Source organism: Pyrus communis, chromosome 9, assembly GCF_963583255.1.
Source record: "Pyrus communis chromosome 9, drPyrComm1.1, whole genome shotgun sequence".
Lineage (NCBI taxonomy): Eukaryota > Viridiplantae > Streptophyta > Magnoliopsida > Rosales > Rosaceae > Pyrus > Pyrus communis.
Window position 1 is genome coordinate 8,575,974 of NC_084811.1, and position 134,644 is coordinate 8,710,617.

At 36.7% G+C, this 134,644-nt stretch overlaps 10 protein-coding genes, 2 long non-coding RNA genes and 2 other non-coding genes across 19 annotated transcripts; 6 read left to right on the forward strand and 8 right to left on the reverse strand.

The window, feature by feature from the left end:
* The first annotated feature begins 7,224 nt into the window (after positions 1-7,224).
* Positions 7,225-7,298, forward strand: TRNAV-AAC (transfer RNA valine (anticodon AAC)). The gene has a single exon. It is a non-coding gene; the product is annotated as a tRNA-Val (tRNA).
* Positions 7,299-7,442: 144 nt separating this feature from the next.
* Positions 7,443-10,058, reverse strand: LOC137745953 (beta-glucuronosyltransferase GlcAT14C-like). The gene is made up of 4 exons (XM_068485984.1): positions 9,318-10,058; positions 9,149-9,224; positions 8,929-9,044; positions 7,443-8,062 (listed from the first exon to the last, which is right to left on the reverse strand). The coding sequence occupies exons 1-4, from the start codon at positions 9,886-9,888 to the stop codon at positions 7,554-7,556; spliced, it is 1,272 nt and encodes a 423-aa protein (XP_068342085.1). The 5' UTR covers positions 9,889-10,058; the 3' UTR covers positions 7,443-7,553.
* Positions 10,059-14,155: 4,097 nt separating this feature from the next.
* Positions 14,156-15,073, reverse strand: LOC137744038 (RING-H2 finger protein ATL33-like). Its single transcript, XM_068483902.1, has one exon. The coding sequence runs from the start codon at positions 15,019-15,021 to the stop codon at positions 14,476-14,478; it is 546 nt and encodes a 181-aa protein (XP_068340003.1). The 5' UTR covers positions 15,022-15,073; the 3' UTR covers positions 14,156-14,475.
* An 11,682-nt stretch (positions 15,074-26,755) lies between these two features.
* LOC137744336 (RING-H2 finger protein ATL51-like) lies at positions 26,756-27,367 on the reverse strand. Its single transcript, XM_068484174.1, has one exon. It carries the CDS (start codon positions 27,365-27,367, stop codon positions 26,756-26,758), a length of 612 nt encoding a protein of 203 aa, XP_068340275.1.
* Positions 27,368-42,964: 15,597 nt separating this feature from the next.
* Positions 42,965-45,467, forward strand: LOC137744890 (uncharacterized). 2 transcript variants are annotated; one of them, XM_068484702.1, is made up of 2 exons: positions 42,965-43,237; positions 43,660-45,467. In XM_068484702.1, exon 2 carries the CDS (start codon positions 43,790-43,792, stop codon positions 45,293-45,295), a length of 1,506 nt encoding a protein of 501 aa, XP_068340803.1. In that variant the 5' UTR covers positions 42,965-43,237; positions 43,660-43,789; the 3' UTR covers positions 45,296-45,467. The 2 variants fall into 2 exon arrangements, with proteins under 2 accessions (XP_068340803.1, XP_068340801.1); XM_068484700.1 differs by having other exon boundaries at positions 43,774-45,467.
* A 4,873-nt stretch (positions 45,468-50,340) lies between these two features.
* LOC137745715 (heat shock 70 kDa protein 1-like) lies at positions 50,341-53,143 on the reverse strand. Its single transcript, XM_068485715.1, has 2 exons — positions 52,842-53,143; positions 50,341-52,281 (listed from the first exon to the last, which is right to left on the reverse strand). Exons 1-2 carry the CDS (start codon positions 53,053-53,055, stop codon positions 50,552-50,554), a joined length of 1,944 nt encoding a protein of 647 aa, XP_068341816.1. The 5' UTR covers positions 53,056-53,143; the 3' UTR covers positions 50,341-50,551.
* Positions 53,144-66,494: 13,351 nt separating this feature from the next.
* LOC137744337 (uncharacterized) lies at positions 66,495-70,470 on the forward strand. Its single transcript, XM_068484175.1, has 3 exons — positions 66,495-67,025; positions 67,912-68,079; positions 68,280-70,470. The coding sequence occupies exons 1-3, from the start codon at positions 66,495-66,497 to the stop codon at positions 69,909-69,911; spliced, it is 2,331 nt and encodes a 776-aa protein (XP_068340276.1). The 3' UTR covers positions 69,912-70,470.
* A 293-nt stretch (positions 70,471-70,763) lies between these two features.
* LOC137745926 (dolichyl-diphosphooligosaccharide--protein glycosyltransferase subunit 4A) lies at positions 70,764-72,114 on the reverse strand. Its single transcript, XM_068485957.1, has 2 exons — positions 72,103-72,114; positions 70,764-71,023 (listed from the first exon to the last, which is right to left on the reverse strand). Exon 2 carries the CDS (start codon positions 71,021-71,023, stop codon positions 70,910-70,912), a length of 114 nt encoding a protein of 37 aa, XP_068342058.1. The 5' UTR covers positions 72,103-72,114; the 3' UTR covers positions 70,764-70,909.
* Positions 72,115-72,278: 164 nt separating this feature from the next.
* TRNAH-GUG (transfer RNA histidin (anticodon GUG)) lies at positions 72,279-72,350 on the reverse strand. Its single transcript has one exon. It is a non-coding gene; the product is annotated as a tRNA-His (tRNA).
* A 344-nt stretch (positions 72,351-72,694) lies between these two features.
* On the forward strand, positions 72,695-74,939 carry LOC137745951 (uncharacterized). The gene is made up of 3 exons (XR_011069756.1): positions 72,695-72,818; positions 74,351-74,568; positions 74,680-74,939. It is a non-coding gene; the product is annotated as an uncharacterized lncRNA (long non-coding RNA).
* Positions 74,940-77,225: 2,286 nt separating this feature from the next.
* Positions 77,226-77,743, forward strand: LOC137744776 (histone H4-like). Its single transcript, XM_068484574.1, has one exon. It carries the CDS (start codon positions 77,305-77,307, stop codon positions 77,614-77,616), a length of 312 nt encoding a protein of 103 aa, XP_068340675.1. The 5' UTR covers positions 77,226-77,304; the 3' UTR covers positions 77,617-77,743.
* A 10,296-nt stretch (positions 77,744-88,039) lies between these two features.
* LOC137746271 (cation/H(+) antiporter 20-like) lies at positions 88,040-93,789 on the forward strand. Its single transcript, XM_068486346.1, has 5 exons — positions 88,040-88,276; positions 88,406-88,928; positions 89,730-90,235; positions 91,965-92,891; positions 93,202-93,789. Exons 1-5 carry the CDS (start codon positions 88,094-88,096, stop codon positions 93,598-93,600), a joined length of 2,538 nt encoding a protein of 845 aa, XP_068342447.1. The 5' UTR covers positions 88,040-88,093; the 3' UTR covers positions 93,601-93,789.
* A 1,499-nt stretch (positions 93,790-95,288) lies between these two features.
* Positions 95,289-99,140, reverse strand: LOC137745216 (probable ADP-ribosylation factor GTPase-activating protein AGD6). Of its 2 annotated transcripts, none has more exons than XM_068485132.1 (4): positions 98,103-99,140; positions 97,897-97,986; positions 95,888-96,389; positions 95,289-95,650 (listed from the first exon to the last, which is right to left on the reverse strand). In XM_068485132.1, the coding sequence occupies exons 1-3, from the start codon at positions 98,925-98,927 to the stop codon at positions 95,889-95,891; spliced, it is 1,416 nt and encodes a 471-aa protein (XP_068341233.1). In that variant the 5' UTR covers positions 98,928-99,140; the 3' UTR covers positions 95,289-95,650; position 95,888. The 2 variants fall into 2 exon arrangements, with proteins under 2 accessions (XP_068341233.1, XP_068341232.1); XM_068485131.1 differs by having other exon boundaries at positions 95,289-95,708.
* Positions 99,141-102,101: 2,961 nt separating this feature from the next.
* LOC137746168 (uncharacterized) lies at positions 102,102-106,871 on the reverse strand. 4 transcript variants are annotated; one of them, XR_011069773.1, is made up of 5 exons: positions 106,580-106,871; positions 106,106-106,236; positions 103,929-104,995; positions 103,027-103,585; positions 102,102-102,363 (listed from the first exon to the last, which is right to left on the reverse strand). It is a non-coding gene; the product is annotated as an uncharacterized lncRNA (long non-coding RNA). The 4 variants fall into 4 exon arrangements; XR_011069774.1 differs by having other exon boundaries at positions 103,027-103,106; positions 103,529-104,995; XR_011069775.1 differs by having other exon boundaries at positions 103,027-104,038.
* Positions 106,872-134,644: the final 27,773 nt, after the last annotated feature.

Below are 134,644 nucleotides of genomic sequence, written 5' to 3' on the forward strand. Positions count from 1 at the left end.
TTATCAACACAGCCACGCAACCCATCATCTAATTCATTTCCCTGGTTCTGCAACACACCCGTTGCTTCCTTTTCTCCAAGCAAAACGGATCAACCACCGTCTTAACCCAGAGAGAAGCAGATTTCAGTTTACAAATTTAATTTGGAGTTTTAATTAATTAAAAAAAAGATAATTATTTGCACCCCATCTCCGAGCATTAGCCAGATTCATAAAAGACCTCAATAGATTTAAATTGGGAATTAAACTGTAAAAAAGGAAAGTATCGTATGGCTTTATTTTTTTGATTCCGAGCCATTTCAGAATCATTTTTTATAATCTTTCATTGAAGTATGTGCTTTAGCGAAAAACATTGTACGTTTAAGCGCTAGGCGGTTGGTTACCGTCCCAATCAATATCTATTTAGTCACCTTCCCAATTAATATCTACGCATTTAAAAATTAAAGAAGAGAATCTAGATCTACTGAAGCGTCCGTCTAGACTGCCTAGCATGCTCAGACCCACTCGCTCACCCGCCTAGTTTGTTCAAAAGAAAAAACAGATAGAAAAGAGACGTGCTGAAGTAACTCCTCCATTTTAGGAGAAAGAGAAACCCGTGGCGGAAGATGTTCAATAAGTTCGGAGCAACGAAGGAGACTAAGCAAGGCCTCGACAATGGTGTTCCAGATCGGCACCGACGCCCATCTCTACGAGGATCCCCACGACGTCAGCGTCGCTCCTCTCCATTCGACTCCGAAAAGTAAGAGGCTCTCAAGCGATTGCTCGCTCTCATCGCCCAGGGCTTCTAAGTCTCCAATTTCTTCCCTGAGGTCCCTTTCCAACTTCATCACTCTCGAATTCGAATCCGAAAATTGATAAAATTTTGAAAAGCGAAGCAACCACTTTTGTAATTTGAATTCCATTTCGACTGAATTTTGTACTGTTCCCTTTTCGTTTCTTTGGCTTTTGATTTCTATCTCCTTTTTATCTTGCGTTTTAATTTCAGATTCTAGGATTGTTGTTATTCATCCATTTCCCCAGTTTCTTCCAATGTTTTCCTGCTCTTTCCCATACGAAGTGCATTGCAGGAACGAGAGATAGAGGTACTGCGTTGTATGACGGAGGAGGGATAGGCCGAGCAACATATGGCTATTTTTAATGGAACCAAAGTCACATAGGCCGCAGCCCGCAACTGAGTATGTGTAGCTGACATTTTCAAAGCTTTTATTTTATTTTTGCATGTAGTAAGACCTGGTTTGGTACTGAGGAGATTCTGAAAAAAGCTGGTATCAAAAAAAGTTGGGAGCTGTTTTTGTGTTTGGTAAACATTCAGCTTCAGCTTTTTTTCACAGTTTTGGGTGAAAAAAAGTCAAAAACAAGAAGCTGCAAAACCCAGCTTTGAAAAATCAGCTTTTTTTCACATCTGTTTTACATAAAAGTTTACCAAACACTATAATACTGTTTTTTTTTTTCAAAAACACTTTTACAAAAAAGTTTACCAAACACTCTGCTGCTTTATTTCACAACCGCTTATTCTCACAGCACAGCAGAATCAGCTTTTTTTTCAAAGCACAGCAATACCAAACCAGCCCTAAGTATCGTGAAACTCTTGATGATGCTTGCAGAACGAAGTTGCTTTAGACATAGTAAAGAGTAAATTTATCAAGTAAGAAGCAATTTTGAAATTTTGCTAATCTCATATTTTCCTATTCTAAACTGACTCTTAAGCAAGAAATCAACTAATTTTATAGGGAATTATAATTGGAACTCCAAAAATCTATTAGCACTTCTCATGAGAGTAATTTTCTTTTTAATATGAAAAATTTGGAGTTTACAGTTACACTTTTTGAGTGCCAATAACAGTTGGTTCCCATTTCGTAAATTTATTATTGTTCTTATTTTATATTTTTCATTTTTCATATGGGTTGTGGTGTGATTTGATCTTGATTTATATTTTTCTTTTGGCTAGGTGAAACAGACTCTGAGCTTATTCAGTAAGTCACTAATTAAGTTCAAATAAACTGCCTTCATTTCTTTTTTTTGTCCATGCTTTAATTTTACTTGGATAATTTTATTTTGTGTAAAGGTTTCTTTTGGGTTTTTTTCCATTAAAAACGTTGAAGCGAGAGTCACCAACGGAGTTATGGATGCCAAGTAGAAGCCTGGTATTTTTTCCGATTTTTGCTTTTTTTTTTTTCTTTTTTTTCTTTTTTTTTTTAATATTCAAATGTTCATATACATTGTTGGAAATGTATTTTGCAATTAACATGCTATTATACTTTCTTTTTAGTAACTATGTTTTGGCACTTTTGAAGACTTTTTTTTTTTTGGAGTTTTAAGGAAAAGCCCACGGTACTATTCACTTTAACGAAAAACCATACTTTTACACTAAAAAGTCAATCCTGGTACTACTCATTTTACCCTTTATTTTGTCCTTATCATTAAAACTTAAAGTTTTCAAGCCCCTTTCATTAGTTTTCATTTTTTTTTTTCTAAATTTGATTGCTTTTTGGGCCGTCTTTTAATCTGATTTATTATAATCGTGAGCAACCAAGGCATTAAATTTTCATACACTATAGACATTGAATTATGAATTGATGTTATAATATGTGAATCATAGCAAAGATTTTTCAAACCATATATTGTTTAATGAATTGCGAAATGGTAATGCCATAAAAATATATGCTATGAGTATCTTGACACGCTATGACAATTTATATTTTTAGCACGTTTGTGTTTCTTATTCGTATTCATGATTAGTTATCATTAACCCTTGCTTTCGCTTGATTTCTCATAAATTGGATGAATGCATTTATAGTATTTTTCTTTTTTTTTTTTTTTTTTTAGCCAAGCAAAGGATTTGGTTGAGCTACAGATGCATCAACCATTTAATATAAGTGTGCACAGCCTCGACATTACAAGGCCTTCAAATTCTCTGTTTTGGTTTTTGACAGATTATATTAGATTTTATTGATGTTCGTTTGTTGAAGTTCTTGATTCAAGAACATATATCTTTTCAATGTCTACTATTTAGTTTCTGTTGAGTTTAAGTTTGAGTTTTAGCGGTGTTTGTGTATTCAAAATCTCTTTCAGTTTCCTTTTGTTTGTATATAATTTTTTCAATACCTTACTTTTTAGTTTGCTTTTGTTTGTATATATCTCTTCAAAGCAATTCTTCGAGTTGTAATCCTACTAGCTGTACGGAAAGGAAAGTTAAAGAGAAAATATGGAGAGGAGAGCCTCCTAAATTATTAGTTCAATATCTACTATTACAGAGCAAGCCGACATATATGGGTTTCCTGTTTTCTGGTAGTAAGGTTGCATAATGAAAGGGACTGCTTTTGGATATTGCTAATATTTATGGTGTCAGTGTTGTTGTAAACAGAAAAATAATTTTATTTTTCTCTACCAAATGCTATGATGAAGTCTGTAAATACCAATATATTTTTTCATGCAATTGTGATCTCCATGCTTATTGTTTTGTGTGGAGAGGCTAGTATATATAAAGTGAGAGGCTCAGTTTGGTGAAGCTTTCTAAAATACAGTGAGAGGCTCAGTTTGGTAAAACTTTCCAAAATACCAAAAATGTCCATTTGTTTCCTTCACAATCAAAACCCAAAAAATTCAAAATTTTCAAAAAATAAGGACAAACGGGTAAAAAAAAAACATAAAGAGACAAATGTAGTTAAAAAAAAAAGAAAAAGGAGGAAAGAAACGTGGGAGAGAGACTGCAGTTTTCAGTTTATAGATTCTCACGTTATTGTAAAATCTAATGGAATGAAAAAAAAAAAACCTAATACGTTTAGAATTAGAAAATTTTGAAAAAAAAATTGAGGAAAGAAACGTGGGAGAGACTGCAGTTTTCAAACTGCTTTCAGTGTACAGACTCACGTTATCGTAAAACTAACGGAATAAAAAAAAAGAAAATAAAAAGAACCCTAATATGTTTAGAATTAGAACTGCTATTCAGCAGTTGAACACTTGACGCATGTGAAGGGAGTAGTTTTGTAGAAATAAACGTGAACGTGCATGAAAATAAATTCAAACATGAGAGAGGAAGCGGTTTTGCGGAAGGAGATGTAAATAAAGCACAAAATAAAAGAACCTAAAAAGAACAAATTGAAATTGTTTTTGGGGTCATTCGATAAAGTAGGTGATACTATTTTTTTTTCTTTCGGTTAACTGAGTGTAATTCCTCCTCAATAGTTCTCAATTATTAAACTTTAGTATTTTGTTCTCTATCATAGTGCTCCTTATTCCTTAATGTTAATCTTCTCATGCATTTTCATAGAATTATTAAATTGAAGTTCTTCTACAAATCAGTCTCTGGAATTTACTAATCGTGGAACAAACAAGTAATGAGGTCTGAAATTTGTTTTCTTTGTAATTGATACTTGCATTCTGTTTTTGGCTTGAGGAGGCTTTGGCAATGGTGAAGTTTTTTTTTTTTTTTTTTTTTTGGGGGGTTTTGTTTGAGGAGGCTTTGACAAATTTGCAGAAGGAAAACCTAAAGGAGCATTGCCTGTTTTGCACCTTAATCCATCCACCTTCTTTACAGGTATGCCACGTTTCTTCAATTTCTGAATTTTATCTCTACAATTCAATCTAAAATATTGGACAATATTTGAAGATGAACAGTTGGCTAATTATCCTCCTATTTGGGAAAAAAGAGAGAGATAATTATCCTCCTAAACTGAGCGGTTATAATTTAGACACGTTGAAAAAAAAAAAAATGGCGTTCAAATTTGAAAATGCAATTAGCAGTTGCCAATTGGTTTTATTAATCGTCTTCACTCTCATGTTGTTAATTTTACTTTCCATATTTCACCTACCTTTCACATATCTGATATGGAATTAAATTATCTCAATTTGTTCATTTATATTGGATTAATTATTTTTACTTGATTAATTGTTGCATTGGTTGGTTTTTGATATGGGAAGGTGTTGCGTGGAAGGAGGAGGAGCATAAGCTGTTCTTGGTGGATAAACTTCATACTTAATCATTTGATCATATGAAAACATGGGATCCTCACAAGTCATAACATGACCAGGGCTGTCCTTTCATACATAAACGGTGCAATCTGGTAAATAAGTCAGTCTTTTCATTTTCTTTGTTTCTTTGAATGTGCGGAAGGATAAAGATTTGAATGGAAGCAAAGGCACAAATAAAGATTGGAACATGGAGAAGGATAAGGATAAGAAGAGTGAGTTCACTGTTCTCCCAAGACGCTTCACTCTTTCCTCCTACAAACCCATGTCGCTCTCTCCTCATCATTTTCATATTGTAAAACCGTTCGTGCAACTCTGGAAATCAAGAGGAGGAAGAAGACGACATGCACTTTTTTTTTTTGGGGGGGGGGGGGGGCGCGGGGTTGGTGGAGAGAACCGATGCTACTCCAGAGAAAGATTAATCTGATAACGATTCCACGCATTAGAGAGTTGCGTGGGTCGTTTCAGTTACACATGGCCAAAAAAAAGAAAACAAAGGAGGAAGAGATGGACTTCCATTTCAGAAAATATTTGAATTGGTGGGTACATTTAAATAATTTTGCAAGCCGCATGCCACAATGGATAAGATGCGATCAGTTATCCACCCAACTACTTTTGAGAAGAATGTTTCGGCCGAGAGAAGAGTTTGCATCTTCTTCGACAACACAACCAATGCTGACGTGAATGGTAAGATGTCGTACAAAGACATGATTTTTCTCCTTACTCTATGTATTCCTCTGTTTGTTGAGTAAACATACAAACATCGCAGCCAAAAACATTCTTAATCTTCAATTAATATCACGATCCCCATTTTGCCCAAAGCACTTATGGCTTAGGTAATTATTTTTGTCCTCTGTTCAATATCTGTTCTTACATGATTATTATAATTTTGTGTATTTTGGGTTGTGAATGTTCATATTATAAATCTCAATCATAAGAAGGTTGACTTCATTTTTACTTTTGTAATCAGCTTCATTTTCTCCCTAGTTGCGTGAGACTTCACCATATAATTTATGTTGTTTAGATCTATAGATTGAAAATTTGGATAGACGCCAAAGGATTCATATACGTTTCCTGCCAATTGGTTCCCATCAAACCAAACTCTGATTATGGTCTTTGCATATAACATGGAAGTTTAGTTTGTTTCCCACAATCCACAACACAACTCCACTGAAAAATCAACTACAACATCAGTTACCACTAAATCCAAATTTGCATTTAAAAAAAAAAAAAAAAAACCCAAAACAAAACATAAAATAAAATTCATCCCCGACCCCAAGTACAAAAAGCACCACAAACATTATATTTTACTGCTCTCCCTATTTCACCTTTGTTCTACATTTTGGTAAACAATCTTTTCCCTTATTAACGTAGTCCTTCAGCAAACAAGGACAATAACTCATGAGTATGTGCTTTGTGCTCTACAACAATACATTGAGGTCTTCATATCATCATGATCCTTTGCCAAAGAAGAGCCTTAGTGAAGTGGCCAATGAAAACATTATGACCTTTCCCAAGTTAAATGATTTTAAAATACAAGGAAAAGGAAAATAAGTTATATTGTACATGCTTCATGCTTGCGAAGGTAATGTTAGAGAACATCGTTATCGCCACTGTTGTGTGTGAAAGAGTATCCACGTCAACAGCTTCAAATTTATTGCTTCTAGTTATGTGTAACCATCTTCCAAATTTCATCCCTCACCTCCATACTTGGTATCATACTTTCTGAAACACATACATTGACAATTACAATGAAAAACAACTATTGCAAGACATCTTTACGGTGCTACGTCCTTGTTAAAAAAAAAAAAAAAAAAAAGGACCTCACACGCACTCACTAGAAGCTATCTTGCATATTTCAACCTCACCTCCATACTTGGATCATATTTTTTTAAAATATATCTTAAAAATTATAATGAAAAACAATTAACGCAAAATATCTTTAAGGGCACGTAGCGCCCGTGAATAAGAAAATGCCTCGTGCATGCAGAGAGACTAGTATATATTTTAAGTATAAACAAACACTTATTTACACGAAATATAATACATTTAATTAAATACGCCTGGTTTGCTTAGATGTCTGCCTAGACCTTGCCTACCTGCCTATGCGCTAGGCCCCAACCCGCCACCTGACTAGTGCCTAGCATTTTTTAGAATCTTGGAGAAAAATCCTGAATTGACAAAATTGCACGGACAAACGGGCCAGCCCATGTTTCATTTTTTATATTTATTACCCCTGTTGTGAGAACAGAGCATCAAGGTTTCGTGGTGTAGTTGGTTATCACGTCAGTCTAACACACTGAAGGTCTCCGGTTCGAACCCGGGCGAAGCCATTAAGTACATCCATTTTTTTAACCATTTTATGAATTTCGGATGAACTTACGACAATATCCCGCCTGTTTTTTACTTTTTATTTTTTATTTTTTTCATAATGAAATAATTTTCGACTTTGAATCACTAGCCGTTACAACTTACAATATGGCAATCCATTTTCCGAATACATAGCAGCGACACTTCATTCCGCAAGAGCTCTAGTGAGAAGAAGGATTAAAGAAGAGAATGGGGAGGGAAGACAAAGCTTTGCAACACTATTTACACTGCTTAGGCCGGAAATTTTCAGAATCCAGAAGTTTCACAATGAGTTTCTCCAGCCTCTTTGAAACTACAGTGGGTTTTACAGCATTTGAATTCCCATACACTAAACAAGGATTCTTACCAAAATTTCCTAAGCACCAACCACCGGGAGTGAAGTGGCCACTTGGCCTCCTCAGGAGTTCCTTATCGATTTTGTTGAGAACTGGATCGTCCCTGGAAAATGTACCCGCAAACGGAGCTCCACTTTGGACCATGTCGTCGTAGTGTTCCAGCGTTAGATTGATTGGATTTGCCTTCGGAGGGCTATCCCACCTTATATAATGCAAGTTATGGTTCACGGTCGTGTTCTGGTAGTCCTTGTGGTTGCACACAACAGTGTGGAAGTAGCCCTCTGGGGATGACAAGAAATTGGTGTAGTACATGAGAAGAGTACGGGGTAGATTGTCCCATCCCCAAACACAGAATTCGAGAAATGATTTGGTGAGCACCACCCACGTCGACCCTGAAAGTAAAAAGCTTTAGGTTTAAGATGTGCAAAATAAAATGGTTCAACAAACCATCAGCCACAGATGGTGCAACTAACAAAGATAAATTACAGTTCCATAATCCATTACGAGTTCCCAACAAGTACAAAAAGTTTCGTTTGCATCAAGTAAATGGCATTTTCGGATTCCCAAACAAGGTTGCAAAACCCAAATATAAAAATAACAGGTTACCACTCAAGTGTTACACAAGACTACTGCGACAGCAGACTAGTTAAAAATCTAAGGAAACAGTGATGAGGACAATCTATTACGTTTTCAAATATCATATTTTACTGACATTGAAGATAATCCAATGACCTCCAGTCTTACAAAACACACAAATTATCCAATTTCATTAGAAATGGTACTCAGCGCTAAAACTGCATTGATTATTTGAAGAAAGCAAATCCAACACATAGTTCTAAGAAATCCCAGCTATTTTCTGCTTTTCTTCTCAAGGTAAATGATGTAATGCGAAATTAGATTAAGGAGGCTGTACAGATAGCTTAAAGCTAAAGAAGAACCATATTGTTTTGGGTTTGAAGCAGTATTTAATCTTTCGCTAGAAACCTACAGTATGAAAACTGTGAAACCATTTCCGTTCCGTGTCATAATTTCCCATTCACCTAACAAAACCCTATTAGTAGTCTAAAAACTCTTGAAGCATACATTGTATTAGCACACGCCAGCATCCATTAGTACCTAGCAGAATCCACTCGGTTCTCCCTTTCATATACTCAACTGGAAATCATATATGCAATGACCATATCAATTTCTATTCTAGCCAGCATATAAGATAATCAACGCAGAACGTATGCTATGCTTAAATGTAGAAGAGTAGTACCCATGAATAACTTGAACGAAGCGGGTATTGACCTTCGCTCTTTAGCCCAAAACACGCCGGATTTCTTAGAGTGGTACAAACCAGGATCAATAATAATAGGCCTTGCTCTTTGATTTCTGCAACATTTTGCACAAGCGCATAAACAAACCATAAAAACCAAGTCCAACAATAGAACTCAAAACAAACAAGTTCAAATTAAAAAGCTTGAAGCTTTACTCACTCTTTCCACCCAATGTTACTTGTGTGCTCCAAGAAATTGAGGTCCCTTGGCAAGAAAGAAAATATATGCAACAGATCTGAATAACCCAAGTAATAAAAACCTAATTAGCAAACATAATTAACCCTTAATCAAAAATTTAAATTAGAATTACCAAATTTAGTAAAGTTACCGTCTTGGGACATGAGGGGATAATCCGAGGCGCCGAGATTAATAAACCAATTCCAATCCTTCGCCCGCTTCAGCAAAATCGCAATGGCATGGAGCGTGGCGGCAGTCATGGTGGGTCCCTTGGCGGTGACCAAATCGGCGTTCCCGATCACCATCGCGTTCCGAAACTCCCGAATCGCACTCTCCGACTTCACGTACTTCGCCAGCTCGAGCCGCTCAGCATCCGAAGCTTCGAGATCGAGGTGCAGTAAATAGTAATTTCTGGGGTGGTAAACCGCCTGAAGCAACCGCCGCAGCTGGGGGCCGTCGCCCTTGGAGCCCGATATGAGGTAGGCGAATCTCGGGAGTTTCGGAATCCCTAACCCGTGGCTGTTTTCGTTGTCGGTGTCTTCCGTCGTGTCTCCGAAATTCCGGTCGAGGGTGGTGAACTCGCGTTGCTCGTAATAAAAGTCGGCGGCGGCGGAGGGGGAGTATTTACCGTGGCCGGCGAGAGTAAGGGTGAGGAGGAGGAAGAGGAAGAGGAGGGAGGTGGCGGTTAAAATCATGAGCCATTGAGAGCGAGCTCTTTTCATGGAGGAGAGGTGCGTTTTGGGGGAAATTGGTAAGGAAAAAAGATGAGAGATTTGGGGAATTGGGCGGTTGTTTGGAGGAAGGACGGAGAAGGTGAAGGGTGGCTGTCGGCGTGAAGTGAAGCTTGGGTTTGGTTTGGTGGATGCAGGTGGGCAATGGGTTTAGTGGGAGAGGGAAAGGCTACCAATCTGGTTATTGAATTTGAAATGTCGGCTATGATCTGCTGCCGCTCGGACTTGTGTCTTGTGCTAAGACCTGATTGTGTAAGGGCTGAATTGGTATTGCCAATAAAACTGTTTTTACTATGCTGTGAGAATAAACTCATTTTTGCTGCTTCATGTTTTCAGTTTTTTTTCATCCAAAACTGTGAAAATAAGATGTTTTTAAGTGTTTACCAAACACTTTTTTGAGCTCAGCTTTTTTTTATACCTACTTTTTTAAAAGCATCTTAGTACCAAACCAGTACTAAAAACTAATGCTAGGTAAACAAAATTTGAAAATTAAATAATGTGGTTGTTGATAATAGGATTATTAATAAAGTATCGATTAACGTGCTTGTTTCTTGTTGGTGACACATCATTTGGTTTGCAATTTGATTTAAAAAATTTGGTTTCCCTAGCATTACTTGCAAAGAGTAAGTACTGGTTTGGTATTAAAGTGCTTTTATATATAAAAAAAAAAGGGTATAAAAAAAAAAACTAAGCAAAAAGATGTTTGGTAAACACTTAAAAACAGCTTATTTTCAGGAAAGAAAGAAAGAAAAAAAAAAGCTGAAAACGTGAAGCAGCAAAAATGAGCTTATTCTCACAGCACAGCAGAAGCAATTTTTTTTTTTCAAAACATATCAATACCAAACCAGCCCTAAATATGCCTACACTAAAAATGGCATGTCATAAATTAGGGTAATGCTAGGGAGACCAAATTTTTTAAACTAAATTGCAAACTAAATGATGTGTCACCAATAAAAAACAAGCATGTTAATCGACATTTAATTAATAATCCAATCATCTACAACCACATCATTTAGTTTGCAAATTTGGTTTAAAATTTTGGTCTTCCTAACATTACTCCATAAATTAACTTTGATGTTTGGAGGAGGATTTCTCTCTTGATGGGCAACTAGTGGAGGAAGCTAAGAATGCAGTCATGTGGTTTGGAGGAGGATTTCTTATTGGTGATACGTTATTTGGTTTGCAATTTGATTTAAAAATTTAGTTTCCTTAACATTACTCTTGTGTAAATATGCCTACACTAAAAATGGCATGCCATAAATTAACTTTGATGTTTGGAGGAGGATCTCTCTTGGTTTGGCAACTTGTGGAGGAAGCTAAGAATGCAGTTATATGCCGAGATATCGTAACAGAGTAGCTCATAGCCTAGCTCAATTTGCTCTCTCACTGGAAAGTTATATTAAACTAGTTAAAAGATTGATCGTAAAAATTATTAGTAGGAGGACTTTTATTTTAGGAAAAAAAGGAATTAATTTAAAGAGAAGCCTCGGCAACATTTGATACCTCTAGAGCCAAATAGAAGAGTATTTTTGGCTTGGTGAGGGACAACCATCCCAAATACACATACTACTAATATGATGATCCCCGGGTGTGATAGCATTTGCCGTAAAATTCGTTTCTCTGAAAACATGGTTGCATTCCACCAACTTGAAGGAGGATGCAAGTCATTTGATATCTTGAATAATAGGTCTAATTCCTAATTGTTGCTTGGTTATGAAAAATTACTTACACTATGTTTGGATGAGAGAAATAAACTTGAAATTTAGATAAAAGTCAAAATTTATAAATTGGCATGAGCCAATTCTCTTGTTGGATTTATAAACATAAAAATTTGGAATTTCCGCTTGGAAGAAAACTTGGAATTTGGAACCTCCAATTCTCAAGTGTAAATTTCAAGTAATTAGGTGTCACTTCCCAATTTCTATGAGTGAGAGTTTAAAAATAACAATTCCGTATTCAAATTCCATTGTTTTTTTACGTTAACCAAACAAGAAAATTTACAAATTTTAGAAAATAAAATTTTATCATTTCAATTTTCGTCATTTTAAAATGGTTTAGTAATCTTAAATTTCTTCATCCAAACAGAATGTTAATATTCCTATCCCAAAGTTGAAGCCGATTAGCCTTAGCCCTTTGAGCCTAGAGGCTCTCTTCATCCCTGTAAAGATTTTAGAAGGGTCTCGTTGATTTTATTTTCCTACTCAATCCATCTGTTGTCTAAGGGGTTCTTCAAACAATTTTCTTGGACAAGAGAAAGTTGATATTGAAGCTCTCTTATCTTTTTGGTAACATTACCAAATGTGTTTTTCCCCCAAGTCTTGGCTTTAAATTTAAAAGTGTTCGCACAGGTTCGGAAGAGGTGGTTAGGGTGGCCCTGAAAGTTACAAACCCAACTGGCTTTAACTAAGTTTTTAAACTCAGGATGGTTAACTGGACCATGGTCTGAACCAAAGATGGGGAAATTGTGTATTTTGAAGTTGGGAAATAAATTGATCCACTGAGGGTTCGCAATGGCTATATCTAGCTTTTCATGGATAACATATAGTGTGGTCTTTGTGACCATTAGTAGGAGGAATTCAACTATACTCCTCCAAGTTTTTAACATATCTATCATTTTGAAATCAATGTGATTGATAGTTCATTAGTGGTGCGAGAAAAAAAATAAACAATAATGCTTGACGAGTCAAGAATGAACAAAAACTCCTACTCAAAATTCTTCGTGTCTGATGTAAAGAACTTTGTGCTTACCATCCGAACCGTTCATATTATTAGTCATTATGTGAAGATCATATTTGTGCAAAAGAATAAATTAAAACTAAGGTCAATTAAACAATCAATTGTAGTAAATAGACAGACGGTTTGTATTGCATTTACCATTTTTGCCCCTAATTTTTTATACATTTCAATGACTAAATGATCTTAGTTTTAATTGATTTTTTTTTTTTTACAGAAATGATTTTTATATAATAATTTATAATATGAACAGTTCTAATCTAAATACATATTTTTTGAATAAAAAATAATAAATTGTGAGTGAAAGTTTCAACTTATCATTTGAGTAACCAAAGTATGCTCCGAAGAAATATAAAGGACCGTATGAGTCAATCTTTGGGAACAAAGTTTATGTGCTTGAAGACACAAGTAGGACTATGAGACAATGGAAAAAATACAGGTGTTGGTACAAAATGGGCCACAACCACATTATCCGATCACGCAATTGATTAATGTGGCATTGGAAATTTCCTCCCCATACCATGATGCTTCCATCGCCAAGTTAGACTTTAGACTTGGTAGATTGCACCGGGAATCTCCCATAGGGTGAGTTTTTTATTTTCTCTGTCCAAATAAGCACTAAGCACTGATATTATACAACACTGACCACATGATTAGTAAAGCATATCGTCGGCTGTATATCATATGATAAGCAGGACATATCCTTTGTTGTATTTGAAAATCTCACCGCTTTCATGATAAGATTAGAAATTATACATGATCATCCATCTTACTTCTTAATGAACAATCAAGTAGTCCTTATTAATTTGAAAGAATGTGGCAACTTCTTCATCAAGGTGAAATGGGTTGTTGACAACTCACCGAATGTAGGTTCTTGCTATAATATTGAAATTGATCAATCTAGCTATATGGACCCATAAAACGTGTTGTTTATTTGGTTGTTTATTTTTTAATTAAACTGCAAACAACAACAGCACCATTACGTGTAGTATGAACTCAGACTGATGAAAAGAAAAACTTTTATGACTCAGCCACTCGGATCTGGATTTTTTTTCCAATTATAGGATCAACCAATGTTAGTCGCACACCACATATGATGCGGTTAAAAATCATTATGCCATGTAAAAAGAATTAATTGTTCAAATAATTTCAGATTGCAAAATATGTGGTGAGCGGCTAAGATTGATTAATTTTGGAATCCTAACAATAAGAATCCAGAGAGGATTCACAATTTAACCACTACATTCTTTATCAGCGGCTCGCTAAGCAAAAAAATAATTAAATAAAATAATGAAAACCCAAAAAGTTATACTTTTTATATATATAAAAAAATAAAAAAAAATCTAAGTAAAGAACTTCAAAACAGTAGTAAAATGTTCTCCATCAATAAGAACAAGTTTAATTTAATTTTTAATTCTTTGTTCATGCATAAGAAGTCGTTCATCTCCAAAAAGAAATCACAGTTTTATATACCTGCATAAATTTTGTTTCAATGATTTAATAAATTATATTTGCGTGCGTCAGACAGTAATTTACAATAACAAGACCAACTAGTAACTGAAATTTCTGTATGAGTTTCAAGTCTCAATCTTTAACCCCCAAATATTATGTATATCCTCCAGCTACCCAGAAAAATGTGAAAGTTCAAATTTCGAAGGGTCTTCAAATTATTGAAATCATAGATTAACCACTGGTTTCTACATTTCTCTCAAACCCTAATTCTCATCACTAAAAGCTAATAAAATACCAGCTGCAGGTTTACAACTTTTGTCGGCGAGTTTTTGAATAACTTAACAGAAAAAGAGCAAAAGATTTAAGCCACCAAAACCCAGAAACAATTAATAGTCAAACCATGGCAGAATCATCAGGCAAACCTTGTTGCAGATCATCACTACCTCTAGCCGCAGCACCCGCCGTCCGATTATTACTACTGCTCCGATCAACGGCAACCGAAGCTCGACAAATGGGGCAGTTGGAGTGTTCCTTAAGCCACATGTTTATGCACAGAGCGTGGAAAGAGTGTTTGCAGACGCAGAGCTGCCGGACCTCCTCGCCGTCGGCAAACAGAGACAAGCAAACAGGGCACTCAGTTCCGATTTCCTTAATGTGAGTTTCCTTCTGGTACTTGAGCTCCGAAATGACGTCTTTTTTGTTTTCGGTGTTGGGTTCGTGTTGGGTGGGGCTGGGGACGGTGGTGGAGGTCCTGCGGGGTCGCCGGCGGAAAGGGTTGGAAGGGCACTTGATGGCGAAGAAGAAGGCGTAGATGAGAGCGGGGATGGTGATGACGGCGATGAGGCCAAGGATGAATTCGAGGGCAGAGAAGTCGACGCTTCGCGGCGGTGCTGGGAAAGGTGGCGGTGGTTTGTTCAAAACGGTGGGTGGGCTGTCCATGATATGAGAGAGAGAGAGAGAGAGAGTGTGTGTGTGTGTGTGTGTGTTTGTCTGTGTGTATGTTTGCGTGTGTGAGGTTTTGGAGTTTGGTGGAGTTGGAAAAAAACAGTGTGTTTGTGTTTTTGTTTGTGTGTTGTGTTGTGGTGGATAGATTTTTTTAGTGTGACTGTCACAGAAGTTGGTATATCACGTATTTTTATATAAATTGTGGGTTATATGTGTTAAAAGATTAATAATTTAAAAATTAAAATTTTCTTTCACTTACATAAAAATACGTGATGTACTATCCGTGTTTTTATCATAATTAAAAATTTATCATTGTGGTGGAGTTTTCTTTGGGTTTGTGAAGAGCAACTATTGATGGGAATATGTGTGGGGTTTGAGGACAAGTTTCGAGTAATTTCATGATGGATGCGTATTTTTTTCCCCAATTAGTACACGTAACAACCGCCTATTAGATAGTGTACATTTTAAACAACTTTAAACAGTCAGATATGAAGTTCTTACATTTAAGTTACACATTATTACGTTACATTTTCAATGTAATATTATTTTTTAATATGTACATATTCATGTTATTATTATTGATTTACTCGTTATGTGTTATGTATCATGAGGTTATTATTAATTTACGTGTTATTCATTATTGACAACCTAAAATTGAGTCGTGAATACATCTGGTTTCAATGTTTCTTTCATAAAACATAAAACTGAGGTGAGCATTATCACTATTTTAGCTAAAAACGATTTTGATAAAGTGATACGTGCTAATATAAAAAGTACATAATCATTATTTCAAAATGCCAACCACAATTCCTATAACCATCATAGGTGCTACTATTAGTAAATTAGTATCATTCGGAGCGGAATTACAGCCAGACTAAAAAATTTCTTGGTAGATATTCAATAATTTGGAGTTTTTTCTAGGCCCTATTAATAAGGGATCTTGTGTGTACTTGGGTCTTGAGGGTTCTCTCCCTTTCTAATCTCTCTCATTTTCTTCCCTTTTATTTAAACGGTTACGATTAAGTTACGTTCATATCTTGTTTTAAATTTTTTATATAGAGAAAAAGACAAAAATAAAAATGTAAGAGGAATTGAGGGAAGAGAAAGATAATTGGATGGGAGAGAATCCTACTACTCTGTAGAACAGACTGGATTAAACCAGCCCAGGAAAATATGGACAAAAGCTCCGCAAAGTATGGCCTAGTTGTATTGCTAGTTATGTAAGGTTGTCTTCAAGGGAGGGCGGAACAAAACCCAAAAAAGGAGAAAACCTGAATTCTGGGTCCCACAATATCTCCAAAGACGTATTTTGAGGGTGGAAAAAAAAAAGAAGAAGAGTTTGAGGGTGGGAATTTGGTTTTGCCACCCTTTCCCCCGGATGGACAAGGGAAACAAGTGGGTCGAGGGCCACAGCTTGCAGTGCACGTGAAGACAAGACAAAAGCAGGCCCTGTGCGTCAGATGCAGAAGCGTGGAGAGATTGTATATGGGCGAGTGCACAACAAGCAACCTTTCTACGACTGGGATTGGTGCACTGTTGGAATCCAATGGCTGGCGCACGTTCCTGTGTTATGTTGTTGAGAATGAGTTCAATATTGATGAAATGAAGGATCTTACATAGACTTATAAGACTATCTCCAACCCATAAGATAAAGCTTAAAATATAAGTTTAAACCCCTCTCCCCCCAATACCATCTCCAACCAGTGAGCTAAAATAAGCCGTGGAGAGAAAATATATCTCTGGGTTAGATTCCCCTCAGAATTTAAACTTGACTTAAATTTTTCTGGACCGCCAAACTGTCATATTTCAAACATTTTTTTGTTTTTAACTTATAATCTAACGGCTATGATCAAATGAGACCAAATCTAATGGTAAAAAAATTGATTTGACGGTCCAAAATTAAATTTGACATCTAAAATAATTTAAGAAAATTATTTAAATCGAATTTAACTTAAAACTTTTTATATACCTATGTATTTGTATGATTTTTAATTACTTATCAGAATTTAAATATTTTTAGATTAAAATGTTCATAAAAACAAATAGTGTTGTAGGCTTAATTTACAAAACTGTATTTGGGACTAGAGAGGGAGAGGGCCAGTAACAAGAGAAAGAGATGAGAGAGATGTAATTCTGAAGTGTGTGTTGTATCACCCCCATTGTGCTTTTATTTATAGTAGTAGGATATGTTAAATCCTTACCCTAAGGCCTCGTTTGGTAGCTCGGATTGTACTGACTATTTCAGTTGGATAGGATAAATAGTCGTCAGATGATACTGACTAAATTAATCAGGCGTTTGGTATTGTATCGGATTAATTTATGCATCGGATAATACATCCGACTATAATAATTTTTTTTTTAAATTCACAATAATTGTTGTTAAAATTAAAAAAAAAATTGGAAGACAAAAACAAAAAGAAAAAAAAAATTAAACATCATTGTAGACAAAATTGAAAAAAAATACAAAATACAGAAGGAAGAAAAAAAAACCCAGGACTCTTCTCAATCACATCTTCGTTCTTCACCATCTTCCTTGCACATCAATCCCACCCTTGACGACCAATTGCAGAGGAGTAGGGGCCAGGGTCAAGAACTTGGGCCCTATATTCGAATTCATGTCCCCCTTCTCATCGGAGCCCAGATCCAAATTGCTATTCCCCTCCTCATCAAAGCCTAGCTCCATTCCTTGTCGTCCTTCTCGTCGTCGGAGCCCAGATCGGAAGAATTTGAATCATCGTCTTCCTCCTTCAACCCATGGAAAGTTTTGTTGTCAGAAATCAAAGGCGAACAGAGATGTGGGAGGTGTGTGTGCAAAGAAGGAGGGAGGAAGAGAGAGAGAAAAAAAAAATATGGCAACGAAGATGAACCTGGAAGTAGACGAGAGATAGCAGGCGATGTGAGAAAGTTGAAGGAGAGTACGTGAAAGAGGGACGGAGTGAGCCAGTGTGAACGAGAGAGATGCACCCGACTAATAATACAGAGGTTTGGGACGGGATAAACAAGTGAGTGTGAAGGGGATAAAACAAGTAGGGCTGGATTAAATAATCTGGTGCTTATTTAATACAACACTCACCAAACATTCTCTCCGTATTAAAACGAGGCCTAATAAGATTACAACTCCAATATGATAATATCTAACCCTAGGAAATATTTCCAATATATCCCTAGATACACTAGGATTTACACAATCACATTCATAATCTAATAGGACTGCAACACTCCCCCTTGAGTGTGCAAATACTCAAACAAAACTTTGCATCAGATCTTCAGCAATTAAGGTTGACCAGTAGTGAAGCCATCGGCACAACGGGCAAATGTGAGTCTCAAATTTAAAGCAAGTATGCAATAGTAGTAAAAACTCACAAAACTTTGCTATGGTAAAACCTAAGGTAGGTAAACACCCATAGACTAAGGAGAAGAGTGAGAAGTATGCATAATGTCTAAAACAAACGTCAAATGGGATGAAAGTAGTGAACTCAATAGAATATGATCATCCCAGAATGGGTGCCTCATCAAAACCTCGTTAAGTAGCAAAAACAAATGGGAAAAATGCTCCTAATCGTAGGAAAAAGAGTACATTAAGATCAAGTAAGTATGCTTTCGGATACTTCCCCTGAGTTAGACATAATTTCCAAATAAAAAAACTACAAGCAATTCAACTTGGATAGTTTAAGCATTCCGATTCCTTAGACGAGCTTCTAAAAAGTAGACTTGGTGAAGAGATCAGCCAGATTGTCATGGGAACAAATTTGCTTAACTTCAATGTTCTGATGTTGTTGCTGGTGAGATCAAAAGAACTTCGAAGCTATATGCTTGGTATTGTCTCTCTTAATATATCCCTTCTTTAACAACTCAATATATGTTGCATCGTCTTCAAAGATCGTTGTAGGAAGGTCAACGACGGTAGTAAGACCACTAGTGCTTCGAATGTGTTCCATGACTACTTTCAACCAAAAACACTCACGCGAGGCTTCATGCAAGGCGAAAATCTCAGCATGGTTCAAAGAAGTTGCAACTAGCATTTGCTTGGTAGACCTCTAAGATAGTGCAGTGTCTCTAACAATAAAGACATTGCCCGTTTAAGAACGCGCGCCCTATGTGGGTCAGATAGATAAACAACATCTGCATAACTAACAAGGCGACAATCAACCCGATGACCAAGGAAGGCGGCGACTCTCTCAAGGATTCATAAGTGTAAAACAAGCCCAAATCCGTCGTACCCTTGAGGTAGTGGAAAATGTCATTAACACCATTCTAGTGTCTACATGTAGGCGCGTTGTTGTATCTAGCCAAAAGATTAAAAGCAAAGGAGATGTCGGGTCTAGTGCATTAAGTCAAGTACAATAAAGCACCAATTGCACTTAGGTATGAAACTTTAGGCTCCAAAATATCTTCATCATCCTCCTTGGGACAGAAGGGATCTTGTTTAGTGTCTAGAGTCTGAATGACTATATGAGTACTTGAAGGCTTTGCTTTATCCTCATTAAAACGTCGCAACACCTTACGGAATTAGTTGATGTACTAGGATTTCATCCAAACAATGTCCGATCTCCAGGCAGAAACAATATTGAGTTTTCTTAAGATCTTTTATCTCAAATTCCGATTTCAAGTAAACAATTTCCTCAAACTCCGCCGAAGTTTCGATGAGATTCATGTCATCGACATAAACTGCAACGATCGCAAATCCCAAATGTGAATTCTTGATAAACACACATGGGTATAGTTCATTGTTCACATAACCATGACTTGTCAAATATTCACTTAAACGGTTATACCACATCCGTCCAGATTGTTTCAATCTGTAAAGTGATCTCCTCAATCTAATCAAGAGGGTGTTCCGCAGTCTAAAACTATTTGATCTAGTCAATGGAAATCCTTCTGGAACTTTCATGTAGATTTCCGTATTTAAATCCCTATAGAGATACGCGGTTACCACGTCGACAATTTTCATATTCAGTTTTTTGAAAACTACCAAACTAATAAAATAGCAGAACGTTATGACGTCTATTACAAGGGAAGACGTCTCTTCGTAATCAATCCCAAGGCATTGAGAGAAGCCTTGCGTTACGAGGCGTGCTTTGTATCGCTCGCACTATTTCATTCTTTTCATTACGCTTCATCACGAAAAACCCACTTGTAGCTTACAGGCTTCACATGTGGTGGAGTAAGAGTTACGGGCCCAAACACTTTGTGGTTCGCAAGCGAATCGAGTTTGACCTAGATTGCTTGTTTCCAGTTTGACCAATCGGCTCTACGTCGACATTTATTGATGGAACGTGGTTTAATGTCATCGCTAAGCATAATGTCGGTAGCAACTATATACGCTAACGCATCATCGACAATCCTCTCATTTTGATTCCAAACCTCATCCAATACTGTGTAATGGACTGAAATCTCACGATTCTCGGAATGCCGGTTAGTCTTGTTTAAGGCATCATTATAATCTAGAATAACCTTATGTGTTGGACAGAAGAGTAAGCAGTGATCGGATTTAGACTAAAGTCACTAGTTTGTGTCATTTTCCTCTTCCGGGGTTGTGAATCCTTTAAACCAAAAGGTTTGCCACGCTTTAGGGTAAAAGCAAATGATTGGCTAGCCATTAATGTACTGGGCCGCGTGGGAGGTGCGACCACCCCACCTTTGGGGATGGTTCGGCCTTCCAATGTGGTGTTATGGCATACGTTAAGTACGTTCATCCTTGCAAGTGTATTAACAGCGGGTATATTTGATCTCGTCATCTTTGCTAAATCAATAAAAGCATCCGGCATGCTTTGAGCAATGCTCTGAAGATCTAAAATATGTCGTATTTCAATTTCAGACTGGGCAATGCGGGGATCTAAATGATACAAAAGTGGGAGTAATCCATGACAATTCGCAGCGTTCCATAGGAACGTTAGTGATCTTATCTCCCCCTAATGATCGGAAGACTTTCTCATCGAAGTGATAATCGATTAAACGTGCGGTAAAGAGATCTCTTTTCAAGGGCTCTAAGTAGCGAATAATTGATAGTGAATCATAACCGACATATATTCCCATTCTTCTTTGAGGACCCATTTTGGTATGTAGCGACGGCGCTATTGGCACATAGATTGCGCAACCAAACACGCATAAATGCGAGATATCAAGCTCCTATCCAGTAACCAACCATAACGATGAATGAGGTTTCATAGAGGTAGGCCTCAGGTGAACCAGTATAGTTGCGTGCAATATTGCCTGGCTCCAGGCAAATACCGGTAATTCGGTTCGCATAACCAAAGTCCGAGCTATCGTTTGAATGCGCTTTATGAAAGCTTCTGCTGGGCCATTTTGGGTGTGAACATGGGGTAATGGATGTTCAACTTCAACCCCAACTGACATGCAATAATCATCAAAAGTCTGTGACGTAAACTCTCCAGCATTATCCGGTCGAATTAACTTAATCGGATAATTAGGGTGATGAGCCCTAAGCTTAATGATTTGCGTGTGCACAATAAGCAGACATGTGACCAACGTGTTGATGCATTAACCAATACCATGAAGTATTTAAATGGTCCACATGTTGGTTCGATAGGTCCACAAGTATCCCCTTAAATCCTCTGAAGAAACTTAAGGGGTCGTGAATAATCTTTATAGCTAAGTGTTGAATATTCAACTTCTCCACACCTAGTGGGTTTGGCCACTAGAAAAATAAGGGGGTTCGGCCACACCTAGTGGGTTTGGCCACTAGGGGTGTAAAACACCCTAACATGTCTTAGGAAAATAAAACTTTATTCTTCCATGGGAGCGGATACCTCTTGAATATCTAAAACCTCCATAGTTGTAGTAACATCTTCGGGATGTTCCACATGTACGATGAGAATGATAATTAGCAATAGCCTTGGGGGTAGCTCGGCATATGCGTGACCAATGATCCTTTGATCCATAGTGGTATCACATGTCCAGCTCAGTGAAATTCAATTGAACGGTAACTTTTCTCTTTTTCTTGAAGTTTGGGGCCTTAAGGGCAATGGGTTGGCGTTTCTGGGTCAAATTTCCTCCTTTGGGTGGGCCTTTGCTTTGTTGACCTTAGGCTCATTGTGGGGTTTGCCGCCCATTTCCACGGACATGACAGGATTTTTGTCTATTGTGCATGCTAGAATTCGTTGTACGCGCTTCAGGCTAAGTGTTCGAGCCAGTAAGTCGAGCTTGATAATTCTTCATCAAAAGTTGATTCTGCTTTTCAGCGAGAAGTAAAACAAAAATGAAATCCGAAAATTTGGTGAACTTTTGTGCCCTATATTGTTGTTGTAGGACAATATTAGTGGCATTGAAGGTCAAATAGGTCTTCTCTATGAAATCCTCTTCAGTTAAGTTCTCTTCATAGAACTTAAGCAGTGATCGGATTTGACAAACTTCAGAGTTGTATTCATTGACAAACTTAAAGTCTTAGAAGCGTAAATGCTGTCAATCGTGTCTTGCTTCAGGCAAGTAAATGTTTTTTTGGTGATCGAAACGATCGGCCAGAGTAACGCAGAGGGTGCGAAGGTCATTTTCAGTGAAGTACTCAGTCTGCAGTGCATCATGGATGTATCTTTGGATGAAGATCATAGTAGTAGCTTTCTGAGCTTCATTGAGTGGGTTGTCGGTAGGTTTCTCGATGGTGGCTCGAAGACTCTTTGCAGTAAGATGAAGCTTCATGTCTTGAATCCACTTTAGGTAGTTTCTGCCAAATACTTCCAAAGCAGTGAAATCGAGCTTGTTTAAGTCCGACATGTCCCTAAAACAGATGGTACAACAAAAACGTGGTTAGTCATATGGAAAACCATAGACATACATTATAGAACATTTGGGTTCTATAGACGTATTGGTTTAATTTAAGTATGAAAGCTACGGGTTTCATGTGGTAAGTTTTGAATGAAAACTTTGGGTTTCAAAGACGCTAAATTCCAAACTACATGTTCAATTTAGTTATGAATGTTTAGTTCATATATAGGGATACATGCAAGAACACAGAATACAATATACAACTAAGTGTAGTGAGTTTGTGGATTGCTTCAGGAACCTATGTGTGAGTGTGTCGGGACTACGAAAGATAGTCAACTGTTCAAAGAAAAGAAATAATTTATTGAATCGTTAATTGCTAAAAAATAAGCTTCAGGCCAATAATTTTGAATTAATTGTCAAATTAATGGACTGCTAGTCACTTTAATTAATTTAATAGATTGTAACCATCCAGGTTTAATGTAAGAGCAATATAATAACATTCGGGGTAATATTAGCGGGAATGCTAAAAAAATAGCATTGGATTTGAAAAATCATAGCCTAATATTAGTGGGCTGGTTGTCGTGTACGGGGCAAAGCCCTTAAGGGGTTTAATGGGCCACGGGTTGGTTGCAAAGGCAGCCCAATCATGGCTGCAGGCCACGGGACGGTTATGGGAAGGAACCTAGCAGCCCAAGCAACTAGTTTTGGGCCAAAATGGTGCAAGGGGAGACGAGCCCAGCACATGTGATGGCATGGGGGTGTGCGCGTGAAGCCTAGTCCCATGTTGGCTTCAATTTTGGGCTTGGGAAACAAGCACAACCATCTGGGCTAGCTTTGGTGATAGCGGGCCGTGATAAATGTTGAAGCCCAGCAAGCCGAGGCTTGCTACAAGCAGGCCGGAGCTAGGACAAAGCTCAGCAAGCACAAGGCTTGTTGGTAGGTTGGGGTAAGCTGTAGGGGACGGTCCAGCAAAGTTGTAGGCCTGTTGGTGGGCTCAAGGTTTTAGGCCCGTGTAAAACCCAACCCAGGTCGAAGCTTGGTTGTCAGTGCAGGGGCAGCAAGCCCACGGGGCTATTGCAAGATGGTCCATGACGTCGAAACGACGCCGTCCTGGTGGCGTGGCTGCAGGTTAGTCATGTCAGCTCGGCGACGCAGCATGGAGTTGTGACTCAACCATGAAAAATCCAATTTTTTCTTTCTTCGAATTCTAAGGTTAAAAACCCTAATTGCTTTTAAATTAATTTCGATGGTTTGACTCACAAATTCCATATAGCTTAATTGCGTATTGCATGAACAAATATATATATTGAAAAAATATTTAACACATATGCAATATATATAATTGAAAGGAAATATAAATATAGAGTGTTCATGCATCATGGGGAATGTTTTCATGCTTAAAGGTTGTTTCAAATATCTTAATTTATTTTTAAAGAACGTGATTGGCAGAAAATGATTAAGCCCTTGATTGTGTAGAAGAGCCTCCTCTGCGATCCTTCAGTTTCTTAGTTTCTGGCAAAAACGTGCTGATAACGTGTTGTAGGCCTAATTTACAGAACTGTATTTGGGACTAGAGAAGGAGAGGGCCGGCGGTAAGAGAGAGATATAATTCTAAGGTGTGTGTTGTATCAGTCCATTGTGCCTTTATTTATAGTAGTATGATAGGTTAAATCTTTATCCTAATAGGATTACTATTCTAATAGGATAATATCTAACTCTTAGGGAATATTCTAAGATATCCCTATATACACTAGGATTTACACAATCACATTCCTAATCTAATAAGACTGCAACAAAGGATAATCTACATAATTTTTTTTTTTTTTAAATACCGAAAAAAAAAGGCTATAATCATTATTTAATAATCTCGAATTAAAATTTTAAACAATATGAGTTGGAGGAGATAAATAATTTTTGAGTTATGGCTTAAAATTTTCTAACTTAAATTTTTAAGTTTTATCCCTTAGGGTTGGAGATGGTCGAAGAGGTTCGGCTACTCACCATATTGCTAATTAGTTTTATGACAGAACCTCAACTTTTTTCACTATGATCTATTGCGGGGCACCCAGCTACACTCCACTTGAATGCGTTTTTGTTCTGTGGCGCATATTTTTTTACCATTGCAATCCAATGGTCATTCTTTTTAGTTTTTTTTTTTCAACGATTATTTTTTTTAAACCCAACAGCTCACATCTAGGTTAATCAATTTTAACGATAAAAAAAAAAATCAAACAGCTTAAATTTAAATCTACAATCAAAATAATATTATTAAGAAATCCAAAAAAAACTTTGTAATACCCATCCGACTCAAAAATATCTGAGCAAATTTTTTTCGGAATTTGAATTTTGTTACATTAAAATGTTCGTAAAAATAAAACAAGATAGATTATACATAAACTAATTCCAAAATAATTAATATAAAAAAAATCAATGAAGTACAAAAGTTTAACAAAATCATACATATAGATGAATAGTTGAAACTATGAGGCTTAATTTTGGGATTTCCCACCCTAATGACTCTAAAACATGATTTCCTATCTGGGCCCTTGCCACCTTTTGCAATATGATTCGAAGTTGACTTGCTATCGAACGATTGGTAATTGGCTGTTGGTGTGCAAGTTTGGCATGTTGGATTGATTTGTTTTTCTTTTAAATGGAACGATATATTGTTTAAGGGTGAGACATGTTGTGCATGATATGACTAAATGGATTCAAACTAACAATCTATGATATTGTATCGGGTAGTGGCTTACAAATCTCCTCTACTGAAAGAAAAAACTTTCATCAACCGCCCAAGTTTTAGAGAGAACTGGGTGAGACCGTGAGACTACGGATAGGGACGGCAGAAGAAGGTAGTATATCGCAACGGACGATTCCAACGTTTATACTGTTTAGTACGTGGGATGGGACAAAACGCAGTAAGACAGGACATACGCATCCCACGTTTGGTGCACCAATTTTCCTAGGGTGCACTGTCCCATTGAACTAAAATGTCAATTTTTTGTGCCACCCTCCCCCTGGAACGACTTGTTCCAGCCCATGAAACACAAAATTATAACTTTTTGGATACTAATACCCCTCCTTTTTTTTCATTAATTTCACTATCTACTCTCTCTCCCGTAGCCTCCCTCTCTTCTACTCCCCCCTGCCAACTCCTGTAGCCTCCTCCTCCTCCACCATAAACCCAGCAACCCATCCGAACCCAACCCCACCTTCCTCCCTGCTAGCTAGTCCCACAACTAGACTGTCGCCCTCCACCGCGAAAACCTTAAGACCACCCACTCGCAGGACGTGGCCGACGCCGTTGCTCGAGGGATGGGACGGCGAGGATTAGGCAAAAGATGTGAGGAATGACGTGGCGAGGATTAGGCAAAAGATGTGAAGAATGACGTGGAACTCGTCGGCGGTGGCTCAGGTAAGGTCGAACTCGTAAGAGTGGATGGGTACGATTGTCATTTAATCCTTCATTCCATTCCGGCCTAGCGTACACCAAACGTAGCATGGAACCTTCGTTCCGTCCCGTTCTGTCTCGTTCTGTCCTGTCTGCATACCAAACTGTACCATAAAGGACCCTTTTTATGGTTCGACTAGCGGACTCTAGAAATTTTTTTCTACATAAAAGGTGAGACTTTCATTCAGATTGGACTTAGTTTCAATCCGCTTCGTCCCAGCTGCCAAACGAGCTGAGATGACTATTATTCCAATCCTATAGTCCCTCGCAATAAGGGCGCATATGCATCCAGTAATTCAAAAGCAGTTTAGATTATAGTTACAGTTACATATGAATGAAAACTCCACTTTCGTTTGAGGTTTTGTCACTCTCATTACGAGTGTATAGTTACGTAAGTCACAGTATCAGAAGCTAAATTGGAGCGTCAAAATCACAACCCTTACATGAAACCTCCACTAATTTGAGTTCAGTCTAATTGCACACACTCCTTCAACAAAAGTGGCTTAATCAACTCAAAATAAAAGCCATCAATCCATGACTCCACAGAACAAGTACTCATACTCCAACACTTGTCATCAGTATCACAACATGTGGTGCAGGCAAAGCATTCTGCGGAGGAGGAGCCTCAACATCTTGCGGAGGAGGAACAACGTGTAGCGGTGCTCGTCTAGGAATAATATCAGTTCGACAAAGAGGGCAGTTAGAGTGTGAGCTGAGCCACATGTCAATGCACCCCACATGAAACAAGTGTGCACATTCCGGCAGCAAACGGATTTCCTCGCCGTCTGTAAATTCACACAAACAAACGGCGCAGGTTCCTTCACTGCATTCCTTGGTGTACTTCAAAACTGGGATCCTCTTTTCGTAGGAGGGCGAATTAACGCTGCGTGCAGTTGTTGATCTGAAGTTTCGGTTGACGTCATGCCATTGACGACGTTGTTCATGTTGTGTTTGCTCTTGTTGTATGTTGTTTTCTTCGCGCATTTGGCTGCAACAAAAGTGGATGACAAGGAGTTGGTACGTTGTGACAATTATGGCTCCGGCTGCAACGCCCAGTAGGCCGATGAGTTCGGGGGTGAGTTGGTATCCGTGGTGCGGTTCTCCGTCGGCCATGGTGGAGAGATCAGAGATAAAGATGGTGGCTGATGGAGAGGAGGATTTGGGCATGTTAAATTGGCATTGTTGTTTTATAGGTGACCTGGAGAGATTTGAGATTTTGCCTTGTGACATTGTGACAAAATAAAGGCTTTAATATATGCTCAGTTTAAACGTCGGTGTTACGGATAAAAAGAAAATGACTTTATTACAAGTATAATTAGGAATAATATAAAAATATTGACTTGTGTAAGGATAAATGTTAGCATTTGAACATCAAATATCATCAAGGTAGCATTCAACACAGTATGGAATTTAAGTCAACGCTGTCGGTCAATAGCTTATGGGTTTTGGTGTGAAGAAGCCCAATTCAAGTTAAGTTGGTCCATCACAAACATGTAGTGACTTGATCCAGCCCAAACTCTGATAGAAGTGAAAATTGTTCGTTCAATTCGGCCGCTGCTTCTTTCTTTTATTTTTTTAGGCTTTCAAGCTAAAATGATCACTGAGATTTGCATAACTCTTTACTTTGATCTCTGGAATTTGAAATTAATACAAGTGGTCCTTGAGATTGTTCATCATCAATCATTTTGGTCATTTCGTGAAAAGTTATGTTAAATAAAGATTAAAATAACAAAACTACCTTCAATTTAATAAACAATAGGCCAAAATGATTTGACAAAAATTGAGAGTATTTTTGTCATTTTATCTTTATTTAATGAAGATTTTTCACAAAATGACAAAAATGATTGATGGTGGACAAACGCAGGGAACAAATCTATCAATTTTAAATCTCAGAGACTAAAATGAGAAGTTATACAAATTTTATAGATTATTTTGTAAAAAAACCTATTTTTTATTTTATTTTAATTTTTGGTAACATGGGTCCAAGGAGATTCCTTTTGATCATGGGCCAGCCATTCTTCCTCTAATTGCTTATTCCTTGAGGTCCACACTAGATAGTATATGGACATCTTCATGATTTGATGCTAGAATTTGTGGAAGAGCATTCTCTCTCGATCTACTTTGTGGGGATGATAGGAATTTTTACTTCTTAACTATTTATCGTACATTGTGCAGTCAATTTTCATCAGGTACTATTTATATTTAGTTTTAAATAAAAAAATTCAAATGATTTTTAACTGCATAATACACGATGAATGATTATAATGTGAGGATCCCTAGAATCCCCGCAATTTGGATTCGGATGGGATCCAAATCCAGAATTTGTGACAAGTAAAACGGATTTGGATCCTCTCCTGAGCCAATGGAGAGGATCCTCCTGATCCATCATCGTGGACCGTTGGATTTTTATCCAACGGCTACAATTATTATAACTTTAAAGGAACCCCCTATTTGTAGCCGTTGGATAAAAATCCAACGGCTCACGATGATGGGTCAGGAGGATCATCTCCATTAGGTCAGGAGAGGATTCAAATCCAAGTAAAACATATAGTTGAAACAGAATCAACCCTAGAACATACTCAAGGCATCGCCAGTATTGCACTATTACTTTCTCTTCATGTACCAACACCTTTCTAGCCTTCTCTACCCTTCTATTTTGACCTAAATATGTTCAGAACTCGAGTTGTATCGAGCCAATTTGTAGTTGCATCGAACATAATTATCAACTTTTGTCGTTTATGCGTTGTCGAAATGCACCTCTTATTCTCTCACATGTAATTCTTTTGAAAGTGAATAAAAAATAAATAGATAAATAAATAGAAGAAAATGTAAATTGGTATGTTTGACTTTTTCTTAACACAAGGATATATTTACAATAAGTTATGAGAGATTTAGCTAAGCCACATAATGAGTTAGCATCAATAATTTGGTTTGAACTCGTCATCTATCAACATCAAACATAAGATCTCTCGTTTACAAGTGAAGATAAATATTATTAGATTATAATACTTAATGGCCCAAAACAACAAAATTAACTTGAAAATTAACATCACACGTTGGCAGATTGCTATTAGTCCAACTAAGCACAACATAGATGATGATACCTACAAAGATTTGATTCCAACCAACTCTCAAACCCCAAAAGATTGTTCAACTTATTGTTAAGAGATGTTGCTTTTCCATGTAAAAAGCTCTGCACTTTCTGTATCTGTGGAGTCGAGTAGGATTCCAAATGCCACCAATCCTCTCTCCAGAAATCTTCACACCTCGTTTTCAAGATCTCTATCTCTTCTCCCAGCTGCCTCAATTATTGTGGTATTTTAATTCATTTTCACATAATTATTTTATAAATCTTTCTTTTTCTAACTTATTTTTATTGTTTGTTTTTTATTATATCGTTCGGGTCTTGCAACACGTGTCCCAAATGTCATGGGAATGGCCTTGATCTGCACATGCTTCTTCCTCGGTTTGCCATTTTCACATGTTACTTGTCATTGCCAACGACATATATAGGCTGCCGACTTAAATCCTCCATAAATCACAAGGTTATGTTTGGACCGATTTTGCACGCACTCAGCTTATACTCTAAGTTGTTGGATGGAAGAAATATTAAAGATCAAAAATTGGTTTTCGGATAAAAGTTGAATCAATTGCATAATTAATTCAGGTTTAGATTCCTAATTGAAAACGGCGAGACTTGGTGGTGATAGAGTTTTGGCCGAGAATAATTCTGAGTATATTTAGAGACTACGTCGAAGAACTAGAATATCATAATGATACCATTCGGTATTCTTGGCCATCACGTATTCATTCCTATAAATACAAGAGGATTTGCAATGTAGAGAGCCCCTTCAACCAATTAACAACTCAAATACTCTACGTGAAACCCTTCTCACACCTTTAAGAAAAACACTAACTATCATAACCCTCTTGTCAACAAATCTTCAATTTGGATAAGTAAACAGTATTGTGTTGACAATCGGCAACACCTTCAATTTGGATAAGTAAACAACATTGGCACCGTAGATTGAAACAACATAAGAGCACTTTCAGTTTGGATAAATAGCACTACTTCTAAGGCCATCTCCAACCGAAGGCTGGCTAAAGGGCTCGTTTAAGCCCTCTGGCCCTCCAAGATATTAATATTTTAATGAACAGTACATGGCCATATTTGCCTTCGTCTCCAACCAAGGGCCAAATGGTCAAAGGGCTCGTTTTAGCATTGTCACAAAAAACCGTCTCCAACCGAGGGTGTCACATCCCGGCCCGGGCGGAACCACTTCCCGGGCCCGACTCCACTACCGTAGCACGATATTGTCCGCTTTGGGCTTACCATTCCCTCACGGTTTTGTTTTTGGGAACTCACGAGCAACTTCCCAGTGGGTCACCCATCATGGGATTGCTCTAGCCCCCTTCTTGCTTAACTTCGAAGTTCCTACGAAACCCAAAGCCAGTGAGCTCCCAAAAGGCCTCGCGCTAGATAGGGATGGGAATATACATATAAGGATCACTCCCTTGGGCGATGTGGGATGTCACAATCCACCCCCCTTAGGGGCCCGACGTCCTCGTCGGCACACACGCGACTAGGGTTAAGCTCTGATACCAAATTGTCACATCCCAGCCCGGGCGGGACCACTTCCCGGGCCCGACTCCACTACCGTAACACGATATTGTCCGCTTTGGGCTTACCATTCCCTCACGGTTTTGTTTTTGGGAACTCACGAGCAACTTACCAGTGGGTCACCCATCATGGGATTGCTCTAGCCCCCTTCTCGCTTAACTTCGGAGTTCCTACGGAACCCGAAGCCAGTGAGCTCCCAAAAGGCCTCGCGCTAGATAGGGATGAGAATATACATATAAGAATCACTCCCCTGGGCGATGTGGGATGTCACAATGGGCCAAACATAATTTATTATTTAAAAACTACAACTTAAATGTTGTTTAAGTTTCATGTTGTAAAATGTTTTTCTTTTATGTAGTATAATTTTTATGTTGATTAATGTTATTTAATGTTGTTTCATGTTACTTAATTTAATTTAATGTTGTATAATGGCTTAGGAAGTTATAGGAAAAAAAATAGAATTAAAAAAAAAAATATGAAACAACTTTTGTGAAATAGAAGTTATGGAAAAAAAAAAGAATTTAAAATAAGATGAAACCAATTTTGTGAAATAGAAGTTATAGGGAAAAATGGAATTTAAAAAAAATATATATGAAACAAGTTTTGTAAAATAAAAGTTATAGGAAAAAAATGGAATTTAAAAAAAATATATATGAAACAAATTTTGCAAAATAAAAGTTATAGGAAAAAAATGGAATTTAAAAAAAATATGAAAAATAGAAGTTATAGGAAAATTTTTGTAAATAAAAAATAATAATAAAACTGTAAAAAAAAATTCAAAGCATTAGCAACCGACAGGATTTCCATTTTTTCTGGCCAGGCAAAGAGTTCTTAATTCTGTTGCCCAAAAAGGTAGCTTCATTAGCTTCCTAGCGAAGTGAAATGTTCTATGATTGGTTACTCTTAGGTGCATTTTGCATTTTGGCATTCAGACAATTGAACAACGTTCACCATAAAAACGTTCATCTCCTTTGAGTACATGTGCCCTTACAGCCTAGTACCAATTTGGTGTGCCTTTATTCTCATGAATATAGTCAAGGCAGCCAACTTGGTACATGAGATCCTAAACTTCGCAATGAACTAAGCAACCTTGTTTTTAGGTTCTCAAACCCAAGACGAAGACGAGTTCCTTTATTGGCCATAGTTGCTCAAGTTCACAAGTCGGCAAGCATTCGACACCACCATCACCACATCTATTCTACTCGCCTGACCGACCACGATGCGAGTTGACATGCCCACATTCACAAAAATAATGTAGTTAGCTCATAGTTACATGGCTAGCGCGCCACTTAAGCTTTAAAAAATTTAGGGTCAACACTTTCTTGTACTACAAACAAACATCATGATACTCCATTTCAACTTTCTTCTTGCTTTTGGTATGGAATTCTCTAAGGATAATCCTAAAAAAACTAAATTTGGAGACTAAATTACAAATTAAATGGTTAATTTTTTTCTCGTGAAGTGAGTGACTAAACTGCCCCTATATACTAAGCCCACACAAAGATTCCAACAAACTCAATGACACTTCCCCTTTATGAATCTATCTTCATCTTTCTCCTTCTAACATAACCATATTGCACCATAACCTAATTTCGTCGCTCGAGAGAAAAGCTTATTTGTGGTCGGTGTGAAGAAAATTTATACTCCAACCTAGTACGGTGCGGATGTGATCTAAATATTTTAGTGGTTATGTTGCTAAAAATAGAGAGACCCACATATACACGAGATCAAATTTTATGCACCCAAAGTGAGTGTGGTTTTTCTGTGATCCCAATAAATGTCTGACACATATTAAATTTATGACAACAAAATTAAGAAAAATTAAAATAATGAATACGTGTCATACACTTATTTGGGTCATAGAGAGGCTACACCTATGGATGCAGAAGATTTGATTTCCATATACACACATAAACAACGATTATGAAAGATTATACATGTTTTTTTTTTATATAATTATATATTTATATTAAAGACGAAGTAATAAATTGATATCAAACTTGTGAGAATTATAATTAAAATCTCTTACTTTACACCCACATCTAACGCTGTTAAGTTTTAATAAAACTAATTATAAAATAAATAAAAACCAAAAGTTAAACCAAACGGGTTAATCTGGAGCGTCTATTCTCATCGAACAATGGCAAATCCAGCACAGAGAGAGCATACGGCTTCTGTGCTCGTCCACCTCGCAATCGCAAACCCAGCAAGGAGCAAACTGAGCTCATCGCAGAAAAACTAGAAAATCAAGCTAAAGAAGAAGAAGATGACGACGATGGGTTGCTAAATAAAGAGACCAGCGAGATCGGTCGGCCAAGAGGGCCGGAGCCCACACGCTGCAATTGGGAGCGAAACGGTCGGAGCTCTGATCCGATCAATCACGATAGCAATGGTATGCAGTTGTTTGATTTTTTTTTTTTGAAGAATTTGTGCTTGACGGTACCCCTCATCGGAACCGTCGTTTGAATTCTGTACACCTGACTTCTAAATCACAGTACAACACAAAGAATTCCCAGGTGAGAGAGAAAGAGAGAGAGAGATGAAAAGTCTTGGGGTGGGTCGAGAGTTGCTTTCTTTAATTTTTTAAAGAATTTTATAAAAAGTTAACAGTGTTTTTGTTAAGTTAACTTAACAGTGTTAGATGTAGGTGTAAAGTAGGAGACACTTGTCATAAAATTAAACAAGAGAAACAAATGAGACATGAAATACCATTGTATTTTTGCTTACTATCGTTTAGTATGATGTATGCTCATCATCCTATTTATCATTAGATGAGTTTAAATTTTAAAATTTGTAGTTATCCATTATATGAATCTTAAAATTCAAGCTTATCTAACGGTAATAAATAGGATGGTGAGCAAAAATGCTCTCGGGACAGCAGACCTGGAGCCGGTACGTGCATTCTCTCAAACAGAAGACACAGACCTGGAGCCGGTAAGTGCACTCTCTCAAACAGAAGACACCTGAATTATATATGTAGGTGATATCTGAGGCTGGCTTGTACAGTACATATGTGTCCATTATTCTTCTGCACTTTCATGTTTTTTTTTTTAAGAAAAACCCCATTTCCCTCTCTGCTTTAAGTGGAAAAATTGAACAAATTATCTCTGCTTTAAACAATTTATCTAGGGTTTTTATGGGAAAAGTATTCTCATCGGATTTTTTTCATGAGGATCTTAGGAATTTCGTGATCGTGACCGTTCATCGTACATTGTGCGATTAATTTTCGTTAAATACTGTTTATAGTTGATTTTAAATTTTAAATTTTGAAATGATTTCTAATCGTACGATGTACAATAAACGGTCACAATCACGAGATCTCCAGAAAAAAATTCGACGATGATCCTTTTCTGTTTTTATGTGTGTTCCCATTAAATAATTGAGTCAGTGGTTGCTGTCTCGAAAGTGTGTATCCTAATGAGAGTGCACTTTACTTCTCCACATTTACCAGGAATCTGCTCATAGATTAGTAAAACTAGTGCTCTTCTTAACATGCATACATGTTACACTATCTGAATCATAAACTCGTAATTGAAATCGTTCATTATGTAAATAACATTATGTTTAGTACAAAGACATTTAATTATGCAAATAACAGGAATTCTTACGCGGGGGACAAATCTTGTGTGGTGTGCAAGATAAATCTTGCGTGATTTGAGTGTGATGTGAGTGGATGGTCGATCAATTGTATTGTGTAACCACCCAATGTATAGTGCACGTTCTAGTTTATTCATGTTTAAAAGATTAGTTATCTTGGAATTTATTTTTCTGTGTAATTGGGGGAATGATTAGTTAAATGTTGTTTTAACTAGGAGGTGATTAAGTGAAAGGCAATTTACATGGAACGAGTATAATGACAAATGATGTTCGAGTCTAATAATACAATGTTATATGAAAATTTCTCCTCACATGACGTTATATTGTTGATTAAAACATTATATAATGGTATTGGGTTTGATGTACAAAGTTGGCAAAAATACGGGTGATTCCCCAATTAAAAACTTCTAAAAGACGTGTGCCATTTAACTATGGCTAGGGGTAGGTTAAAATATTTTTAGACTTTTTGGGCCCCACTAAAGATTACTTTTCAAAGTGTGGGATACCTCAGACTTTAGAGAACACACACACCCCCACAACAAAAACAACACCACCACATGTGTAATGGGGTACTTGTACTTAGGGTTGGGTTGGATTCTGTAACGGAACCAAAATTCTTATTCTAAAAAACGAATCGAAATTTTCAATTCAATCAAATTGTATACTGATACCAAACCAAAATTTTTAGAATTATGAAATTTGGTAATACCAAAAAAAAATAATTCAGTTTTGAGGAAATTCTGACCCCGATTCGACCATCAAAAACTTAATTTCAAATTTTACAATTTCTAAGACATTGAATTGAAGGTGGAAAATGGAGTTGAGGTGAGGTTCCTCCCAAACCCAAATTTGTTTCGTTAGGAAGGTGGAGGAAGAGGTTGGAGATTGAGAGAGAAATAGAAGTGTGCCAGTGGTGCACCGGTGGTGTTCTATCTAACAATGTAGTAGACGAGTGGTGATGGTTAGCCGTTGTTTAGAATGAGAGGAGAAAGGTAACGAAGTAGTGGTGGTGGTTAGTAAGGTATTGTCTAAGTCTGATTCGATTTCACATCGAAAATATGAGAGACTCGAGAGAGAAGACTCATCTTCAGACTGATAGTTGAGATTTAATCTTAACCAATCCGACGAATATTATTATTTAGAATTATCTATATTGTATAACAAAAATTTAAATAAATATATTTAATTTTTGGTTCGGTTCAAGATAACTGCAAATATAGCCAGACGGTCCTGATCTCCATACCGAATTCTCGAAAATTTTCGGTATCAATTCCCGAACAGTTCAACTGGTTTAGATATTCAATTTGCGATTTTACAGGTCGGTTTCGTATTCCGGTACAACAATCCGGGCCCTACTTGTACAAGTTGTTGTACGTAAATCCTTCTCTGACTACGTGGGATGTAATTATTATAAGCTTTACATTATTGCACTTGCTCAGCTGATGTATTGGCTTGCGTCTTTGATTTTGACTCCAAAAGAGAAGCTGAGAAAAAAAAAAGAAAACAAAAAAAGAAAGAAGAAAAGGGTGCAGATGAGGTGTACGATAATTGGACGCGAGTATCAAAATTTTAGACCCTAAATAAATAAAAATGTAGAGGACTATCCTGTTCTAATACTATATACTATATAAAATATATAGTTTATGCGGTGAGCATATGAGGAAACTGCGTTTGCTTGTCACCATTAGCTGTTTACACTTGGGACTTAATGGACCAAAGTCATTATTGCTCATGTGGGACAAATGCAATTGTCGAATATTTGTTTTATCAAATGTGATCCCATCAGTAAGATCGACTTACATGACATGTATACATAATTATTATAACGTTTTACTTTTATATCACTGATAGGACATTAACAAGTAATAATATTTACACTAAGGTAATATTTACACTAAGGTGGTAGGGAGTGCGCTAAGCTTTACAATAGGGGTGGTCATAATAATGTGGTTCAACTCTGCCTTTAGCACGAATCGAACCTAAGACTTCTCACTTATAAGTCATTCGACATTATGCAAAGAGAAATTTACATATGTCGTTTTATTATTGAGATATCACAACGACAATGTAACACGTATTGTGTCAGTTGTGCTGCCCACTAAAACGATTTATACAAGAGATATTGAATTGCTTCACATAACGAATCACATAACGAACATTTTAAAATGCTAATAACAGTCCAATTTAAATGTGAATAATTGAAGAAATCTTATCCATTTTAAACTGCAATAGAGATATTAGAGGGAGAAGCTATATCTTTTGTTCCATTAAGCACAACAAAAGCTAAAGGGGTGTGATATCCACACACCCCATTTTACTTCTTACACACTATTCTAATTTTCGATCGTCGAATCAGATGAATTAAAGAAGTTCAATGGATAGAAATTAACAAAAGGTGTGTGAGAAGTAAATTGGGGTGCGTGGATAGCACACCCCAAGCTGAAAATTATTGAATGTGTGCACAAACCACAACATTGAACATTAAATAAAGAATCAATACCACTTTGTTGATTGGGTGAGAATGGGATGATAGATTTTTGGGCGTTTAGGGAGTGCGGGGAGGTCCCTCAAAGACGAAATGAGTCGAGAGCTTTAATAATATAACAAGGAGTGCATTTTTGCTTACCATCATTTGGTGTAATGTATGCTAATGAGAGTGCACTTTACTTCTCCACATTTACCAGGAATCTGCTCATAGATTAGTAAAACTAGTGATCTTCTTAACATGCATACATGTTACAGTATCTGAATCATAAACTCGTAATTGAAATTGTTCATTACGTAAATAACATAATATTTAGTACAAAGACATTTAATTATGCAAATAACAAGAATTCTTATGCGGGGGACAAATCTTGTGTGGTGTGCGAGATAAATCTTGCGTGATTTGAGTGTGATGTGAGTGGATGGTCGATCAATTGTATTGTGTTAGCCACCCAATGTATAGTGCACGTTCTAGTTTATTCATGTTTAAAAGATTAGTTATATTGGAATTTATTTTTCTGTGTAATTGAAGGAATGATTAGTTAAATGCTGTTTTAACTAGGAGGTGATTAAGTGAAAGGCAATTTACATGGAACAAGTATAATGACAAATGATGTTCGAGTCTAATAATACAATGTTATATGAATATTTCTCCTCACATGACGTTATATTGTTGATTAAAACATTATATAATGGTATTGGGTTTGATGTACAAAGTTGGCAAAAATACAGGTGATTTCCTGGTTAAAAACTTCTGAAAGACGTGTGCCATTTGACTATGGCTAGGGGATATGCTAAAATATTTTTAGCCTTTTCGGGCCCCACTAAAGATTACTTTTCAAAGTGTGGGATACCTCAGACTTTAGAGAACACACACCCCACAACAACAATAACAACAAAAACAACAACACCACATGTGTAATGGGGAACTTGTACTTAGGGTTGGGTTGGATTCTGTAACCGAACCAAAATTCTTATTCTAAAAACCAAATCAAAATTTTTAATTCAATCAAATTGTATACCGATACCAAACCAAAACTTTTAGGATTCTGAAATTTGGTAATACCAAAAAAATTAATTCGGTTTTGAGGAAATTCTAACCCCGATTCGACCATCAAAAACCTAATTTCAAATTTTACATTTTCTATTACATATTGAATTGAAAGTGGAAAATGGAGTTGAGGTGAGGTTCCTCCCAAACCCAGATTTGTTTCGTTAGGAAGGTGGAGGAAGAGGTTGGAGATTGAGAGAGAAACAAAGGTGTGCCAGTGGTGCACCGGTGGTGTTCTATCTAACAATGGAGTAGATGAGTGGTGATGGTTGGCCGTTGTTTAGAACAAGAAGAGAAATGCGATCCAATAGTGGTGGTGACTAATAAGGTATTGTTTAAGTCTGGTTCGATTCCACATCGAAAGGATGAGAGACTCGAGAGAGAAAACTCATCTTCAAACTCTAAGATAAGACTTCAAAGTAATAGTTGAGATTTAATCCCAATCAATCCGATGACTATTATTATTTAAAATTATCTATATTGTTTAACAAAAATTTAAATATATATATATTAATTTTCGGCTCGGTTCAAGATAATTGCAAATGGGTTGTGATTTTCACATACCCTTAACTATTTTTCCCACACCACTTTTTATTTTTTTAATACTTAATTGGTATCCTATTATTTAATCTTTCATATATACCCTTTCTACTTTTTTATGGTAATTAATAAAAGATTAAATAGAGAGGGGTATATATGAAAGATTAAATAGTAGGATATCAATTAAGTATTAAAAAAATATGAAAAGACGTGAAAAAAGTAGTTAAGAATGTATGAAAATCACAACCCATTGCAAATATGGCGAGGAGGTCATCATCTCCGGACCGAAACAGTTCAATTGGCTTAGGTACTCAATTTGGGATTTTACAAGTAGGATTCGTATTCCGGTACAAAAATCCGGGCCCTACTTGTACAAATTGTAGTACGTAAATCCTTCTTTGACTACGTGGGATATAATTATTATGAGCTTTACATTATTGCACTTGCTCAACTGATGTATTGGCTTGCGTCTTTGATTTTGACTCCAAAAGAGAAGCTGAGAAAAAGAAAAAGAAAAAAAATATATAAAAAAAAAAAAGAAAAAGAAAAGAAGTAAAGGTGCAGATGAGGTGTATAATAATTGGACGCGAGTAAATAAATAAAAATGTAGAGGACTATCCTGTACTAATACTATGTACGATGAAAATATATAGTTTATGTGGTAAGCATATGAGGAAACCGTATTTGCTTGTCACCATTAGCTTTTTACACTTTGGACTTAATGGACCAAAGTCATTATTGCTCATGTGGGACAATGCAATTGTCGAATATTTGTTTTATCAAATGTGATTCTATCAGTAAAATCGACTTACATGATATGTATATATAATTATTATAACGTTTTACTTTTATATCACTGATATGATATTAACAAGTAATAATATTTACACTAAGATTTTAGGGAGTGTGTTAAGTTTTACAATAGGGGTGGTCATAATAATATGGTTCAACTCTGCCTTTGGCACAAATCGACCCTAACTTCTCACTTACAAGTCATTCGACATTATGCAAAGGGAAATTTACATATGTCGTTTTATTATTGAGATGTCGCAACGACAATGTAACACGTGTTGTGTCAGTTGTGCTGTCCACTAAAACAATTTATACAAAAGACATTGAATTGCTTCACATAATGAACATTTTTAAATGCTAATAACAGTCCATTTTAAATGTGAATAATTGAAGAAACCTTATCCATTTTAAATTGCACTAGAGATATTAGAGAGAGAAGCTATATCTTTTGTTCCATTAAGCACAACAAAAGCTGAAAATTATTGAATGTGCGCACAAACCACAACATTGAACATTATATAAAGAAGCAATACCACTTTGTTGATTGGGTGGGAATGGGATGATAGATTTTTGGGCGTTTAGGGAGTGCGGGGAGGTTCCTCAAAGACTAAATGAGTCGAGAGCTTTAATAATATAACAAGGAGTGCATTTTTGTTCACTACTATTTAGTGTGATGTATGCTCACTACTCTATTTATCACCATTAAATGAGTTTGAATTTTGAGATTTGTACTTATCCACTACTCGAATCTCGAAATTCAAAATTATTTAATGGTGATAAATAGGATGGTGAACATACACTATACTAAATGGTGGTGAGCAAAAATGCTCCTATATAACAAGAGAGAGCAGCCACAGCCACAGTTTCCTCAGCTACCTAGTAAATTAATTACTCATCATTTCCATCTCTTGACAAACAATAGAGCGTTTGGTACAAATACAACATCATCAACAAATTTTAATTTATTTTGAATAAAGAGCATTATAATATATATATATATATATATATATATTAAAATTAAGAGAGTTCTTTCAAACTAGATTTAAATAAGCAAGTGACCATTTACTACAATGGTGGACAGGGGTTGGGCCTTTACATGATGACGTGAGTTTGAATTCCGTCGGTAACTAATCTAACATCCAATCTAATAAAATCTATCATTTGACCCAAAAAAAAAAAAAAAAAAAAAAAAAAAAACTAGATTTAAAGAAAAAATAGAATAAAGCATGATTGATTGCAAAACAATGAGCATGTATACTACAAGCACTTCATCGAAAGTCGAGTTTAATGGGAATTACAAGATTAAAGGGATCAATAGAGTGGTTAAATTTCGTGTGACACAAAGATCATTTAAAAAAAACAAACGAATGAAAATAACTTGAAAACTTTGAGTTTTAACGACAAGGACAAAATAGGGTTGTGATATCCACACACCCCATTTTACTTCTCACACACCTTTTTAATTTTCGACCGTCAGATCAGATGAATTGAAAAAGATCAATGAACAAAAATTATCAAAGGGTGTGTGAGAAGTAAAATGGGGTGTGTGAATAGCACACCCCGACAAAATAAAGGGTAAAGTGAATAGTATTTGGATTGACTTTTTAGTGTAAAAATGTGTTTTTTCGTTAAAGTGAACAACAGTACCGGAAGTTTTTCGTTAAAGTTCCCTTTAAAAAATTATTAAACAAACTCAAGCTAATAGAACATGACAGTGTTGCCCTTATGCATTCCAAAGAGAACCATATCATCATACCAACTAAACTCATAGTCCCTTACTGACTAAACCAGAAACTGGCACAATCCTAGAGCTTTCTTGCCTTGCAGCTTAAAACTCATATCAAAGGTGACAATTGGAGCCAAAACCTTTGGCTACTTTCATGACGACAATTATGAACCAAAATAAAGTAAGATGAAGGGTAGAGATTTAATCATAAAACGTCAACAACCAAGTATTGTACGGTTATACACTATTTTTATTTTCTCCAATCATAATTTTTGGTTTTGGATGTGGATGATTTAAGGTTAGGTTCTCCATTCATAATTTTTTATTCATAAATTCTTTTTAATGTTGCTTGACATCATCTAATCAAATATTTGTTTAATTAATTATGAGAAAATAAAAAAGTATTTATTGATGAAATGGATAAATCGTTAATTAATGGGACTTCGTTACTTAATGGTTTGGTTATGGGAATACCCAATGGTAATTTGGTGATTATAAATAGATATGTATTATTTGTCGTGGTTATGGCTTTATGGGAATGTATATGACATGTTCCTATCCGATATGAACAGTCGGCTAGTCAGGAGGTACTATGTTTTTCTTTTTCAAAACTGCATTTGCTGTCATGTAATAATAAATATTTGTGAACAAAAAAAACAGTAAGTGTTTGATAAATTATAATGCTAAAAGTATTTTTAGTAAAAAAAATAATATATATGGGGGTAAGATTGGCAGCATGAAAGTTTCATTAATTGGTACTGTTTGCCTGCCTTTAAAGAAAAAAACGTTTTTTTGAGAAGCATGTGTAGAGCTGTCTCTGATTTTTGCTGTTTTGGACCCATAATTTTGGGAAAGAATTTTTTTTTTTTTTTTTTTTCATTTACTTAACACAATTAGAACCCCAACTTTTTAAGAAGCTGCTTTTAAAACAATTTACCAAACAAGCTGTTTTCATTTGCTAACAATTGTAATCCTTATTTAAATGAAAATAACTTTCAAAACAAAATGGGTAGTATTGTAAATTAGTTAAAAGCAAGTGGCAAAAGAGAAAGATAGAGATAAGAGTTGAATGATAAGAAGGGGGAATAATACAAGTCAAGTCAACACTTGCTTTTGTGAAATTTAGTGTTTCTTATTATGACAGCATGCTTAATTTATTTTTTTATTTGGTAAAAGTTATCTTACTAAACTGGTGCAATTATATAAGCATATGAAAGTGGTCTATTCCATCAAGTTGTTTCGATTGACCAATAAACATGGGTGTTGCCAAAATTTGTTAGAACAATGTGCTCGTTTTCCGCACCTAAATGTAGATTCTTCTTTTTGTGGTTTAACTTGTAAGTTAAATACAAACCTTTTATAAGCGAAAGGATAATTTAACCTACAAAAGAATATTCAAACACCGGTGCAAAAATACGCTACTGTAACTAACTTGTTGGTTTACATTAAACCAAGTGGCTCTTTACTATAATGGAAAGGTGTTAAGTCATTGCATGATGACGTGGATTCAAACTCCGTCGAAAACTAATCTAATATTTAATTTAACAAAATTTATCGTTTAATAAAACAATTAATTATAATAAAAATTTATATATGATGTAGAATGTTCCATAATATTTGACGCGCGAAGTTAATGTACATAGCACCACCCCAATATATTTGAGTTAACTAACAAAAAATAGAACATAATAAAATTAGGTCAATAGTTGGATTCTTTCGTAGATAATAACAAAAATTATAAATTCTGATTCAATTAGGTGAATTCACAGTCCAAACCAAAAGTACAAAATTCGGACCCAAAAAAAAAAAAAAAAAAAAAAAAACCCGAAAGGAACAAACAAGCACCTTCACGGCGGTAACGGCAGCCCAAACGGGTGACAGCTAGTGGGGCGTTGAACCACCACCTCCTATAAGTAGACGCTCCGCACGTTTCTGATTTCGCTTTCTAACTCTCAAATCCCATTTCCCACCCTCAAACCCTAAATCCCAAATCCAATTTTAGCCCTCTTTCTTTCACCCTCCACGCATGTCTCTGTATTTTCGGACGCCAAATTAACCCAAAATTTTAATTAAATTTTCAATTAAAAATTAGAGAGAAATTAAAGATAATTAAAACTGGAATAAGGAAAGAGCAAACATGGTAGTTGATGATATGCTGGAGATGAGCATCATGGTCGCCTCTGGAGGTTCCTCTTGCTTCCGCTTCCCCGATGTTTATCCCAAAAGGTAATCTGTTTCAAGATCCCTCCTTCGATTTTCTGCTTCTGGGTTTTCTGGATTTGTAGCTTTTTGGGATAAAATTTGTGCTTTTTAGGTGGGTTTTTGCTTTTTTTGCTTTTTTTTAATTTTAAAAATTCATGGATTTGATGGTTATGATTCAGTGTCTCCCACCTGGGTCTGGTGGAATTCAGGAGATTCTTGGGCTAGAGTTGGGTACCGTTTTTCTATAGCGTTTTTAGAAATATCTCTCCCTCCATAGTTAAGTGATTGAAATAAATTATATACTGTAATTTCTTCTGATTGATTTTTTTCAGAAATTTTATTTATTTTTATAAATGATTTATTGGGGGATATTGAATCTTGTTTTATATTGTTGAATATTTGATGTGGGTGTGTGAGGAATTTCTTATCTGGTTTGATAAATCTAGGGTTTTGATGGAGGGGAGATATAGTGGGGATTGATTGATGTGATGAAGTTCTTTCTTTGAATTGTTTTTGGAAAAATGGAAATATTCAATCCACCAGCAACAATCCCCACCCAGGAGTTGTTCAGCTGAAATGGGAGATTCTCTGCTCACGGCCCTGTCAATGGAGAATCACCACCCGTCCACGTTATTGTCCATGGATTCCAGCGCTTCCTCTCACGACGAATTGGATTTGGAGATGAATCGACAGATCATACTTTCCCGCCCCCCTGATATCAACTTGCCCCTGTCAGCCGAGCGCAGCCCACCTCCGCCTTCGTGGAATTCAGACGCTTGTGATATTCTAGATGTTGGGCTTGGTCCCCAGGTGTATGAGACCGAGACTTTGCTGACGATCCCCAAGGTTGGACGGAAATGCGCCAAGCGAGTAGACAGCATATGGGGCGCTTGGTTCTTCTTCAGTTTTTACTTCAAGCCCGCATTGAATGAGAAGTCAAAGGCCAAAATTGTCCGGGACAGCAATGGGGTTTCTGGGTTTGATAAATCTGATCTCAAGCTCGATGTTTTCATGGTGCAGCATGACATGGAGAACATGTACATGTGGGTTTTCAAGGAGAGGCCTGAGAATGCGTTGGGGAAGATGCAGCTAAGGAGCTACATGAATGGGCATTCCCGCCAAGGGGAGCGTCCATTTCCGTTTAGTGTCGACAAGGGTTTTGTTCGATCTCACAGGATGCAGCGGAAGCATTATCGGGGTCTTTCAAACCCCCAGTGTGTGCATGGGATTGAGCTTGTTCGGACACCTAATTTGATTGCTCTTGATGAAGAAGACCGTAAAAGGTGGATGGAACTGACTGGGAGGGATGTGAACTTCACAATTCCTACAGAAGCGGGCGATTTTAGTTCGTGGAGAAACCTTCCGAATACAGATTTTGAGCTTGAGAGGCCACCAGCTCCAATAAAGAGCGCGCCCAATTCCCACTCAAAGAAACTTCTGAATGGCTCTGGGCTAAATTTGTCTACCCAGCCATCTAACAGCAACAATTCTGATGGAATGGACCTATCTCCTGTCAGCAAGAGGAGGAAGGAGTTTTTCCCCCACGGGAACGATGATGATTGCTACCTGGCTGTTAATCCTCCGTCTGATCGAATCCCAGATACGGAAACCCACCCAAATGAGGTGCAATGGCCAAATCAATTTAGTGGCGTAATGAAGAATGTCTACGGGCCTGTTACAGCTTCCAAAACAATCTATGAGGATGATGCAGGTTATTTAATCATCATCAGCTTACCCTTTGTGGATCTTCAGAGGGTGAAAGTTTCTTGGAGGAATACTCTTACCCAAGGCATCATTAAGGTATCTTGTATAAGCACGTCCCGCTTGCCATACATCAAGAGACATGATCGGACTTTCATGCTTACGGATCCAGCCTCTGAGCATTGTCCCCCAGGAGAGTTTGTCAGAGAGATCCCGCTTGCCACCCGCATTCCTGAAGATGCTAACATAGAAGCTTACTACGACGGGCCAGGTTCTGTGCTTGAGATTATGGTTCCAAAACTCCGCGCCGGGCCAGAAGAACACGAGGTTCGTGTTTGCCTCCGCCCTCACCTCGGGGGCAACGATCTTATGTTGACTTGAGATTAGGCATTCATAGAGATCTGTAAGGGTTTATTGTCATGGTTGGTGCATTGTTCTACTAACTTCTGTACCGTAAAGTGTATTGCATGAAGGAAAACAAAAATGTGCTTCTCACATTTGTCTTTTCAGTTTTTGCTACTAATCTATGCATCTGGTTATAGATTGACTCTCATTATTTTCTTAATTTGTATAGACGTGTCACAAAATTCTTGATTTTGATTTGGTTCGAGTTGTTAAACTGTAGATAAATTTGCCTTGTGGATACATTAAATATGATTTGTTTTCTTCCTTCTCACCTTCGTAGCTTGTGGCAGCGGCTTGTAACACTCAGTGTGGTTGTATGAGCTGGTTCTTTATTGAAAGGGCATGATGCCAGTGATTAGATCACATAATTCAATTTATATCGAGAAATTGGCTGAAACGATCATTTTTTTTTTAAATTCTAGTTGCGTAAATAATCAATTATTAGGACGATGTTGATATTATATATGATTAGTTCAATAATTGAAATTTAATTTATGATTATTTTTTCAGATATTTCATTTATTTTTATGAACCGAAGCGGGGCAGGGTTGAATCTCAAAATAGAGATCAATTCGTTCATACTGCCGTGGTTGGATCTTAGAGTAATGTTATGCCAAGAGTGGTTTGAACAGTCATACTTGGGAGAATAGATTATGCAATTTTGTCATATTTAATTGATAAAAATCCACTAGCTGAGTAGCAGTTGGCAACAACTACACAAAGGATTCTTACGTCTTTGGCCCTTAACTTTTTCCTCGTTTGTTTAATCAACACTTGCATAAAAACCAAAAAAAAAAAAAACTTTGAAGCAGGACATGTGTCACGGTTACAAGAGTCGGACTTTTTGTTAGGGGGAAAGAATGAAATACTCGATTTACACTCTTAACAACTTAAGATACAAATTATTTTTTATAAAATTTAACGACCTGAATTACAAACCGTTCTTAAGAAAGTCGAAACTCGAAACGAAAGGACGTATTAAGGTTTTAACTCCTTCACGCCAGTGGGACTGTAGTGGAATTTGGAAAGACTAAAAGCTACTCCATCTCTAGTGTCTTTGCGAGTGTGTGGCAATGGCTTTTGCTTTATGATTAGAATAAAAATTGTGGAAGTCGTAATCTGGTTGGGACAAAATATCTATGAAGCTGGTAATTGAGCATGTCATAAGAGAGGAGATATTTTGAGGAAGGCGACGTGGCATTAGGGTTTATGATTCATTGGATATTTCCAAAAAGATGTCGGTTGTGGGAATATTCCACTTTATTCACCAAAAGCACAAGAGATTTGTGTTCTTGCGGTGGTGGTGTTGTTAGAGAAATTGGGTCAAAAGTGATTAACTAGGAACAAAATAGTTACTGTCAAATAAGTAGGTATCGAATCTTGCAATTCACTATGATGATAGTATTAAGCAACGAAACTCGTCAATTAGCTCACAATTTAGTATTACGTTTTTTTTTTTCAATATTAGAAGAGATTTTAATTTTGAATTTTAATCTCGTGACTTTATCCGGACTTTTATCTCTTTTATTCTAGTACAATGAAAGGAAAAATAAAATCAGACATCATTTTTAAGAGTTTATTGGATCATATAAGATGCAAATCGTATTAATAATCATGCGTATTTTTATAAAATGTCTATCAACCTCAACGTGTTAAACACCATTATGTTACGTGCTATATCGTTATGTTACTTGTATTGTCACCGTAAATTCGTAACCTTTTTTTCCGTTACTGGGTTCCAAATTAAGGAGTAAATTCATATTGTTTGAAAGCGTTGCATTTGATTATTACAAAAATTGCTGAAGGGCCAGTAGGTCAAAGGGGAGTCGGCCTCGGCGGAGGGAAGGAATAGGAAAGGGTGGAGGCAGAGAAGGAGAAGAGGTCAATGTTGGCGTCTGGCCTTTTTGAAGCGCCACCTTGGTGGTTGTTGCTTGTTGCTTCAAATGTCTTTCATGCCAATTTTGATGTGCTGATATTTATATAGATACTGTTAGAGAAATTAAATTTATAGATAAAAATTTATAAACTAAATGACATAAAAGTTGATTATCGAATTATTACTTAAGCGTTGATAAACATGCTCATTTTTTATTAGTAACACGTTATTTTAGAGCATATGTAAAGGAGGTGTCAAAAGATAAATGACAAATGTAAATTTGATGGCTGAAATGAAAATGTCAATTTTTTTTTTTTTTCCAATTGATATGTTTTTTTTGTTATAAATGATATTTCATTTGCTCTAAAAAAAAATTATATTTCTAGAACCCATTTTAAAAAGAAATCAATTAAAATAAGTATTCAAAATCTATAATTGATGCATTATTGAGATCCACATAATAAAAGAATTAAAAATTATTTGACATAACATTTTCTCATATGTCAAATTTGACATATGAAACTTGATATGTCAATCTTACGTGGATTGACATATCAGTTAGAACTTTCTTTTACCTTCAAATTTGATTACATAACATTCTACTTATGATTTGACATCTCTTTTGAAGGTTGTTTTAGTTTACAAAATTTGCCTTCAAATTTCGTCTCGCACTACTCTATTTATATTTCCACTTTTTCCAAGTTCAGACAGAGTATCCTCACTTTGCTTGACACGTAAATATTCTATGTCATCTGGTTCAGTAAGGAATAATCACCTACTTTATCCTTGCAAAGGGATGGAGAAAGCCTCTCTCCATCTTCATGTGGGAAGATTGATTATTTGAGGCCATAGTAAGGACATCTTCGGCGGCGAAGGCTAAAGAGCGCGGAAGGCTACATTGTGGTTTACCAATATATCATTTACAACATATAATCTCGGCTTTAGTTTTTCTAATCTCTAGCAGTGCAAAATTATGCACTAATTTATTTATTTATTTTTTTGGTCAAACAAGATTATTTTTATTAAAAACTAGTACAAGGCTAAAAAAGAGCCAGCTAAACAACAACAGATAAAGTAAAGGGCCCAAGCAAAATAAGAGCAACAACCCAAGATACAGCAGAAAGCCCACACAAACTTAGGCACCAAAGGCAGCAAAAACAAACAATAAAGAAACCCTAATCTGAAGCAGCATAAACCAAGCTGCCATCGTTGTCACATCCTAGGAAAAAGTCAAACTCCAAACTGAGAAAGTAGACAACAGATTCAAGTCTCCTTCACGAGCTCCTGCAAATATATATATATAAACAAAGTACCTTATGGTTAGAAAGTGAAGCTAAGGGATATGTAAAATACCCTTAGTGTGGTGGAGGCTGCAAAACGCTTTGGTCTTGATGAGGATCCGGCATGCCGGTTAGGGGAGGGGAAGTATGGGAGAGAAATGGATCTGATATCCAATTTCTGATCGAAGTCGCAAATCCGAGCACAAGATGGGGGTGGGGATGGAATTACAAAGGGGGAAGGAGGAAGAAAAAATAAATAACATAAAGTAATAAAAGGAGGCGAAAAACGCTGGGTAAGTGACATTAAGCCCAAATCTGAGACAAGATTAGAGGTAATTGAGACCAAACACAAAGAAAATTGAGATAAAACTCATAGGAGAACCGAAATAAAAGAAGAAGGAAGAAGACTGTAAAAGGGGAAGGAAGAGAGGGTGGGATGCTGTGAGGGGGAAGGGAAAAAGGAGATGAGAGGGGAGGAAAAAAGGGTAAGGGCAGAGAAGAAGCGTGGGAAGGAGGAAAAGAGCAAGGGAGCAGTGGGTTGCTGCCTACCCCGAGCAAGAGCAAAAGGTGGTAACTGAAATTTCAATCTAGGTTGGGTTTTTGCAACAGCACAGAAAGGGTTTAGGTTCTTGTTATTTGTTCAATGTAGTATTCTAGTTATACGTTAATAATTGTTGTATTTAGAGAGAGATGGAAGAAAGAGATAAGAAGTTTGTGTAGGATCCACAAAATACTTTTGTTCGAGGTTAGCCCACTGAGTGGTACAAGTAATAAGTCTTGTTTTATTAGGATAAGGAGTTTACCTGAAACAAATAAGTCACGAATTATAACAATTTGAAGAAAGCTAAGGTTTCAATTTAAAATTAATTGATACTCAATTCTCATATGCGGGGTTCTTCACACGTCGCCATAATTATTTAATCCCAACGCGTGAGGCATATTAAGTTATGTGGGAGGACATTACTTGGTTGGGCTCAACATAAGGACAATATGCACACACAAAAAAATAGGCTTCACCTTGAAAATAATCAATAAGAACATCTCCAACAATATTAGTTAGTTTTTTTTTGTTATTGTAGCTAGCCAAATGACCAGAATGTTAATTTGGTTAACCACCACTCCCAAAACTGCTCATTATTTTAGGTTAAGTTAAAATATTTTAATATTATTTTTTCTAAACTTAACAACCCAAGCTCTTTTTTCTCTTGAAGCCACAAACAGTGCATTTTTATACTTTTTTTGTGAGAATTATTATTGACACTCCAAAAATCTTATTCTACACTCCAAACTTTCTATATTTGAAAAGAAAAATACACTTGTGAGAAATGTAAAATGAGATTTTTGGAATAAAGCTAGATTTTTCGATCAAATAACCAAAATATCTCATTTAATTTTTCGATCAAATTTAGCTTAAGCTAGCTAGAGCTTTATTTTCTAAATTTTTCGATCAAATAACCAAAATATCTCATTTAATTAAGTGACTCGACTCTTTAATCTTTAAAGTAATCAAAAGTTTGTGTCTATATAAAATTCAAACTCTTAACAAAATTATGAAGAAGCAATACAGCAAACTAATGGGGTCAGAAATCATTTTGTTACGTGAAATAAGAAATCGAAGTGCTGGCAAAGGGCCCCACTCCAGGCACGACACGCTTACAGACACCCCAACCCAACGTTGATTGCTGTACTTGACGCAGCCGTTGACTGCCCTCTCCTAGTCCATTACCATATCTTGTTCCTAACTTTCTAGATAACACTCTCACGCCGTGACAAGACGGTTTAGAAAACTTTCTGGATTCGAGGATCCAAAAACTGTTTTCCGTTTTCAAAAACAGCAATCTTGTTACTAGAAAATACCTCAAAGATTAGGAAAATAAAGAGCGTTTTAGCCACAAACGAAAACTCCTTTAAAACTGGCTAAAAAATATAGTTTAGGCCCGGGTGCCTCTATATAAATTGAAATTTAAAAAAGGGCTTGATCTATAATTTCAAGGCCCAAATAAAAACATTAATAAAAAAAAAAAAAGTGTCCAAAACACTCCCAATAAACGACATGAGAACCCTTGCAGCAGAAACTTAGTCGACCTCCTCGATCTTGGGGCCTGGGCCGCTGGCACTGGGAGGAGCATCGTCGTCAACTGGACCGGCACCGTCCCCTCCAGCTCCCTGGTACATCTTCGCAATGATTGGGTTGCAGATGCTCTCCAACTCCTTCATCTTGTCTTCGAACTCATCCGCCTCCGCCAGCTGGTTGCTGTCCAACCACTGGATGGCAGTCTCGATCGAGTCCTCTATCTTCTTCTTGTCGGCCGGCGGCAGCTTGGCGCCAATCTTCTCGTCCTTGATGGTGTTCCTCATGTTGTAGGCGTAATTCTCCAAGGCGTTCTTGGCCTCCACCTTCTTCTTGTGCTCTTCGTCCTCCGACTTGTACTTCTCCGCCTCCTGAACCATCTTCTCAATCTCCTCCTTGGACAGCCTGCCCTTGTCGTTTGTGATTGTGATCTTGTTCTTCTGTCCGGTGGTCTTGTCCTCCGCAGAGACATTCAAGATACCATTAGCGTCAATGTCGAAGCAGACGGTGATCTGGGGTACTCCTCTGGGTGCAGGTGGGATTCCGGAGAGCTCGAATTTTCCGAGCAAGTTGTTGTCCCTGGTTCTGGTTCTCTCTCCTTCGTACACCTGGATCAAGACTCCGGGCTGGTTGTCGGAGTAGGTTGAGAAGACCTGTTCCTTCTTGGTGGGGATGGTGGTGTTTCTCGGGATCAAAACAGTCATGACACCTCCGGCGGTTTCCAATCCTTGGGAAAGAGGGGTGACATCCAACAGCAGAAGGTCCTGAACCTTCTCGTTGCCCTCTCCGCTGAGAATGGCAGCCTGGACGGCAGCACCATAGGCGACGGCCTCATCAGGGTTGATGCTCTTGCAGAGCTCCTTGCCATTGAAGAAGTCCTGGAGAAGCTGCTGCACCTTGGGAATACGGGTGGATCCTCCGACAAGCACAACATCATGGACGCTGCTCTTGTCCATCTTGGCATCCCTCAAACACTTCTCGACTGGCTCCATACACTTCCTGAAGAGATCCATGTTCAACTCCTCGAATCTGGCACGGGTGATGGTGGAGTAGAAATCAATACCCTCATAAAGGGAGTCGATTTCGATGGTGGTCTGCGCGGTGGAAGAAAGGGTTCTCTTCGCCCTTTCACAGGATGTCCTCAACCTCCTGAGTGCTCTGGGGTTGCCACTGATATCCTTCTTGTTCTTCCTCTTGAACTCCTGAACGAAGTGGTTCACCATTCTGTTGTCAAAATCTTCACCTCCCAAATGGGTGTCACCGGCTGTGGCCTTGACCTCGAAGATACCCTCCTCAATGGTGAGAAGAGACACATCGAAGGTACCACCTCCAAGATCGAAGATCAAGACATTCTTCTCACCAACGCTGGTGGCCTTCTTGTCAAGACCATAAGCAATGGCGGCAGCAGTGGGCTCATTGATGATACGGAGGACATTGATTCCGGCAATAACTCCGGCATCCTTGGTGGCCTGACGCTGGGAGTCGTTAAAGTAGGCAGGGACTGTGACAACGGCGTTCTTGATGGTGCTGCCAAGGTAGGCCTCGGCGATCTCACGCATCTTGATGAGGACCATGGAGGAGATTTCCTCAGCGGCGAAGAGCTTGTCTTCTCCCTTGTAGGAGACTCCAATCATGGGCTTCTCACCGGGGCCAGAGGTAACCTTGAATGGCCACAACTTCATGTCGCTCTGGACAGAGGCATCGGTAACTCTACGACCAATCAACCGCTTAGCATCTGCAATTTTAACAAATCAAAGATTAGCAAATCATATCAACCACAGAATACTTATTTCACAATCAACATACACATGTTATTTAAAAACAAATCACTGTAATCATACTATTAAAGCAATTATTCAAAAAGTTAATCCATACAATACTAATCCATGTTTTAACAGATCAATCATAGTAAAATGAAAATATTTGCACATAAACCCAATTTACATTAATCAAAACTAGCTCGAGCATCACAAAGAACTACAATTTTCAAATAAAATTCAAATTTTCGAGAAAATAATCATTGTAATCATACTTATACAGAACTAAGATGCTGTTTTACAAGATCTAACATGCAAATTACAAAACTTCCAATACACAGATCCAAATCGTTAGCTACAGATCCAGTCTAAATCAGCAACCATAAACCTCTCCATCACAAATCAATCTATGCATTTTACAAAGCCAATGAACGAAAAGGAATCCGATGACATCCACAGATCTAAATACTAGAAAAAAAAAATACAATACAGATCTGTAATCTACTGAAAGAGACAGAACAAGGAGCTCAGATCTTACCGAAGACGGTGTTAATGGGGTTCATGGCGACTTGATTCTTGGCGGCATCTCCGATCAACCGCTCGGTATCAGTGAAAGCGACGTACGACGGGGTGGTTCTATTACCCTGGTCGTTGGCAATGATCTCAACACGGTCGTGTTGCCAGACACCGACGCATGAGTAAGTGGTACCAAGATCGATTCCGATGGCCGGACCTTCTCCTTTGCCGGCCATTGTAGCTATCTAGGGTTTGTTTGGGTTGAAAAATGAAGAGAGCTAGAATAATGCGGCCCTTACGGTTTTGCAGTGTGAATGAGAGGAAGAGGAGTATCCGCAAGGTTTATATAGAGTTGGGGGGTTCGAATTCCAGAATGTTCTATAACCCTAGAGTTTTGGAGCCGTGGGATGTGAGGACGATGGACGGCTGGGATTGTTTTCCCGTTGAGATTGAAGACTCGTGGTCAAGTTTGATTGTGCTTGCGCTCCCCAATCCGGGTGGCTGCGGTGGGTTAGTCGGTTGCCTCTTATTGGGCTATTTGTGTTCCCACACTGCTCCAAGCCTCCAACCTTCGCCTTCACGTTTACGCGTAGGAGGGTCCCACTCTGATTTTTCTTAATCTATAAACAAAAAAATCCCAATGAATGAAAAATACCCAATACAATAACATCAAACTAGCCCAATAGAGTGGGATAGACGAAGTTCATCCAATAAAAAGGTAGAAAATAAAAAAGAAACCCTAATCCTCAACTCGAAAAGGCCAACTATCGCCGCCATCACCCCGCCAACAACTACAAGGGTAGCTGCTCGAAGAAAACTAACTCGAATTCGACAAAAGTATCACAACATAAAGCAATTCAACAAGCAACAAGAAAAAAACTGCAATCAAATTTTACCACCAAAACTACCACACCAAAGAAAAAGCCAAAAGATCTAAAGCACCAGGCAGAGCTAAACACAAAAAACAAACGAGAAGGGGATGTACTAATGGGGCATCTAAAACTCTGTCGCTTTGGACAAGCCACAACACGCTTGGCCCTACTCCACATTTGAACCTGATTAGCGGTGGTGATTAATTGCAACGGCACCAAATAATCTTTTAACCCTTGAATTATCGATTCTCCAATCACTTTTCTTAATTAAATGGTGTTTCCTTCTTTTAAGTCTCCCGCATCTAAAATAACATCAAATTTGCCCTTCCGTTATTCACCTCTTGTTGGAAAGAAATCAACCTCGAGTTCTTTTCGAATAGAAGTTCATCTTAAACAAACATTTTATCTTGTGTGCTATGGGCATAAACGTCACCATGGATGGACAAAAATAACTTGGACTTGAATTCTCTATGAATAAAAATTGATCACCCATGAAAACCAAATCGTATACCTTTGTGCTATGGAACCAAGAATCCTTGTATTTTGGTGGTATAATCAAGAATATAACTCCATAAATAAGTTTGGCATGAGCATCCTGGTACCTGTTTTCTAACTTGGTTGAACCTTCATGCCTTTGGAACTCGCTTTCTTCAATTACTATAGGATGTTGGTCCGTTTGATCTAACGCAGGCTACACTACCCTTCAATTTCCAAGCCACTACCTTCACTTGACGGGCTTCAGCGATCTCTGTGTTGGCAAAGAACTTTTCACACTCAGCAAACCAATCCAAGAAATCTTGAATGGACAAATTCTCATTGAAGTTGGAAATTGCAATTTTCTTGGTCTCGTCTTGTTCGTTTACGGGTGGATGGGGAACTTCTTCATCTTCGGAATCTGAATCTCGCCCATTAGGATTAAGACGATCTTCAGAGGCTGCACACTCTTATCTTCGAACCAACCTACATACACCAAGTTGAATAACTCGTCGCTCGCCTTGTACAACAGGCCAACGATCATCTGCTTGATTTCATCAACGGAAATCCTTAGCTTATAATGTACTGCTCCAATGGGTTATAATGTACTGCAATCTTCAGCTTATGTGATAATTATGTTTTACATTACATGTTATGCCTTTTGCATGCAAAAAGCCGTTCTATTAATTGAGTTCATGTCCCAACATCATGACGACTAGGTACTCAGAGCGAGACACTCACAGGGGGTCTTTTGTCGAGGGGTTAAAAAGTAACCAACCCTTCTCACTACTTCATATTTTTGATGAATCAGGCTTCTTGTTACAATATCTCGTCTTGGATATCTTTTTTAAATTGTTTAAAGAAAATTATCTCCATAAGTGATCTCTATCAACTGTTTACAACAACATATCTCTTGCATCTGCACAACCTAGAATGCCCTTCTTAAGTTGAATTAGCGAAAAATGGTGGTTGCAAACTAATGAGCAGTAGATGGACTTCACCTAGTGTATGATCCATGCCGTATGCATAGTCGGGTAAATGTACTCCCTCATTTTCCTCACCCCCTCCAGCTCTCATCATGAAAATGAGATTGACATAAATGTCAAGGCCGAAGGCTAATACATGGGAGTTATTCTTGCAAGATTTAACTGCTTGATACCCAAGTACGCTGGAGGTGACTCTATTTAAACTAAAAACTTTTCTTACTTAGTCCTTTACTCTATTTCTTTCCTGCAAGTTTTTAACTTCCATTTACTCTTAAAAGGCTGATACACAAAAATAAGGGGAAAATTCTCTCTGCAACGTCTCTTCCACCCTAGCCTACGCCGGTGTGTTGGCCATGGTGGTCATTTTGATTGTTTAGCCTGTTGAAGTTTCAAAAGAAATTATGAAAACAAGAAAAGAAAGAGAGAATGAGGAGATAGATAAGTGGTTTCAAGCAGAGAACTTAGGGGGTGCAAGCTCAACAGTTTTCTTTTGGTTTTACATTCAAATCTCCCTTCAAAATTAAATACATAGTTACATATGCATTGCTACAAACATTTAGATTATTCCTAGCCCTACATGCAGCTGATAACAAGGGACATTTTTTACTCAACACTGTTGCTGCCTCCGAAAAATGCATTTCAAATGCTCAGGTTTCTTATGAGCAAGATTAATCAAAAGTACTGCTCAGAGTTTTATTGAATATACGAAGTAAATATAGAAGATGAGGGTCCACAAGCCCCTCGCTCATCCATACAAGAAGAGCATTCAGGATACAAGTCCCGCCTTAGTCCTCTTGGCGCTCGGGCAACTCTGGCTTTACTATTATCAAGTAGTCACAAACATATTGTTATAGGTGGGACTGAACTTTTCAAATCTTGTGATAGTGACAATATGTCTATTAAAGATACTAATGCTCATATGAATGAAACAAGACTTCAGATGCTAGAAAAACTAGTTCAGCGGTTCAGAGAGGTTTTGAAATTCGAAATAGTGATTCTTAAAGGATGATATCTTCATAATCTCTCATGATTGTTTCCTGTTTCATCATGATTTCCAGATTTCCCTGTATTATTAAAACATTCCCTTTATGTATTACTTGTATATTAATTATATTTGTAAATCAAGTCATTGTACACTATTTAAATCAATGATAATGCACCATCCAGATTATCAAGGGATTAAGCCAAATTACCTTCTCTTACTTTTGCTGCTTTATCTGCAATTCCTACTTTGGATTATCTTTTATGGTATCTCAGAGCCAGTGACTAACGTCTTTTTTTTTTTTTTCAAATCCTCCATACCCTTCTTCATGGATGCCTCATCCAATTTGACCACTTCTTCTTCTGACGTCTTCCCCTCTGTTTCTCATGCGATCTTCATCAAACTTAACTCTTCGAATTATTCTCTTTGCTTGGCTCAGTTGCTTCCTGTTCTTTGTAGTCGCCAATTGCTGGCTTTTGTTGATGGTACTTCCATCTGCCCTTCGCAGTTCTTGTCCGACAATACCAGCAAAGCTTCTACCAAACCCAACCCTGCGTATGCAGAATGGGTTCAGAATGACCATCTTGTTCTTTCCTGGATCAATGGCTCTCTTGGTCACCAGGCCATCGCCACCACTGCTTGTCATTCCACTGCCCGTGCTGTTTGGGTTGCTCTTCAGTAGCTTTTTGCTTTTACGAACCAAAGTCGCATTCTTTAGCTTCGTACTATTTTCTTCCAGACCAAGCGAGGTGATTCTTCAATTTCTGATTTTCTTGATAAGATCAATTGGCCATTGACGACACAATTGTTTCTGTCGATGACATGATGTCGGTTGTCATGTCTAATGTCGCCCCCAAATTTGAAAACACTGTTGCCGCTGCTCAGGCCCGTGACAAACCCATCTCCCTTCCTGATCTTGAGGCTCTTTTTCTCACTGCTGAACTCCGCCTGATCCTCCTGCTCCGCCCGACTCTAGTGTTTCAGTCCTTGTCGCCTCCCGCGACTCCTCTGCCTCTCGTGGCCGCTCCTCTTCTTATTATGGCAGTGATCGCGGCTCTGGCCGTTTATCCCGTGGACTTGGTCATCATCTACATGATGGGCCTCGCAACAATGGTGGTGGTGATTATCGTGGCTATCGCGGTGTTGGTGGTTTCCGCGATCGTGGTGGTGGTCGTCCTCAGCAAGATGGCTTTTAATTCCGTGGATCCAACAATGCTTCTGGGCTTCTTGGCTCAGCCCCATCTCATGGTTCCTCCCGACCTCGCTGCCAGATTTGCAATACTTTTGGCTATGGTACTGTGCTCAACACCTCAATTTGGCTTATGAAGGTCGTCATCCTTCTTCCCGTCTCACTACCTTGACGGCTCAGCACTCCCAGCCTTGGCTACTTGATTACTAATGACCTTAATAATTTATCTCAATCCCGTGACTATCGTCGTGCTGATTCCGTCGGTGGTGTCGTTGGCGGTACAGGTTTGCCCATTAACCATATTGGCTCTTCCACTCTCTCCCATGATAATAATTCTTTTAAGCTTCATGATGTTCTTCATAGTCCGGATGCTTCTACTTCTGTGTTGTCTGCTAATCGATTTATGTTGGATAACAATTGTTATATTACATTGTTTCCTACTTGTTTCGATATTCAGGATATGGAGACAGGGACGATCTTTTTTTCAGGCAAGAGTAGCAATGGCTTTTATCCCATTTCCTCTTCATCATCGTCTGCTCATGGTCGTGCTGCTTTCCTTGGTGTTCGTGTTGGTAGTGATGTTTGGCACTCTTGTTTAGGCCATCCATCTTATTTCATTTTGAAGTTGCTTTTCTCTAGGCATTCCAATAAGTTGCCTGTCTTTGGCAACCACAATCTAAATACTTTTATGTGTCATTCTTGTCCATTAGGCAAAAGTGTTAAGTTACCTTTTTCTGCATCTTTGTCTGTTACTCATGCTCCTCTTGAGCTTATTCACTTAGATGTTTGGAGTGCCTCTAATAAATCAGTTAGTGGTTTTCAATATTATGTTCTCTTTGTTGATAATTTTTCTCGTTATTCTTGAATTTATCAAATGAAATTAAAATCTGAAGTCTTTCGTATTTTTACTCACTTTAAGGCCTTGGTTGAAAATCAATTCTCCACTAAAATTAAGATGTTTCAGTATGATGGTGGGGGCGAATACACTAGTCAACAATTCAAGGATTTTTTCCTTCACCATGGTATTCATCATCGTCTCTCTTGCCTTCAACATCCCGAGCAAAATGATTTGGCGGAACGCAAACACCGTCATATTGTCGACACTAGGCTTACTTTAATGGCTCATGCGTCGATGCCTCCTGCCTATTGGGCTGAGGCCATGCACACCACGGTTTATCTTATCAATCGGCTTCCCTTTAAAGTCCTTGGTTTTACGTCTCCTTATCAAAAGTTGTTTCATAAAGAACCTGATTATAGTTTTTTAAAGACCTTTGGGTGTGCATGTTTTCCCTACCTTAGGCCCTATCATAATCATAAACTGCAATTTCGTTCTACTAAATGTATTTTTCTTGGTTACTCTCTCAATCATCAAGGTTATCGGTGCTTAGACATCTCTACCAATCGCATCTTTTTATCACGCCATGTTGTGTTTGATGAAGGTAATTTTCCTTTCGAGGATATCTCTGGCTTTCTTGTCCCATCCCCCCTCCCCGGCCTCGTTTCCTCCTCCTGTTTTAGAGATCATTGGGCCTCTCCCGAGTGCTCCCCGATTGTCTAGTAGCCAACCGGTGGTTGTGTCCCCCTCTTTGGAGACTCCTCAATCCGGCCCATCATCAAGTCCACTACAACCGTCCCTCAGGTCTACTCTCGTGACCCTCATAGGCGGGTTCTTTCTTTTGCACAGGCAGCAGCCGAATCTGCCACTCCCAGTCCTATGTCTGCCGCTGCCTCTACAGCCCAATCTGATGCGCCTCCCGAGGCCTCTTCTGATGCTGCCATACTTGTCGTGCCTTCCAATTCCCATGGTATGCTCACCAGGTCCAAAACGGCTTCTCTTAAGCCTCCTATGTATGCTTTTTTCTGTTGTTTTTCCCTTTTCTAACGGCCCTGTTGAGCCTACATGTTTTAGCTTGGCAAATAAATTCCCTTAATGGCATACTGCGATGGCCGATGAATTTAATGCACTTCAACGTGTTGGTACTTGAACTCTTGTTCCTCGTACTGCTTCGATGAATATTTTGCCAAACAAATGGGTGTTTCGTATTAAACAGCATTAGGATGGGTCTATTCAACGGTATAAGGCTCGTTGGGTAGCCAATGGCTTTCATCAGCAACCCGGCCTTGATTATGATGAACTTTTAGCCCTGTTGTCAATCACTCCACTATTCAGTTAATTTTGGCTCTTTCAGTTCAGTTTAAATGGCATGTTCGTTAATTGGATGTTCAAAATGCTTTCCTCCATGTTTCATTGTCTGAGGAGGTCTATATGCACCAACCTCGTGGCTTTGTTGATCCACAATTTCCTCATCATGTGTGCCACCTCCATCGTTCTTTATATGGGCTCAAGCAGGCGCCCCGTGTATGGTTCCAGTGTTTTTCCACTCATTTGGAAGATTTGGGTTTTACTCCATCTACAGCGGATCACTCGCTTTTTACCTATATTCATGGCCTTGCTCGTATTTATCTCTTAATTTATGTTGATGATATTTTGGTCACTGGGAATAATCCCTCTCATATTGATACACTCATTAAGAATTTAGGTTTACGCTTTTCTATGAAGAACCTTGGGCCGGTTCATTATTTTTTAGGCATGGAGGTGGTTCGCACTTCATCCGGTCTCTTTCTTTCCCAACATAAGTATACTACTGACCTTCTTCACCGCACCAAGATGCATGGTGTCAAGTTAATTCCTACTCCTGCCGTCAGTGGGCAACGGCTCAGCCTTCAAGATGGTGACCCTCTGCCGGATCCTACTGAATACCGTAGTGTTGTTGGCGCTCTTCAATACTTGACTTTCACTCGTCCCGACATCAACTTCGCCGTCAATCAAGTCTGCCAGTTTCTTCACCAGCCAACTTCTACTCATTGGGCTGCCGTCAAACGCATTCTTCATTACCTTGTTGGCACTCCTACTCACAGTCTTACCTACAAGCCTGGTTCATTTCGCCTTACGGCCTTTTCCGATGCCGATTATGCCGGAGATCTGGATGATGGGCGTTCAACCGGGGGCTATTGTTTGTATCTAGGGTCCAATTTTGTCTCCTGGAGTGCCAAGAAACAAACTGGGGTCTCTTGGTCAAGCACTGAAGCTGAGTATTGTCAACTTGCAATTACTACTTCCACCATTTCCTAGTTTCGTATACTGTTCCGTGATCTCCAGTTTCCTCTACATTGTCCTACTTTATTTTGCGACAATATCAGTGCTATCTCCCTTACTTACAACCCGATGTTTCATGCTTGCAATCAGCACGTTGAGGTGGATTACCATTATGTTCGTGAGAAGGTTGTTCACAAGGAGATTGATGTGTGCTATCTGTCTACTCATGAACAGATTGCTGACATCTTCACCAAGGGTCTTTCTCGTCCTCGTTTTCGACTTCTGGTTTCCAAGCTTCAGGTACTCGATTGTATAGTCAGCTTGCGGGGACGTAAAGGATGAAATCTTCATAATCTCGCAGGATTGTTTCCTGTTTCATCATGATTTCCAGATTTCCCTGTATTATTAAAACATTCCCTTTATGTATCACTTGTATATTAATTATACTTGTAAGTCAAGTCATTGTACACTATTTAAATCAATGATAATGCACCCTCTAGATTATCGAGGGATTAAGCCAAATTACCTTCTCTTACTTTTGCTGCCTTATCTGCAATTCCTGCTTTGGATTATCTTTTAATACTCACGTAAGAAATTCTGCCGAAGAGATTAAGCCAAGGGCCTCAAGCAGTGTAAGAAGGTTGACACGCTCTGGAATCCAACAAGGAAAAGACAAATTAACTGTGACAGTTGAACAAGGGTTGGAGAGAGCAAATCAGCTCATGCTGCAGTATCATTTTCTTCGGTAGGAAACGTCACCGTTCAGGAAAGCAATGCATTGAAAGAGAAGCATGATGCATAAAAAATAGAAGAAAGTAGTATTTTCGCCACTTCATGCCGAGGGTAACATCCTTATGGAAGAAAATGATAAATAGCTGATGTCTGGTGATGCTGGAGCCATTCAAGATACATGTGTTCCAGTGAAGACTTATGGTAAAGAGTCTAAACTCTAAAGGCACTAAGTCAGCGGTTACAACCAACACGAGCGGGTCAACTCGTTCCACACATTCTTCTGAAGAGAATGTAACGGTTCCTGAAAACAATGGAAAGGAAGAGAAAAGTGGTGGATCAAGAAAGAAAATAGCCGTCTCTCCTTCAGCTGACAAGGACAATAATGTGCCTGGTGAAGAAAGCAATAAAAAGCACATGTCTGGTGCTGTCACAAGATCTGGAAACACTTGAAAGATTGAAGGTTATATATGTTTATATTCACATGTGCAGGTATATATTTTCTGTCTGGTTATAATCATGTGTTATGTTACTCAGGTAGACCGTAGAAAACATATCTGGTTTGCCGAACTCAAACATTTAACTCAGTTTTGCATTCTGGTTTTCGGCATTGGGCAGTGTGTTAGAACTGACTTAAAGTGTGTATTTGTCGTCCCTGATTGAATTTCCATTTATTTAAACTTAGGTCAAATCTATTTGATCACCTTGATTTAAGCAAATCATGTCTACTCTACGGTTTTCCTTTTTCTTTCTTGTTGCACGCCACAGTTACTGTCTAATCCCCTTTTAATTTCAGCATTCCAAGCTTAGAAGTATTTATTGTGCAGGAAATGTTTCAGGAAGTGATGGTAAAAGCCAAGGCCAGAAGAGGAAGTCTACTTCCTACTGCAAGCAAGAGCTGCGATTTTCTCCACCATTGAAGTTTCTCTCTCGGATTCGCTCACAAAAGAAGTCTTCAACTATCTTTCTTCATCGGAATTACACAATCAAGTGACGCAGCCCTTGGGGACTGGAAAGAGGTAAAACTGTTCTGCCACTCTTCTGCCTTCTTTGCACAAGTTTTAAAGAGAGAATTCCCAACCCCCGGTGGGCGCAAAGCGGGGAACCTTGTTAGTTGGTGTCGTCCTTTTAATTCCATTTGAGCCCAACGAACCATGCTACGCTACAGTTGGGCAGTGTGAATGGTAACAAAATATGAATAAGTTCAAGATAATACGACAAGTGCTTGGTGGATCCACAGACAGTCCAATAAAGTTAGGAATAGGTTATGACTAAGATTGTAGGTTCTTTTTGTGTTAAACTGACATTATGCGCAGCGTGGAACAGCTCGTATTAGCCAGTTACGGAGGTTTTGATTTGATCTGGCTTAGGAGCTAATTCGTTTAATTTTTGGGTACATTGGTAATATATTGGTCCATATTTCGAGGGCAATTAGGCATTTTACTTGTTATAAGTTTGTTTTCTTCTTAATCGTATGAAGTCGCACGAAAGGGGACGAGTCACATCGAGTCGAATTTACACCAAATTTGACTCAGGCCTTGTTGCCTCAGACTACTACCCATCTCTGATATTAACCCCATTGGGAATTCCAAGTTAGGAAGGTAATTTGCATGCATTGCTGAAACATGAATTTGTTTTATTAGACAAGATAAATGGAGTTCATGTATGCTTGCAGTTTGTACACTTTGTGAAAACTAGTCAAAGGCTGTTGATTAAGTGAAATTTTATTTGAATGCTGGATTATGATTCACAGCCTAACAACATACTAGGAGCTCTCACACTAGAAAAAGATGTCCTCATGTTAGGCATTCGTGTTGTAAAGTTGTCAATTACTAGATTTATGCCCAACTGCAAGGTGATAGTAACATAATATGTTAGACTGTCTAATAAAAAAAAATACACAAACGTATAAATAGGCAGCTGTCGTTTCTTAGTAATCGTTGTTGTGGTGATTAGCTCATGAGTTGAATTTCCCTCTCAAATCTTTACTTATTTATTTTCTTTTCCCAACTCTTTGTTTTTTTTTATATTTTATTGTCAATGGCTCTTTCTTTTTCTTAATACCACAAAAGAAAAGGGATGATGCGATTGAAATGAAGATTTAGTAAAAGCTTAGAATATTTCGACCATATAAATCCAAACAGTCATTATTTTCATTGGTTATATATGAGAGCCAAACATAAAACCCACCCTTCCGGTATGAGGTGATTGTTTGCTATGGACGGACGGTTTGCTTTGTTATTTTTGTAAATGTAGTTGTGTAACCTAATCCTTTTGAGTTTGAACAAGGAGAAAATTTATCTTGTAATCGGTACACATGATGAGACAAAATATATAGAAGAAGATATATAGTCAGGGACAACTAAGAACGCTTCCTTGACAAGACATGTTAGCTTAGATATTGCCATATTGATATGGACTATATGGTAGGGAAAATACTAGTCACAGTCATTCACAAGCGTCTTGGTGTTTAATAGCCGTTAATGCTTCTAGATTGTTTGTTTAGCTATTCATATTTGCAGAATTTATGCTTTCACATACATCAACAATTGGCCACCGTCATACATGATAATATATTTATTGGGAAGTAATTTTCGCACATTCGATGCTTCTTTTTGACCTTTAGATTGAAGAAATTAAAAAGGAACTAAGAGACAGAAATAAACAAGGAAAGGAGAAAACAAGGTGCAGAAAATCATTTCCCTATCTATTTTGTCCCAATAATGGATTCTAAGAATCAACAAAAACCCAATTAAGATATGATCACAAACCTCCAAACAGTTACTTGGGAATGAAGCAGAACATGATACACATGCCCAAAATTGCAAGTTTGGTTATGACCCTAATCAACTAACCATTTTCTGTTAATAGACCTGTCATTAATGACTATGATCAGTCACTTAGGCCCCGCCTAATACGGTGATTAGTCACTTAATGACTATGGTTAACTTATTATAATCTACTTGCTGGTTTGTGGTTCACCCATTCCTTTCCTTTTTTACACAAAGCAGCTTCAACAGTACTCAAATATTTAACTTGTCCAGAAAAGGTACACAAGAACTGATTCCAGAGGCATAAAATCTGGTATTCTGGAGCCGACTGGCACAATAATTAATGGGTTTGGTAACAGATTTACGGTTGTGATGAAAAGTATTCTCATTCCTGGTAAAATTACTTTACTGGTATCAAATGTTCAAGTCACTTGTACTTAGTCGATTACCTGGTAACAGATTTAGTGATTTCTTCATCAACTTTTTGTGTCTCGGGTTTAAATCTCTTCTTCACCTAAATGTAAATTAAAGTAGTAATAATTTTTTGTATCAAAAAAATAAAAAATTTCAAAGTCACTTTCTTGGGATACAATTTAGGGTTATGTGCAAATAACTACCAAACTTTTAGTGGTAATTTCAAATTGGTCCTAACCTTTAAAATGCTCCAAATAACTATCTAAAGTTTTGAAAAATTGACATCTATTAAGTGATTAGAGAGGATCCTCGTCGGATCCTCTTTGTGAGGATCTCGGTGATTCTCCAATCACATCTGTTCATCGTGCATCGTACGGCCAGTTTTCGTCAAGTACTGTTTATATTCAATTTTAAATAAAAAAAATTACAATGATTTTTTACTGCACGATATACTATAAACGGATATGATTTGAGGATCCGGCGATGATCCTCACTCTTAAGGGATGACATGAACGAATATTAAGCGTGGTTTGACTCTCAAGTCACCTATAGAGATTTGTATCTCCAAATTGACGCAAGCTAAGCAAATTTATGGTTTAACTTGGATAAAATGGGTCAATTTGGAGGATTAGAACTTCAAAGATGTCAATTAGTCAAAGCCAACTTTAGTATTTGTCCACCTCATCATTTAATGTTATTGATGTCACCACTTAATGTTGATAAAGTTCCTGGTAACTTATTAGTTGTCTAATTTTCAAAACGTTAGGTACTTAATGTTTTGAAAGGTTGAGATTAATTTGGGATCACCCCAAAATGTTGAGTAGTTTTTGTACTTAACCCTATAATGTATAAACATATATTCATAAATTATTCATAACTAAAAAAATTAAAAAGAGTAAATCAAATTATTAAATAAGTAGTTCCTCAAATGTTGAGTTGTAGGAAAGGAACGATCACAAAGTCTCCATGGTCGATGCTTACGAAAACTGTAGGACAAATGGGCAGAAAAAAAAAAAAAAAAAAAAAAAAATCGGAATTGACATATAAGATTCTAGTAGCTTAAATATAGATGGCAGATTTATGCTGCAATTAACCAAATATAAGCTTTAAAATGACAAACAAACTACTCAAAGATATCACAAACTTCAATTTTGATTAGGAGATTTTAGTAGCTAATGATCTAGATTAAGCAAAATTTTAATATTTCTCACATGAAGGTAGGTATGTGAAACTTTATCTTTCTAATAAAAACTAAAATCTGTTTTCTCACTTTTCTGTCTTGGGTCTTTCTCCATTTTTTTATGGAACATATATTTACATTAAAGGAACGAGGATTATTTTTATTATAAACGATATTCTACACTAATTTACCTTAAGTTTTTTTTTAGGGCGGGAAGTTTGGGGGGGGGGGGGGGGAGGATGGTTTCAACCCGTGCGTAATAGGTTGAATAGAAAGAGCCTAACCACCAAAGCAATGTTTTATTTTAAACTAATCTAAATTGAAGGGAGGGGGATTCAAACCCAGTACACATGGACGGAACACATTCGGTCTAGTGAATGTGGCTACTCCCCCTTTGCACATGGAAGAAACACATTCAATCTAGCGAATGTAGCTACTCCCACAAATGCTTCCCCATAGTTTTTTTGGTAATTTTAAGTAGAAAAGAAGAAAACACAAATTTATAAAAAGAGCCTTAAGTTTTAAATTACTTTTCCAAGATTTTAAGGGCCAAATAGTGTGTGTTTTACTCACTTGGTCCTTTTGCCAACCCATCAGTTGAAACATGATGTCACTCTAATGGCCTATTTCCTTTCTTTTAATTTATTTCAAAACTCTTATTTTCTCCAGTAGCAAAAAGATAAAAAAAAAAAAATTAAAAAAATGTATATGTGCCTGTGATTAAATGTTGAGTTAGGTCAAGCTTCTAGTATAAATATAATATACAAGTTGCTCCATGAGAGCATCTATAATGTGTGTATTCCTTCTCCAAACCAGCCTTTCCTCTTGACCCTTCATGTATGCTCGTCAGTCATCAGGTTGTAAGCAAAACCAACAAGCTTCCCAACACTTGAAGGGCAAAAACCCTTCCATCTGAATTCACACCATTAATTCCTTGTTTCACCAAGTGTCCGTGAGCATAAATTGTCTGTCTCCACGACAATGGGGAATTACCAAACCCAATCGCTGTGGCGGATGCGCCTAGGCTCCGCCCTTCGCACGGCTTTGGCATGCACCATTGTCGACTGCACCGTCCTCTATGGACCTCCACAACTTAAAAAGTACATAACCTACCCGTCCTTTTCGTACATGACCACAATCCTAATAGCCCCGGACGCAACGCTTGGGGACGTCATGAGAAGCTGTTGGCATGTGATCTTTGCCACGGCACAGGTACTTTTGTCTTCTGTGCTGACCCTTTGGCTGGTGGAGCCTAAAAACTTCACGGTGGAGGTAGCGGTGGTGGCAGTTGCTCTGAGTGCTTTTGTGGTGGCATTGCCGGAGTCCACGCACTTGATGTCGAAGAGAATTGCGTTTGGGCAGTTTGTGAGTGTTTATGTTGGCACTGTGATTCATGGGGCACAAACTGGAGTTGTCATGCATCCACTTGGCGTTGCATCAAGCACTGTCCTTGGAGCTTTCGCTTCTATTGTTGCTATGTTGTTTCCTTATCCTCGGCTATCTTACAATGAGGTAACTATCTTTTTTTTTTTTTTGGAACTCTTTACAAGTGTATTTTACTAAGTAATATTTTCTTGTCAGACTTACATTGCTAGCTAAATAGAGAGGGCCGGAGGTTGGGCGCCTAATTAATCTACTATACAGCCATCATTGTCTAACAGCTTCTATATATACTTATCAGTTAAAAACTACTAATTATTTGCATTTTATATGTCTAAACTGTAATAGTTTAGAGCTTTGACAACTGAACCAATCAGAATGAAGGAAATTATAATACATGCATCCCGCTAATTTTGGAAACACGAAGTTTACTACAAAACAGCGTCGTACGGCAGATGGCAGGTTGTTATATGTCGAGACTGCCGGAATGGAAACAAAAAGACTGCCGGAATGGAAGCAACAATAAAAGCCCTTTAGTCTTGTCTAATTGTCTCTTAAACCCTAAAGAACAAGAAAACGATCCATGTAAGCCATTCTGGTTAGTTCAAGTGGTGAGCACGTGTAAGAAAACATATTAAAATTAGGTTACGTCAAAACTTTATTTTCCTTCCTTATTGATAAAGAAAAAGCAAATCTATGTAGTATCTAGCATTTGCATGCATGCAACGGATGATTAAAATAGTGTGTATGCTATCTCTTCTATAAGTTATAGTAGTTTAGAATATCGTACTGTTAACATTTTTGTGGTAATTGATCATATCTCCCGCTTGATATGCTAAAAAGATCTGTTTGGCTAAAGATGTACAAATCGAATAAAACACCACACTGAAACAACAAGAACTACTTATTCTAGCTAGATCACATTCTAGCCATACAGCAAATAGTAGGATTGTGCCTGCAAGGGAATAAGCACATTGTGCAAATTATGTAAACTGAAACGGAAATAATGCATTCACAGGTCAGTAAATCGTGGCGCATGTATGCCGGAAATGCTTCTCAAAGGTTAGCTCGCTTCGTTGAGGCCATCTCTTCCCGGGACAAGAGCGGAGCACTCGAACTCCTCTCTCGAGGACAATCTCTCTCTAAAGAAGCAGCTAAACTTCTTCAAAGCATCAGTAATAATCTGGTAAGCTACTAATAACTCATAAAGGGACATTACTTTGCTTTTTCCTGTAAATTACAGTTTGACACAAATACAAAAATAGCTCATAAAAAGCACGAAACAAAAAAAATTTCTGCACGTTTCAAACTGTGATAGGCAATTAAGTTTGAGATTGTGAATTAGCTCCGTAAGCAAATTAAAGGTTTTCGTTTCTTTGTAAGCAGGAACCGATGGTGTGGGAGAGACCACATATCAAATTTCTGAAACCAAATTATCTGGACTCAGGTGAAAGGTTGCAAGAAATTGAGGTTCCACTGAGGGGAATGGAAATAGCTTTATCTAGTTGCTCTTCACATCCTGTAAACCTAATTGATGAAGAGCTAAGACGCAATTTACAAAGTTCAGAAGTACAGGTTAGGCTAAGGCTTCTGCAAGCTAAGTACTCTTTGCCTTCTGATGCAACATTGGCTCCGGAGTCATACAGAGAAATCTTTGACAAGCCACTTTGGGCCGGAAAACCCACCACCAATAACCGTGAGAATCTTCCGGCTTTCTTCTTCTTGTACTGCATGGAACTCCTCCTAGAAAACCAACCCATTGCCCGGAATCCTGGAAACACTAGGAAACCTAACCAAGAACCGAGTGATTCGCAAAATCAACAGTGGTGGCACTTCAAAAGTGTTTGGAGAAACATAATCCCAAGTACCAGGAGTATAATTTTTGCTCTCAAGTGCTCACTTGCATTAGGCCTTGCTGTGTTATTCGGCTTGTTGTATAACAAGGAAAACGGGTACTGGTCAGGCCTCACCATTGCCATCAGCTTTGTAACAGGACGGCAAGCAACATTCACAGTTACAAATGCTCGAGTTCAAGGAACGGCACTGGGATCAATCTACGGAATCTTATGGTTATTTATTTTCCAAAGACTTGAGAAATTCAAGCTCGTACCACTCATACCTTGGATCTTTTTTTGCCATTTTCTTAGGCATAGCAGGATGTATGGCCAAGCTGGTGGGATCTCGGCAGCCATTGGAGCATTACTTATCCTGGGTAGGGAAAACTATGGTCCTCCAAGTGAATTTGCATTTACAAGAATGATAGAGGCATCCATTGGACTGCTTTGTTTCCTTTTAGTAGAGATTGTCTTTTATCCGATGAGAGCAGCGACCCTAGCAAAAAATAAGCTCTCACAAAGCATGGAGGCGCTTCGAGATTGTATCGGAGTAAATCTTTGTGTACCAGCTTCCACAGGATGGAGGGAGAAGCGGAGGAAGCTCAAGTCCCATATGACAGAACTAGAAACATTCATCCAAGAAGCTGAAACAGAGCCTAATTGCTGGTTCTTGCCCTTCCAGGGTGCCGGTTACAATCGGGTGCTAGGATCTTTATCAAAAATCGCTGATCTTTTACTATTTGTGGCCTATAAGACGGAGTTTCTCGCACAAGTAGAGCAGAGCTTTGGAGGTGTTTGGGAGGAACTACGGCAACAAATGAATGCTGATCTAGAGCTGCTAAAGGGTTGCCTTGAGGAGGCGTCTTCGATCAAGCCCATGCCGGTATCCAAGACAATGTCGGAAAGTGATTACCACGACAGTGAATTGGGCAAACCACCAAGGGGATTTGCGACTTTGGGTTGTACTGATGATAAAGAGGTTGAGACTATTGTGAGTAGTTTTCTCCAACATTTGCAGGAAGTAGCTGACAAGGTACATACTAGTGACAGTGAAGAGAAACAGAAGAGCCAAATGATTCTTTGCTTGACTAGCCTGGGATTCTGCATTTCAAGCGTGATGAGAGAAGCAATGGAGATGAAGAAAGAATTGAAAAAACTAGTCAAATTGAATGCGCCTACATAGTGTTTAAGATTTTGGCTCGTCAGAGACTCACAATTAGTGTCCTATTTTGTTTATGTTTATAGTAAGAAAATTAAAGGTGTACCGATTATTTTAATAAAAGGACTAGGAAAGAATCAAAGTTTTCTTGTACAATTAGATTGGGAATCCTATAAGATAATTTGGAAAAGGAAAGAAAGTGTTCTTTAGAGTAGGAAACTAATCATAAAATAGCCACCCTTTACTTAAAAATAGGGTGTGGCAAGGCTTTGGAAAGTGTGTGAAGCTGGAGACAGCCGCGTGAAAGAGAGGGATTAGTTTTAGGGTTGCAAAAATACTGTAACTCTATTGTTAATCAAAGAAGCCGTGGTTTCTCTACTCAAGGAAATCACAACTGGATTTAGGCAAAAGTTCCGCCTAACCAGTATAATTCTTGTGTGGTTCTAGTTATTCTCCAATTTGCTAAGTTTAGTCTTTTGCGGGATACATCAAAGAGCAAGATCTAAAAGAGAGTCAGAATTATAACACATAGCTCCTATGAGAGATGGTTAACTTTAACAATACATCTAACTAATTGGCAGATGCTATTAGATTTGCCAATCTTCAATTGACCTCAGTACACATTGTCATTTGGTTAGATCATATACATAACCATGAATCCTAATCTTCCTGAACAATGCACCAAAAAGAATTTTCTTTTCGGTGAACCCTAAAAATATGCTTTTCACACTTTCTACGAACAATCGATCACTTGATTCACTACCACGGCCGATGGGAACTTTCAAAACACAATCCGAACACGGACAACACCCTTCATAATGCAAAGGTGTGGAAAATTAAATATGAAGCACAGATAAAACAGAGAAGAAAGTAATGTGTATAACAGAACATAGTCATATTGTATAACGTAAATCAAGCTGCATCCGTTCTGAAATAGTTCACGCTACAAATTAATAGGATATCTCCATTAGTCGCAAGAAAATTGCATCTCTATTGCGAATACATAAAAAAGAAACAGATCATTAGTTGCCTTCATATTTTGGGTCGGCCATCACATAATGATACGCTATTACCAGTACAAATATGAAGATGCCGAGAAAATTGGCAAAGAAGCCCAGGTCCTGATCATCCATCATCTGTAACATCAAAACGAAAGAACTAGAAAGTTCAGCAGAACAATTCAGTGTTCCTCAATATCATGTGAAATACTTGTTAAAATAGGCTTCCTACACACACTTGTCAGATGACGGAATAAGGGTGAAGGAAGGATGACGGAATAAATGTGAAAGGAATGTGTAGGGAATGACACAACAAATGAAAACTAAAACCCAAAAACTGTAAAAAAAAATTAAGTTGTTTTCACTTTCAAGTTTTTGTTTTCAGATAATCTCCTTTATTTCTCCATCATCGCTCCCATCACCTCCCTTCATCCTTCTCGCGCCTCATTTCTCCCACGTACTTTCCCTCTATCTAAAGCACAAAAAATGAAAACTAGAAGACCAAAAATGAAATGGTTATCAAAACGTGCACTAGTTGACCCTACAAAAAGATCACATCTAAATGAAGTTCAAACTCAAAAACTATCAACCAGAAAACAAGCAACATCGCAGAAACGATTGAAATCAACAAATAAAGCATACAGAGGAAATCGGGTTGTGTTTATAACTTGTATATTAATCGGAAACGTTAAGTGTTCTAATAAAACAGAAAATCATACCCAACTAAACCTTTCATGTATCCAACTCATATTACTACATCTATTCGTTCCCAACTGTTTTCCTTTGGCAACATTTCGTAGATCATAAAACACCCATTACACTTAAATTCTCGACGCAAATGTATACGTAGTGATTAAAAATTCTTATGCTTCCTTTGAGTTACCCTTCATTCCTCGCAATTACACTAGCAAAACAATGCTTGAATTTCGTATCCGTATTCAGCTAAGCATCCAATTTCAAAACCCAAATACATCAAAACTTGATTCTTTCAAAGAATTCAACTTTTCGACTTAATATACAAAACCCATAACCAAATTAATAATTAAAAATTTCCAAATGACTCGGTCCAGAATATAGATCTACAAAACGGATAAACAAACCCGCAATTGCGTAGCAAAACAAAGCAAAGAATTTGGAACTGGAATCATGAATTTCGAGATCTTACGGATCGAAGTGATCATAATCCGAAGAATTGAGAAACAGGACGAGAATCTTACAGTTTTTGGAGTCGATTACTCAGTCAATGACGAAGCTTGAGCCTTCTGAAACTAGCGAAAACTGTTTGTGCTGTGCGTCAAGGAGAGACACAAACTAATATATTACAGTGACGAAACGGCGTCGTATTGTGTGTCGGTATTGAAAAATAAAAGAGGGAAAATAAAAAGAAAGCAAGTGTGGCTGCTGGGATTCGAGCCCAGGTCTCCACGGCCACAACGTGGAATTCTTACCACTAAACTACAGCCACAAGTTGATAAGTTGTTTACAGATATTTATTTGTAGCTACACTAGAGGGGCTAATTTTTTTCCCTTTTCTTTTGGTCTAGAGCGTCAACACGCGTACTTTTGTTTTGTAATTTTCTTTCGTTATCACTACAAGACCACCTCGTCGAATCAGGTAATTTGGGTTTGTCATGTCAATCCTAGACTTGGCATTTTTCATCCGACCCGATCCTACTTGATAAAATTAGTATTCGAATGAATGATAAACGGATCAACTCGTTAATCACCTGTTAAATAACGGGTCATTTTGGATGAACCCACGAAACCCGGACTTTTGTGTAATTTCAACATTCCTATTAGAAAACCCTCAGGGCTCAGGTTCCTCATGTCTCTCTCTCGCACTATCGCACGTCTTTGCTATTTGAGACAGAGAGATCGCTCATCGGCCATCGTTGTGCTCCTTCCCTTCCGGCTCCACCACTCTATCTCTTTGGTAAGCTTCGATTCCCTTCCACAGTTCCACCTGTTCTTTCATGCGTAACAATATACATACTGAAATTTGTTCATGGGTTGTGCTCCTTCCCTTCCACCTTTGGTTTTTTTTTTTTTTGGTTGTGTTTGGGATAATGGGTTTTGCTTTTTGTTCATGGGTTTTGTGTAAAATTTGTTCATTTGTATATTCTCCGATTAAAATTTTCATTTTTGGGTAATTTGGAGCTATTAATTTACCTATTTCTTCACATCGATTAAAAGTAATGGATGACGAAAGAAGAAATGTTTTGCGATTCGTTAAGGCTCATGAAGTTAAAAGTATTGAGTTTGCGATTCGTTAATGCCGATGTGTGTAATTTGGATGACAAAAGAAGAAATGTTTTGTGATTCGTTAATGCCGAGGTGTATAATTCATTAAGGCTCATGTTTTGCGATTCCGAGGCTCATGAAGTTAAAAGTATTGAGTTTGCTTTGTTTTGGTTGGTTTTTGGATTGGAATTGGGTTGTTGTTGTTGTTTGGTTTTACTGAAATTGATATGAACAACATAAGTTACTGCTCAGTGCTCAGTAAGTTTCTATATCCTCCATGTGTAGGCATCCTGCTCTGCTGGTCATACTTATATATTTCCTTCTATTTTTCTCCTGGCCTTCGAAATGTTTCCCTTTTAGGTGCTTCTTATATTCATAGGTGCTTACTGCTTAGTAATTAATTTGATTGAGACTTGAGACTCTATTGTGAATTACCCAGACTTGAGACTCTGGATGTTTATTACATTGAACTTTAGTAATTAATTTGATTGAGACTTGAGACTCTATTGTGAATTACCCAGACTTGAGACTCTGGATGTTTATTACATTGAACTTTAGTAATTAATTTGAAGTCATGCTTTATATTTTGCACTGTCTCTTGATTGTGGATCGAGAACTGGCAGTGGCAATGGCACTTATCCACACAGAGTACACACACTTACCTACACTTACACACACATTTTATATACATACACAGTACACGCACATGCAATGTCACACAAACACTGTCATGTACTTGGACACACACAACACATACAATATATACTCACACGCTTATGCCTTTTTTTATCACTTGGAAGATTTTGTTGTTTTTCCTTAGCAATACAATATACGCTTACACACTTATGCAGCACATGCACTCACACACATAGTACACACATTGTTGTTTTTCCTTATTTGATTATTGGGATGCCAAACTTTAAGAATTTGTGTTTAATTTGATTCTTTGGTATACTCAGTTAATTAAGGCTGTTCTTAACTTTCTGTTTCCTGATTGAATTTGTTTTGATTCAATTGGGTTTGTGAGCTAAATTGCAAAGAGAGGGGGGGTTTGGTTTCCGAATGGCTCTTATGTGTTGTGTATGAGGTTAGAGGATTTGAACTAAACCACGCAAGAAACATTCATAATAATGTGCAAGTAGGTATTGCATATATAAATTGCATATACACTTAATGGTTTGCATTGCTTGCTGTTTTTGCATAATGGTTTCATTATGTGCTTAGGTTGGTTTAAAACCCAGGTTCTGTGAGTTTAGCGGTTTAATTGGGGGAATGAAAAATTAAACTTGGCCTTTCATTGAAGATGGTTAAACAATTGGAGTTTGTTTAGCTTTAGAGAAAGAGGGTGCTGACTTGGAAGAACTCACCGAAGAAATTTTGGACATGCGCTTTAACGAAAACTCGAGACAATGCTCCAATAGTATTAGTCTTGATTAAGCATGGTATGTATTTTAGCTTGTTCTTTTAAAGATATTTTTCTGTGATGTTTAATGATTAGGATGGATTGTGCAAGATTAATGCTTTTCTTACTAATGGAAATTTCACTTGTCAAGGAAATTTCACTTAAGGTGAATGTTGAAGGCAAAAAAGAAGCAGAGGATGCAATGTAAGAAGAAGGTTGGCAAAAAAGCAGTAGAGAATGCAATCATGCAATGCAAGAAGAAATAGAGCCAATGTAGACTCTGTAGTGAGACATTGATTGAGACTTTAGAAAGAGAATTACTATGTTTTATTTAAACAATTTCCTGATCTATGTTAAGATTCGGAGACCCGTGTAATTGATCTGTGTTTTAATTTAATCAGTTGTTATCCATTTTAATTGGCCTATTAATCAACTTGATGTTCAAAATGTGTTTCCACATGGTTCTTTGAGTGAGGAAGTTTATATGCGGCAACCCCTTGGTTTATTGATCAGCAACGCTCGTTGCAACCATGGGTCGTGGTTGTAGTTGTTTCATTTAGTTCTTGAGGCAAAGTAAACATGACAGACATAAACATGTTTTGTGACATTCCCAATCTTGTATTCTTGTGCATCGTAATAAAGCTCCAAGTGTTCATCAAATCACTCCATAACTTGCATATGCACACAAACTGAATGAAGGAAGGAGGTAGCTAGCACAAGCACTAGGATGCTAAGAACAAGGGTAATTGATTTGGATGAAATGTGTGTAAAAAAAAAAAAAAAAAAAAAAAAAAAAAAAAAAAAAAAAAAAGGTTAACGGGTGAAACGGGTTGAAATGGGTGATCCGTTAGCTTAACGGGTTGGTTCGGGTGACCCGTTAGCTTAACGGGTCGGGTTCAACTCGACCCAAACCCAATAAACCCGACCACTTTACAGGTCTAGTCAATCTCATGATCGTCACGCTAAACTTTAACTTGTCAAAGTTATAATCACTTTTGATATTTGAGTTTTGACTTTTCTCTACTTATTCATGAGATTTTTTGGCTATATGGGAGAAGAAGAGAGACACCAAAAAATAACTAATTTAGCTCTAGCAATACCAAAACAATCATTCACCAAAGAAGAATCCACCTCCACAATCAGATGAGAAAAGTTTCTTGTTTTAACCATCTTCAAACCATAGTGCAAAGCAGAGAAATTCCTGAACCACTTTCATAAAACCAATAATCTAATTATCATGCCAATCCCTAGTTAACCTTTTACTTCCAATTAGCCCATTGGAATTAGACCTGACAATTTCTTGCACGGCTCATTAATTCGATACAAACGATATGAAAATGATGGGTTTTTTGTCAACACGTTAATTAGTCGGATCGTTATCAGGTCACCCATTAAGAATTGGTTAATAAAAAGTTCTTAATAGGTCTACTCGCAGATAACTTGTTAAGAAAAAATGTTAGTTTCGTAATTTTGAACCATTAAAAATACCTTCTACAGCCATCCTTGTCGTTGGATTTTTTTTTATACCCTCTCACTCTATAACTCTCTAGGCCAGAGTCCGGCCTCCCAATACCAAATTTGTTTGTATTCTCTCCGTCTAGACTCTCGATGCTCGCTTTCTCTCTCCGATGGCCATCTCTTTGTCTATGTTCAAGCCACTACAGCAACCACATGCGTATCTAATCTCGCAATCCAAGGCACCGCCGCACTAATGAATCATGACCACCGTCACCAACTTTGAATAATTGTGTATCATTCATACATTAATCTAATATCATTCTCGTACGAGAAAATTAAGTAACTATGCCTTTACTAATTGTGCTCGACCCTTAGTTAATATCAGGTAGATTAGTTGCTAGTCCTGTAGATTGACGAGAATGTACTTGAACCATGGCCCTTTTATTTATTTATTGACTAGGGTTAATGATTCAAACAATGAACCTTCTTCAACATTAGAAAGAGCTACTATTAGGTTATCTCCAATTTAAGATCTAAAATTTCAAAATTTAGTCCCGTATTTTCAATTATTCATCTATACATATGAGGTTAATAATTTAAAGGTAAGAAACCTGTAATTTTCATCCTCAATTTATAATTTATTAAACTTTTGTATTTATTGAAACTTTTTAGCTAATTTGGAATTAGTTTTTATACGATCTTTTTTGTTGACGATTGAATTATTATTTAAGCATTGATTAACGTGTTTATTTCTTATTTATGATACATCGTTTAGTTTACAAATTGTTCAAAACAAATTGTCCGACCTCAATCTCGAAAATTCAAATTTTCTGTTAAACCATTTTCAAACATCAATTGGAAGGATAATTTCATGTTTGTGCTAAGTGATTAGTTAATTAGTTCATTCACGACGCAAAAAAAAAGCTCAATCCGAGTCGCCCCGATTATGTAGACGTAGTTCACGCTTAAATCCAACGGTTCACAGTCATATCTGTCGAAAAAACACAAAACTCGCCACATCATCGATCCTCGTGAACCCAGAATCCGCACACCAGTCTTCTACTCCCCGCCAGTCGTCGATCCAAACACGATCCACGGTCGCCCCTCACCCAAACCCACGCACGGATCGCAACTCTCAACCGTCGATTGTGCCCAATCCGAACCCAAAATCTCACATAAACAAACACAAAACCCACGTTTCACTCCCAAACCTCTCTCTTTATAAACACCCCAGCTTCCCTCTCGTTCCCCGCAAACACCTGCACGCCGAATTTGAAAACCCGATCCCAAATCAAAACCCTAATTTCATATCGCAGCAATGACGGGACGCGGCAAGGGAGGCAAGGGGCTGGGAAAGGGAGGAGCCAAGAGGCACAGGAAGGTGCTGAGGGACAACATCCAGGGCATCACCAAGCCCGCTATCCGCCGTCTGGCTCGCCGTGGTGGCGTCAAGCGTATCAGTGGCCTCATCTACGAGGAGACCCGTGGAGTGCTCAAGATCTTCTTGGAGAATGTGATCCGTGACGCTGTGACCTACACTGAGCACGCCAGGAGGAAGACTGTGACGGCGATGGACGTCGTCTACGCCCTCAAGAGGCAGGGCAGGACTCTCTACGGGTTTGGGGGTTAGGTTATTAGGGTTTCGGATTGGGGATTTTGTAAATGGGTTGGTTGGTGGGTAGAATTAGGTATGGAAGTGCTTCAGTTTTATGTTTTGAATTTGGATTTGAATGGAAAATCTACTTGTTTTCACTTGATTTTGCTTGTTAATTATTATTCATCTTATATTTGTATTAATTGTGATCTATTTTGTTTTCGACTTAGAACAATTTTGTTCTAAGTTTATCAAATAATTTACGGAATTCAGATACACGAATGCCCCACTTTGTTAACAGGGTTAAGGTTATGGAATGGACTTGTCTCGGAAGTTAGTCGGGCTCCCTTTGAACCCTATTTGTCAATGCTATGTTAGAAGCATGTCTAGTGGGCTTGGTGAATTTTGGTCAAATGGGTACTACTTTTTTCTTTGTTAAATAATAGAAATGTTAAACTAGGGAGTGATGAAATTTGAATATGCTTTGTTAGATTAGATATTAAATTAGAAAGTCGATGGAATTCAAATTTGTTGTTAGATTAGATATTAAATTAGGAAGTTGATGGAATTCAAATTTGCAGATTAGATGTTAAATTAAATAATTGACGGAATTCAAATATGCAAGAGTAACACTCGTCCGTTAGAGGGCTATTTGCGCTAGGGGTGGAAAAAATTCCCAAAAATCCCGAACCGAACCGAAAAAATCCCGATCCCAAACCAAAAATTTCCCAAACCGAAATTCCCGAAATTTTTGGGATGCTATCCCGAACCGATCCCAAAATTTCGGTATGGGATTCGGGATTGGCTTCTCGATATTTCGGGAATCCCATACCAAACCGAAAATATATAATATTAATTATTATATATATTATTCTTTTATAATTGATGCTAGTAGTTTCTAATTCATGCTCTGCAACCTGGAATGCCCTACACCTTGCATATTTTTCATGTTTTGTTTGATATTCATGTGGATTTTATTATTGCTGCTGTCATGGCTGATGCTTTTAGAAGGCTTGATTAGTTTGTCTCTCAACATATTGCAAAAATGGTTTAATTAATTTGAATTTTGACTATGATAAAAACAGTCAGGCATGCCAATGTTCAATTAAATAGTAGTGTGAATGAAATGAAATTCCTAGTTCATGAATGTGTTCTTGAATTATATATTTGAAGAACAATTCATAATTTCATATTTCAATTTGGGATTCCCGATTTGTCCCAAAATCCCGAAAATATTTCGGGATTCCCGAAATTTGGGATTCCCGAAAATTTGGTTTGGGATTGATCTTCAAATTCCCGTCCCGAAAAATTTTGGTTTGGGATTCGGGATACTAGTTTCGGTATGGTATCCCATACCGAACCACCCCTAATTTGCGCAATGCATGTACAATTGAAGTCTAGTTTTCTGGAGAAACCGTTTGAGCAAACATCTACAATTAATGCTTTGTGAATTTCTTTTACGGTGCGACGCATTTGTATTTTCTTTCTTATAAATGGATCGATTCATTCTTGGCCTTGTCAGAAGTGTTTCTGTTCATTTTGCATCTACTTTGATGTTAGAGTAGTTTTAAAATGATGTAGATCAATGGCAGTCCAAGGCGCAAATCAAACTATAAGTGTGAGTTTGTTGCGTTGGACTATCTCGGACTGTATTAGTTTTGAAGACTAAACTCGATTGACTTAGACTAAATTAAGTTAGACTAACTTAGTGAAACATTTAGTGTAGTTTCAGATTAAGAACTAAAAACAATAACAAATTCTAATATTATATTATTTAATTCACTATATTATTAATTTAGATTTATTATTATTTTATTCATTTTTGTCTATATTTTTCCTCTCTAGAAACCTTGTAGTGCTTTCCTATTTCTTTTCTATTCATTTCCCTCACCCTTCATAAGTTTCTCCATCCTAATCCCTCTTTTTTCTTTGTCCCTCTCCCTTTTCATCTCCTCCTTTTTCTTCCTATTTTTCTTCGTTCATCTCCCTTGTTTCTTTTTCTAATTTTTCTAAGACGCAATTGACAAATCAGAACCCATATTAGAGTTTGAGTCATATGGATACTCATTGTTTTGCTTCTCCGGCGTCAATGACGAAGGTCTGCGATTAGAGAGTCTGGAGTGCATGTGTAATTAGAACAGCTCTTGTGCATGTGTGAATGGACGACTGCTGTGCTTTTCATACGCACATCGATTTTTTTTTTGTTTTTTTTGGGTATCGAATTTGGGTTTGGATTTGGTTTTGAGAATTGGAAAGAGTGCATATTTGGTTTTGAGGGATTTAGGTTTGAAAATGGTATATGAAAGGGGCGAAGTAGAGCAGTAGGTAAATGGGATTTGGGTTTCGAATTTTGCGAGGAACAAGTAGGAAGAGGATGGGGGGGCGAAGCAAGGAGTTGGTCTTAGTAATCCGGCCGATTTCGCGGGGTCTCGCTAAGACCCTTTAGCGAAGCCGTTAGTCTTGGTTAGTCAGGGCGAGTCTCATTAAAGCTTGTCCCGGCATGGAACAAACACTGCATTGCATTCCCACTTAATCTAATCCAGTCTAGTGAATGCTAGCGAGTGCAAACAAACGCACCCTAAGAGAAGAACAAAGTGTTCCAAATTTGAGTTCTAGTGTCCGTTTTGAGCCATGACCCAAAATTTCTACAAGAACAACGATACAATCGCTCAACCATGTTGTGGCATACAGGCATTAGTTTGTTATCTTTCATTTTTTTTTTTTGCTCCAAAAACAACCAACCACTATCTAAAGAAAAACCTCGAGTATAACTAGGCGTAAGCATAATACCAGCCAGCCCGTTTAAAACTTATTGGTACAGTTATAGGTAACGTTTAAATAAATAAACGGATATGGATATAACTGTTTAACCGTAAAACTTAAATGGATGATTGTGTGGTTGCAAATGGTTACTCATTTAACCGTTTATTTTAACATTTATAAAATAAAAAACTATCTAACTTCTCTCCCAAACTCCGTATTTAACTATTTATTTTAGTATATGTTTGTAAGAAAAATTGAGACATTTGTATATATTTCAAAAGTTCAAATGAAGCGGCATGGTGCATGGCTTGTTTAAGATGTTATATTCAATTAGGATTTTGTGAGAGTTCCACATAATTTAAATCTATGGAATATGAGAGAGTTTGAGAAAGAAAAAAAAAAAAAAAGAATTCCCCACAGATTTTGAGTGAATTAATTACAACTTCAAGAAAATTCACATGAATTGTGAGAGAATTCTTTACATCGCTTAGAGAATTTCAGAGAATTTGATCAACAATTTCCTTCCCTTTACAAAGCCAAAATTAGTTTCATCCTACAGATACCAAATCGCAATACGAAGTTCACATGCAATGTTTTCAACTAGCTATCAAAGTGAAATTAAACGTTTGCATCCAAAATCTTGAAAGTTAAGGCTTACAAAATAAACTAGCTATCAAAGGTTTTCAAACACAAATTGCATACTCCAATCCGTAAAAACAATTAATTCTCTATTTCTCATCTTTGAGTGCTATCACTCACAACATATGTCCACATATTTGTAGCTATACTAGCTCTCCATGCATTAGCAATCTGTCGTTATTGCTCTTGAGTTCGATTACCTAGTTCATCATCATTTTCTTCATCTTCATGTTCGATTGGAAATTCATCAGCACGACACTCCTTGCGAAGAAAGTTGTGCAATCCTGCACAAGCTAACACTAACTCTGCTTGTGTTTTAATTGGAAATGAAGGTGCGGACTTAAAAATTGTGAATTGAGATTTAAATACACCAAATATCCTCTCCACTACGTTTCTCAAGGAAGCATGTTGAAGATTGAGCAACTCATTCACATTTACGGGGTCACAATCGTTACCAGCAAAATCTTGGAGATGATATCGAACATCTCAAAATGAAGCTAAAATTTAACAACGATTTGCAAATCCACAATCCACTAGAAAAAAAAAAATTACCTAAAATTAAAACACATAAAGTTATTACTTATGGTACGTCCTAGTGTAAATAAATAAATAAATGAATGAATATGAACAATCTGGCACTTTAAGTCTGTTCCTCCTTGATACAGCATCATATAACAGTTTGAAGTCATGAGCTGAACCCTCCCATCCGTTAAGAATATCTATGAATTCCAAATCAAAGTTACAAGCAACTAATACATTCTGTGATATTTTACCATGACAATTACGATAGCTAGCTACTTCGAGTCCTGATACCATTGCTGGTATATGTGTTCCATCAATAGCTCCAGCACAATCCTAAAATAATTATAAGAGTTGATACATAGCTAAGAATATGTTTATGAAACCAGTTTAATCAGAACATGGTTAAGATAAGTACAAATTACTAACCTTAAAATCAGGGTAAAATCTTGTACTTTCTCTTATTTTAGTTGGCATCGTGGATCCAGGTTAGATTATCAAATCTGGTGCAATTGTGTTCAAGGCCTTCAGAACGTTGTTGAAATTTTTGTTTGTTGTAAAATGTGACCGTTGAAATGTGTCTCGAGTTTGGCAATATCGAGAATTTTGACCAACAATGAGTAGAAATGTGGCAACCATTTCTTCAATACAAATAACTCTTGTACCCTTATTAACTACTATGAATCAGATGAAGAAAATGAAGAACTGTGTATGAAGATTTGTAGAGAAAGAAAGAGAGAGAGAAGAATGAAAGAAATGGTTGAGACTTTTCAAATTGCTTTTCATGAAAATGTAAAGGTTTACAATATATGCTATATATAGCATTTTACACTTTGACCGTTCATCTCTAACCACCTAACTAACTTTTAACAACTTAACTAACTACCAACAATTCTCAACTATATTTAGCTGACATGACACACACTCTATTCGCTAATGATACATGTCTACACTTATCAAGTACAACACTTTTAGTGACCAATTTTTTAATCAGTAGATAATCGCGCACACTCAATAAGAGAAGAGTCCCCTAATTAGCCACCACTGGAAGACGCGTCACCGATGCATGTCCTCTTATTAGTTCATGTTTGATGAAAACACAATTTTGAAAAGTGAGGGTCTATTAGACTATTATTCCAACCAAGGAACACAATTCAAGCGTGAAAAAACCGGCAAAGATCCTCAATTGGTTCAGATGCATATCACACTCAGCTTTTCTTAAAGGACAATAATCGTGTGTTTGATTTGTTCATATCGATAAACCTAATCGGAATACTTTCTAGTAAATTGTTTCATTTTCCTTCAAGATCACCATTATCCATTTCATTTTCAGTGGCCCTTTTTTTTTCAGAACAATAAGTGCATCCAAGAACAGTATATAAATTATATAATTATATATTTGGTTCAATGCGAAAGTAGAATGGATATATACATATACATATATATAGACACAAAATCTGGTGTAGAAAGGAGACGAACCAATATTTGCCAGTTGCCACGAATCTCATCAGAAATGAACCGTTAGGAGAAAAATTTCAATGTGTCTGGAGTACGAGTGGTAGCTCACATGTCATTATAAGTAGAGGAGAGCTTTATTTTTTAAGTTGTTAATTTTTAACACAAATATCTCACTATTTGTAATGACACGTGATATATCATCCCGTGTTCCGAACATCCTAAAAAATCTCTCCGTCTGTGGACCGACACTGATTAGTCATGACCCAAATCTGAAGACGTTTGGACTCATTAGACTAGTTGACAATTAACATTATTTGAGTTATTTTATGTTTGAGTTTCAAAAATGTGGTGAATTTATGTATTTAGTTGTCTTCTCCAGCGCAAAAATTCAAATCTTAAGACTCATTTTGAGTTTTAAGATTTGCATCTTTGCATTGAAGGAGAAATATTGAACTAAAAAAAATTGTATGCGAGTTTTAGCAATTTGGTTATAGCATTTGAGATGATTGAACTTAAATATCAATTTTTTTAATAAAATTTTTTCTACTTAGGATGGAATCTCATATTAAAACTCAAATTTGGGTCTCAACTTTTTAGAAACTTATATATGAATTTTAAGCCTCCGGTGGATTTAGAACCTTACAATCATATTTAGAATCAAATATCATATTTGAGTCCAAATTTTTCGTACATTGTATATACTCTTACATGTAAAGAGTCATTCATCTTTAGTTGTCAATTAATCACAGTTCGATAATTAAATTAAAAAAATCTCATTAACACTAAATTTGCAATCATATTAGAATTTAGCTTATCTTATAATGAGAAATGATTCTTTACATATAGAGCAGGCAAATGTATTACTTTCTTTTCACAAATTTGATGTAGATTGGGGAATAATTGAGAGATGGAATATGCAAATCAATAATTGATTTGGTATATCCTGGGCCACAAAATGCACGGTGATGGATCCTGGTAGCCTATTTCATCTGAAAGTGAACGAAAGGATGCACGTCATGTGAAGCTAGCCACTTATTTTTATACTTGTGGACATGAATCTCTAAAATTTCTCATCTGATTAACCACCCTAGGACCACTTTCAAACAAGGGAGCAAGAAAGTAACTTAGCACACCACAGCTAAAACAATAAAGTGCCAAACAAAAGGGGTTCCACTCACACTTAAAAAGAGAGTTTGTACTCTTTTGTTCTATGCAGAAGCTCCATATGTTTTTGTAAACACGCAAAATAATGAGGTTGTCTTGATCCTTTTATTCAATCTCAAAAGTAGAATTTAATTAGGGTGGTGAATCCTTGATCTTGAATCGGGCTTGTTATTTCTTCAAGGCGTCAAAGCTTGATATTGCACAAATCGGGACCACGAGTAGTGTCATGCGGTAGGTGATTTTTGGCTTTGACAGTGGATGAATCGGCACATGTGCTTGTTGATTGTCCACGAATGGTGAAGAATGTAGAGAGCTTTATGAGTCTTTCGGGTTTGTAGGGTGTCTAAGTGTCAATTTCTTTGTCTTGATGGCTCGTATTTACAAGCCTCTCCATGATTCTTTGCATTGAGTCAATTCCTTTTCTAGGCCTTAATTTATGGAGTTTGTCTCCATGAATCGTCTTGATTAAAGTTTGATTTGATATAAATGTGAACCAAATCAAATAATTTGGTAATTTGACCAAAAAATTTAATTGATAAAACAACCAAAGCTTGATTTGAACCGAATCAGTTAATTTGAACCAAATCAGTTAATTTGGTAAACCGTCGAAGAACTTGAGTATAAGCTTGAACTTGATTGGTGTCCAATTTGATTTAATCAAATAATTTTGAATTAATTAAATGACTTGATTAATTCTACGGATGGAAGGATTTGATTGGAGTACAATTGTAACATCCCACATCGCCTAAGAGAGTGGATCCTGTAAGCCTTATATGTATATTCCCATCTCTACCTAGCACGAGGCTTTTTGGGAGCTCGTTGGCTTCAGATTCCGTAGGAACTTCGAAGTTAAGCAAGTTCGCGCAAGAGCAATCCCATGATGGGTGACCCACTGGGAAGTTATCGCGTGAGTTCCCAAAAGCAAAACCGTGAGGGCGTGGTCTGGGCCCAAAGCGGATAATATCGTGCTACAGTGGAGTCGAGTCCGGGATGTGGTGGGGGCCCGGGCCAGGATGTGACAGCAATAACCAATTTGATTTAATCAAATCATTTAACTAAGTAATTGTTTGGTAAATTAACCAAATAATTCTTTTTTGGTTCTATTTTTTTTTTTGTCGAGTTAACCAAATTGACATAATTTGTATATTTATATCAAAGTCAAGTTAAAAGATAATTCCCCAATGTCACTCTTGATGACTTGTCTATCTTAGATGAGTCATGCCGTGTGTGCAATTTGTGAGACCCAATGTTTGCGCCACGTAAGCCTTGGCAAGTCAAAACTTAGTATATATTTTGATGATTTCTTCTTCCAAACATAGGGTAAAAGAAATGATTAATTTCCATCACTCTACTCTTTGTTCCTCTCCTGCACTCTCTCTTAATTGTGTTTGTCCCTTGATTTTATCGCAATTTATTTAATTATGTGACTATAAATAAGAAAGGAAGTAAAAGAGGGTAAAAATCGATAGAGTGCAGAAAACGTTTCTCATTTTTAATACTAGAGTCGGATGAATATTGGCCCGTCTACTAATGTGCAAGTACCAATCTTTGACATTGTGGGGTAATATTAATGGAGAGGCACGCATTTGATCAGTACAATGGATTATTATTGTTTGGTATTAGTCGCATTATGTATGGCCCAAAGTTGATTGTGATCATTATTTAAGTGTACAGATGCCAAGGGTCAGGTTCAATGTGGAGTCGTGAACAAAAATCACAATCCTTTTTTGCAAGAATCTCGTGATATTCGCTTGATCAAACTTGAAAACAAAAAACATGAAGTGTTTGGAGTTTTGGGTTCACTTTGGTTGGTAACATGGAAAGAAGAATCGGCATATATGGAGACAAGTTAGTTATGATTCATCCTATTCTTTTTACAAAATCAAGTACTATATTCATTAAATGATTTTAACAGTATCGAAGATATGTATATACCAATGTTAACATATTGCATTAACAACAAATACAAGTAATATTGAAGAGTAGAGCATATAATAAAGGTCTTCGAGCATTTGAGTAAATAACTTTAATCATTTGATCTCAATTACTTGGGTTAACCAACTAGGTTTAAAATGAATGAAACTCACATGGTCCATAATACGTGAATGTCTAACTGGTTAATAAACAACTAAGTTTAAAGTACTAACTAACTATTAATTTACTGATATTAGATATATGTTTCTCTCTAATGCCGAAAGAGTCACAAGTTCAAATCATCCTCTTTATAATAAAAGAAGGGTAAATATCAGTTTACTACCTTTGTGTTTCATGGTTTTTAGTATTTAGTACATCAAGTTTTTTTCGTCCCAGAGTCATATCTAAAGTGTAAATTTTGGGACAGTCTCGTACATCCGTTAGTCAAACAGTTAAGTCTTTCGTTAATTGATGACGTGGCACCCACGTGGACAATGACTGGGCACCACGTGTCAATAAGGGTACCACGTGGATATTAAAAAAAATTAAAATTACAAAATTACAAAAAATTTTAAAAAGCTGTTCTTCCTCAACCCCGACCGTCCCTCCCTTCTCGGCCTCCACCCATATGTGCAAATTTGGACGTAAGGGGTTAGGGCTTTTGCCGTGACAAGCTTCAGAGGGCTTAGCTTGCGACAAGGGCGGAGCCAAGTACAAGGCTCCCCTAGGTTATAGCATAGGAAGAGTTTGGTTCTTCAAGCTTAAAAATATTAATTTTTAGGTTAGTTTATGATTTTAATTGTCATATTTCACATAAGAAATGAAATTTTTTATTAGTATGCCTGTTTTTAAGAATAATAAGAGCTAATAGATGTTAAATAAACTCATCACTTTAACCAATATTATATTTAATAGTAATAAATTAAAACTTCCATATCACAAATGGTTCCTTATTTTATTCACTTGAAAGCTTTGAAGATTAGAAACCTAAAAAACATAGCATAAAATTTTTGTTTCAAATTACTACATTCAAGTTTTTACTATTATATCACAAATGGTTCTACCCATCAGCTGAATTAAATTGGATATTTGAAGTTCATAGTCCTAGCATAATATTCAAGCATCCAAACTGTTGATTCAAATTATCAGAACCAAAAAACAGAGTCTGAATGTGGGGTTTTTTTTTTCAAAGAATGTTAAATTTCAAATCTTAATCTTGGATTATCTCAATTGGGATTATTATGTTGTACTTTTGTTTATGGTAAAAGTATTCATTGGACTTTAATGAAGTTCCTTGTATAATTTGGTGTTATTTTTTGTGATTTGATTTGGTGTTGTATTGAATTATTTCTTAGTTTCTGCTTTGATTTTAGATGTTGGGTCAGCTGGGATTTAGTAAAGATTCAAACTTACGATTTTTGTGATGGATGATTTTATAATTTGTCGAAGTTGATTTCAGGGTTGTTTCAATGGAGGATGCACAAGAAGTATCTGATATAATGTCAGACAAAGTGGAGATGGTGTGCGGAGGAGGGGAGAGAAGAGGGTTAGAGAGGGAAAGTGGAGAGGGTGTGCAGAGGAGGAGAGAGAGGAGGGTTAGAGAAGGAAGGGAGAAGAACATTTTTTTTTTTTTTTGTAATTTTGTAATTTTTTTTTTAATATCCATGTGGGACCCTTATTGACACGTGTCGTACAGTCATTGTCCACGTGGGCGCCACGTCATTAGTTAATGGAAGACTTAACAGTTTGACTAACGGATGTATATGATACTGTCATAAAAATTACTTTTTAAGTTTGACTCTGAGATGAAAAAAACTTGATATACTAAATGTTGTAAACCACGAAACATGAAGGTAATAAACTGATATTTACCCATAAAATAAAAACAATGGATCATCAAATGCCAAATTACACTTTTGTTGCCCTTCACTGTGTGACCTCACTTTAATTACCCTTACAACGACAAAAACCAAGACTCGCTCTCCCTCTCTATAAATTGCTTAGTTTTCCATGATATCCTATTATATACAGCTACTAGCTATTTGCATAACACACGATGGCTCTGGTGAATGTAACTTCAATCAAAACTGCATCAAGTGGATTATTGCAAGGTGACAATCCTCTAAACTTCGCCTTCCCACTCTTAATCGTCCAAACCACCTTAATCATCGTCGTCAGCCGCTTCCTCGCCTTCCTTCTCAAACCCCTCCGCCAACCCAAAGTCATCGGCGAGATTGCTGTAAGTCCTACTCCTAATTTATTCGAACTTGAGACACGTTCTAATTTGTATCGAGGTAACTATTTACATGTGTCTAATTCTTCATAATTAATTCTTATTTTATTTTTTCTCATTTATTTATTTGTATAGGGTGGAATATTGCTTGGGCCGTCAGCCTTTGGAAGAAACAAAGACTACCTACACAAAATATTTCCCTCATGGAGCACTCCAATACTCGAAACCGTGGCAAGCATTGGTCTTCTCTTTTTCTTGTTCCTCGTAGGCATTGAGCTCGATTTAAGCTCAATCCGACGTCGTAGTGGCCGAAGTTCATTTGGCATAGCCCTCGCTGGCATATCGGTGCCTTTCCTATGTGGCATCGGCGTTGCTGTGATCCTCCGGAGAACGATCGACGGGGCTGACAAAGTCGGCTTCAGTCAGTTCGTTGTGTTCATGGGAGTATCGCTTTCGATCACGGCCTTCCCTGTACTCGCCCGCATTTTAGCAGAGTTCAAGCTTTTAACTACTAGGGTTGGCGAAACTGCCATGGCTGCTGCCGCGTTGAATGACGTCGCTGCATGGATCTTGCTCGCTCTTGCGGTGGCCTTCGCCGGTGACGGCGTTGGTGGCCACAAGAAAAGTCCTATGGTATCAGTCTGGGTCCTCTTATCAGGTTTGTCTGGTCCAAAAGTTTCCACAATATGCTCGATTTTTTTTTTTTCATTTTTTTTTTCCTTTTCACAAGTTTCTTTTTATTTTCCATTTTTTTAAAATAAACAATTCGTGTAATTGTAGTCGTGACCTACTCCAGTAAATGAGAGATTGGGTACTACTTTACTAGTGTATTGAGGGCATAGTCATGTGCTATACTATTTCACTTAAGGTGTATTTAACTTTCATAGTTTTATTAATATATTTATCTTACAAGTGAAATATATACTAATTCAATCGTACGTTTGTATTAACGCATGAGATAATATATGACTCGTTTGGATGTGTTTTTGAAATTACTGAAAGCGTTTTTACAAAAAATGTTTTTGGGTTTCAAAAGCATTTGAAGTGCTATTCCAGAATTTACTTACATTTTTACTAAAGATAAGTTCTCCAGAATTTACTTACATTTTTACTAAAGATAGGTTCTAGAAACATTTTCACCAAAAGTGCTTTCAGTTATTTTAAAAGCACATCCAAACGAACTCATAATGGTCCGTGACAATTGTTTATAAAACACGTATAACTTATTTCTCCACTTAAAAGTAAATAAATTAATATGTTATCAAAACCTCCCTATGAATTGAGTTTTACATAAGTGGCTCACTGTTTTTTAGTACAACGATATATTTTACACTAAAAGAAGGGTGAGAACTAGTATACAACGTGATCACTTATCATTTATTTAATATCTATATTTTGTTTAATATTCTGTATTTTTAGACCTTGGTAACATTGGCATTTACTGCCTTGTGAATCTCAGGTGTTGCATTTGTTGCTTTCATGATGGTGGTGATCCGACCGGCCATGAACTGGGTGGCCCGCCGGAGCTCCCCAGAACAAGATGACGTAGACGAAGCCTATATATGCCTAACCCTAGCCGGAGTCATGGTATCCGGATTCATTACTGACCTAATTGGTATCCATTCTATATTTGGAGCCTTTGTCTTTGGTCTAACAATTCCCAAAGAAGGAGAGTTTGCAGACAGATTGATGGCGAAGACTGAGGACTTTGTGTCCGGCTTGTTGCTTCCACTTTACTTTGCATCAAGTGGGTTGAAGACCGATGTAGGAAAGATACACGGTGCAGAGGCTTGGGGGCTGTTGGTGCTCGTTATATCGATCGCTTGTGCCGGGAAGATTTTGGGGACGTTTGTGGTGGCAATGACGTTTATGATTCCGGCTAGAGAATCGTTGACGCTTGGTGTGCTCATGAACACCAAAGGGTTGGTGGAGCTCATTGTTCTCAACATTGGCAAGGAGAAAAAGGTCAGCTAATTATTATTGATTTAATTTTTACCACAAATTTCCATTATAAAAGCAAGTATGAAATTTACAAATTACTGTAATGGAAAATGAAAAGAAAAAACAAAAATTTAGATTGTACTAATAGCCAGAAAGAGTAATTAAAACTATGAATATTATCTTCGGGCTCGAAAGAGATAGTAACCATGGTTGTCACCAATTATTCCGCTTAAAAAAAAAAAAAAAAAAGTGTCATGAGATGTTAGGGAATCAATTGCAAAATCAAAATCATTTGAAAACAACAACTCAACTATATTATCTTCGGGCTCGAAAGAGATAGTAACCATGGTTTGTCACCAATTATTCCGCTAAAAAAAAAAATGTCATGAGATGTTAGGGAATCAATTGCAAAATCAAAATCATTTGAAAACAACAACTCAACTTTTCCCCTCGTCTCTTTGCTTTTTTGAAAGATTTCTTAAAAGCTTTTGCCAATCCATGAATCCTTTGGTGCGTTATGACAATTTCTCCCCCCGCATGATGACAGACTTCGAAAGTTAAATGTCGTTGAAAAGATTAAAAGCATGCATATCTGGCATGATTGTCTCGTCGGCCTTTGCTTTATTGTGAATCCATCCAAAAATAAAGTTGGGTGGTATATATATTCTATCAATTATTGCTATAAGAGCTAAACTTTTTTTGGTTAGGACTTTTGGGTTGTTCCGGTATAGGCTTTGACGAATCTCCAAATCCCTTAAAAGGATTTGGATCCTCTTCGGATCCTCTTCTTGGGGATCTCGGAGATCAAGGTATAAGAACCGTTCATCAAAGATCGTACGACCACAATTAAATGCTTTTTATATTTTTAAAAGTAAAGCAATCTCATTTTGCGTAAAAAATATTTAATTATGATCGTACGATCTTTGATGAACAGTCCTTGGATCTTGATCTCCAGGATCCCGGGGATCCGGAGAGGATCCAAATCCTACTTAAAAAATATTTGTAAGTAGTGGATTCGTCTTGTTGGACACGATCTTCCTCTTTAATCCACCTTTTGCCTTATTTAGTCTCCTCCGTAATTTAAATAAAGTTAGCATAAATTATCTTATCAGTTGTGTAAAAAAAGCCAAAAACTGTCTATTTGAGGAGGCTTTTTATATATAACTTTATAGGAATTGTCTGTAGCATGGTGTTGTCTTTAAGTATAATGGCAATGCTACTCCAACGCGTTGTTCTGGTCTGTGCATTCCCAGAAGATGAATGGATCAATCTAAAAGGTTGTCGTTTTTATGGGGAAGTATGATGGAACTCCAACGCGTTCGTTTGGTCATTATCCTTCAGTGACGACTCACGATTCGTCAAAACCATCAACTAATTAAGTAGAATTAGGAATTGTTCGTGTTCGAGGGAGACTTCAGCTTTCTACTTTATAGGAATTGTTTGTTAGCACAAACATAAAAAAAATAAACTAGCTAGCGAGCTTAAGAAAATCCATGTAGTGACATGATCATATTAATCTAAAGTGTTCGTATCATTAAAACACGCTGGAGCAATAACTTGGATCGTCATGTTCCAAAGACATCTTATATAGTTATTGTTAAATCCCTCTACGTGTGCTAGCAAGAGTTCTACCATTGGTTTCTACCTATTAGGTTACAATACCGAATACAAAGTATTATTTGTAACACGCGTAGCACCAAAATTGCTGACAACGTACATAACTTTTACAACTTTCTCTTTAATTTAATCTCAGGTGCTTAATGATGAGACATTTGCTATTCTGGTAATCATGGCACTCTTCACCACCTTTATCACTAGTCCATTAGTGATGGCCATTTACAAGCCCGCACGTGGCATCTCAGTTCGCGCTCACCGTAAGCTCTGTGATCTGTCAACCAGTGAATCCTTCAAGGACGAGCTTCGAGTCCTGGCGTGTGTTCATGGGCCTGCCAATGTGCCCTCACTCATTAGCCTCATTGAGTCCATCCGAAGTGACAAGAAAGCCCAACTCAAACTCTTCCTCATGCACCTTGTGGAGCTCACCGAGCGATCTTCTTCCATCATCATGGTCCAACGGGCCCGAAAGAATGGCTTTCCCTTCTTTAATCGATTGGGCCGCTGCCCATGGAGCCAGGGCGTTGTTTCCGCCTTCAAGGCCTATAGCCAATTGGGCCGAGTATCGGTCCGACCCACAACCGCAATTTCAACCCTGTCCACAATGCACGAGGATGTTTGCCATGTGGCGGACGACCGGAGGGTGACGATGATCATCTTGCCATTCCACAAACAATGGATGCGTGAGAGCGATAATCATGAAGCGACGGAGGTTGTTGGCCACGGCTGGCGAGGGGTCAACCAGAGGGTGCTTCAAACTGCGCCGTGCTCCGTTGCAGTGCTCATTGATCGGGGGTTTGGTAACACCAGAGCCCAAACTCCAAGGCCTAGCACCACTGTGACCCGACGAGTTTGCATTGTGTTTTTTGGTGGGCCTGATGATCGCGAGGCCTTGGAGTTTGGTGGTAGGATGGCCGAACACCCGACAGTTAAAGTGGTGGTTGTGAAATTTGTTGAGAAAGAGGGCATGGAGAGTAATGGGATCATGTTAAAGCCTTCGCCCTCCAAGTCTACCGAGAATAGCTATTGTTTTTCCACAGCTAAAATGGACCGAAAGAAAGAAAAGGTATGCATGATGTTCCAACATTTTGAAAATTATTTACCTCTCACGGTTCGATACTCTTTCTGGGACGTGAAGGGAAGATTTTCTCATCTATTTGATCATTCACAAATGCACCTTCGTCACACGGGTGTCATACCCTAAAAGATTAGTCTTTTTTCTTCTTTTTTTGAAAAGGAGATGAGCTGGTGGTTTCCCTATAGCAGTCCACCGTTACGAGGGCCGGAAAAACTCAGAGAGGGAAATCACACAAGTTTAGTATATACGTTTATCATTTTTAATTATGTCTTAATCTTTTGTAAATTTTGATCATCAGGAGCTGGATGAGGAAGCAGTGGCTGAGTTCAGAAGCAAGTGGGATGGGAAAGCAGAGTACATAGAGAAGGTGGCAGTCAATAACGTTGTGGAGGGGGTTTTGGAAATAGGAAGAAGTGGAGATCATGACCTGTTAATCGTAGGCAAAGGAAGATTCCCGTCACGCATGGTGGCAGAATTGGCCGACCGCCATGCAGAGCATGCAGAGTTAGGCCCCATTGGAGACATATTGGCTTCATCGAGCCAGGGTGTGGTCTCCTCAGTGCTTGTGATTCAACAACATGACGTAGCACATGCCGTGGAGGCTCCGGTGTCGAAGGTACTGCACGGTGATGACGAAAGGTTCGTCGCGGATGAGTCCTCCAGTTCTGTGCTTGAGATCTCTAAGGAATCTGTCTGACCCAATTCGCTAATTAACAAATACAAATTAAGTGTTTAAACGTAAGTCTCTGCATGTGTACGCTAGCTCATAATCACTTGGTCTAACGGCATTGGTCTCTACTTTGTTAGAGGATTTTAGTGCAAATCTTATAAATGACAGTTATTTGAACGAAAAGAAAAAAAGAAAAGAAAAAAAAAAGAAAAGAAAGTGAATGTTCATAGATGATGAATCTGAATAAATTCATCACTGAAATTGAGATTGGATATACATATATTGCCACTAAATAAAAAATAATAATAATAAAAAAATAAAAAATAAAAAAAAACACTACTTGCAAGGCAAAAATAATTCGTCTCCTAAATCAGACATTAGTCACCTAGGTTCCAAGGCAACAGATATCCATCGAGCAAAAGTCGTGGCGTAAAACTCATTGCACAACTTTTAACCGACGGAAATTATATTCTGTTGGACAACTTCACCTTTTTAGACGAACGTGCCAACGGAACTTCGTTGGGTAAGTCCGTGTTGACCTTAGAGATCCGATGAAAAATTTTGCTTTGCAGATTCTAAAACGACTAGATGTTTGCTATTTTGATCCTGATGGCAGTTTTTACCACCTTCATGACAACTCCAGCAGCGATGACCATTTACAATCCTCATGTAATGTCATTGCCTCTCAAAATCCCCGTCTCAGACAGGGACAATATTTCCGACCAAAACCTCCAAGAGACGAAAGGACCTTCAAATCCTTCATTGTAGGCACTTCAAGTTCGAACACAAGTTTGGTACAATGCGGCCCACAAGAATAAGTCATTCAACATCTTTGAATGTTGTAATGTTGTCGAAGGTTGCCCGAAATACAAAATTGTGACAAATGGTTTAGCAGCATGAACGACGGTCATTATAGAAAACATTGTAAGAACTCAAGATTTATGCACTATGAAGGCTTCAAAGAGATTTTAATTTTGGCGTGTGAGTTTAGGTTGGGTGTAAGGTTTATATATAAAAAAAAAATGAAAGGATCGGATTGTAGATGATGCCACGTGGCACGCTATGATTGGTTGAAAATCTTATCAAAAATCGATAAAAAGAATTCTAAACATATAGTAAAACGTGACGCGATGTAATTGGTTAAAAATCTTATCAGAAGGCTATTCACAAAATCCAAACCCTATAGTTACAGTTTCGCCGGTTGTAGGAGAAATACTTCAAGACGTTATTAATCAAGGACATTCCGTATTACTGAATAAGGCGCCTAACCTACATAGATTGGGCATATAGGCGTTCCAACCCGTCTTACGAGCTCATGAAACGTGACATTACGAAATTGGTTAAAAATCTAATTAAAAATCAAACCACAAAAATTGTGATTTCGGATAATAACATGTGACGTGATGAAATTGGTTAAAAATCCTAACAAAAATTAGATATAAAATTATCTTTTATTATTATAAAAATAATTTTTTAATACCAATCCATCTACGAAGCGGAGCTGCAATCGGCCAATTATTATTCACTAATTCCCTTAGTGGAATGGACTTGCTCTAAATGGTTAAATAGAGCAGCATAAGAGAACGGAAAGAATGGAGCGGCGCAGGGATTTGAGAAGCCGAACATGGTCATACTATTCAGATGATTGCTAATGACTGATATTTGAAAGGGCTAGCACAAATCAGAACACGAATGAGGGATAACAAACAAGAACAAATGCAAATCATATGAAAATTTCATTCCTCAAATCCCACAAACAAATTCAAACTTTCAGTCCTCTTTTGAATCGGGCAATTAACCCTCCTTGTTGGTAGTTGTACATATATAAACAACTCTTGGAAAACGACGAATATCCCAATTAAGTTGCATAAAAATCTTTTCCAGATGAAAGAAAGAGAGAAGAAAACTTTACTGCAAATATACTAACCTCAACAAAAGTGTCTTTTCCATGGAAATGGATCTAAATTCCAACAAATCACCAACCAATCAGTCAGCACCAGCTGCTAACAATTCCGCCTCCATCAAATTCCATATCCATCACCTAGGTATCATCCTTGGCATCCATCCGTTTTGAGTTCTAATTTGTGTCCGCGACATATGGGTTAACCAGAAATTGCAGAGACCACGTTAGGTTCCTAGTTGGATATATAATGCAAAATAGGAATAAGAACTCCAAACTAAGTCCGCAACTATCGCAAGCCAAATTCAATTCAAGACAAATATCATTTCGAGAACCCACATAAGCATGGTAAAAAGGTAAGATATGGAAAAAGTTATAAATAACCAGAAAATTAGTTCCCTGTATTACACTAACCTTAGTTAAAGCCTCCCCCAGTCCACGCTGAATCAGATTTCCCATTGTGACCAGCCTTTGAAATAGATGTACTCTGGTAAGCATTATCATATCCATCATCTTTCCCATCATCCCAGCCAGCCCAACCATCATTGCTATTGGATCCCGTTACTTTAGTAGTCTCTTGCTTCCTTGTGTCTTTTTGGTCCCAATCATCCCAAGAACTAGAGCCATAAGAATTAAGATTCCCACTCGATGATTGCCCCCCTACGGAAGAAGAATTCCATTCTTTGTTCTCCTGTTTAAACTCTTGATAGTATCCATTCTGTTCACTATCATTTCGTTGCCAGTTATTCTCAGCTTTCCAGTTTGTTCCGTCTTTAGTGTACTCTTCAACCTTCTGTGATGCGATTGCCATGACCCCTTTCATAATCCCCCAAGTCCTTTGTCCTATCTCTGACGTCTTTGCTGTGACAACATTAACAGTTTCATTCACCTTGTAATCATAGCCGCCTTCTTTCACCTGTTATAAAAGTTCGATCATACAACTTCATTATCAAATTTCAGAAATGGGCTAACCTTTAGGTCTATATTAATTATTACTGGTGATTGAAGAAATATAGCTTTCAATTTATCTGTTTCTTGTAAAATAATGGACAATATTAATTTAATGTGAAAATATTGTGTACCACATCCACATAACCCAAATGCAACTAGAACAATTTCATGGAAACTTTGTATAAGATGTCTAAACGGAGCTTTTAAGTGATGTTTAGTGGTCGCTCTCTCTCACACAAACTCTCAGTCTCACACACACGGATTAGGACTGAAAACTCTCATACCCTTCTTGAAAATGTTAAAAAGAAAGTAAAGAAAGAGAAACAAAAATGCGTAAATCACCCAGATGTGTCTTCCTTCCGATATATGTTCTTTTTCCCTCCATTAATACATTTTTTAAATATTTTCAAACCTCAGGATATTTAGGTTAATTACAAAAGGAATGGGCACAGCCAATGGCTATCCATTTGGCCAACCTGGGTGTTTGCTATGTGTTAATTGAGGTGATATGTGATGAGTAGTGGTGGTGGTGGTGGCTTGCCGGTAATTGAGGCCATGTGAGAGATTTTATGTTTGTAATTGTTTGGGGTAGACCGTTTGGTAATTGTTTCTATGTCGATAGGAGATGTTGTGGTTGAAATGGTATTTTGGGATGCTATTTGTTGAAGTGGGGAGATCAAGGTGATGAGGTGTTTAATACAACCAATGAGCAAGTCATTAGTTCTGAGGAGTTTAACCCACTGTATGTGGAAATGGAGGGTTACAAAATAAAACTTGTGAAACAGTTTGAAAATTAAAAAGAGTTACTTGGTGAGGCAATAGAGAAATGACACAATATCGAGCCTGTTCACCTAATTTATCCGAATATTTAAAAGAACAATTAACAGGGAGGAAATCACCATATTTTTTAGAGTAAAGTTGCCTTCCAGCATACTAACCATCTTCTGATTGGAATGATCAGAAATGCTTTTTTACTGAGAACTAAATGTTAATTAAGCAGAAAAGTAAGAGACCACTTTGTTTTCATTTTCCTGTTTATTGCCCTTCGCTATTGCAGTTAAGCTAGAGTTTCCTAGCTCAAAAGTGATGCTTGCACAAATAAGATCACAGTTAAAACATCGCACCAAATGTCAGGCATATGAACCAAAAAGGTTATAAACCAAGAGTACCACTAAAAGCACACATTACAGTAAAAAATCATGAAGTTGTTCACTATTGAACTGACAAAGCACTTAACAGTGAGGATTTTGAACACAACTAATAGAACAAAGGGTGCCAAACATATACCACTATAGCCAAAAGAAATGCAGCAAGCATACCGCATACGTAGTGATGCCATTGACGGCATTCAAAGTAAGTCTTAAACATGCATTGTAGTGCATGGCATTTCAATCATATCCAAATATAAATGCCTGGCAGTTGCAGAGCAATCGTCCAGCATCTAACAAATTTAAGAATGGATAGAGAAATACCTTAGTAGTTATCTCTTTTGTGCCTGCCTGGACTACACTTGCAGCAGACTGAGCCGCTGATGCAGCAACCAAGGATAACTTTCCAAAACCCTATTCAAATTAAATAAACGGAAAACCAAAAACAGACAGGTAGTGTATATCAATATCAGCCATTTCCATCTACAATCACGAATCAAGAATTAACATAATAACAAAAGTGATGCAACCTGAGATACAGCAGACAACACATCGCCTTGCGCATTCACATTATGATTCTGAGAAGGGGCGGGGCTCGATCCGAACCCGACATACTTCCCACCCTGTGAGGGCGGTAGCCCGTCAGGCCGCGACTCATTCTCCGCCATTTTCCTGGCGAAAAAGCTCTCCTTGTTAGCCGCAGAAGCCTCGAATTGCGACCTCGTGATGTCCTCCGTGGACCTCGATCTGGCCGGCATGCCACCTCCATATCCATCACTACCACTACCACCGTGAGCACCGCCACCTCTAAAGTTACCGGTCGACTGATTCCTCCTCATATCGTTCGACGATCTGAAACCGTCGTCGTCCCAACTATCCCACCCCCCATTATTCCCAGAACCACCTCCCCTGCCGCTTCCACCGCCGCCGCCTTGGGCCAAAGGCGGCTTCTTTTTCCCAAACCCTAGGGCCTCCTTCACGACGGGTGGGTCCCTCCAGGGACGCCCCTCGGCTAGGGCTTGAATCCGATCCCGGTACACGCTGGCGGCGTTGGTGTTGTACTTGGTGACGATATCCGTCTCCTTAGGAACGCCGTAGCTGGCGAGGAAGGCGTTGAGCTGCTCGTTGCCGCCGGCCTCCATCTTCTTGATCTGGATCTCGGACCACGAGTCCATGGTCACGGATCGGACGAAGGAGATGTGGACGCCGAGCCCGCGGTGCTTGCCGGAGCACTCTAAGCACATGAAGACGCCGTACGAAACCGAAGCCCACTGCGGGTTCTTTTGGGAGCAGTCCACGCAGATCTTGTTCCCCGGCTGCGATTGCAGGTCCCGGAGCCGTCGAGATGCCGCCATTTTTTCTCTAAGTCCGATCCGGGTTCGATCTGAATCGGATTGTACGAAAAATCGGATCAAAATTTGGAAAAATTAAAATCGAAAATTAAAAAAAAGAAAAGAAAAGAAATTAATTGGGGAATGAATTGAGATGGGGAGGTGGGAGGAATGTGGGGGAGGAAGGGGAGGAGAATTATTTAGGGGGATCACCGACAGCGCCAAATTCGTCGAACTCGGTTTTATAATAAAAAGGGATGGATTAAAACCGATGGACTCCACTGCTCCTCCTGCATATCGCAAGGGTGGCACGTGCGGTGAATTTTGTTGTTTTTTATGAATTCAGAAGTAACGAACTTACCAAATTAGTTTTTATTTATTTATTTATATATATTTTTTTTTACCACAAATGGTTATTCAGTTCACACGTTAATTCGATTCTTGCTCTCAAATTTTGTTGGAAGAACTAATTAATGTGCTAATGTAATACACGAGTAAATTAATAAACATTAAAATATAAAATAGAAATGTTTAAAATAAAATATTAATTAATTAATAAAAATTATAGACAAAAAGTCTCTCTCCCTTCTCTTCTTCCCTCTCCTTCAAGGCATCCCTCTCTGCTTTCTCATGATGGCGTCAACTTGTGGTTTGAATTTAAATTGGTTCAATTTGTGGTTTCTCGTTGTTGGTGGTGTTAGTGTTTGGTTTTATAAAGCATAAAGGAAGTGACGTAAGCACCATCACCATCAACAATAATCTCAAGTTTTTTCGTCGAGGTGAAGAAGGCGTAAAGCATGAGGACATTGACGATCATGATGAGGATTTTTGCATCAGAATTGGGTTGGGGTTTGGCGGTGGTTGCATGGGAGTTATGGATCGAAGAAAGAAGGAAAAAAGAGACTAGAGATTTTATTATCATTCATTTATTTATATATTTTATTTTTAATTAAATTATTTTCTATATTTATTAATAGTTGAATTTGTTTATCCACATGGCAATTAATACATAAAGTTTTGGTACTACATGTATGCCACATCAACACGCTAATAAATTTTTAAGGATTTATACGTTAAGGAACAAATTGAAATAAGGGAATAAACATGAAGGACCGAATTGATTGAATTGAAACATAAATGACGAAAACTATTGATTCATAAATCATAAGGGACCATTGATGATAAAATCCCTACCAAATTTGTCACATCCCAGCCCGGGCGGGACCACTTCCCGGGCTCGACTCTACCGTAGCACGATATTGTCCGCTTTGGGCCTCCAGCACACCCTCACGGTTTTGTTTCTGGAAACTCACACGAGAACTTCCCGATAGGTCACCCATCCTGGGAATGCTCTCGCGCGCTACTCGCTTAACTTTGGAGTTCCCATGGAACCCGAAGCCAGTGAGCTCCCAAAAAGCCTTGTGCTAGGTAGGGATGAGAATATGCATATAAGGATCACTCTCCTGGACGATGTGGAATGTCACAATCCACCCCCCTTAGGGGCCCAACGTCCTCGTCGGCACACATGCGATCAGGGTTAGGCTCTGATACCAAATTGTCACATCCCAGCCCGGACGGGACCACTTCCCGGGCTCGACTCTACCGTAGCACGATATTGTCCGCTTTGGGCCCCCAGCACACCCTCACGGTTTTGTTTTTGGGAACTCACACGAGAACTTCCCGATAGGTCACCCATCCTGGGAATGCTCTCGCGCGCTACTCGCTTAACTTCGGAATTCCCATGGAACCCGAAGTTAGTGAGCTCCCAAAAGACCTTGTGCTAGGTAGGGATGAGAATATACATATAAGGATTACTCCCCTGGGCGATGTGGGATGTCACAAAATTTGTTTGGAACAACAAGAGAAGAAATTAGTGAATTGGTTTTTTCTTTTGTCAAGTTACCTAATTAGTTTATTTACGTATTTTGTATGAGTTTGATTTCTCTTTCTTCACTTCAAGAACCTAGACGGTACAAAGAAGTTTTATTTATAAATTAACAGAAAGAAAAAACACAAAAGAATAATTACAATTAAACAGCTCTTCAAACAATTCTAAACAACTCTCGCTACTCACAGAAATCATGGCCAACCAGTGAATTTGATTTTTACCCAAGCTAAATAGATGAAATAGTCATCATCTTTTCCTTCAACGTTCAATGATTTTGTTGTCAAATAAATAAAACGTAGCATTATAGGTGCCTTATATGTATTTATGTTGATATTTTTATTTTAGAAAGAAAACAAATTTAAAAAAGTATAATGCTACGTTTTTGCTTTCTTTCTAAAATAATTCATTCTTTAATAAATATTCAATCGAAGAAGAAACAACAAAAACAAAGAGAAAATGTAATTGGAAAACAATGCAAAAAAAAAAAAAAAAATACAATCGTTGTGATTTAGGGCTGCACAAGTCTTCACTGTTTCCTACTATTCACAAGTCCTCACCATTTCTTAGGTCTACAGTTTTTATTTTTTACTTTATTTGGATTTTAAATTTAAGGGTATTTATGTCTACTTAAATGAGATTTTTTTACATATTTAAATTTTTTATAAAAATTAATTTTTTGCTTTGATAAATACCCAGAACAAAGAGGCGAAGAGGAATTGATGCATATGGCGTCAGACATCTTCATCTTTTCCTATAATTCTTTTAATTTTTTTTAATATTATTTTTTTATATCCTAGTTAATGTTTATTAGTTATTTTTTTTTGTTTTTTTGGCAAAATTAGTTTGTTGTCCACTCCACGTGGCTCAAGTTTGGCCTACAGATTAACAGGGAGTGGACCCCACACCTGCCACATCTAAATATAAAAGAAAAATTAACAGAAAAATTAATGGAAGTCTGACATTGCAATATATTTGCAAAATTGATGTATGACATTGTAATTCTTAAAAGATGAGGTATAAAATTATTAAGCGACCTAAAATTAAGATGGTAAAATGTAACCCACAAATATATATACTTGATCTAGAACTTTTGCCGAAAACTTGACAAATCGGCTGGTTTCGTTCGTCATATAATCTGTAAATGCATGATTTTAATGGGTTTTGAATCTTGAATTAACTGAACCAAACCAAACGTTTCAAAATGTACCAACTACCTCAATGGTGTACTTTGAGAGTTGTTCCAAACCAATTGCCTCTCTTGTCAAATAGTAGTATAACTAGAAATTGATGTCCGCATGTTGATGCGGGATTAAAGAAACTATAAGTCATAGTTCTATCTCTACCTTTCCAAAAGCATTTAAATTGTTTTTTTATACAATCAGAAACAACACAATCGTAAACATAAAGTTAAGTTATCTAATGGTTAAAAACTATGTAAACTGCCAAGTAGCATCAAAAAATAAAAATTACATGAAAATCAAGGACTCACTTCAGCTTGGAGTTCACAGGATTAACTTAAGAAAATCTCCCCCTAAGATCCTTAGATATTATTTCTGCTATGTATACAGGTACCTGCTTATGAGAAAGAATTTAGTCATTAGGTATGTGTTCTATGGATATTTTATAAACTAATACAAAATTTGAAGAAGCAGCGGAGTTTGTTTGCAATTTGCAATTACCACATAGATAACAGAAGGCAGGCAGGAAAAGAAGAAGAGAGAAGCAGAAAACAATAAAAGAAAAACAACCATTTCAAGGAGAAAGAAATAGAATACAACAAAAGAAAAACAATCAAGGAAATGTTACTTTTCAATTCTTAATAATGTGATCCCATTGTTCAGTATAAAGATCAACTGAATTTGCCTGTTGAAAATTTCCAGAAAATTTGCTATAAAATGTTACCATACATTAGACTTCTTAATTGCATTCATCATATGTATATGGAGATGGGAAAGAGAAAAAAACCTTTGCAAATGCAATAGTGAATATTTCAGATAGCTACATTGTCTGTTTCAAGATACCAACATCGAAAAGAATGAAAAATACCTTAACAAATGCAGTGTATACTCAGAAATATGTAAAGTTCCGGAAAAAAGCATTATATTTTAGAAAATTGTGTTGAAATTTCAAAGTTGATATAACAAAGGCAGCACTAAAACACAATAATTTAGAACAGAAAAGGAAATGTACCTAAAAAAAGTTAACCGATGAAATTATGGAGAAACATGCACGAACCTTGGAAGTGAAAAATCGGCTGTATCTGGAAAGCCTTTTTGCTGAATTCTTTAACAATCTATGCGACTCAAACACTGAAGCTAAAAAGAAAGAAAAAACATTCATCAAGTATACTAAGTTTTAAACACAAACCAAATATAAAGTTGCATTTACACCATTGCAACGTGCTGTCACTCCGAAATTCTCATGTAAAACCATACAACACATAAAATAGAGTGAATGAACAGGAGAGAAACACTAATATAAACTAATAATGCCTAAATTACTTTTACAAACTCTCTATAATAGAGATATCCAGTCCAGTTTGTTAAATATTTTCGTCCCAAGGTATTGCACTATCTTTCATATGACTAATGAAAAATAAGCAAAATTGAAATGGTATGATAAGCAGAAAACAGAAGCCTGGATGGGAATGGGTACTCCTTTTATTGTTTGTTTGTTGAAGGGTTAATTACATTTACCATTTCACACATCATTCAATGTATCCATATGTAAATCTAACCCTCAATAATTTTAAAACGCAGTCACAGAAGGTGGAAAATGTTGTCCCAGCACAAACCTGCAAAACAAACAAACCAACACACAAAAAAAACCAAATGATCAACAATAAAATTTAGAAACCCTACCACATAAAATCGCAAGAACAACATGAAAATTACCAAAAAACACACATGGTCTGACAATAAACGCCTTAACACCAATGATGGCCTCAAACCCAAACAAAATTAGAAACTGAGGCCTATTTCCCCGAACTGGCTACCTACAAAATCTCCAACTTAAAAATACATGACATGATACAACAACCAACTTTCTAGGTGACACCATTTAAATGTTGCTAGTCCAAACGCAATAGTGTTATATTACGGAATAGAATATGATTTTAAAACGTTCAGTTTACCCACCAACCCATTGTCAGTCTTCCTTTTGCATATATGTCCTTCCCAAAGTTTCCCATATTATGTTCTCAAACTATTGCATCGGCGTATGGCTATCCTTCCAATTTGTAGACCATCTTCCAAATTCATGAAAAAAAAATAGATATATAAATAAAGACACTTAAAAGAGGGTAAGTAAACATTTTAATGAAGAGGAAATGTAGAAGTAGAATCAAATAAGCCACATTCCAACTTTCACAATTTAACATTAGAAAAATAATCATATAATCATGATTGGAAAGCTTAAATTTAGAAATGGTACGGAATTAACACTTCAAAAAATTCATTAAAGAAACTCAACAAAGGGTAGAATGTTTCTAATATTTATATTTTATACCAAAAATTAGTCTTCTGGAAAAACGAAAAAACACAAATCGGGACATGAAATATATAAAATTCGAACAATAGGTCAAACATAGAAAAGTCATTTAATGGTGATTGTTCGACCAAATTTTGTTAAGCAATCACATGGATTATGCGTGTGATAATAAGTATCATGTAGAGCAATGTCTGGCGCATAATTTCCTAGGACTATTCTAGTGAGTCTTCCTATAGTGAACAAAAAGATGAAACCTAAGCCAAAGCTAGATGATTGTAACAGTCAGATAATATACTCACTGGAATGTTGAGCTTCAATGACTCAACTATATACCAAATACTTAGACAAATATACACACACACACATACACTGAATACAAATATAGAAGGGCAAGTAAGAGAGTCCATGAATATCCATATTGTGTACCAAGTTAGTAAAAATATACTCCGACATGACCAGCTCAAAAGAAAGAGATTGCTTCACTCAATATTACAGATTTCAATTTATCCAGAAAAATGGTTCTTACACTGATTCATAACCTTAGATCGTCACTGTAAAGGACCAGTGCAAATTCGTTCCGTGTATTATGTGTGTAGATATAGAGACTAACCCAAAATTAAGACACTTTACCTGACCACCGACAAAACAAAAGGCTCAAAAATAGGATTTGAACTCGGATTTGAATGATGACTACTATCTCTCTCTGAGCTCAAAGCTGGCAATTAAAGAAGATACCATGAATTTTGAGACATGCAATTCAATTACAAAATAAAAGGCTAAACTTTTAAGACATGGAATCCGAAATTAAGCTTCACCATAGTAATATGGGATTGACTTAAGGCTTATTGAGGTTGCAGAGATAAATCAAAAATAATTTACCAAATAAATAAGCCATCAGTTGGACCATGATGTAATCATAGCATATATTATGCCCACATTAACTGAACATTGTTTGTAAACAAAATATGCAATGCGAACAAGCTTACACAAAAACCTTCTAAAAATAGCAAGATGTCATTTAATTGTGAAATAACAAAATTATAATACCATAAAAATAACTTATTGAAGACCCATATCCATTTATTTCACCCAAGATAATTAAAAAGAAAATTTATGTGCGAAAAAAAATCCCTAATCTAAAAAATTCAGCCCCTAATGTTACAGGCCAAAATTAATTGATGTGAAAAAAAACTGAAAACTGAGAATTGGGTTCGAGGATTTTACAGATGAAACATTAGAGTAGTGGACAAACTCCTATGCTTTTGGGGCCCAAACGATCAAACTCTGGAGCCCTTCATTTCTCAGTATTTTCTAGCAAACAAACTTTAAAAAGAACCCGTAGAACCCAGAGCAAGCATAAAGAAAGTCAACAGTGCAGGACATAAACGTTTGCCAAAATAAAAAAGGAAATATGTTTTCCTAGCTATATTTCAGGATATTATAAAAATGTCTCCCCTCTTGATATGAACAATATATAGTAATAGCTTGTCATTTGTTTAACAATCTATAGGTTTTAACAAACAATTAAAAGCAATCGTTTTTAGAGACGAAAGTAACGCTTCAATTGCATCTTTCTGTGTAATTGAAAGTAGAAAATGCGAAAAAGTTAGAATGTTTACTATTTAACCTGATTGGCAATGAAGATAAATTGCGGTATAAGGGCCTCATAAATTTCCCTACTTATGCTAAAAGATAATCAACAAAATCAACTTTCATCACATTTGAATAAATCATGGTTAACATATCATAGTTACCATTTCTTTCTATCATTACTGAGATTTGCAGATTATGAGACCAAATAAATAAAGAGACCAAGGAGAAATACCTTCGGCTTGCTTTCGGGTTTTACAACGGCTGAATGTACATTTCCCTTGACAACTTCATAAGTGCTACTTTGTATTTCCTTGTAGAAGTACAGGACTGGATAATTTCTGGCACTCGGTGCCGAATGCGGGCCTGCATTAGGATTCAAATCATCTGTAAATGGCACATGAATTGAAATCCCCAATTCCCCATCCACAAATAATTGGAACAAAAATCCCATCTCTGATTATATGATCATCCTAAGTTTTATTAAATCTACTCTACTAACATCTGAACATTGACAATAAGACCTTAACAACTTTTGAGCAACTGACAGTTGAAGAAAAAAATGAATTGAGAAACTAAGATATGTAATGCAAAACAAAAAATTCTGAAGGAAAAAGGTGGAACTAAGAAATCATGCCATCAAACAAATTTGAGGAAAAAAAAACAAAAGGAACTAAATTTAAGTTGAAAAGAGATGACAGTTGCTTACCAAAAATCCAAACAAAATCCCCAAAAATTTACGCACCAGAAACCCTAGGAATCACCATGATTGATAATCAATGCGCCACTGGAATCATCCACATGCCGACGAACTCCGATCTTCATCTCCTCCCAAAGTCAAAACCCTTTTAAATTCGCGACCTGATAACAAAATCCACCCAGAAAATCTCAGGGATAGGCGAAAATTCCCAAGAAAATTTCAACTATTGGCCAAGATGATGTTTTTTTCGATTTAATGGAGGGCTTGATGGTTTTTGAATTTTGTTGGTTTTAGGATGAGATTAAGTGTGAAAGGAATTTGTAATAAATTAATAATCATCTTCATATTATATATTTAACCCTATTCTTAGTATATTTTGGTTATTATTTTGGAAGAATTTGGATACTTTGAATTGTATTTTCAATATAAGACTTTCAACTTCTTCTGGAGCAAAACATAATCCAATGGATAAATTTTGAAGTAAATATATTGCAGGACGATCGTGAGTCAGTTAGCTTGGTCATATCAAAATATCAGATTTTTCTACCAAGCAATGATTTTCTGGCAATAAAATAAAAGAACAATGCACGGTGCTAAAATAGTGACGTTTTGGGCTTGAATTGCATTTTTGGAGCCAAAGATGACTTTGGATGGTTTCGTAGCCTTCTGGAGATGTGTTTAGAACATCCTGATCTTTAAAACAAACTATCTTGGGCCGTATTTGGAGGACTTTTGAGGCTAAAATGTGGCTGGACAGTTTCTGTGCAGTTTATCCTAACTTAATTAGGACCTTATGTTTTAATATATTTTATTATTAGTTAGCTTCCTAGTGGAAATAAGAGACTTGGTTCTCAGGGATTGTGCGACTGGCTTTTAGGGAGATATTTAAGTTTTAGTCAGCCCTAGTTTGGGACTACGCTTTCTTTTATGCAACTTTGGAGACATAGAGTAATTGCTAGGGGTTTTGGAGATTTTATACTTTAAGGTGTTTTCAATCATTTTCTTAATAATATTTTCTATGATTTCAATTATGAATGTGTAACTAATTCATTTTGCTAGGGTGAAGTCTTGAGCCTTAGCATGAATATGTAATTTTTATTTAATTGCTTATGATTGATTGCATGCATACTTTGAATTATTAAACACCGTGATTTAAACTATCTAATTCTCTTAATACTTGATCACTATTAGGATCTTTAGAAAAATAATTTGATTCAATTTTGGTCGGAAGGTTCCCTGAAATTGGCGCTGGCTTCTTGTGATTAATAATTGTAATTTCGCTTAAGATGAACACCACGTCTTAAGGGTTGCATGGTTTTTCAAGGGGTTTTCATAAAGCATAATGAGTCTCTCTCATGTCCAGTTTTGATCCGAACGTCTTGCATGTGTAGATCATAAGTAATTGGTAAAAGTTCATAGGATTGCTAGGTGATGGTGGATCCCTAGTGTTTTCTTTAATTTGATTTCTACAAAACTGTTTCCTTTTTCTTCATCTTTAATATTGCATATTAATTTCTTTTATTAATTAAATTCGTTTTATTAAATTAGGTCATAAAATTCAATCATCTGAACTTTTTGCTTTACAATAATTAATTGGAATTTGATTTGCTTCGATTTATTAATAATCCCTGTGGAGAACGACCTTGCGAGAACCATTTATACTACAATATCCTTGTCATTTTTGCAAGTATTATATGAGTTTTTAGCCCGTTTGCATGTGTGGTAAAATTCCCTATCAAATCGCTTTGTTGTTTGTGGTTTCTAAGAGAGAAGGACAGAAAGGTAAAGTGAAGAAAATCTAGTCGAAAGCTACTCGACCAAATGGAGTGAAAAACAACAGAAACATCAGGAAGCCACTCGATGCACAAAGAGAACTCGGTGATGGCAGACGCGTGGACACAAAGGGCGTAACCATCCTTTTACTGTAGAGAGGCTGGTAGAAAACGCTGAGAAGGAATTTTTTGGAGGGCATTTTAGCCCTCGCACTATCCGTGAACAGTACACGTTGGTTTGGGTTTTAGTATAGAAAGAATATATAATAGTATAATATAATATTTGATAGCTTTTTGTGCTGTCAAATTCAATTGCATCTTTTAAAAGGTAGTGCTATCCACACACTCATTTTTACTCCTCACTCACCCCTTTCAATTTTCAGCTGTTTGATCGAATAGATTGAAGAAGATCAAGAGACAAAAATCAAGAAGGGTGTGTAGGAGGTAAAAATAAGTGTAATGGCGATTTCCCTTCTAAAAAGCCACAATCTATTCTTGAAGCCCTAGCCACAAAAAACCAACATTTCCCTCATTTTTTTCCTTAGTGGCAAAACATCTTTTTCAATCTCCTATCCCTTTGTGAAACTAGAAATCACCACCACCTCAATCGACCACCATTGTGGATGCAATTTTGTAAAAAAAAACTCATTTGACGAAATTCCACTTGTAAGTTAACAAACACATGTTAGCCTAATTGACGAAAATCCTGAAAAAAGAGGGAAGGGGTGGGTCTACCAAAGTGCATTTGATGCCTAATGCAGAAAAGTAGTAGTGAAAAAAAAACTTGAGAGAGCTTTGAGTAGTAAGTGGTGATTACGGTTTCATTTGATTGACTGGGTTAGTTGTAGGGAAGGAACCTTAGCAGACAACTAAAAGGGGAGGCTACAGAGCATACTAGGCAGTCTTTGATGACGTAGGCCAATCTCTACAGTCCTGCCGGCTAGTAGTTCTAAAAGTTTTTGTTGGTAAGAACGCAGGTGCACCGAACACTCAAGGAAAAAGTTTGAGAGCCGGTGCCCTGCCACCATTAGATCGGGTATGGCCTGATGATAGGACGTATTATAGGCGGCCAAAAGATCCCTAATATGTGTCACGGATGACCTAGAGAGCCCATGGTCCGTTAGTAGCATAAAAGGTTAATTACCTTAGGGTATACTTCGTCTTATTCCCTTATTAGGGTAATTTTGTGGTCTACTCATAATGTTAAGAGTAAAAACCGTCATATTGAACATATAATCCACGTGTCATTTGCCTATTATGGTTAATTTAGGTCTACTCTATATATGCTGATGTTTAAGTGGGAAACAAAATTAAATCTTTGAATAGGCTTCCCAAATGAATAGGATTTTTCTTCCAAGACAAGGGTAGATTTGCTAGTCATGGAAGAAAAATGTTTTCTTTTCCCATAAGGATTTAGTATAAATAGTAGACAACCCTTGCTCGAATTCTCACAAATTCCTTATTTTTGAAATCCAAGATTTGTGTAGCGAATTCTTGAAGAAAAATCCCAAAGTATGAATTTCCCTATTCTTCTTTTTAAGTAGCTGGACTGAAAGCTGAGCCCAATTGGGCTTATCGATACTTGTTGTTGCATGCTGGTGGAGCCAACTGGTGCAAGAACCGTGAAGGCAGCTCAGTGCGGGTTGGACAAGCCCAGTTAAGCCATATCTAGCTGTAGATTTCTTTTTTTGTTTGAAATTTCAGCGTTCTTCCTAATTCAACCCATCTCCAGCATTGCTATCAATATAATCAATATTGGATCAAATTAAGGTCTTGTACGTAGTATTCTAAAATTTCTTCATTTATTTGGCAGGTAGAGTGCGATGTCGTCTTCAAAGAAGTTTAAGTTCTATTGTACAAGCAGGAGGAAACCTGCCCGTTAGAGGGAAATTTGCATGTTGTACAAGCATGCTTTCTTGACTTGGTTAGAAAACAACAACGTAGATTTCCCTACAAACGTGGGCGTGGAGTTGGTAGAGGATTACATCTGAAATTGGTAACAAGTGGAATAACTTACAATTTAAAATCTATATACATGCTTGTTTGACTAGTCAGCAACACTCATCAACTAAGATAAGATATGTTAGTTTACTCACAGCGGAAATAATCAAATTTAAGCCTAGTTTACTAAAATGTTCTTGGTTAACTAAGATCCATTTTAGTGCGCATTTGAACTCTGACAATCTTAGTTGCATGGACTTATCTATTTTCAAATAATGATGAACATATATCACAAGCAAAGGGAAAGATAAGTAAACTAGAAAAACAATAAATTGCACGGGATGTTTTTGGCCCACCTCTGGGTTAAAAAAACCGAGAACTCTCCACTGAGTCCAATCCACTAGTGAAATCAAGATTCTTACAAAGTAACCACACTAGATTAATTCCTAGATCTTTATCTACGGAGCAGCTTGTACCATTGTGCAACCTTGCCTTTCACGAGATGGACTCCTTCGGTCTTCATGAAGTGGCAGCTCCTCTTAAGCTCTTCACCTTATGGCACCGAAATCCAATCAACTTATGCAAATAATGTTATAACGAACTTGATGCAAATCTGAATCCAATGTCTAGTCAGTTTCACCAGTCAAACACTTGAAGGATGAAACCGACACGAATCCAACAAGAGGTTAGCTCAAAGATTTGAAACTAAAAAAGCTTGACCTAAAATAAGGATCAAAATCACAAGGACATTGTAGCCCTAATATGCAATGATATGGGTATTTAGTGAACGAATGTAATTTTATGGCTAGGATTTTCAAGTAAGAACAAAGGAGCAACTCCTAGCTGAAAACAATCATTCTTAGGAAATATCAATCTCCTAGCCAAGAGATAATGAAACTCTAAATGAAGCTTTTATAGTATGCTTTGTTTCAGACAAAGAAAGAGGATGGAAAGGCCACGTGTCATGTGCAAAAGCAATCAGAAAAGATCAAGGGCTGAAAAGCACTATCGGGAAAAAACTTGTCAGAAAGCCCATGTGGGTTGTCTTAAAGTGTGTGCCTAGCTTGTGTAACAGCAGCGAGAAGATTTGACTAGACAGAACCACTAGACATAATAAACTGGAAATAATGGCATGAAATGCATATATATGAACAAACCTTTGACAAGAGAATTTGAGCTATTGAAGTGATATTTCCAGCAGCATGATCCCAGAGAAGCAATTAAAACCTTAAAACTAACTAGAGCATGTGTGGTACAATTTACAACATTTGACAAGGAAAGCCAAACAATAAAACTAAATTTCACAACATCGATAGTTTGCCATGCAAATAAAAAAGGAAGATAAAATTTCATCCATTCTACATATCTTTAGGCTTCAAATTTCCAATCCTAGTATTGGTTAAAGAGGTGCTCTGCGCGATGAGATATGTGTCTACTCAGTGTTCTCCAAATGCGCATAAATACACGTTGAGTTTCTTGAATTTGAGCGAGCTCTTCGATCTCAAGTTGACTTTCTTGGAATTATTTTAGTTCTTTGAAATTAGGATATTCGAGAACGCGTAGTTGAAAGCTTCACATTATGAGGCCTCAGAAACTCCATGGCAATCCAAATTGCGAGGAGAATTTACTTTCTTTGCTCAGATCTCTAAGCATGAGTTAACTATAACTCAATTTTTGTATACAGTTGATTTGACAAAATTTCACCAATAAGAGAACAAACGCGGTTAGCCTGGATGATGAACACCCTGAAAAATATGAGAGAATATCCTCCAAAGGCTCTCTGATGCCTAAGTCATGAAATAGTAAAGAGAAAAGATAATTGAAAGAAATCTCAGTAGTGAGTGGCGATTACAGTTTTCTCTGATTGACTTGGCTATTTATAGGGAAGAAACCCTAACATGCAACTAGGAGGGGATGATGCAGAGCTTAATAGAAATATATTGTCCTTGACGATGCAAGCCAGTCTGCGCAGTCATTCCAACTACTAGTCTTGAAGGTCTATGTTGGTGAGAGCACAAGTGCACCAGACAACCAAGGGGAGATTCGGAGAATCGGTGCCTTGCCACCATTGGACAAATAATAGAGCAATGACCACATATTATACGTAGCCCGGAAAGCCCATGTCCCTTCGTGGCACAAAGCTCAATTACCTTAAAGCAGACATGTCTTATTCCTTTAAGGTAATTTTATGGTCTACTCAAGACGTTAAGGGTGAAACCCAAGGGCGGAAGGACCATAGGACCACAATAGTCCTAGGCCCACCCTGCTTTTGTTTATAAAAAAAAAAAAAAAAAATTAGTACTACTTATTATTTTTTATCACTTTTCCATGACTTTTTCACTTAAACCATTCCAATTTCCTAGACAAAAGATCTAGCCCTCTTTAAATATTTTAAGGATATTTATGTAATCTAGTCTAGCTCTAAAACCTACCTATTCCAACTTCCAACACTTCTATTCCTTTTCCCAATACTAAAAATTAGTATTTTATTATTCTCCAAGTTTCTAGCCGACTGCAGTCTGTCAGTCTGGGTTAGGGTTGATATTTGTGTATTGCTTTTCGATCAGTCTTCAATTTCCATGATCCTTAAAGGTATGAACTTCGAATCTCCAAAGTTGTCATTTTCAATTTTTTTTTTGCAATTAATTCATATATGTTGTCATCTACAATTGTAAATTAATTTAACAAATAATTGTTTTTTTTTTTTTTTTGCAGATTAAAGAATTCCATTATTCCATCAAAGAAAAGACATTGCAGTTCAGTTAATTGGTCAACAACCCAAAGTTTGTATTTTACTCTCAATTCCTCTTACAATTTTTTGTTTATAAATTATGATTAAATTGATGTTTTGCAATTTCTCTTAACTATTGCCTAATTTGTTTTAGTTTGTAAAATTAGCATATATATACTATGCAATGGTTTCAAAATATGAAAACTCGTTAAGAACAATTATTTTAATTATTGGGAATATGTAATATTATCAATGCTATGTTATTTTGAATTTTGGTTACTTTTCATATATATATACTATGATGTTTTGGTTAATAGTTTTGTAACTACTATCGATTTAATTTTTTTTAAAATATTTATGAGAGGTCCCTCCTAACCCGAAATCCTAACTCCGCCACTGGTAAAACCATCATATTGTGCATATGGTCCACATGTCATTCTTCCATTAAATCTGTCAATTTATGTCTCTGGAACCACTACCTTAGACCTGCTTAGCATGCCACTACCACTTCAAAGCCCCACCACCTCCTGTCGATTTGCTCCATCTGCCATAGATATGTCGTCAAAATTGTCAGAGCTTATCGCCTTAATGCCCGAACTGATAGAAAAATTGATAACTAACATGGTCATGGTCAGAGTCGGTGTCATTTTTGCCATTCCCTATAGTTCTTAGTCGTTGGTTTGAGGCGCTCAGTTTGGTTACCAAACTTAATCCAATGCTACTCTAACATATAGATTCTTAGAAGGAAACATTTTTATCCCGGCAACTTTCTTGCCGAGAAGAACTAGGCTATGTTTGGGTGAGGGAAGGAATTTAGGCTAGTGAAGAATAAATACACTACAAATCATTAAAAATGAGATATTAGAGAAACACTTCATGATAATGAACAAATATATGTTGGGGGAATTTACAAATGACATTTCTTGCTAACTTAAGCTCAATCTTTTAGAATTTGGAAAATGACATTTCTTGCTATCTTGAGCTCAATCTCTTAGAATTTGGAAACCCTCAGTTAAACATAGCTTAGATGTTGATTGAACTTTTTTGTCCTTGAGAATTAGTATTTACTTCCTCAAATTGGGCCACCAAGCCTTTGTAGAACTTTCACAAATTGGCTTTGGACTTTTAATGTTTTGGACTAACACACTACCCCTTGGCCCGAATCATTTTCCTTTCCGCTCCGGTCGAGAAAGGTTAAGGTCCGAACAACGTGTTATCTTCATACTTTGGTTGATATCGATTAAAACTTGAGATTTTTGTTCAAATAGTTTCTTCCCAGTGTCTCCATCTTTTGCATCTTTATCTGTCCCAGTCACGTTACCAAAGTAAAGCTTCAGGCTTTGGGGCTGCTCGTGAAGCACACAAGTGGGAGGAGAATGTGGCATTTTGTTAGTTTTAGTTGTTATGATATTTTACAAAAGGACAGAGCTTTCATACAAATAAGCAAGTATTAAGTACACTCGAAATGTTGCTACTTGATGTTATTATTCTAATTAAATTATAACACGTTTGTTTATCTTTTATTTGAGAGAAATTTAGAATTCTTCTTTGAATACAAATTGGTTAATTTTGTTTCTTGAATAAAAAAAAAAAATGTGGAGCAATTGTCCATTTTGTAAATTTTTGTAAAAACATTCCATAAGTTTTTATGTCTACGTGGCACACAAGATCTTAATTACGTGTTTTAATAAGTAGATTACATAGTTGATATATCTCACTTTAGAGTACTAATTTTTTTTTTTTTTTTTTAAATGTGACGTTATTTCACTTATTTTACCAAAAAAAAAAGAGGTTATTCCACTATTACAATCTAGTTAATTCCAATTACCTATTTTACAGGTCATTTTCTGTTAACAAACCTTCTTCTTGAGAAAATGATGACTACTGCCTAAAACTACTGGTGTGGAAGGCAGAATTGTGAATCTCTCATCGCTTGCTCATACAGATACTTATGAAGGAGGGATTTGATTCGACAAAATCAATGATCCAGATTGGTAAGTAATGGTTTGACTAATCCATCCTTTCCCATGTTTTGATTATTTATAAGCAGCTAGCTCTAGCTCATAGTTCTTTAACTCCATTTCTTGTGTCCTTCAGTTACTACTCCGCGATAAATGCATATGGGCAATCCAAATTAGCAAGCTTATTGCTTTCCAATGAGCTCTCTCGTCGATTTGCAGGTGATTCTTTTACCTATATTGTGTACATTACTCTCCTTTACATCCTAATTTCTATAGAAATGCCCCAACAATCGTTACACATATGCATCCCACACTAATTAAATCACGATCTATAGATTTTAATCCTTTGTAAGATGGCTTATCACCACTGATATCGATTCTTTTGATTTAAGTACATATGCATATTATGATAAAGCAACTTATATAAGGATGACAATCTAATTTTCTATTATTTATTGCTCAATCTAGTCATTGTAGTGCAAAAAAAAAAAAAAAAAAAAAAAAATAGGGTTACGGTCTTTGTGTTTCTAGGTGAATTCTTGACACTTCAATCTCTGGGCTCAGAAGTTGGTAACTTACGCCCAGAGGTCTAAACATGTGTGATCCCTACATGACTAGTGGAGCTGGGAGATGCAAAACTAAAACAACAAAGAGTAGATTGTCTTCGCCAAAGATGCATGGTTGTTCCTATTTATTAAGAGTCATCAATGTTTTCCTACGTACCCAACGATCATTAGGCTGGAGTGGCAATTTAGTATTCAATTTAGGACGTTGCTTGTCTCTCTTACCGCGCAAACGGTATAATTGTGGATATTAAATTTAACAATTAAAACACCCGTCATATTAGATGATACGTAAAATTGAATCACGCCCTGGAAAGAAAGCAAAATGTTGAAGGTGTTTTCTGACCTTCCCCATTGCTTTGTTTCCATTTGTTATCAAGAACCAGAGAGCCCTTCAGTTTGTCTCACAAATTCTGTCGTGTTGCAGAGAAGCTCTGAGCTTCGTGTGAGTTTCTGATTGGTTGTTTTCTGGGATTTTAGGAAATTAGTATCTTTTCATTGGTGACAGGAAGGCCAGGGCCAAGTGGGTTTGGATCAGCTTCCACTGCTGAGCAGGTTGTCGGATGTTGGACCATAATCCACGACTAATAGGTCTACATAATTAATTTAAGGATTGCTTGGAATATAAATAAGATTAGAATTTAGTTAATAGCTATAACTTGTACTCCAAGTAAAGTTAATATCTTATGAATTTCTTTAGGGAATAAGGACTCCTAATTCTATCCTATTTGGAATGAGATTTGGTGTATCAATTATTCTTGGACTGCAAGGAATCTTAATGACATTATTATGGGAAGATATTAGGGTTAAGTCCATATAAATACAAGGCTAAGGTCCCTGCTCACAACACAGAAACTCAGATGAACGCCCCATTAGTTCGAGTTTAAAGGAGTGTTGAGTGTGTAGAAGACTTTGGTTAACTAACATATTATTTTCATGATTACAATACGTTCTCTATTATAAGAAGAAGTCTGCATATGGTTTAATCTATTGGATGAGGATCCTTTCTAGATCCTCTTTGTTGGGATCCTAGAGATCCTCACATCATGGCCGTTCATAGTACATCATGCGGTCAGTTTTCATTAGATACTATTTGTGTTTAATTTTAAATAAATAAATTTAAAATGATTTCTGACTGCATGATGTACGATAAATGACTAGGATATGAGGATCCCTAGGATCCCCACAACTTGGATCTGGATCCAAATCCCAATCTATTCTGCTTGGCTCTGTCAAAGATGGTTCATCTTTACTACATGCCATGTTGACTTTGAGTACTCTATTAATCGAGTATCATCTATGGATTCTTCCAGGTTAGTGTTTGTAGTTGTTTATGAAATATATAAAGTTTAACAGTTGGTATTAGAGCAGGTCATAATACAACTAAAGATCTACTTGGTAAACCCTAAAAGTTAATGTCTTGAATCCATGACATGTTTTAACTTTTGCTCAATTTTCATACTCATATTTCACGGCAAAAGAAATTGGTTTTCCATGTGAATTGTGCTTTAACCTAAATTTCATATTGAAATATGAGATAGCTATATATATAAAACTTGTCCTTTGACTTGAAAGAATATTACAACCTATTGATTTTTTTTTTGTGCACATATAATTTGGGATGTTAAACTAAAAAATTTCTTAAAAAAGGCATTAAGTATATATATTCATCATGATCTGGAACTTCTTGAAGTTGGCATATGTATATATATTAAATAGCATAATAACAAGCCTTTTTTGCCACATACATATTTCAGCAAAAGGGGTAAACATGGTTCTTAAACCTGTTAATTTTCCTTTTTTATCTTTGTCGACATATATAATTTCGGGAATATAAGTAGGTATATATATACACATACACACATTTGTGTGTGTATGTGTCACAACCCAATAATTTATTTTAACATATGGTTAAATATGTTTTTTAAGTTCATTGTTCAAATTTTTAATAAACTACTTGTTGGAACCTGACTATTGCTCATTTTGTTCTCCTTAACATTCTCATAACTAGGTGAGGTTACATGAATACTTTTCTGGAGATATGTCCTGAGCTTTAGTAAAAATATGTATGTATTTATGAATTCCTTGATAGCCTGAAATTGGTAATTTTAAAATAATTTTGATTACATTTATGAAAATTTGTTAAGTTTACATATGCTATCCATGGTGCATGCGGCTTAATAATTCATATGCATATATTAAAGTTTCAGGTTTGATTTTAGTGATATACATTATTTTTCCAAGTATGATAAGTCCGGATTGCATTCGGTGAGGTATGTATATGGATAATCCATGTTTATTTCAATGGATTTTAATTTAAAGGTCATAGCCATGTATATGCAATGACTTAGTTTTCAGCTTCGACTAATGATATTTTATGACCTTGAATATATATTGCTTATGTTAAAGCCCATGCTTTGGAATTACGAGTTAATTAACTATTGTGACAGTAGTATGCAGACCATATTATTGATCTAATATCATGGATATGTATTGCTGTTGAAATTGGCTAAAAGAGGTAAAACCCTCGTTATGAAAATTAGTGGAGACCTCTGATCATGAAGCCTGCAAGATTGTGTATATCAATAGTGAAGCTAGGAATTATTTGGTGGGTGGGATAAACTAAAATTATTACCACAAGATCAAATGGTTAAATGTTTTTGTTACTTACATAAAGTTACACAATAACAAGCTTGAAAGCAATAATTTAAAGTAAGAAATTTAACTATGAATAAAGCAAGTTTCAACTAGATTTAACAAAGAAAACATTTAAAGTTGCAACTTATAATAGAAAGAAACATACAACATAAATCTTGTCATAACAACTTACAAATAAAAGAAAAAGTACCTATTCAAGTTGTGCCCTTCGATCCTTAATGGAATTGAAATCCTTTGTTATTTCTTCTGAATCAATCTTTTCGGTAAGCTTTTTTCAAGGTACACAACCATTGAATCTGCTAGAAATTCACACTCCATCTTGTTGTGAAGTCTTGTTTTAATAAGATTCATTGCCGAAAAACCTTGTTCAATAGTTGCTGTAGAAACAGGAAGAGTCAATACAAGTCGAATTAACCTATCAATCAAATAGTACCTTTTGGACCTCTTTGTTTCAACTAATCCCATCATAATTTCGAAGTAGTAGACATTTTTCGAAACACAGGATGATGCGGTACGTCTGATTCATAGATTTTCAACTCACATCTTAACATATGTAGCTCTTTTTTAGTGAAATCTAGAGGATAAAATTTCTCTGCAAGCTTGCAAATGTGATCAATGTTGAACGTCTTAAAAACATCTCTTGGTTTTAAAGCTAAATTAAGAATAAGAAGTTCCATTGCCTCCTCACTAAACCTATTATTTAGCTCTGCCAACTGAAAATCTATTGCATTATTGAATATATCAATGTGATAATGATGCTCAAATGTAATATGATCTGTTTGCTAACAAGAACGACCAGTTCCTACTTTGTATTGAGCATTCTTATCGGGCATATCAACGTCATGTTTCTTGTAGAATAAACTCACTTTATCAATAAAGGTAGCCCAACCATCCAATCGCAACTTCTGAAGGACATCTTTTGTAGTAGTGACTAGGTTCATAGCATTCAGAATGTCTTGTGATTTATTTTGCAATTTGTGACAAAGGATATCAATGATTCCCATGATCTCTTGCAATAGATGCAAGATGAAAGTAAATTCAAAAGATTTGATTGCATTATAAGCACCAGTAGCTTCCCTGCAAAGAGTTTGTAGCAGATCTATCATTCTTTATGTTCTCAAGTACTGTACAAGACGTGTAGTACATATGTATCAAGTCACACACTGAATCATAATGAGAACCCCAACGAGTAGCTCCAGGTTGATGTATAGTACCAATTCGATTAGCTCATCTTCTCGTCTCAAGTTCACTAGCACCCACCAACTCTTCAATGTTCACTATGTGTGCAACCTGCGAGAAGTAGTAATAACATTTACAATTGAACCTAATGAAGAAAAGAATAACTAGATAACAACTACTTCTTTTGATGCTGCAACTAATGCTAATTGCAGTTGATGAGCAAAACAATGCACATAATAAGCAGATGAACACTCTTTAATATATGAAGATTGTAGCCCATTCCACTAACCTCGCATATTACTCACACCATCATAGCCTTGACCTCGTAACTTGCTTATAGGCAACTCATGGAAAGCAAGGACTTTTTTTTATCTCCCTATCAAGGTTCTAAAAAAACACTAGGCACTAGTCGGGTGGCGGACTGGCGCCTAGCGCCTAGGCGGGTAAGCGGGGTCTAAGCGGGCACCTAGGTGGCCAAGGCGGATTTAGGTAAATTTCTTATATATCTTGTAAATAAGTGTACAATGATACTTACAAAAAATTATATTTGTATGAAATCCCTGAATAAGATAGTAAAAGAATAATACGTATCTAACAAGTCCAAAAAATCCATAGCACTTGATGCTATGAATTGATAGCCTGACAATCAATGTTTATTTAATGAGAAAAAAATTAATTTTTTGTCATGCTATTAATTTTTTGTAGATGGCAGCTAGTCTGCCCTTTGTCCTAGAACAGATGAGTGCTCCATTAATAGCCTGATAGCCTTTTTCCTTTAAGAAAAGTCAAGACTAGTTGTCCAAACTTGAATGGACAGAAACAAAAAAAAAAAAAAAAAATTAAATAGTTTAAAAGTGATCACATGGGTGTGGAAAGAAGTGAGAGAAACTAATTCTTTCATCTTCTTCCTCTTCGCAAACACAGACCAGAAACATGAAGTCTAGAAAAACCAAAAGCATTTATCCTTTCTCAAGTTCGAACACATAAAAAATTGAAATTCTCAGACTGCCTAGGCGCCCGCCTAATCCCTGTCCCGATTTTGCGTTAATCCCGGCGGTTGGCCACCGCCCAGCGCCTAGGCCGATTTTTAGAACACTGCTTCCTGTATAAAGTGTTGGTGCAGTAGTGTCTTCAACCCACACAATATCTAAAAATCATTCTCATAGAAAACCATCATTATCAACAAATCTTAAAATAATGGCCATTTGCTCTTTGTGAGCAGTATCATGTGCTTCATCAACAAGAATACAAAAAACACTATCCCCGACTTCTTCATGAATTTTTCTTTGTACTATGTTGGCGAGAATGTTCAAAACCTCCTTTTGGATCATGGGTGAGGAATATTTGGCATTTTTGGGTGCATTTTCTAAAACAGCTGCGACCACCTTATCATTAAACTTGGTTGTATGCTTTACCAATTCAATAAAATTCCCACGATTTTTCGAACCCACGGATTCTCATGTCCTCTAAAAGGACATGCTTGAAATGTAAGCCATCGAACACACTCAATTGTAGCCTTGAGTCGCAATCGATTCTTCAAAATTTCTTCTTTTGATTGTTGATTAATAACTTTGTCAACATGCTAAGATCGATTCATCAATTCCTCTACATGTGAAACACAAGTATTATGAAATGAAGATGGACCTCCAATATGAGAAAGAAATATACAATTCTTTCCGTCATTAACGCTTTTCCAATTGTTAAACCCATCAACAATTAGTGCCGAATGACTTGCTGGACTAGTCCCAAAAAGAAAGCATGAGAAACAATATACTCTATCTGTTGACGGAGAATATTCTAACCATGAAAATTGTGAAAACCAAGAATGCTAAAATTGACAATATTGTGATCCAAACTGAGATCTAGGATACTCAAGAAGTTTCAGTCGGTAAGGCCCAGCTTTGATATAAGCACATCGAACTTCATCTTGTTGATTAATAAGATACTCATGTATTTGAATCTGTTTCCCCAAGTCTTGTTCCAATTCCAAAGAATCATCATCAAAAACTTTTTCTTAAGGTTCAATTATATTAGATGTTTGGTGAGAATCATGAAGCTGCTCAGTTGGTATTGATGCGTTATCATTAGATGCAGAAGGTATATCACTCTCTAATTTATCACCATCATCTTTTTTTTTAAAGAATGAATCAATAGTTCTTAACCTCTTCATTGAACTTTAACCTAACAAATTGAACAACAATAATACAAGTTTATATAATAAATTATATTTCTAAGAAATCTATCAGACTATCAGAAAAAATATATTAAACTTAAAACTAAATTTTTATAGTACGAACTCTTAAAATTAAAGCAATAAACAAATCAAATCATCAAGACTTAAGAATAAAGTGATAAAAAAACTTACCTATTAATGAGAAAAATCAATAAACTTTCTCACTTGTATGCCTGGTTTCTGTGAACTGCAGACAAGACGAAAGCTTTCTGAAAAGTGAAAAATGGCCACTGTTATACCCCCCAAAAGTTGAAAATAAAATAATAAACTACTCATAGGAAACCTAAAATAATAAAATATTAAACCTACTTTTTAAAACCGGATGACTACTCCTAGAAAACCTAAACTAATAAAAAAAAAAGATGTATAGACTACTCTCTATAAACTAATCAAACAAAAAGACCTATAGACCTATAAACTAGAGACGTGTGTGTGTTAGTGTGTATATTATTTGAAATATAATATTATTAAATTTCGATATTGATTAAAGTAAATAATATATTTAATATTTATTAACTCTTGCTTTTTCTAAACGTAGTCATATTTTTCAAAACTTTTACTTATTGGGTGGGCTATAACAATTAAAAATAATAAAATAGTCTAAATTATTAGTATTTTTAACCTCAAACAACTAAAACTCTTCCTATCCTAGAACCTACCCTAGCCTTGTTGCTACCTCCGCCGTTGGTGTATATCACATATGTGATAGTATTAAAGCAGTGTATGAGACAACTATTGTTGCAAAGCATGTGAAATCATAAGTTTTAGATGTAAGTACATCCCTACAACGTGTCTAAATCACTTTTGTTTCATGTATATCTATAACTGTTGTATTAACATGCTGGTTGAAACATATGACTAAATGCATGCTAAAAGGTATATCTTACACAATTAAGGGATATATCATTTCAACTCGTAAGTTATATCTGAAATATGACATATCAGGATTGAATTTTGTCTTCAAACCCATTGCTACCTAGATTTTGTTTGTAATTTTGTTATGTAAAAACAAGTATCTTTTCTCAATATGTTGATATGCTACTGCATGCTCAATCTCTATTAGGACTGGCTAACGTTTTCAAAATTTTGATCAAACTGAAAATCATTAAGGTATGGATTTAAGTTTTTAGTTTATGTTGTGAATTCCATAAAGAAGCAAAGGTGTATTTTTAGTTGCATTCCAAGTATTAGCAAGATTGAGTTTTGTACTTAGGTTTTGTGGTTCACAACACATAAAGTAGCAGCGAACGTCTTAAACTGCAAAATATTGTGTCATCAATTTTGTTAGACACAAAAGTAAGTTGGTTATGTAGTTTATGAGCTTCATAGGAACCATAAGGCAATCTTATAAATATTGATAAGGAGAATCAACAAATGAACGAATTGATGCTTTCAATTCAGGGTTTTTGATTCACTTAACTACCAAATCTGTGACGTATGTTTCATATGAATGGAGAGCTTATTTAGGTGATTATAAGAGCTCATGGGTGCTACCAAGTTCATAGTTTTTGATAGTCCTAGATAAGTGAACTCCATTTGAAAGAACATGCAGGAAGCTTATTAGCTTGACTAAATTCATTGGCCAATAAAATAATCTTGCTTATTAAATCCATTAAAGATCCTTTCTAAATTAATTGTTTGACCTAGTGAGAGAATGTTGGACGTTGGACCATAATCTAACGACTAATAGGTCTACACAGTTAATTTAAGGATTGCTTAGAATATAAATAAGATTAGAATTTAGTGAATAGCTATAGCTTGTACCCCAAGTAAAGTTAATATATTCTGGATTTCCTTAGGGAATAAGGGGTCATAATTCTATCCTATTTGGAATGAGATTGGTGTATCAATTATCCTTGGACTTCAAGGAATCCTAATGACATTATTATGGGAACATTCATTAGGGTTAAGTCCATATAAATACAAGGCTAAGGTCCCTGCTCACAACACAGAAACTCAGATGAATGTCTCATTAGTTCGAATTTAAAGAAATGTTGAGTGTGCAGAAGACTTTGGTTAACTAACATATTATTTTCAGGATTACAATATGTTCTCCGTTATAAGAAAAAGTATGCATATGGTTCAATCTATTATGCATGGCTCTGTCAAAGATGGTTCATCTTTATTACATGTCATGTTGACTTCAAGTACTCTATTAATCAAATATCATCTATGGATTCTTCCATGTCAGTGTTTTTAGTTGTTTATGAAATATATAAAGTTTAACACAGGTTACTGAAGGAGTTGATGGATCCAATTACCTTATTGTTATTGTTGTTGCCTTGTTGGTAAGTCTATTTGCATTTCTTCTATGTGGTGTTAACAGCCCTTGTTAGCAGGCCCGACCTAGGCCCAGTGCCACCAAGGTGGTTGTCCAGGGCCCAAAATTGAAGGGGGCACTAAAAAAAATCCAAATATTTAGGTATAAAAAAAAATTTGTCCAGAGCCCAAAATAGGGGTTGGAGGGCAAGAGTCCAAGTTTGTCAATAGATGGAACGACCAAGTTTTGGGCATTAAAAAAAAATAATAACATAAGGGGACCACTTGTCCCCCAATTAACCTTAAGTTCCTAACACATCTACCCTTTTTCTCGATTCCCCACCCCACTTTGTTTCCCCACTGCCGTCTCTGTTCTTTTCTCCCAATTCCATTAGCTGCAAGTGCAGCATTTTAACTCCCAAAATTTATTGTTTCCTGATTCCCAATTGAAACTGCTACGCTGTAGCTTCCAAGCCTGACAAGTCCTTCTCAGCGCCATTCACCAACCCTTTTGAGTTTGGAGGTAAACTAATTTTTTAAATTTGAATTATTAATTCATAATTTAATATAAAATTTTGCAAGTGACATAAAATTATATTATAATTGATGTATAGAATTGTTGTTGATGAATTGAATTCTCGATTAATGGAGTTATTTGATTTCATTTCAAACCCAATTTTTGGGTTCAATTTTATCAATATTTATATTATGTTAGACTATATGTTGGTGCTTTTATAATATATAATAGATGTTAGTGTTTTTATAATATATAATATGTGTTGGAATGATAATTTTGATAGGAAATTTTTGTTATATCATGTGCAGGTAATTTTTGCAAACAAATTATCGAAGCCATGTCTTTTAGGAAACAACTCTATGGTAATATGAAAAGGAAGAGACAAATCATTGAAAACAAGTGATGTTTAGAATTATTGTTGTTGTGAAATGTCTTGCCATACGTAATTTAGCATTTCATGGAACAAATGAAAGGCCTTATGAAGATTCTAATGGCAACTTCTTAGGTTTACTTGAAATGATTACAAAGTTTGATCCAATAATGCAAAAGCATTTTCAACTCATTGAGAATAAAGAGATTCATCATCACTATTTGAGCCATAAAATCCAACATGATCGTTGATAGCTATTTTAGCTTCAAAAGTCAAAACCACAATCATTAGAATAGTAAAAAAGCCAAAATTTTATTCTGTCATTCTTGATTGTACTCCTGATGCAAGTCATGTGGAACAGATGAGTTTAATTTTGAGGTGTGTTGACTTGTCAAGTAGGTCAATAAATATAAGGGTGTATTTCACGGAGTTTTTAAGTGTGGAAGATACATCAGGACAAGGACTTTTTAATGAGTTGCAAGATGTCCTAAAGTCTCTTGATCTTGATATTGATAATGTGAGGGGACAAGGTTATGATAATGGATCTAACATAAGAGGGAAACACCAAGGTGTCCTGGAAAAGATTGCTAGACATAAATCCCAGAGCCTTTTACATGCCATATGGTTCTCATTGTCTTAATTTAATAGTTTGTGATATGGCAAGTTCATGTCTTAGAGCAAAATCTTTTTGGAGCATGTCAATGCATATATACGGTGTTTTCCAACTCTACAAAGCATTGGAATATTTTGTTTGAACATATTGATGGTTTAACTTTGAAGTCATTGTCAACTACTCGATGGGAAAGTCACATTGAAAGTGTTAAAGCAATTAAATCCCAAGTAGCCTAGGTTAGAAATGCTTTGTTTAAGTTGGTGGTAATTACTGAGTATCCCCAATTAAGTAGGGATGCAGGATGTTTAGCATCAGGAGAACTTTCAAGCTTTGGTTTTGTATTAAGTTTGGTTATTTGGTATGATATTTTGTTGAAGATTAACATGGTAAGCACAAAATTACAATTTGAAGACATACGTCTTGATGTTGCTGTAAAGGCATTGGAAGCACTTGTTATGTTTTTTGAAAACTACAAAGAAACTGGTTTTGCTTCTGCCATGAGTGATGCTAAAAAAATTGCACTTGATTCTGAAATTGACCATGTTTTTCAAACTAAACGTCATAGACCTAGAAAAGGACATCATGATGAAATTGATGGTAATGAAAGGGAACAACAGTCTGCTGAAGAATCATTTAGAACATATTATTTTCTTGGTATAGTGGATGTTGCTCTTTCTCAACTGAAACACAGGTTTGAACAGTTAAAGGCTTTTGAATATATTTTTGGCTTCTTTTTTTGAGGCACTGAAGTTAATTTCATTGGATGATCACGAGCTAAAAGAAAATTGTATAAATCTTGAAGCACATTTGAAACATGGAAATACCATGAATGTAGATAGAGCCGACTTATGTTCCGAATTACAGGTTTTGCAAATGATTTTACCTGAAGAATCATTTCTCTCTAATAACCTTTGGACATCCATGGAAATAGCAAACTTTGTAAAAGAAATTGACATGTGTCCTAATGTCTTGATTGCTTATCGTGTACTGTTGACTGTACCCGTGACCGTGGCATCTGTAGAAAGAAGTTTTTCAAAATTGAAATTATCAAAATCTTACTTACGGACCACTATGACTCAAGATAGGCTAAATGGATTAGCAATCTTATGCATTGGAAATGATGAGATTGAATACTTGGAGTATGATGATATAATTGGTGATTTTGCTTCAAAAAAATGCCAGAACAATTTCTTCAAGGTTGAAATTTCAAGGAGCTTTGCTAGGAGTGGTTGTATATGATTGTACTTTTGATTGTCGGGGTTTAGGTACTATGTCCCCCCGTTGTATATTTTCTCAAGTAATATAATTTGGGCATAAGGGCCTAGCTTCGACTGGGTTCTAGCCCTCTTTAATTTTTTTTTTTTTTTTTAAGCATATGTTTCTATATTAAAAAAGGGCACATTTTGAGCTTTCGCACTGGGTACCAAAAAACTCAGGACCGGCCCTGCTTGTTAGCAGAGTTTTTGAGGCTGTTTTTCTTTGCACTTAGGATGCAACGACGGTATTTTAAGTCAATTACATATTTTAAAATAATGATGCATATTCGCGAATGGTAGAATGTGCTAATTGACTCGATAGCTTCAACGCTCTCGACCTCCCTCTTAACCTCTTAATGTGATCATCCCTTTCTTAGCTTCCACTGTTGCGTAACTAGTTCCATTTCTGTATCTTATACACTGTCATAAAAATTTGGTTCATGTTGTGTTGCAGAAACAATGCTGGTGTTATGTTCTGCCCCCACCGGCTTTTGGAAGACGGAATTGAGATGCAATTTGTAACCAATCATCTTGGTAATCACTATGATTCATATTTTTGTTGAGATCTATCAGATTTCATTGATGATTATCTTATACAAACCTTTTTAGTTATTGTATTCTAGTTAAGAAAACTACCTATTTTACAGCTCATTTTCTCTTTACAAACCTTATCCTCGAAAAAATGAAGCATACTGCCAGAACTACTGGTATGGAAGGCAGAATTGTGAATTTGTCATCGATTGCTCTTATACACTCTTACAACGGCTCAATTCGAAAAAATCAATGATTGGAGCGGGTAAGTAATGATTTGAGTAATCCATCGTGATCTTTCACAAACCAGCTAGACCACGATACATAAATTTCTTGTTTTGTGTTATTAGTTACTCAGACAAAAGGGCATATGGGCAATCCAAATTAGCAAACATACTTCATGCCAATGAGCTCTCTCGTCGATTGCAGGTGATTTTGTTACCTACATCATGCACATTAACACCACGTGACAGTGATGCTGTTACGTTAATTTGCACTCTACAAAAATGTCCTGATAGTTATCACGCATGCACACTAACACGATCATTTAGAACTACATACATATATTGTTATGAGTTTCACTTACATACTGTTATGTAATAAGTCTCACATCACATTGTTTTTCTGGTCAATGCACTTAAGTTATTAAATTAAAGTGCATTCATTGCTCAATAATATAACATATCAACTTTTTTTCATTTTTCATATTATAACACTTGATAGTATACCCATCACAGTTAAATCTATATCACAAAATAGCCTTGGCATGCTCATTTTCCCCGAAAATAAGGGTGCCTATGGTGTTGTGGTGAATGTTTGACACTTGCATTAATCACTGGCAAAAAGAGTAGATCCAAAGAGATTCGTACCACAAAATTAAGAGCCTTCAATGTTTTGCAGTTTGTAGGAAAGAAGAATAAAGTCAAATTACTAACTTCAGAAGGGCAAATAAATTTTAGGGTCCCATGGACTTGTATAACCGCATATGAAAATCATTATCTACTCTTTCAATAATTATTTTTGTATGTATGTTGTTCTACTGTTAATTTAAATGTATACGCTCGTATGATTATGTACAACATTTTTAACATGCATATTGTTTGACGTACTGTGCTGGGAGAAGGTGTGAACATAACTGTCAACTCAGTCCAGGAATCTTAAGACATAATTTCGTCCCTACTCTTGTGATTGTAGTTTGGTAGGCGTTCATCTCTCAGGATTCAACAATCTATAATCCGAAGTTGAAGCATTTCAATCTTTGGACTCTGACGAACTTTATATATTCCATACTCTCAAGACACAACTCGTAATTTGATAAACAAAGAACAAAATAAATAAAGTGAGGAAATCCTATTTCTCAAACGTAAAAATTAACTCTAATTTTTTTTATTCCTTAATGCCATGGTTTCATGAGGTTAAATAAAACCGTAGACATTGATTGGCGAAGAGATGCATACATACGTTTTTTAGATGGCACCATTTCAAAAGGTCCATACTCAATGTGGCAGCACTTTGTGTAAGATGGCGCCCACTTAATAACAAATACGGTTTGATACAAACGGTTAAAGCATTTTTCATTCAAATATTGAATTAAATATTATAATATATAAATTCCAACAATCCTTCACATGAATGAAAAATTAGGAAGAATTTGAGAGTACAGGCAGACGAGGAGATGCATCGGGATAGATGTCGGACTTGAACCTACCCTAGCGAATACTTATTGGATTTACTTGGTGAGCAGTGGATGTGGAAGATCTTGAACTGTTCACCGCAACAGTAAATCGAGACAATAAGCAACACACATCACTAATCCTAATATATTACGATTCATACGATTGTGTTCATTTTAGTCCTAAACAAATCCCGAATTCATGAGAGTTTTAGAGAATTTAGTCATGTCATTCTCATAGAAGCGACCCACTTTTACTCTCACATATATGACCACTGATTAAGAATACTTTGTAATATTCCTCTTATTTATAAGATATCATTGTCATTAAGTATAAATATACATCCTAAAACTTCTGCAGACAACACACTTCTTCTATCGTAGGAATGAGGTATACAGTGTGTTAACTTCTTTGAATCATGCCCAACTAGTTTGCCTATTGAACTTAGACCATGGGATATTCAATTAATTAAGTTGGGTTTCCGCTTGGCTGATTCATTAGTTATGTTGGCTTTAGCCTCATTCCCCTCGATGATCAACTTACTCTCTAATCAAACCTTTAATAATTGGTACCACTAAGGTTGACTATCTTTAATGGTGTGCACAATCTATCTCAATTTCAAGTACTCAAAAGTGTGTGTGTGTGTGTGTGTGTGTGTGTGTGTGTTGGGACTTTTGTAAGTAATTTGCTAACATTATAGGAAGTGGACTTCCCCCACATTTAAGATATTTGTAAGATGGTCTCTAACCTTGTCATACCTTAAACAATTACTCATTACAAGAGATGACATTTTGATTGTCTCACTCAATTAGCAAATTACATATCCATTCTTCTTAAGCAAATCTCATATCTCACAAATAAATAAGCGACCCCCACAATTCTTTCATAATTGTAGTTAATTTTTTTTGTCATTGAATTGATCACATTTTGTAGTTTAAGTAGGAAATGATTAAGATATAGACTCTATCTATTTTCTTAGGCCTTAATATGCCTCACTACTCAGTTCTAGGCAAAGCACTTCTTGGCTTTCATCCTTAGCCTATTTTCAAATTGTCATGGATGACGGATCTAGAACCTTCACAAAGGAAATGTCATCCTCTTTTGAGTTCAGGCTTTGGCCTATCAAAGTGACCATGCAAAGTATTCTAATACTTTCGTAGTCTCTTTATGCCCTTCAACATAGGTCTTGACCCCTACAATTTAATAGTCATCTTACTAAGAGGAGAGCAACTTCATCCCAAATAATGAAGCTTTATGCCTTGACTAATGGAACATCACTTATGATGCCGCATGTACGAAAACTTCATACAATGTCATGTGGTAATTAAGGACAAAACTCTTGCTAAATTATATGTCTTTTTGCTTGATGCTAGGCTTCTGACCCATATTCATGCTCATTTGAAATGGCCTAAGAGACGTGCAGGTATATGCAAATCAAGTCATTTCATCAAACCGAACAATGGTTATGAACTTGCCAAAACCACCAACTACACCAATTGAAAATAATTATGTTGGTCAAAAGCATCAAATGCCTTTCCATGAAATTGTCACTTAATAACAAATACGGTTTGATACAAACGGTTAAAACATTTTTCATTCAACTATTGAATTAGAATATATAAACTCCAACAACGAGATGAAACCGAGCTCATATGCTAGAGATGAAAAGTTGGCCAGCAAACTCTGGGACTCCAGCAACAAATTGATTGATGGAGCTTCCGTTCCAAAAGCTGAATGAGAAACTTCAAGTGATTCCTGCTTATACTGTTTGTGCCGTACGTTATATGTGATTGTTGGTGGTCGTATGTCAATATGTATTTTATTATTTAACTTATCCGTTGTTGCGTACTTCTTTCATGGTAATGTGAATGAGAATGAACACTAGACTATTTTTTTTTTTTTTTTTGAGGACAAATATACATATAATCAAAGTTTATTACTTAAGGATACCAATTATTGGATGATTTAGTGTAAAAATATTATTGTATTAAGAAAAATGGATGACAAATAATATATGGCGTGATTAAAATGCTAACAAGAAAAGAGAAATTTATCTAGAAAGACAAGAAAGGAGGAACAAAAATCACATGGAAGACAGAATTGAGAATCTTACTCCCAAGGAATACAATTACAACTAAGAAACTATGTAAAAAAAATTATAGAATCATATACGTTTTATACAAGTGTTCGCACAATCACATTCCTAATGAATTTAGGACCACAACAAATGTAGAACTTTCGAATGTATATTGTATTGTGGTGAGATTGGAAACCTTAAATGGTTTATAATGATTTTTCCATTGGTCTTTAGTTGATAATTATTCTGTTAATTTGTCAGTTGGTAGTTTAGTATGTATAATGTATTGTTTTTGAAAATTAACACTTGGCTCCAGGATTGGACTTATTTTGTTTTTCTTCTTCAGGACAAATTCTTATAACCAAGGTTATAAATCAATTACTATAAGAAATGTATTAACTAAGAATAACTATGTACAAATGTTTTAGTGTTAGTATAAATAAATGGTTTCATCCATTTACTGATCATCGAAAACAATAGTACTAATTGGATCCAAATACCGCCACTTGATACAGCCTTTCACGTATATTCTAATAGCACAAAATACATATCATTTGGCCATTTATGTTGTATTATACTGCACGTTAACGTTCCACTATGACGTTATAAGAGCAACTCCACGAGGTGGAGTAGCCCAATGGACCGACGAGAGAACAGGAACCAATAGCCCAAGCAATGAAGTCCAGCCCATGCGGGCGATTGCGCAGAAGGGGGCTTGAGCGAGGGGCCTGGCTCGAATCGGTGGCCCAAGAGCCCGAGGTGGAGGTGATGCAACGCTGACGTTAGGGTGACATCAGCCACGATTTTTTATTTTTATTTTTGCGTCAAGTGCGTGCATAACACACACACATGGGGGCACATCCCCTACAGGTTTTCAAGCGCTAGGGCCCGCGGCGCAGACCTCAGTACTGTTATCATTGAAGGCCATGTGGCACCTTCACGTCTGTTGGATTTCAACGGTTACTTTTTCTGGAGCATTGGATTTCCAACGGAAAAAAATAAATTCAAACCTTCATTAATTTCAGCCGTTGGATTTGAGATCAACGGTCCATGTTATTCAGCTTTATAAATTAAAAAAATAACACTAAAAAAATCTGAAATTTTACTGTTATGCCACGTGGCACAATCTGGAGGGTTGGATTTCAATTTTTTTTAGTCTAATGGCATAAATTATTTATGTGAATAAAAAAAATTAATAAAAAATCCAAAATTTTATTTTACAAATTTAAAAAAGAAAAAATTGATTTTACTTTTCTATAAATACCTTCTCATTATCTTTTACCTTACACCACAATTTCATATTTTCTCAAATACTTTCAACCACATTCCAATCTTTCTCTCAAAGTTTCAATCCAATTGGTTTCCAACAAAATGACTAATGATGCAAGTATGAATTGGACGCTTATTGAAGATGTATGTTGTGTTCTAGTTGGGTTGAAGTTACTCATGATTCGATTACAGGTAATGAGATACAGTTGTGAGGAATGTGGAGTATTCATACCAATTATCTTTAGAAAATTAGTGGGAAAAGAACCAAAGAATTGATGTCCAGTCGTTGGAGAATACTCAGCCACTCGTTTAGTCTTTGGAGAGACGTCTTGGCACAAGCTAGTGCTAATCTTCGAAGTGGGGAAACTTTAGCAGATCAGGTAACAATATATTATTTCTTTGTTTGTACTACACCCAAATTTACATTAACTACTTTGATTATAATTATTTCTTCTCCCGCATTGTGTAGATACTTCAAGCACAAGCTTGGTATAATGCCAAAACCAAAAACAAAAACAAATCATTCACCTGGTGGAAATGTTGGAATATTGTTAAAGATTGTCCTAAATTCAGAGTTGTGCTTGTCGGTCCAGATGTTGTCATAAATAGCACCCATCTACACTCTACGCCCATTCAAGACTCGCATGTTCATGAAACCGACACAGAAGAAGTGCCGGAAATGCCCCCTGAACAAGCATTGGGGTCGACCCGTTATCCAATTAGGCCTTAAGGTAAGAAGCCTTCAAATAGAAAAAGGAGTGCTTCCAAGAATGATTATGTAAGAAGCCTTCAAATAGAAAAGGGAGTGCTTCCAAGAATGATTATGTAAAATATATGAAAGAACTTGCTCGCCAAGGTGAATTGACTTTGGCGCGGGAAATGGCTAAATTTAAGGTTGATAAGGCTAGAGAGGAGGCAAAAGATGTAGCTGGGGAGAAATTATTTCAAGCCAATGAAAGAGAAAGAGAGCTACTTAGGCAAGAAAGGAACTTAAAGAAGAAAGAAGGGCTCAACAAGATCGTGACATTATGAAAAAGCCTGTAGAAGGGAAGTCACCAAATTCTAAATATTTTTGGAATTTGGAGAAAACAGACGTGGTGCGAAGGGGGCGTGCAAGGAAAGTGAGAGCAAGAGGAGATGGTCCTAGCACCATAAGAGGAGATGATCCTAGCACCACAAATTGGTTAGGTGATGATTTTCCATTCAAGAGGGACTATGAAATTTGTTTTTAATCAAAGCCCATAATTTTCCAATCACTTTGGGTTGTAATTTCTTATTTATTGAATAGAGTACTTTATGTTGTTTCCAATTTATTGAATTTAGTACTTTAATTAAACTAAGAGTATATTTATTTAATTTGGTAATTTATTTAAACTAAGAGAATCTTTATTCAAAGGACATAAACACATCAAATAAAATTACATAAACATACCAAATAAAATTACAAACACACCAAATTAAAGAAAAAAAAACTCACTAAATGAACTTAAAAAACACACCAAATAAAATTAAATAAACACACCAAATAAAAACAAACACACTAAACGAACTTAAGTTTCTTGAGCTTGTTTCAATTCTCACTGGTGCTCTATCAAGTCAAATTGTCGGGCATTGTGCATATATGGGTCCTAAAGTGCAGTATATCATTGAATGAGCCTTTCATTGTAATATCCATCCCTTTGTAATGGCTCGTGTTGCACGGGTTCTTCGGTGGCGTCATGAGCACAATATATTTGTGTTCTGGAATTGTTCATTGTGTCTGGCTCATATTCAACAACGGCATCATAATCGTACTCATCTTCCACAATCATGTTGTGAAGAATGATGCAGATCATCATGATGGATCGAAGCGACTCTAAATCAAACATTCTGGCAGCACCCTTGACAATCGACCAACGAGCTTGGAGGATACCAAAACAACGCTTCACATCATTCCTACACCCATCTTGACAGCTTGCAAAGTGTTTTTCCTTTGCACTTCATGAACGTGGCACTGTTTTAACAAACGATGACTACTTTGGGTAAATGCCGTCTGCTAGGTAGTAAGGCCCATGGTACATATGTCTGTTGACCCAGTATATGACTCTTGGTGCTCTTCCATGCAGGACATCGTTGAAACCTGAGGATTGGACTAGGACATTGAAGTCATTTTGAGCTCCCAGAACATCGAAAAAAGCATGCCAAATCCACGTATCAAATGATGCCACCACTTCCAAAATGATACTTTTTGCTCATTTTCTGTCCCCATAAGCTCCTTGCCATGCACTTGGACAATTTTTACAGGTTCAATGCATACAGTCAATGCTTCCAATCATCCCAGGAAAACCACGCATCTCGCCTTTCTTCAGAAGCCTTTGCAAGTCCATCTCAGTTGGTCTCTAGAGGTACTCTATGGTGTAGATAGATTCGATTGCAGAGCAAAACGTCATCAGGGACTCAAGAATGGTTGATTTCCCCATCCTCGCTATCTC

Bases quoted from the DNA above. Each gene is read 5' to 3' on its own strand.
- LOC137745953 (XM_068485984.1), bottom strand. From the start codon at position 9,888: ATGAAAAGAGCTCGCTCTCAATGGCTCATGATTTTAACCGCCACCTCC. The intron at 9,225-9,317 runs GTAACTTTACTA...TGGGTTATTCAG, and splicing joins TCCCCTCATGTCCCAAGACG to ATCTGTTGCATATATTTTCT. The intron at 9,045-9,148 runs GTGAGTAAAGCT...AAAATGTTGCAG, and splicing joins AGTAACATTGGGTGGAAAGA to AAATCAAAGAGCAAGGCCTA.
- LOC137744038 (XM_068483902.1), bottom strand. From the start codon at position 15,021: ATGGACAGCCCACCCACCGTTTTGAACAAACCACCGCCACCTTTCCCA.
- LOC137744336 (XM_068484174.1), bottom strand. From the start codon at position 27,367: ATGCCCAAATCCTCCTCTCCATCAGCCACCATCTTTATCTCTGATCTC.
- LOC137744890 (XM_068484700.1), top strand. From the start codon at position 43,149: ATGGTAGTTGATGATATGCTGGAGATGAGCATCATGGTCGCCTCTGGA. The intron at 43,238-43,773 runs GTAATCTGTTTC...ATCCCCACCCAG, and splicing joins CCCGATGTTTATCCCAAAAG to GAGTTGTTCAGCTGAAATGG.
- LOC137745715 (XM_068485715.1), bottom strand. From the start codon at position 53,055: ATGGCCGGCAAAGGAGAAGGTCCGGCCATCGGAATCGATCTTGGTACC. The intron at 52,282-52,841 runs GTAAGATCTGAG...TTAAAATTGCAG, and splicing joins CCCCATTAACACCGTCTTCG to ATGCTAAGCGGTTGATTGGT.
- LOC137744337 (XM_068484175.1), top strand. From the start codon at position 66,495: ATGGGGAATTACCAAACCCAATCGCTGTGGCGGATGCGCCTAGGCTCC. The intron at 67,026-67,911 runs GTAACTATCTTT...ATGCATTCACAG, and splicing joins CTCGGCTATCTTACAATGAG to GTCAGTAAATCGTGGCGCAT. The intron at 68,080-68,279 runs GTAAGCTACTAA...CTTTGTAAGCAG, and splicing joins AAAGCATCAGTAATAATCTG to GAACCGATGGTGTGGGAGAG.
- LOC137745926 (XM_068485957.1), bottom strand. From the start codon at position 71,023: ATGATGGATGATCAGGACCTGGGCTTCTTTGCCAATTTTCTCGGCATC.
- LOC137744776 (XM_068484574.1), top strand. From the start codon at position 77,305: ATGACGGGACGCGGCAAGGGAGGCAAGGGGCTGGGAAAGGGAGGAGCC.
- LOC137746271 (XM_068486346.1), top strand. From the start codon at position 88,094: ATGGCTCTGGTGAATGTAACTTCAATCAAAACTGCATCAAGTGGATTA. The intron at 88,929-89,729 runs GTTTGTCTGGTC...TGTGAATCTCAG, and splicing joins AGTCTGGGTCCTCTTATCAG to GTGTTGCATTTGTTGCTTTC. The intron at 92,892-93,201 runs GTATGCATGATG...TTTGATCATCAG, and splicing joins TGGACCGAAAGAAAGAAAAG to GAGCTGGATGAGGAAGCAGT.
- LOC137745216 (XM_068485132.1), bottom strand. From the start codon at position 98,927: ATGGCGGCATCTCGACGGCTCCGGGACCTGCAATCGCAGCCGGGGAAC. The intron at 97,987-98,102 runs GTTGCATCACTT...TAATTTGAATAG, and splicing joins TGTTGTCTGCTGTATCTCAG to GGTTTTGGAAAGTTATCCTT. The intron at 96,390-97,896 runs GTATTTCTCTAT...CTTTTATAACAG, and splicing joins CAAAAGAGATAACTACTAAG to GTGAAAGAAGGCGGCTATGA.